Raw genomic sequence first — 141,087 nt, forward strand, 5'->3', positions numbered from 1 at the left:
CGGGGGGAAATGAATGAAAGGAACATGACCTGTTCTTGTGCCACAAGTGGTCTTCTGACAAGATCCCACGGCTCGGTTGGGGTGGAGGTAATCCACGTGCCCACCCAATCTGGTGGTCAAGGGAAGTGGGTGTTGGGGCAAGCCGATGGTGGGGACAGGGCAGGCGGGCAGGCAGCCACAGGGGTGCCCTTCCACGGTCGCAGGAGGCAAGAAAGGACCCAGAGCCGGGTGGCTTAGTTTGCTGATTTAATGGCACTTTGCTGCTTTTGCTTTTCTGGTGGTGAGGGTGCCACCTTGGGGCGGGGGGTGGGGGGTGCTGTGGGAGTGAGACGGGGTGGTTGTGGAGTGCTGAGTTATGGTGATGGGGGGCCTGGGGGGCACACGGACATTTGGAGGGCCCAGCGCAGGGAGGGCACTGGGTGGCGTGAACGTCCCTTCCGTGGGGGGACCAGGAATGTGGAATGGCGCTGAGACTGGGGGTGCAGGGGGCCCATTCTCGGCCTTCTGAGGACCTTGCCCCTGTCTTCCCCAACTATAGCCCTCCTCTTCCTTGCTCCGGGCGGTGGGGTGGGGGGGGGGCTCAGTCCCGGGGATACAGGCTGGCTGGGGTCGGGTGCGGGTGGGGTCACAGTGCTGGCTGGCCGAGGAATGCGACTGGGCCGAGGAGTGGGTGGGGGGTGGCCCCAGCCCAGGGCAGGAATGTGGGGCTGGGGGCAGTGGTCCCGAGTCCTCTGGAGCTGGGTCTGGTGGGAGGGGGTGTAGAGCGAGAGAGGTGGGCAGGCCCAGGGCGCACAGGAGGGGGGCCGGCTCAGAGCTTGTGGGGGTTCACCCACTTGTAGGTGCCCTCGTACTGGAAGCCCACACGCTTCATCAGCTCGTCTGCCTCCACAGGGCCCCGGCTGGCAGGGGGACAGGCAGTGGGGAGCGGTGAGGGAGCCCTGAGCCACAGGGTCCCCCTTCGCCCCCCCTCCACTCCCGTCACCCCCCGATCCACACCCCGTCTTGTCCGCCGCACCTTCTGCATAGACGTACCTGCCGTACACGTAGGGGATGGGCCGGGCCTTCTCGCGTTCGATGTGGTGGAGCAGTGGAGTGAAGATCCGCCAGGCCTCCCGCAGTTCATCACTGAAGGGACAGGGGTGGGGATGGGAGGCCCAGTGTGACCACGGAGGGAGGGGGACGAAGAGGGGGATGGAGAGGGGGCGGGGGAGGAGGGAGGGCGAGGGGGGTGCTTCTCCTCACCTGCGCACGAAGTGCATCTGGCTCCCGCAAAAGACGTCCAGGATGAGGCGCTCGTAGGCGTCAGGGAGCTTCACGTTCTGTGGGCGGGCCACAGGGTGTCACCAAGGTGCTGAGCCCTGTGGAGCCCTGGGCTGCCGCCCCTGCCCAGGGGGCGGGCGAGTGCCCACCTTGTATCGGTTGCCATAGGTCAGGTCAAGCTCCGACTCCTCGGGGTTGAAGAACATGCCAGGCTTCTTGGTCATCATCTTGGTGTACACGGCCTCGTTGGGCTGCACGCGGATTACCAGCTCGTTGCGCTTGCACTGCTGCCGGAAGATGTCCCCGGCCACGTCACGAAACTGCAGGCGCACCTCGGCCTTGCGCTCGTTCAGGGCTTTGCCGCAGCGCAGGATGAAGGGCACCCCTGTGAGGAGACGGGGGATGGACACAGCAGGCTTTGGGGAGCGCTTGGCTGGCTGCAGGGGCCGGCTCCCATCCCCACGGGATGGCGGCGCCACCTACCGTCCCAGCGCTCATTTTCCACATAGAGGACGGCGGCCGCAAAGGTGGCTGTGGTGGACCCGCGGGGCACCGTGGGGTCATCCAGGTACCCTTTGGTGGCCTCCCCCTCTCCGTCGGGGTTCCCCACATACTGGCCCAGGACCACGTTGCTCGCCTGCACCTCTGAGATACACTTCAGCACCTTGACCTGCAGGAGAGCCAGGAAGACAGGCCCCTTGAGTAAAGAGGACACCGGGCACCAGGGAGCCATGTTAACGCCCAGGGGTGGCCTTCCTGGATGGGCGAGTGGCCCTGATAGTCAGTAGGTGTCCCGCGTGCAGCTTTGCTCCTGCTGCCAGAGCCGGGCTTCAGGCTCCATCCCGCAAGGGCCCTCTGGGACCACCTCACCCCACCCTCGGTTCTTCTCCAGGAGAAGCTCGGTTGCATGGCCCTGCCAGTTCTCTGACAGGCTGCCTGCCTCCTGGCCCAGGGCACCTGGTGCTCAGGATGGGTGGCTAAGGAAAGGGGGCTGGGCAGGGAGGGGGCGGCCCCACCCACCTTCTCATCGCGCACGTCATCTGAGTCAGTGGAGGCGGGCTTCTCCATGGCCACCAGACACAGCATCTGCAGGAGGTGGTTCTGCATCACGTCCCTAGGGGCAAGAAGGAGTGAGGCATGAGCTCCCTTAGCCCCTCGTCGGCCACCTTCCCGGCATTCAGGGCCTCAAAGTCGGCCTTCCAGCAACAAGCAGTGAGCTTCCTTCCTGATCCCCAGTGTCTGCCAGGTCCCCTTGAGGAAAGACAGAAGACAGTGACCCCACCCTTTACAGTCCCCACTGACTGCTCGGATACTCATGCTGCCCAACTTGAACATCAGGGTCCAGGAGCCCAGAGCGGGGCGGGGGGACCTGCAGGGGAAGTGGGATGGTGCCTGTGCCCACCTCCCCAGATAAGGGAGTCAGGCCCTCACCGGATGATCCCAAATTCATCAAAGTAGCCCCCACGACCCTCAGTGCCAAAGGGCTCTTTGAAGGTGAGAATGACGCAGGCGATGTTGTCCCGGTTCCAAATGGGCCCGAAGATCCTGTTGGCAAACCTGGGGGAGGGGCACACGGAGGCTGACTGTGCATCGGAGGGGGGCGGCCCAGGACCCCTGGCCCCCAACCCCTGCCCCAGCGCACCTCAGCACCATGAGGTTCTGGACCATCTCTTTGCCCAGGTAGTGGTCAATGCGGTAGATCTGGTCCTCGTGGAACAGGGAGGCGATGTGGTTGGACAGCTGGTTGGAGCTCTGCAGGTCCCTCCCAAACGGCTTCTCCACGATGATGCGGTTCCAGCCTCTGTGACAACCCAGAACTACATCACCCTCCCTGGGGTGGGGCATGGCTCAGCATCCCATCCCCGTCCACCCTCCCTTCCCTAGAGAGTGAAGGCAGAGACTCCCCGCCTCCTCTCAACAGTCAGCTGGGCCAGCCAAGTTCTGCAGGGCTGGGTCTCTTCTGGCCTCTGCCCAGAGGACACCCCTTCTAATTCCCAGCCCTTGGGGCTAGGCTCAGAGCTTCCTCGGAAGCCTTCTAGCCTGACTGGCTGGCGACTGGGAGGAGCACCTCCTGCCCTCTCTGCTCCCTCCTGGCAACGCAGGGTTCCTGCAGGGTCTGGGGGTGCCCTGAGCTAGTGGGAAAATAGGGGGAGGGGATGACAAAGGCATAGCTCCCCCCAAGGGTTTAAACGTGGGGAAGTAAATAAGTGTTAGTCGCTCACTTGTGCCTGACTCTTTGCGACCCCATCGACTGCAGCCCACCAAGCTCCTCTGTCCATATTTTACAGGCAAGGATATTGGACTGGGTTGCCATTTCCTTCTCCAAGAGATCTTCCCCACCCAGGGATCAAACCTGGGTCTCCTGCACTGCAGGCAAATGCTTTACCGACTGAGCTACAAGGGAAGCCCCCTTTATCCTAACGGAGAGTTAATGTGGCCATTCCACATCCAAACCTTGGACAAAGTGGAACAGACATGGTCCTGGTTTGGGGGACATAAGCAAGCACGCAGGAGCTACTGCGTCACAGGAAGCAGGGTTCCCTGGAGCAACACCGCCCCCTGGTGGTGGTCGACGGGACCGTGGGAAGTGCTGAGGGCCTGAGAATAAGCCAGCACCAGTGAAAAAGTTTCGTGGAGCAACACTGCCACCTTGTAGTGTTAGTCGGGACTGCTGCCAGGGACAGTGGGATTTCTGGGGAGCTGACTCTGAGGGTCTATATAGGGATCTGGATGCGCGACGGCGGCTGCGACTGGCGCACTGAGCATGGCCGAGAGGAGCTACCCCACGTCCGAGGTCAGGGGCAGAAGCCGGGAGGACCCCATGCCCGAAGGGTGGCGGCCAAGAGGAGTTACCCCACGTCCGAGATCAGGGGCAGTGGCCCAGAGTGCCAGGCTGCAACGGCGCATGAACGGCAGAGAAGAGTTACCCAAGTCCGAGGTCAGGGGCGGTGGCCAGGAGGAGCTACCCCACGCCCAAGGCTAGGGGCGGCGGCCGGGAGGACCAACCCCATATCCAAGGAGTGGTGGCTGCGCGGGCGCAGGAGGGCCTAGAGGCGCTATCCCACGTTGAAGGTCAGGAAGGGCGGCTGTGAGGAGATACCCCTCGTCCAAGGAAAGGAGCAGCGGCTGCACTTTGCTGGAGCAACCGTGAAGAGACACCCCACGTCCAAGGTCCAAGGTAAGAGAAACCCAAGTAAGATGGTAGGTGTTGCAAGAGGGCATCAGAGGGCAAACACACTGAAACCATACTCAGAAAACAAGTCAATCTAATCACACTAGGACCACAGCCTTGTCTAACTCAATGAAACTAAGCCATGCCCGTGGGGCAACCCAAGACGGGCGGGTCATGGTGGAGAGATCTGACAGAATGTGGTCCACTGGAGAAGGGAATGGCAAACCACTTCAGTATTCTTGCCTTGAGAACCCCATGAACAGTATGAAAAGGCAAAATGATAGGATACTGAAAAAGGAACTCCCCAGGTCAGTAAGTGCCCAATATGCTACTGGAGATCAGTGGAGAAATAACTCCAGAAAGAACAAAGCGATGGAGCCGAAGCAAAAACAATACCCAGCTGTGGATGTGACTGGTGATAGAAGCAAGGTCCGATGCTGTAAAGAGCAATATTGCATAGGAACCTGGAATGTCAGGTCCATGAATCAAGGCAAATTGGAAGTGGTCAAACAAGAGATGGCAAGAGTGAATGTCGACATTCTAGGAATCAGCGAACTGAAATGGACTGGAATGGGTGAATTTAACTCAGATGACCATTATATCTACTACTGCAGGCAGGAATCCCTCAGAAGAAATGGAGTAGCCATCATGGCCAACAAAAGAGTCCGAAATGCAATACTTAGATGCAATCTCAAAAACGACAGAATGATCTCTGTTCGTTTCCAAGGCAAACCATTCAATATCACAGTAATCCAAGTCTATGCCCCAACCAGTAACGCTGATGAAGCTGAAGTTGAACGGTTCGATGAAGACCTACAAGACCTTTTAGAACTAACACCCAAAAAAGATGTCCTTTTCATTATAGGGGACTGGAATGCAAAAGTAGGAAGTCAAGAAACACCTGGAGTAACAGGCAAATTTGGCCTTAGAATACAGAATGAAGCAGGGCAAAGACTAACAGAGTTTTGCCAAGAAAATGCACTGGTCATAGCAAACACCCTCTTCCAACAACACAAGACAAGACTCTACACATGGACATCACCAGATGGTCAACACCGAAATCAGACTAATTATGTTCTTTGCAGCCAAAGATGGAGAAGCTCTATACAGTCAACAAAAACAAGACTGGGAGCTGACTGTGGCTCAGATCATGAACTCCTTATTACCAAATTCAGACTTAAATTGAAGAAAGTAGGGAAAACCACTAGACCATTCAGGTATGACCTAAATCAAATCCCTTATGATTATACAGTGGAAGTGAGAAATAGATTTAAGGGCCTAGATCTGATAGATAGAGTGCCTGATGAACTATAGCATGAGGTTCGTGACATTGTACAGGAGACAGGGATCAAGACCATCCCCATGGAAAAGAAATGCAAAAAAGCAAAATGGCTGTCTGGGGAGGCCTTACAAATAGCTGTGAAAAGAAGAGAAGCGAAAAGCAAAGGAGAAAAGGAAAGATATAAGCATCTGAATGCAGAGTTCCAAAGAATAGCAAGAAGAGATAAGAAAGCCTTCCTCAGTGATCAATGCAAAGAAATAGAGGAAAACAACAGAATGGGAAAGATTAGAAATCTCTTCAAGAAAATTAGAGATACCAAGGGAACATTTCATGCAAAGATGGGCTCGATAAAGGACAGAAATGGTATGGACCTAACAGAAGCAGAAGATATTAAAAAGAGGTGGCAAGAATACACAGAAGAACTGTACAAAAAAGATCTTCATGACTCAGATAATCACGATGGTGTGATCACTGACCTAGAGCCAGACATCCTGGAATGTGAAGTCCAGTGGGCCGTAGAAGGCATCACTACGAACAAAGCTAGTGGAAGTGATGGAATTCCAGTTGAGCTATTTCAAATCCTGAAAGATGATGCTGTGAAAGTGCTGCACTCAATATGCCAGCAAATTTGGAAAACTCATCAGTGGCCACAGAACTGGAAAAGGTCAGTTTTCATTCCAATCCCAAAGAAAGGCAATGCCAAGGAATGCTCAAACTACCGCACAACTGCACTCATCTCACATGCTAGTAAAGTAACGCTCAAAGGTCTCCAAGCCAGGCTTCAGAAATACGTGAACCGTGAACTTCCTGATGTTCAGGTTGGTTTTAGAAAAGGCAAAGGAACCAGAGATCAAATTGCCAACATCCGCTGGATCATGGAAAAAACAACAGCATTCCAGAAAAACATCTATTTCTGCTTTATTGACTATGCCAAGTCCTTTGACTGTGTGGATCACAATCAACTGTGGAAAATTTTTCAAGAGATGGGAATACCAGACCACCTGACCTGCCTTTTGAGAAATCTGTATACAGGTCAGGAAGCAACCGTTAGAAATGGACATGGAACAACAGACTGGTTCCAAATAGGAAAAGGAGTACATCAAGTTTGTATATTGTCACCCTGCTTATTTAACTTACATGCAGAGTACATCATGAGAAACGCTGGACTGGAAGAAACACAAGCTGGAATCAAGACTGCCGGGAGAAATATCAATAAGCTCAGATATGCAGATGACACCACCCTTATGGCAGAAAGTGAAGAGGAACTAAAAAGCCTCTTGATGAAAGTGAAAGAGGAGAGTGAAAAAGTTGGCTTAAAGCTCAACATTCAGAAAACTAAGATCATGGCATCCGGTCCCATCACTTCATGGGAAATAGATGGGGAAACAGTGGAAACAGTGTCAGACTTTATTTTTTGGGGCTCCAAAATCACTGCAGATGGTGACTGCAGCCATGAAATTAAAATACGCTTACTCCTTGGAAGGAAAGTTATGACCAACCTAGACAGAATATTCAAAAGCAGAGACATTACTTTGCTAACAAAGGTCCGTCTAGTCAAGGCTATGGTTTTTCCTGTGGTCATGTATGGATGTGAGAGCTGGACTGTGAAGAAGGCTGAGCACTGAAGAATTGATGCTTTTGAACTGTGGTATTGGAGAAGACTCTTGAGAGTCCCTTGGACTGCAAGGACATCCAACCAGTCCATTCTGAAGGAGATCAGCCCTGGATTTCTTTGGAAGGAATGATGCTGAAGCTGAAACTCCAGTACTTTGGCCACCTCATGTGAAGAGCTGACTGATTGGAAAAGACTCTGATGCTGGGAGGGATTGGGGGCAGGAGGAGAAGGGCACGACAGAGGATGAGATGGCTGGATGGCATCACTGACTCGATGGACATGAGTCTGAGTGAACTCCAGGTGTTTGTGATGGACAGGGAGGCCTGGCGTGCTGCGATTCATGGGGTCGCAAAGAGTTGGACACGACTGAGCGACTGAACTGAACTGAACTGAACTGGATGGTAAATACGGGTGTGAGCATTTTTGGGAAACTTCCAGAAAACGGAAAATGCCCATTCTCCATAGACTGAATTCATGGAAGTAACAAACCAGGGGCATCTATCTTTTTCAGACTCCCTAGACCGGTTGGCCGGAGAAGGCAATGGCACCCCACTCCAGTGCCCTTGCCTGGAAAATCCCATGGACGGAAGAGCCTGGTAGGCTGCAGTCCATGGGGTCACTAAGAGTCGGGCACGACTGAACGACTTCACTTTCACCTTTCACTTTCATGCATTGGAGAAGGAAATGGCAACCCACTCCAGTGTTCTTGCCTGGAGAATCCCAGGGACAGAGGAGACTGCTGGGCTGCCATCTATGGGGTCGCACAGAGTCGGATATGACTGAAGCGACTTAACAGCAGCAGCAGCAGACCGGTTGGCCCTGGGGGCTCTGCTTAGCTTGCTGGGGCAGGTCACACCAGGGTAGGGCACACCCTGGAGGCAGGAAGGTAGGGACAAAGACCAGCCTTACGTCTGGCTCATGCAGGTCTCATGGATGTTTTTGGTGACAGCCTCATAGACAGTCGGGGGCAAGGCCAGGTAGAAGAGGCGGTTGGTCTGTGTGCCCTGGTGAAGGGCATTTATGTGGCTGTTGAGGCGCTTGTAGGAGGCAGTGTCATCGTACTGGCCGGCCACGTAGGAGTTGCGGGCAAAGAACTCCTCCAGCTTGGACTTCTCCTCCGGGGTAGCCTGGGCAACACGGACACAAGCATCTTGGCTCCCTGCCCTTGCTCTCCTGTGAGCCCATAGGCAGAGCGGGCTTCCTGAGAGGTCAGCCATCCTAGCCTCGCACTGGGGTCACTCACAGCTCCAGCACGCCCATGGGGGTGGGGGTGGGGGCCTCAATGCCCTAAGACAGAAGCCAGAGTCCAGCCAACTGGGACCTGGGAGAAAGCTGTCTCTCCAAAGTCATGCCACCTAAGTACCATGTGTTGAGAGAAGGCAGGTATCTCCATGTTTGAGAGGTCACAGGGTACAGTGGGAAGGAAGTGGTAAGCCCAAGTCACAGGGGGCTGGGAGGTGCCAGGGAGGGGGTGGCCTGGCACAGGAGGGGCAGGACGAAGGGCCTCTGTGATGGGACGGGGGGTGGTGGTGTGTGCCACCTGCCGAGACCCCAGAAGCCACTCACTTTGAAGAAGGGCTCGCTCTGCTTGCGGATGTCAGCCACTGTGAGGCGGGAGCGGGCATAGCCCACGATGTAGGTGTCTTCGGGCAAAAGGCCATCTCGGAACAGCCACCTGAGGGCAGAGCATGGCTGTGGCAAGGGCAAGGGGGCGCGGGGCCACAGAGGGTAGTGGGGACACAGGCTTACCAGATGGTGGGGTAGATCTTCTTCTTGGCCAGGTCCCCCTGTGGCAGAGAAACAGGCGTGGTTAGGAGCTGAGGACATACCCCAGATCACCCCCATGGGGGTAGACCTGCGCATGCTTGTCCTGCCCACTGTGTATAGTCTGAGCCGCTTGAACTGGGGCCCAGTCTAGCCCTTGACCCTGGCCTGGAGTGCCCGCACATTGCTGGGGGGCACCTTAAGGGAAAGAGACCTCGCGCTGGCCAGGAGGTACCCCATTAACCCGCTGGTTCCACGATCCACAGACTCGTCTTATGGTTGAATGGGCAAAACCAAAGCCAACACAAGAAGCTTGCTTCTAAAGAGCTCATGGGCTAAAGAAAACCCTAGACTCACTGGAATTGAATGGCATTGGAAGTAGCATGCGACAAAACTGAGGCATGACTTTAAATGCTTATGTTAGCAAAAAAAAGAATGGCTCGAAGCTGATGAACTCAGCGTTCAACTGAAAAAGTTCGAAAAAGGACCATCCATCGTTGCTCGGTCATGCCTGATTCTTTGCGACCCCATGGACTGCAGCCTGTCAGGCTCTGCTGTCCATGGAATGCTCCAGGCAAAAACACTGGAGTGGGTAGCCGTTACCTCCTCCAGGAGATCTTCCTGGCTCAGGGATTGAACTCGAGTCTCCTGCATTGCAGGCAGATTCTTTACTACTGAGCCACCAGGGAAGCCCTAGAAAAAGGACAGCAGGATTTAAAAGCCAAACAAATCACAAGGCAGGAAACACTGCAAAGTAAAAATGAATAAAATGGAAAACAAGCCAAAAGAATAGCTCAACAAAGCCCCATCTTGGTATTTGAAAAAGACTAATTAAATTAATTCAAACAGTCCCCTGGGAAAGATTGCTTTTTAAAAAGGCACCAAGAATCATGGGGGCAGTGGGACAAAACTACTGACAGGAAAGACCGCAGAGGGTTCTGTGAACGACCTTATCCCACATCTGGTAAGTTACATGAAATGGACACTTTTCTGGAAAATTCCAACATACCACAATGAAATGAGTGACCTAGGGAGGCAATGGTCATTAAGGAGACAGAATGGCATTCACACCCTTCCCAGCAAGCCCAGCCTGGCCCCTGACAACTGTCCCTTACAGAGACAGCTCTGCTAATAGGTCTCACAACATGCCACGGAGACTGCCATTCAGACGCAAAGCCTGACTGGGGAGTGTTTGCCAAGCCGTGTGGTGGCCCCAGGACCCTGCGGCCAGAGAGTCTGAGAAATGCGCACAGGTGGTCCCAAGCCTGTCTCATCCATGAACACAGATACAGGTGCAAACAATTCTGCAGGAGATACCAGCAAACCCAACCCTGCAATGTCAAACATGGAGTATGTCCTAACTAAGTTGGGATCATCCTGCAAGTGAAAGCTTGGTTTGATATTGAAAAGAAAAAAAAAGTCATTAACATTCACTACATGAACAGATTAGAGGAAAAAAGCTCTAAGCCATATGTCTACTCCTTTAGAGTTTTTAATCTAGGAACCTTGTTAAAACTCACCAGATGGAGATTAAATGTTCCAGAAAATTTCGATACCTAGCATGATAGGACCTCTTCCCAGACTAGGCATAAAAGGGAACTTTCTCACCTTGCTAAGCAGCCCCTGTTAAAACTCCACAAACATCATATACTGTAGGGAAACGTTGAAATAATCCTCTTTCAACAACCAGAAGCAAGAAAAGAGGGCCTGTCTTCAGTTCTTTACTCAACACCCCACCAGAAGCCCCACCAGCAGCAGGCAGAGAACAAGAAACATGACAAGGTGGGGAAGAAAGTGTCACGCAGGCCTGGTCTCTAGCTGACCACCTGTCCATTTAAAAAAAGAAAACCACTTGAAACCAAGATTTATGAAAATTATTACAATTAATGAGATTTTAGGTTTGAAAAAGTTAATAGATGGGAGTAGAAACAGATTTCTTAGCTAGGACACAAAATGCAGTAACTGGAAAAATGGATGAATGAAGGCTTGAGCAAAATTAGAAACTCCTGGTCATCATAAGACACTATTAAGAGGATGAATTGGGAAAAAAACAAGATGAATAGACAAGCCACAGACTGGGAGAAAAGATTCACCAAATGTAGAATCTAGAATATATAACCCACTCCCCTCGATATCATGAAATGTGTTAAATGCCACTGGTTAGTACCTTGAACGTGGTTAAAAAGGTCAATTAAAAAGAAAAAAACCCACTGTACAACAAAACAAGAAAAGAATTCAAGATCAGTAAAGGCTTGACCACATACTTCACAACAAGAAAAATCAATGGTTACTTAACACACAAGAAAGTGTTCAAGATGACCAGTTGTCAGAAAAATACAAATTAAACCACAGTGAGATCCAGCTTGACCTTCACCAGAAGGTTGTAATCTGAAAAAACTAATGCCATCTGGTGTTGGAGGTGGTGTGGAGCAAACACTTGCACCAAGGTTCACAGCAGCCATAATTCCCAATAGCCCTGAGCTGGGACACAGTGAAAGGCCATCAACAGGAGATGGACAAGCTGGATATCCACACAGTGGAACACCCACTCAGCAACACCAAGGGATGAGCCAGGGGGATTCCCTGGTGGTCCAGTGGTTAGGACTCCACCACAGGGGGTTGCGGGTTTGATCCCTGGTAGGGGAACGAAGATCCTGCAAGCTGTGCAGGGGGCAAGAACAAAGATTACAAACCAAGAAAAAAGGGACAAGCCAGTGACCTACTCAGCACAAGCAATTCTCAGAACCAGAATGCTGGACACACAAGACTGAACACCTTGAGTTGATTTAAGGGAAGCTTTAGAAAAGGCAAAGCAGCCACAGTGACATAAGTGAGAGTTCAGAGCAGGAGGTGGACTGGCTGGGGAGATGGAAACGTTGTCTCTGGTTATAAAGGTCAGAACCGATTGGACAGAGATGTCTTTCGATGTGTGTGAATGTTGCCTACAAATGAAAAGACTGAAAAGAACAACTGAGCAGACAGTGGGCGGCCCTGGCTGTGTATCGCACTTGCCGTTGACCATGTGAAACTTTCCAAGATAATGGCAAGTGTGTGAAGACACAGCAACTGTGAGCAACAATGCTGTCATCGCACGAAGTCACCCAGTCCCTTCTCTCCAGGCTGGTTTAGCTGCTGTAGCCACGGCCACCTGCTTGCTTTTGGTGACCTGACAAAGGAATTCTCCACTGTGGGTGGAAGAGGTGGTGAGCCTGGGTATGGCGTGGGTGCAGAGCAGGTGCCCTCTCATGCCCCCTGCCCTGTAATCAGCAAGGGCTGCTGGGCAGAGCTGCTAGTCTCGCACTGGGCAGGAAAACCACCTCCAGGGGTGAGGACCTGAGTCTTCAGGGCAAAATGACCGTTTAAGAGTCATGTCAGCACTGGATGTGGTCACATCGGTGGACTGTTGCAGAGAGGAGCTGCAGGACAAGAACTGATTGCAATCTGCACCCCTAGACAGGCCATGAGGAAGGTAGTTGGGGAGCTACTAGGTGGGCAAGTCCTCCTCTGGCTGGGGGCAAGGGCAGGCCACTTTTGAGGCTTGCATGCTCAGTTCCCATTTGTGGGTTCACTCTGCGTCTCCTGGGCCGAGCCAACATCCACACGTGGACAAGTCCATGTGTCTGCTCTGGCCCAGGTCTTGGCTAGTGCCCAGCCCACATGGGCCAGTATTTCTCTGCCACCTCCGGGCTCTAGCGGAACCTGGAGTGCTCCAGTGGGTGGTTCCCAAACCAGGGTGCTCTGTGTCGCAGCCCTTGACCCTGTCTGACAGCCGCTCAGAACTGATTGCCAAAGGCTCTGGAGCAGGGACCTGTCTTGCCGACCACCTTCCCTGGGAAGACTGGAGATAACAGCGCTTCAAGGTCAGTGTCTGACCCCCAGCTGGGGTCTCCCTGGAGCCCAGCTGCAACCCCTGTGGCCCCTCTCCTCCCAGTGCCCAGCAGTGCCCACTTTCCGCTACCCACCTCCTGTTGTGGGGATCTGGCAGGAGAAGCCATCAATCCCCCGTCAGTGAGCACCTCCTGGCCCAGAGGAATGTTTGCTTCTGATCAAATTCCAGTGGGCTAGTGTCCTGTCTGCTGAGTCACAGTGCCCCATAGCTGACTGCCCTCACAGGTTCCTTTGGGATTAGCAAGGGGTGGAACCTGCTCGCCTTGTTCAGCTCAGCCCTGCCACCAGCGGCCCAGGGCTCTGAGTCACTCACCCAAGGGAGGAGTGAGGTAGGACCCAGACTGCGGCGGGGGCGCAGAGGCCTAGGAGGGCCCCCTACCCAGTGGCCTGGGCTCGATTGCTCTGCCGGAAGTACTGTGGGCCAAGAGCACAGTGCTCATGGGGTCTGGAGGAGTCTGGGGCCACATGGTGGCTTAGCAGCAGGATGCGGCCTGCTGCCGCATCTGGCCTGCACCGCAATCTTATCTCAAGTATCCAGGGTGTTAGGGTAGAGCACGCGGCAGTAGAACTTGGGAGACCGGGGTGGGCTCAATCCCCTCGAGTCAAGGATCTGCCTGGCCTCCCTCCTAGGCCGTGGGGCTCATGACTCATAAGCCCTTTGGGGGAGCGCCAGAGTCACCGTGACACAGCAGGAATCTTATCACCCCAGGAGGGGAGGCAGCCCAGAAACACCCCCCGAGGAGAGAGGGCCCGGGTCCTCCTGCTCAGCCCTTGCAGGACCCCATCTCTGGGATGGGCCCTGGAGCACTCATGGAGCCCATGGCCCAGACGGGGAAACTGAGGCCCAGAGGCAAAGACCACCCTGCAGACCCTGCAGGGAGCCACTTCTGCCCGAGGGGGCTCCTTAGCCTGTTCTTTCTCTCATCTCAATTGCTCTGTTTCCACTGGGGATTAGAGTGGCTCGAGCCTGGCAGGCCCAGGGTTCCTCTCTCAACACCAGTCTGGAAGGAGAAATGGGGTTCTTGGGTTCCAGAGGCCTCCGGACCAGTCCTGTAAGTACCTCCACTGCCCTCCTACCGGGGGGGGGGGGGGGGGGGAGTCTGGAGGAGGGAGCAGGGAGTGGCTGCAGCTGCAAGGCCATCAGGTAACTCCTCAGCCGGCCTTCGGACAGGGCGGAACTTAGGCGCCTGGGTTCGGGTTGGGCAAAGCCGGCAGGGAGGAGAGGCGCGGAGGACAGCTCATCCTTTTTGCACTTGCAGGCTCCGCTCCAAGGCCCTGGCTCTGCAGGCCTTGGAGCCTCCCAAGGCCTGGGGCATGAAGGCCTGGCAGTGTTTGCTGTCACACACACTCACCTTGGGGCCCAGCCCCCAGGCACGGCTCCCATGGTGGGGAGTGGGGCGTGGGGGGCCTCAGGGCAGGTGCCTACTGTGCTGTGAACTCCTTGGTCTCCCAGAGTAGCAGGTTTCTGCTGCCTGCCTGCCTCCCACACATCCCAGCAGTAACGGGAGAAACAAAACAACAAAAAAAAACAGGCTCTACTCCCGCCCCCCTCCGCCGTCCCGCCGGCTGCAGCAGGCACTTCCCCTTTCTGCCCTAGAAGCCTCTGCTGATTGCTCTCAGAGCAGAGAAGAGCAAAGGGGAACTGCTCGGATTGCAAAGAAACAGTGTTGCCCAATGCCAAGGCCGCCACACATGAAGGCAGGGAGGAGTCACCGAATGAGCTCAACAGAACCCCAGGGCCCCTTGATACTCCAAAGACTTCCATTGCCAAGTGGAGACTGTGGGGTTGAGAGAGGAGGAGACACTTGGCCCAGGCCACAGAACACACTTGGTTGCTCTCAGTGAGGTGTTTAATCGGAGTTGAGGGTCTAGGGTCATAGGCCATTTACTGAAGTCAGGGATCCTCTGCTGGAGTGTCTTGGGACATGCTGGGATGGGGATGGGGGAAGGAGGAAAAATAATCCTGAGTAACTTTCTTTGTCAACCTATTTCTTGGACCTAGTCCCAGGTGTTAATCTTTCTGGCACCTCGAGGGACGAGGCTGGGGCCAGGGTAGGGGCTAAGCCGCCCCCTGTGCGCCCCTACTGGGCATCCTACAGTCTTGGGGTGATAAGATGGTCAGGGGAGAGTTTCGGGCGGCCTTCCCTTCCCTCCCAGTGGCACAGCCCTCCTCACCCACAAAGCCCTGCATTCTGGCTCTTTTTCCAAATTCTGACCAGAATCACACAACCGGCAGGAAGCACATTCTGCAAAGGGCGGTGACCTGTTATGATACATGAATGAAGAATCGAATTCCTCCAGAGCTGAAGGGACAGGGGTGTGCAAGGGACAGAGAGACCATGCCTGCCCTGTCAAGAGCTCACTAGCTTGGTAGAACTCTCGCTTCAGGTTTATACAGTAAGTCACCACCAGAGATGTTCGTAATCCCGGGGAGCGGATTCTTGGTCCCGTCCAGGGTGAAAAGTTTCCCTTTGAGATGAAATGTCGACAGTGTTCCAGCCCTTTCTCATGTCTTGCCACCGGGTCAATCTTATTTCCATGTGGCACATGGAGAGAGTGCTTTTAGTCAGGGGGACCGGTCATGGCTCTCTGAGGACCCACCCATCCTCTCATGTTCCACCACCCCTGACATGTATGGTCAGCACGCTGTTTCTGCCTTTGCTTCTAGTATCTGGCCTTTCTGATCACAGAAAAGTGGCAGTTCCACTGGCTGGACAATGGGGCTGGTCTCAGCTCCTTGAGAGGCCTTGGAAGTTGGGGCAAACAGATGGGGTTTCAAGAAGGGTCAAGTGTGTGTCTTTGGCGACCTTGAGGGTAGACAGACAAGGTACAGATCGGGCCCTGGATCCTACCTCTGGCAATGACTGTGTGACATCTGTCAAGTCAGAAACATGTTTGGAAAACACCCTTCTGGAATGGACTGCTTCCCCTGTTTACCTCTCTGTCTCCCCTGTGGAGGAGGAAGTCCAACCAGACAGTCCCGAAGGGCCTCCCAGCTCCAGGACAGAGGTCTACACTCAATGGCTACACACGGACTTCAGAAATGCCTCACGGTGTGTATACACTGGGTGGTAACGGGTTGACAGTGGCCCCTGAGCAGGGGCAAGAGCCCGAAGGGCCCAGCTGCAAGCAGTTGGGAAAGCACCGGCACCCTGAGGTCCCTTCTGCTGCATTTAAGCTGTGGGGTTTGGTAGGGGAGACTCACCGATGCACCCATGATGATAAAGATGTGCGTATCGGCCTGATGGAAGTCATCACCCTGGTACAGCTCTTCTCGCAGGATCCCGCACACCTGGGTCCGGCTCAGAGCCACCTGCTCTGCCATGGCGCTCTCTAGTGAAAGAAAAACTCAGTTGACAAGGCAGGAGCTGAGAGGAGCACTGAGAAGCTGGCCCCTTTCTGGAGGAGTCCTTTGGGCTCTCCTCCAGCTTATGTTTCATTACTGAAACCACTGACTGTGAATACCCGGGGAGCAAGATGTTCGGGAAATTAGAAACTGCTGGCCCTGGGCTCCAGCCATCCTCTCTGGGCAACCTTCTTCTGTGGTGTATATTACAAAATGACCCAAAGCATTACTGGATTCTTACTAGGGCCTCAGCTCTGGGGCGACTGAGTAAAACTCCCCTGGAGCAGCGTATGATCTGCCTAAGACCATGTCGCCCAGGATGCAGGCAGAAACTCTACAATGAGCTGGAGCATGTGAGGTAGTGCAGCTGATGGGAGTGTCGCTCCAGCCCTCCTCCTGCCACGCTGGGCAGACCCCCAGCAAGTCCCTGGCCCTCTCGGGGTCTCCGTCTCCTCGGGGGTCCCATGAGGGCAACTCAGGGTACCAGATCGGTTAGGCCCTCTGGATTTTGCCTCGTTCCCAAGTCTGGGCAATCAAAGTGCCTCGCAGCGCCGCGATCGCCCACTCGGTTACCTGTGCTTCGCTGCTCTCGCCCGTCACACCCGCAGACCCCGAGTCCCCGGCCGTTTCCCCGGGCTGTGCCCCGCCGGCCCATTTAACTGGCGGGGGCGGGAACCTGGGCTGAGCTGACCGGCCTCAGGCGAGATACGGGGGTGTGGCCTCCTCGGGCCCCTCCCTCGTGGGGCGGGGAAGGTCGAGGGCGCGGGCAGGTGCGCGCGCATCCCGGCCAGGCCGGGCACCACCCCCCCACCCCCCCCCCCCCCGGTGGAGGCCCCAGCCCTGGCCCGCCCTGCCCCTCGAGCACCTGCGCCGGCCGCTGAGCCGCGGGCCGCCTGCTGTCTCGGCTGCGGCTGTGCCGTGTCCCCGCTACCTCGCGAGTCCGCCTGCAGCTCCCCGCAGCTCGCCCGCGTCCCCATCCCTGGCCCGACCCCGCCCCTAGAGTCTGGCTTTCGGCGCAGGGCCCCGGGGAGGTCCTGCGCTTTCGCGCAGGCCTCCACTTCCGCCAGCTGCTTGACCCTGCCCCTTGACCCTGTTGGTGGGTGGGGTCTTCTGCAGCTCCGTCCCCTCGCCGGACCGGTCGCCGGAGCAGGTCAAACCAGCCCTATTAGATAATAGCCTCGTTGTGGTTCCAACCCTAGCGGGAGGGGGGACGGCCCTGCCGGAGAGACAAGAGGGAATGCAGGTCGCGACGCTAATTACTGGGGAATGCCCCGCGGGCCAACCAAGGCTGGCGGGTTCAGGTTTCCGGCTTGGGCAGCCTCCCTTCTAGCTTCCGCCGGCCGGCCAGGCAGGGGCGGGACCTGAGCGTTTTACTTCCGGATGCCACAGCTTAGACACCGGAAGCCGGATGTGAGAAGTTGGCAGCGGGAGAAGGGAAGGGCTACAGCGGAACTCGGACTTTCTCGGAGCGCCGGGGGTCCGAGGAACGCTCGGGGCCCGCCGTTCCCGCCCTTCTCACGTCGGACCGACTCAGCTGACAGGTGTGGCCCTCTTCCGAAGACAGGGTACCATTGGTGGGCGTTCTGCCGCCACCGACATCCCCTCCCCGGATGACCAGGCTTCCCCCTCCTATTCGGTCCGGCCGGGTTCTGCTGCGCACTTCCAGAGCACCGGCGGAGGCAGGCCGATTGAGGACTCAGGTTACTTTGGCGGCGAGCGGGTTTGTTTCCGCCTCTCTTTTCTCCGCCAGCGCCGAGTCTGACCACACCCCTAGTTTGTGAATGACTCTTCTAGGTCGGAGACATTTTCTATTCATCATCTGTGCATTTCAGGTTAAAGTTCTTTAAAAAGGCGTCAAATATGACTTGCCAGCTAAGTATCTTACCTCATGTGCATCATTTTGCTCCTTTGCAAAACGATAAATGTCTCCCGGACCTCGTATCATTTCTGACTTGAGGATGAATGGGCCATCCTGACATGTTCGAGGAACTCAGTAACGAGGCCGCTATACCTGGAGTAGAGTGAGCGAAGGAATACTTAGAGTGGGAGCCGGTTTGATTTCTGGGTCGGGAAGATCCGCTGGAGGAGGGATAGGCTACCCACTCCAGTATTCTTGGGCTTCCCTGGTGGCTCAGCTGGTAAAGAATCCGCCTGCAATGTAGGAGACCTGGGTTCGATCCCTCGGTTTGGAAGATCCCCTGGAGAAGGGAAAGGCTACCCACTCCATTATTCTGGCCTGGAGAATTCCATGGACTGTCGCAAAGAGTTGGACACAGCTGAGCGACTTTCACTTTAATGGGAGAACAGATAGCGCACGGCCTTGTACATGGTGGTAGAGACTTTGGGTTTTAAGCTATCGGCAACAAGGAACCATTGTAGGGAATCCCAGCAGAGGAGGGATGTGATCAGAATCACCTTTCAGGCTGACTGGTCTGGCGCGGTGGGGAGAACTGACTATGGGGTGGCATGTGTAGGAGCCGGGTGGCTTTTAGGAGGTTATTACAATAATTATGTGAACAGTGATGTTGCTCTTATCATTTTATTGTGTAAAATTTCAAAGGTGTAGAAAAGTATAATAGTCTAGTAAATTCAATGTACTCACTTCCCAGCTTCAACAGTTATGAACTCGTGGATATTTTTAATTAATTCACATACCTCACAAATCACCCATTTAAAGTATACAGTTCACTGGTTTTTCAGTGCATTCACAGACTTGCACAACCATCACCATTAATTCCAGAACATTTTCATCGCTCCAAAAAGAAACCCCATGAACTTCAGCCATCACTCTCACCACCCCATCTACCCCTGCTCTAAGCATCCACTAGTCTTTCTGTCTCTATGTATTTACCTATTCTGGACATTTCATGTAAATGGAATCATAATATGTGGTCTTTTGTGAGTTGTTTCTTTTTATTAGCATAATGTTGCAGCATGGGAATGTACTAGATTTTGTCTATTCATCAGTTGATAAACATCTGGGTCATTTTCACTGTGGCTGTTCAGAGTAATGCTGCTACGAACATTCCTGTGTGGACATGAGTTTTCATTTCTTTCAGGTAGATACCTAGCAGTTCACCCATTATTTAGAACCAAATCCCAGACGCCGTGTGATTTCTTTCATAAAAATTTCCGTGTGCATCTCTAAGAAATGACTTTGAAAGAAACATAACCACACCAGCACTATCACATGTAAAATAGTACCATTACCTGCTAAGTGTCATCAAATGGACTCTAAGATACATCTTGACAGGATTTCCTGCTGAATCCTGAGCAGGAATGAGCTGTGAGATGAGCTCAGTGACGTGAGCTGTGAGACAGATGTGATTCAAGAAGGACTTGAAGGTTTTGTCCTGCCAACTAGAGCATGGGTTAGCCATCTACTGGTAACAAGGAAGGCCATGAATGGAACTGGCCTCTGGGGATGATCAGGAGTGTAGTTTTACCGAAGTTAGTTTTGAAAGGATGACTGGATATCCAAGTGGAGATCTGGAATTTGATGTGTGAGTTGGGAGTTCAGGAAAGAGTTCTGATTTGGGGCATCATTAGCATTAAGATGAGGGCTACAGTTTTGAGTCTGGATGGAATTAGTACTAGAGTGACTGAAATTAGAGAAAAGGTCCCAGGACAGAGCCCTAGGGCACGACCACATGAAGGGCTGGGTTGATGAGGATGGGCCAGTGAAAGAGCCTGAGAGGGAGCAGCCAGTGAGGTAGGCGGGAAACCAGGAGAGTGGGCTGTTCTGGAATCAGGGATCAGTGATCCATCAGATACTGCTAATGGGTTAGTAGGGTGTTCAAGTCTATTGATGCAGCTCAGGCCCTACTCCTGGAAACTTCTCTTGGGATTAGCTTCCTCTTCATGTAGCCAGTCTTCTTGGGCAGGACTTAAAAGGGCTCCAGGTTGATGCTGTCTAGTGTAGACTCCCTTTCTGTACTCCAGGTAACAAGAGAACACAAATGGCTCAGCCTTTCTCTGTCTCCCTGCCTTCATCTGTGAGCCCAGGCCCTGCTTTCAGATGTCTCAGTACACATCAAATGCTGGATGATCCACTTCAGCCCCTCAGTTCCAAAGAACACTCACCAGGCTCAGAGTGATCTCTGTGAAGACCCTCTTACTTGGTGTATGGATTTCCTAGGGTTGCTGTAAGAGATAGCCACAAGTGGGGGCGAGGGTTTAAAACAACTGAAGTTTATCCTTTCCTGGCTCTGGAGACCAAGAGCCTGAGGTCAAGGTGTTGGTAAGGCTGTGCTTCCTTCGGAGGCTCCAGGGCAGGGTCCTTTGGGCTTCGTCCAGCCTGTGGGAGCTTCAGGTGTCCCTGGGCTTGTGACCACATCCCTCCTGTTTCTGCCTCTATTTTCACATGGCGTCTCCTCTGTGTCTGTGTCTCTCCTCTTTTGTGTCTCATAAGGACACTTGTTGGATTTAGGGCCTTTCTCATCCAGGATTATCTTATCTCCAGATCCTTAATTTTATCGCATCTGCAAAGAACCTTTTCCACAGTTAACAGTCACAGGTTCTGGGTGTCATAAGGCATGTCACATGGGCATACCTTATTGGGGGTCATCATTCAACTCACTATACTAGGTGAGGGGCCACTCACCTCCACTCATGCTTGGAAGTGTGTGTGTGTGGGGTAGGATTCCCAGCACACTGACACATCCCTCCAAAACTAATTTTCTATGTGATTTCTCCTCTCTGGTGACGTTCTTAACTTCAATTTAGAGCTTACAAGCAGTGCTGAACCATGACCTTTCCAAGCCCCACAGAAGAGCCTGTACCTCCCTTAGGAATGTGACTATGTGCTACCTCTTAGACCAGAAAGCCCATGTTAACATCTCTTTCCACTTGCCAGCATGCTCATCATTCTGCTTGAAGTGTGACGCCAGGACTCCTCGTCCTGCAGGGTAGGAGAATTCTGCATAGGTCTCTTCATATCCTCCCCCTGCTAACTCTCTTTCAGGCCCTGACGTGTTGGATGAGCAGGCCCCCCTGGAAGAGTCCACTGTGTGAGATGGTGCAGCCGAGTGGCAGTCCGGCAGGGGACCAGGACATGCTGGGTGAAGAGTCTTCTCTGGGGAAGCCAGCCATGCTCCACGTGCCTTCAGAGCAGGGCACCCCTGAGACCTTCCAGCGCTGTCTGGAGGAGAATCAAGAGCTCCGAGGTGAGGGCGACAGCGGGCGGGCAGAGTCAAATGTCTGGGGAGCAGGCCCTGCTGGGGGAATTGACCCCACTCACCCAGTGCCTCTGTGTTTTCTGGGACTGGGGTGGGCAGGCGTTCGAGAGCCAGTTGGTGGCTCTGGCTCAGCCAGCCTCCTTCCTTCGTTTCCTGTGGGGTTCTCTGGAAGTGACTCACAGCTACAGAGTGCCATCCAGAATGTTTAGAGTTAGGACCAACACTGGGGAGGGGAGGGGATGGGAAGGGCAGGGCAGGGCAGTGAAGAAGAAGGGGCAGGCAGAGGGAGAAGCTGGGCTGCCCTCCCTCCAAGGAGCTCTGGAGCTGAGGTGATCTTTTTGGGTTGTCCCTGTCGGGCCAATGCCGCCAGGCCCCTGTGTCTCCGTACTGATCAGCCATTGTCATTCAGTCACTCAGTCGTGTGTCTGACTCTCTGCAACCCCATGGACAGAAGCCTCAAACAGTATCCTGGAAAGGGGCGTGGCTATCTGAGGAAGGGCGTGGCTATCTGGAAGGGGCATGACCTGCTCCAGAAAGGGGTGTGGTCTGCTCTGGGCTAGGCAGGGGCTTCCTAGAAAGGGCCCGTGGGCGGCTTTGGGGAAGGGACGTCCGGGCCACTGTGGGTGGAGCATGAGCCTTTCAATCGTACCCCCTCCAGGTATGACAACCAACAATATCCCCCAGGTGTCGTTAAATATGTTTCTGTGTTGGGGCCACGTTGAGCTGGCAGCCAAGTTTGGGGCAGGGCGACAGCTCGCTCTCCACATGTGTGGTCTGAGCTCATCCCCAGGACAGTGGGGGCTGGTGGGGGCACCGTGGGCTTGAGGCAGGAAGCCCTGTCTCAGATCAGTCGTTCCTTGCAGGGCTGGAGTCTTACGGGGACTGTGGTGCATAGAAGGTGACTCTGGAGCCAGGCTCAGGGGCCATTGTGGTTCTAGCGAAAGAATGTTCCATCAATAGGCCTATTTAGCTCGTTGGGGGTTCTGAACAGAGAGGGGGCCCCCTCTAATCCAGTTCTGTGGTGGCTAGCACCTTTACAGGCCATGGATCGGTTTTGTCAGTACCAGTGGTGGGCTGCTGCTTGGGGGTGTCCTGGGTGGGTGGCTCTCCTTTCCTCAGCCCTTGCTGACTGCCCGGGAAGAGGAGGACAAAGTGGTTCTTGAAGCTGTCTCGTGCACCAGGCACTTTGGCTGCTTTTCCATGTTACCCGTCCTGTCTCTGAGATGGGGATGCTTGTCCCCATTGAACGTGTACACGAGGATGGCGAGGCTCAGAGAACTCGCTTGCTCCCAGACTTCTGGCCCTGCCCCCCCAGACCCCCCTCAGTCTGGGGCCAGCAGAGCTCGGGGAAGTTTGCCCCCAGTCTGATCCCGAAGGCAGTGACCCAGGGGCCTGCTCTGACCCACGCAAAAGGCAGATGAGTTCCAGAGTCACTTACAAAGAACAAAGAAACTGACATTTGACATGTTTTTTGTTTTTTGCCACACTGTGCGGCTTGTGGGACCTCAGTTCCCTGACCAGGAATTGAACCCGGGCCAGGGCAGTGAAAGCACTGGGTCCCAACCACAAGGCCACTAGGGACTCCCTGACACGTATTTTTAAGTGAAGCTCTCGTGGACACTGGGGGCTTGTCATTTGTGCAGCTGACCTTGAAAGTGATTGGCGAAATGAGGGAGCATTGGGAAGCCGTCCCAGTTGGGGAGTCCTCGGGGCGGTGGGGGGCCGTGGGCCCTGGGCTTATCTGGCCCCAGCCATCTCTGCAGACGCCATCCGCCAGAGCAACCAGATGCTGCGCGAGCGCTGTGAGGAGCTGCAGCGTTTCCAGGGCAACCAGAGGGAGGAGAAGGCCTTCCTCATGCAGAAGTTCCAGGAGGCCCGGGACTTGGTGGTGAGGCTGAGCCTGGAGAAGCGTGAACTGCGCCAGCAGAGGGAGCAGGCCCTGAAGGAGGTGGAGCGCCTGAAGACGTGCCAGCAGGTAAAGACATGGCTGCCTGCCTGGGAACGCCGGGGTGGGGGGCTCCTGGAGTTGGGGAAAGCTGTTGTCCTCCCAGTTATGGCATTAGGGTGAGCCGTTGGCTGGGATACGGGTTAAAATCAGTAAAGATAAAGGGATGGAGGGCAAGTCCAGGAGAGACGGAGCCATGCATGACAGTGTGCCCTCTGGGGGCTTGTGGGGGAGTCATTCCTGGAGGCCTGGGGCGCCTGTACGGCTCCCCTTAGGTACTTGATTTCTGGGCCCCGGAGATCAAGCTGGTACATGTGGCCCAGGGTCCAGCCAGAAATCATGCTGCTGGCAGCGTAGACAGCCTGGCGGGGCCCTTGGGGAGTGTCTCAGGTTCCCGGGGCTGCTGTAACAGAGTACCACAAACAGGGTAGTTGGAAGCCACAGAAACGTGTGGTCTGCCAGTCATGGAGGCCGGAAGTCCATGATCTAGGCGTGGACAGGGTCGGTTCTTTCTGAGGGCAGGATCTGGTCCAAGCCTGTCTCCTAGCCTCAGGGAGGACTCAGTGTTCTGTGGTTTGCAAACATACTGTCACGTGGCCTTCTCCCTGGGTGTCTGGGCATCTTTCCTCATCTTATGAAGACACAAGTGTCAAAGAGCAGTTAAACTGGCCTTTAGGTAAAGGGGTGGGAACCGGTTTTGTTTGGTAACCACTGTCAGCAGGCAAAAGTGCCGGGCACCCTTCTGATTGGCACAGGGGTGCCAGTGATTTGAAGGGAGAGTGAGGTGGGTTCAGCGAGCAGGGTCTCCAGTGAAAACCCACAGCGGGTTGGTCAGGGTCAACGTGGTGAGGTCAGCAGCGTCTGTCCCCGGGGTCAGTTCTTGGATGTTACGATTCCATCCTACTCAGAGATGGGTAGACTCAGGCCCTGTCCTTCCTGAGGATCCCATTTCAAAGGAATGACTCTCAGGTCCCCTAGAAAGTCTCTCCTGGGTTGTTGGAGGTACACGGACATCTCAAAGGGATAGAGAAGGCAATGGCACCCCACTCCAGTACTCTTGCCTGGAAAATCCCATGGACGGAGGAGCCTGGTAGGCTGCAGTCCATGGGGTCACTAAGAGTCAGACACGACTGAGCAACTTCACTTTCACTTTTCACTTTCATGCATTGGAGGAGGAAATGGCAACTCACTCCAGTGTTCTTGCCTAGAGAATCCCAGGGATGGTGGGGCCTGGTGGGCTGCCGTCTATGGGGTCGCACAGAGTCGGACATGACTAAAGCGACTTAGCAGTAGCAGCAGGGGTTCACATGTCGGGAGCCTTCTTAGGAAAGACTTGGAGAAAGGGGATGCTCAGTCAAATGTTGGCTGGAACAAACTGTACATTCTTTTGCCAGCCTTGTTTTCTCAGATGGGAACTGAAAAGGGAGCTGAGTCGGCCCAGGGTTGTGACCTTTGGCTGCAAGAAGTCACAGTAGAGCTTGCTCAATTGTCCAAGTCTTTTGTAGTTCTCAGGAGTCACTGGATCAGAGGCCCGCTCTCCTCCAGTATGACCTCATCTTCACACCACCACATCTGCAGTGACCGTGTCTCTAGGTCAGATGCCATTGACACGTACTGCGGGTTAGTTCAGTTTAGTTCAGTCACTCAGTTGTTTCCGACTCTATGCAACCGGGGGAGCCTGGTGGGCTGCCGTCTGTGGGGTCGCACAGAATCTGATACGACTGAAGTGACTTAGCAGCAGCATGCAACCCCATGGACTGCAGCATGCCAGGCCTCCCCGTCCATTACCAACTCCCGAAGTTTACTCAAAACTCATGTCCATTGAGTCAGTGATGCCATCCAACCATCTCATCCTCTGTCATCCCGTCTCTTTCTGTCTTCAATCTTTCCCAGCATCAGGGTCTTTTCCAGTGAGTCAGCTCTTCGTATCAGGTGGCCAAAGGATTGGAGTTTCAGCTTCAACATCAGTCCTTGCAGTGAACATTCAGGACTGATTTCCTTTAAGCTGGACTGGTTGGATCTCCTTCCAGTCCAAGGGACTCTCAAGAGTCTTCTTCAACATCTAGTTCAAAAGCATCAATTCTTCGGTGCTCAGGTTAGGCCTAACTGTGGGTTAGGCCGTGGCCATACCACTTTGGGGCCACCAGTAAAGCCACTACCACCCTGAACCAGTGCAGAAGGGAGAAGGAGAAGGCTGCGGTTCTCAGAATGCCTGCAGAGCATCCGCCTGCCCTGTACTCACGGGATGGGATGCTGGCTTCACAGTAGCGATCAGAGCCACTGCCAAAGCCCTATTGCTAGCTGACAAGTCTGACAGTAGTGGGTATTGGAGAGGCCGTGGCTTCATGTTGCTGCTGGAAGCATCAATTGGTGACACTGCTTTGAAAAACCATCTGGCATTTTTTCTTCAAGTTGAAAGTTCAGGTCACTCTCACCTTGTCAGTTGTACCCCAGGTATATACATAAGAGAAACTCTTGCACATGGACAGCAGGTGATAGGGGTAAGATGTTAACCATGGAGAAACCATACTAAAACACAAATACCATAAAATTCGCCCTTTGGAAGTGTAGAATTCAATTGTTTTTAGTATAGTCTTAGAGTTGGCCAACCATCTCTTTCCTTTATGTAGTTCCAAAACCGCAAGAAGAAACCCCAGGAAGAAATTGTGTCCCCATGAGCTGTCACTCTGCAGTCCCATCCCCCCAAGCCCCAGGTACCTGCACATCTCCTGTGAGTGGAATCCTGCAATGTGTGGCTCTTGTGTCTGGCTATTTTCTCTCAGCATCATGTTTTTGAGGTTCATCCATGCTGTAGTTTGTCCAGATACTTCATTTCACTTTATGGCTGGATGATATTCCAGTATAGAGAGAGACTACATTTTTTTTTTTATCCAGTCTTCATTTGATGGACATCTGGGTCATTTCTACTCTGGCTGTTAGGAGTAATGCTGCTATGAACATTTCTGTGCCAACATGAGTCTTCATTTCTTTCAGGTAGATACCTAGGAGTTCACCCATTTTTTAGAACCAAATTCCAGACACTGTGATTTTTTCCATAGAAAGTTCCATGTGGATCTCTAAGAAATGACTTTGAAAGAAACATAACCACAGCAGCACTGTCACACATAAAATAGTACCATTACCTGCTAAGTGTCATCAAATAGATTCTAAGATACATCTTGACAGGATTTCCTGATGGATCTGATGTGAGTTGTGAGAGGCAGATGGGACTCAAGAAGGACTTGAAGGTTTTGTCCTACCAACTACAGCATGGGTTAGTCATCTACTGGTAACAAGGAAGGCCTTGAGTGGAACTGGCTTCTGGGTATGATCAGGAGTATAGTTTTACTGAGGTTAGTTTTGAGAGGACGACTAGATATCCAAGTGGAGATATTCATCTAACAGGACAGGTGGTATGGGCTATTTGCACTCTTAGATGGGGAAGGTCTCACTGAGTTGCCACCGAGTAAGCCTGGAAGACAGTGAGGACATGAGCCATATGGATTTCTGGGGAAAGACTGTTTTAGAGGAGAGGAAAGTATGTGCAAAGGTCCTGAGGCAGAAGCATACCTGTAATGTTCAGGGAAGACTAAAGAGGCAAGCATAGCTGGGGCAGAATGGAGAGGGGCTGAGGAGGTAGTCATGGTGGGGACTAGTCATGTGGGATTAGTAAGCCAGTGGAAGGATTCAGGCTTTGATCCTGAGTGTGACAGGAACTGGGGGAGGGGGCTGTGCTATGTGGATTCCTCTGAAGTGTGGGGGATATTATGGATTGTTATGTTACCCCCCAAAAATGTCCATATCCTGACTCCTAGTACCTCAGTAACCTAGTACCTTAGTTAAACATGAGGTCTTTGCAGATATAACCAAGTTAAGGTGAGGTCACAGTGGCTGAGGATGGGTTTAAATCCAATGACTGGTGTCCTTAGAAGAGAAACAGACATACAGGGAAGATGGTCACGTGATGATGGAGGCAGAGATGGAGTGATGCAGCTACAGCTGGTGAATACCAAGGACCTCTGGCCACCCCCAGAAGCCAAGGCAGTGGCCTGGAGCTGATCCTCCCCCAAAACCCTCAGAATGATCCAGCGCTGCTGACACCTTGCTCTTGGACTCCTGGCCTCTAGAAAGCAATCTGTTTCTGTTATCCTAACCACCTGCCAAATTTGTGGTCCTTTTGGGCAGCCCTGGGGAACTCCTACAGCCACAAGGGTGGAACTGGGAGCCTGGGCAAGCTTATTGTAGCTGCTCAGCAAGGGGCTCTCAGCGGGCTGGGCCCAGTGGTGGGTTGCAGTGTGGGCATTAATCCATAGGGTGTGACCATAGGCTTCGAGGTGGAGAAGTTAGGCAGTCAGATAGCTAAGTTGGGTTGCAAGAGACAAGTCTGTCCTGGAGGTAGGACTCTGGAAAGTCTTAGCCTGTGGAGGGTACTGAAGGCCTTGAGACAGAGCAGGTCATCTTCACATGTGTATACATGGAGAGGGTCACGGGCCTGAGACTGCCCTTGAGAAGGAATGGTGGGCGGGGCTGGGTGCACATGTGTGAGTGCATGAGTGCGTGTGTGCAGGCCCCAAGGCCTGGCTGGGAGGTCTGCGTGGTGGTTGGTACTGAGGGGCAGGGAAAGCCGAGGACTGGGGCTTGACCCTGGGCTTGAGCAGGCCACGGTCTCGGGACTGGAGTCTGGACAGCTTGATGAAGGGAGCTGGGCAAAGGGGAGTTGGGCCAACTCTTGCATCTTGTTGCTTGTGCAAGTCTTCTGGAAACGGTGTCAGTCCACATCACCTTCCAATGGCCTGGAGCCTGTGGAGCGGAGTGTGTATCTTTGTCACTCTGTTTGAGTCTTGCCTTCCTTGGCACTGAGTCTCAGAGGTGGAGAAGCTCCCATGTCCCTGCCTCTCCTTTTGCCCCATCTGCAGGGATGAGGAAGGCCTGGGATGGGGAGCTCACGGGACGGGATCTCTTTCCACCGCTTCAGTTGCCTGGATGAGGGGGAGACGCTTCCAGAGGTGGAGGTTAGGTGAGGGGGGCCGCTGAGGGCAGCCCTCAGGAGGCCTGTCACCGTGTTTCCAGGCTTCCCCGGGGACTTGAGGGTGCAAGGGGCAGGCAGCTGGCAAGAAACCACTGCTGACAGAAAGTGGCTCTTTTTTTTTCATGCAGCAGATGGCTGAGGACAAGGCCTCAGTGAAAGCCCAGGTAACGTCCTTGCTGGGGGAGCTGCAAGAGAGCCAGAGTCGCTTGGAGGCTGCCACTAAGGAGCGCCAGGCTTTGGAGAGCAGGTGAAGTGGCAGGGAGGGCAAGCCCAGCCCGAGGCCACTGCCAGGGCTCCTGAGGAGAACAGGACCCTTTGGGAGCCTCCAGAGATGTCCTCTGTGACAGGACACACAGGACTGGGGGTACTGGGCATCCAGGACCTGGGTCCCAGTGCACCTGTGGGCTCTCTGACCTTCTGCCGGAGTTTGGCTTCTTTACTGAGTGGGTGTTTCTGGGGTGGCATGGAAGGGCAAGCCCATGGGCTGCAGGGAAGCCCTCGCAGCTGAGATTGATGACAAGGAATGGGCACACACCAGGACCCCCAAGGGCAGAAGACATGGGTCAGGGGTGAAGACCGCCACGCCTATGGTTCCCTCTCTCCCTCCCTTGAGGGGCCCCCAGCATGCTTCCTTCACAGGCAGCAACAGAGGCCCCCCCTGGAGACCTAGGGAGCCCACTCGAGACTCAGTGCCATGAGTATTATTGAGGGCTGATGGCTTCCAGGCACATGCCAAACTTCCCGACTCCCAGAGGAAAGCCGGTGTGCCCTGTAAACCACCCTGTGGTGCCAACAGCTGAGGCACAGAGACCACACTTATCGTAGAGAAACTGTCTCATCAATGTGAAGGACTCGCAGCAGCCTACTGCCTGGGCACCATCCCTGGGCCAGCCTTGCATGCCAGCCCTTCTGAAGTCAGCATCCTTAGGTCCTCTGGCTACTCGCTTCTGCAGAGGGAGGTTCCTGCAAGTGAGGTTTTTGGGTCAAAGGGCACGGATGTTTCTGGGGTTCTCATGCTGCTCTACTGCAGATGCCCCAGACTGATGGGTTCGGGCTACAGGGTGGCCCTAGCCCTTGCAGCACTGGAGGTGGTCAGGGTGCCCCGGGCGGTGTCCCGGATGCCTTCCTGAAGGAGGCTGGGGGAACAGGCAGGAGGTAAGCGTGTGTGAGCGTGCTGCCCTCTAGGAAATGGACGGCGAGGGGGGAGGCCACTCAAGGCTAAGCCTATAGGCTCTGGGATTGTTGCATCCTGCCGTCTCCCCAGACATGCCTCTGTCACTCCGTATTGCGAAAAGGCACATGTAATTTTTAGGATACTCTGGTATCTTCTCTGCCTATGTTTTTTTCTGTGCACCTAAAAGAAGCTGCTGGAGTTGGGACACTGTCAGTGCAGTTCTGTAACTGCCTTTGGTCCTCTAACGACCCTGGAGGGCCGTTATTCCAGCAGTTATAGGCTCTTGGGCACCCTGCTTTCCTATCACCCCACCTCCACTCCTACCCCCTTGGCTGAGCACGTACATGCTGAGCTAGACAGCTCAGGGCAGGAGGCGTCTCCCATCAGGCCCCTGGCAGGTGGCAGTCCCATCCGATGATGGCAGTGACAGGGCTGGGTTTTGTCAGCTTACAGATAGGATCTGCATCTGATAGACTGGCCCAGGCGTGGAGAGATGCTGGGACCAGAGCTGATCTCCAGCAGCCCCCCGCCATCACCCTGCAGTGGGGCTGAGGAAGCCTCGATCCAGCCGGTGGCCTGGCCGAAGCCTGGACCCAGAGTGCAGGGCGCTGTTTAGACATAGGAGACCCGGGGTGGTGGGGGGTGCTGGGCCATCAGTGCTGTATACCCACAGGCAGGCAAGTAGGAGGCTCTTTGGGTAGGTGTGGAGCCTGCGTGGCCTCTGGAGCAGTGCCCCTTTCCGGCCCCCCCCCCATTTCTCACTTCTCCCTCCCCACCTTCTAGAAATTCTATCAAGGCTGGCTGTCTCTGCTTCCTTTCCTTGCAGTCCCTCCTGACCCATCCACTAGATGGCCCTGGCCAGCGCACCCAGCACCCGCCTGTGATAACCTCATGGGCAGTTCCTGGGGCTCCTCTCCCCTGGGACCACCTCCTTTACCCCCAGAACAGCCTTCCTGGATGGCTGTCCCCAGCCCAAACCCGCCCTGAGCCAGACGCCCTGCAGTCGTCCCTGTCTCCCCAGCCAGCGCCCACCCCAGGGTCACCTGGAGGCCTACCCCTTCGTCGCCCTGTGCCAGGACTGGTCCCCCGCCATGGCGTCCGTCTTGCACCATGTGGCAGGGGTGCTGGGCTGGCCGATGCCCCCTCCCCCCGGGCCTGTCTGTGACCTCCACTTCCTCACAGGGCCCGGGTGGCCAGCGAAAAGGCCCGGCAGCTGGAGAGCGAGCGGGAGGCACTGGAACAGCGGCACAGTGTGCAGGTGGACCAGCTTGTTCTGCAGAACGAAAGCATGGAAGCTGCCCTGCGCATGGAACGGCAGGCCGCCTCGGAGGAGAAGTGAGTGGGATGCGGTGGAGGGGAGCCCAACACTACCCCTGACTGTCGTTACACCCCAGCGAGGCGTCCTGGAGAGGGTGACATCCTTCACTCTCCCGTCCACATTCCAATTCCGCCCTCTGGCCCATACGTTCACAGCGTCCTGTCGAGGATCCTGCTTTGTCTTTGATGGGGTGTCTTTTGAGTCTTCTTTCATCTCAAACCGTCCTCCTGCTTTTCTGGATTCTTCATGAAGTTGACTTTTTTGAAGGGGACAGGACAGCTGTCTTTTAGTTTTATTTTTTGCACATAAAAATACATATTCTTGTGAAAAAGAACTATGTCTTCCAGAATAAATACTTCGAGACTGACCTTGTATTACATTTTTATAAATCTCATTCATTATTGTCTCTGGTTCACTAAAAATTGCTGGACTCTCCTGTCCGCTGCTGCTGTGGTCAGTCTGTTGTGACAGGTTTTTTATTTTTCTTTCTTTTTTGATGTGATATGTTTTGATTGAAGTTATTTAGTTTTTGTTGTGATATGTTTTGATTGAAGTACATGAAGAAAAGCTAATCTCACAGAAATGTGTAGTTGGACCAAAGCTCTGCTTTGTGATACACATTGCTTTCTATACTGTTTTGAAAACGCGTGATTTGAGGAAAAGGATATGAACTAGGTAGCAAAGCTTGCCTCGGAGCTGGTGGCCTGCACGGCCCAGAGGCACCTCGGAAGCCACATTCTGGCCTTTGGCCTTGAGGGGAAGGAAGGGGGTGGAGTTGAACGCTGTGGCTGGATCAGGACAAGGTGGTTTCTTTTCCTCAGGCGGAAGCTGGCCCAGCTGCAGGTGGCCTATCACCAGCTCTTCCAAGAGTATGACAATCACGTGAAGAGCAGCATGGTGAGCAGTGAGCGGAACCGAGTGAGTATGGGAGAGGCGTCCTCCGGGTGTTGGGGACTGACCTGCCCCTGGCTCCTCTCCCTGCAGTCCGGGAGCTGATCCCCCCCGATAGATCCGGGATATTGGAAGTCAAGGCCCTACCTTAATAGACTCACAGAGCTGGCTTTGGAGAGGGATACTCAATTCACCCTAGAGCTTGGTCAGGGCCCTGGAGTGATGGGTCAGGCCAGATGGTGGGGGGAGGTGGAGATGCTTGGGCTGTGTTGTTTGCTGCCCATGGTGGATGGAGTGGGGGGCCTCCAGATGCTCTGCCCCAAGTAGGGTCACACTTGTCTCCATGGTTGCTCCCGCCTGCCAGGCGTCCCCTGGGAATGTTTCCACATCAGTCTTGAAGGTGGCTGGGAGCCCTGTGCTTATTGGTCGTCATCAGACCTATCCTGAGTGTAGTTTCTAGTGATCACATTTCAAGGATATAGTTAAACAGAAACATACTTGGAAGAGACTTATAAGGGTAAAACCTGAAACTGGGTCACATGATGAAGAGCTAGTTACAAAACTGTGGCCCTTTGACCTCAAGAGGGAAGGCTGGGTGTTGTGTGTGTGCATCTGTGTGTGTGAGTGTGTCTCTGTGGGTGTGCTGGGGGTGGGGGCAGGAAAGGGGGTTGTGGGGCGTCTGTGAGGTGGTGTCACGGGGGAACCTATGAGACTCGGCTTAGTGGGCACATAGTGGAGCACTAGGGCATGAGACTAGTCTGTGTGGAGTGGTTGGCCCCTGTCCCTTGGAGGGTTGGATGAGGACTGTACAGCTCAGGATGGAATGTCAGCCTGGGCGAGGTTGTGCCAGGTGACCCCAGCGGTCCTCTCTGGCCTCCTCTGCCTTTCCCGTGCCTTGCACAATGCCCCGTCTTTGGTTCCTTTTGGTCCTCCTCCCCAGGAGCAGCGGCCGGCCTGGGGATGGCCCGGCCTCCATGGCTGGGCCAGATGGGGCTCCATCAGCTCCCTGTCCCCCACATCTAGGGACTGCAGCTGGAGGATCTCAAGCAGCAGCTCCAGCAGGCTGAGGAGGCCCTGGTGGCCAAACAGGAAGTGATCGACAAGCTGAAGGAGGAGGCGGAACAGCACAAGATTGTGATGGAGACTGTCCCAGTGCTAAAAGCCCAGGTGAGGGCTCACCCCTGTGGCCGGCCTGCGGGGGTGCAGGCTGGGATGCAAGGGCTGGGACCTGCCATGTGTCTGGTGTCATTTGGCAGTGGCCTCTCAGAAAGCCTCCGAGCCCCTTGAGACGTTCCTCGAACTTGCAACGCCCTGGCAGGGACCGTCTTCATGCTGAGGGGCTCAGGGGCTCTGCCGTCCCCCCCACACCGTTCCCTGGGCCTGGCATGGAGCGGCTGGTGGACAGCACGCGCTGCTCCTCTCTTGGTTTTGCCAGGCGGATATCTACAAGGCAGACTTCCAGGCCGAGAGGCAGGCCCGGGAGAAGCTGGCTGAGAAGAAGGAATTCCTGCAAGAACAGCTGGAGCAGCTGCAGAGGGAATACAGCAGGCTCAAGACCAGCTGTCAGGAGTCAGCCAGGTGGGTGTCGGAGCACAGGCCCCACAGGCAGTGGCACTGGGTCCTGGGCCTGTCGGGTCAAGGTGGGGCTGGCCTCCCCCTCCCCACCTTGCACCCCATCCTTCCCCCAGCCTCGCGCATGCTGGAGACGTGACCCAGATGTGTTGATTGGATGCTTTCTTTTCTTTTCTCAAAAGGATTGAAGACATGAGGAAGCGGCACGTTGAGGTCTCCCAGCCCCCCTTAGCCCCTGGCCCAGGTGAGCGAGCAGTGGGAGGAGGCACGATGGATCCCAATACTATGGGGAAGAGGGAACTGGACGTGGCCCCCTCCTCCCCATCAGTACACCCCCACCCCTGGGGTGGGCCGTAAAGGGAGATGCTAGCCTTGGTGACTCAGGTGGTTATAGCCCAGGTGTTGGTCCTTGCCTTGCCCCACAGTTGTGCAGGGGGACACACACATGAAGCCCACCCCGACTGGTGCCTGATCTCTTTCCCCAGCTCATCACTCCTTTCACCTGAACCCGTCCAGCCAGAGGAGAAGCCCCCCTGACGAGCCGCCCAAGTTCTGCTGCCCCAAGTGTCAGTATCAGGCTCCTGACATAGACACCCTGCAGATACACGTCATGGAGTGCATCGAGTAGGGCTGCAGGCCGCCAGGCAGCCCAGGACAGTGCTCTCTGCTGCTTTCCTCTCCTGTCTGCCTGGGCCTGAACTAGGGGCAGCTGACACAGAGTGGGTGCCCTCTCTGAACCCCGAGACCTAGCCGCAGGCCCCCATGCTTCCACACCCTCGTCCACGGGTTCCCATCTCTTAGGGCAACACGGAGCCCCAGCGAGGCCCACCATTGTGCTCTTTTGTTTTGTTCTGTATGCCTGAGCTGCTTGGCTCTGGGGTTCCCACTTTTTCCACCTGTGCTGGGAAGGTCACGAGCCACAGCTGGGGCTCCCGGACACCAGCTTCCCAGGCTGAGGTGGGCAGAGCCTTCCTCCCAGCCACCTGGCACAGCGCCCAGGGCACAGGTCTTGTAAGCTGGGTGCTGTTCCCTTGGCGGCTGCAGCACATTGGACTGATGCTGTCTGTTACTAATGGACATTGGGGTTGTCACTGTGGTACAAAATCTTTGTGCATCTCTCATACGTACCTTGGGTTGGATCCTTCGAAGTGGCACCATTGAGTATCCACCAGGGCTAGACAGCACTGAGGCCCCTACCCTGGTGTGGCTTCCTGCTCTCCCGACAGCTCTGCCACGGGTGATGGTGTCCAAGAGTGGCGGGGGCGGGGGGGCTTGTGCCCATCCCACAAGGTGAGCTCCTCTCTGTTAAGAGTAAGCTTGACTTATCTCTTCAGAGCTTGAAGGGTCCTTTTCAGTTCTGGTATAAATGGCCTGCTTGGATTTTTTTACCTATTTTTCTACTGGGCAGTTACTCTTTTATTCCTTGACTTACAAGAGCTCTTTGGTCATTAGGGGGATGGACTCTTCGTGTGTGATGTAACCCATGGTTATCTCTTCCTCCTGACTTGGTACCGGTGTGTTTGCACTGGAGCCTGTTCTCTTGTTGTTTTGTTTATCCTGCACAGCTTCGGATTTAGTGTTGTCACCACCTCTTGGTCTGAGGAGGTGTGCATGCCACAGGTACACTTGCCCCATGCTGTCTGATGCTGCAATGCACCCTGGTCCTCCCCAGGAGCGCTGCCACCAAAGTCTGTGATGCTGTTCCCTATGCCAGCCCCAGATGCCCCAGCCTGGCCAACAGAAGCCACTTCACCATCTCTGGCAGAGTACCAACACCAGAGAACTCTCTTACAGTTTTGCAAGAATCTGGATATTTCCGAGGATGTCAACGCTGTGGGCATCAACCCTGTAATTGTGGTTTCCTTCTCAGCGCCCAGCATCCCTCTGTGCCCCGGGGGCTGCCTGGTTGGAAATGGGATGACACAGATCCCTGTCCCTGGGTTTTGTGCGGGACCCCTGCTATCTGGCAGTGCCAGGGCGGACTAGGATTGGGATATCAGTCTGGCTAGATGAAGGCCCAGCCAGTATCCTGTTCTGAAAACAAGCCTGGGCTGGGGGCTTTCTTGTCATCTGCAGGGGTAGACTGATCTACTTCCTGAAGCCCAGTGTTCAGTTGCAAATGGTCCTTCAGGAACGTGTTAAAGGCACAGATAGGTTCTCTGCTCATGGATGCTCTTTCAAACTGTATCCTGCAACTTTTCTACAAGAGCACTTGCCATTTTGGGGGAGTGTATTAGTTTCCTGTTGTTGCTGGAGCAGGTGACTTAGACCTGGAGCAGGTGACTTAGGAGGCCTAAGTCTGAAATCCAGGTGTGGGCAGGCTTTGTTCCTTCTAGAGGCCTCTCTCCCAGCTCTCAGTGGTCTTCCTCAGTGTTCCTTGGCAGGTGGACGTGTCTTTCCAGCATCTGCCTCTGTCTCTACATGGTCTCCTCCACTTTTTCTTCTCTTTCAAGGACACTTACTGGATTTGGAGCTCCCCCCCGCCCTGCCCTGAGTCATCCAGGATGACCTCGTCTCCAGATGCTTGCTTTCATCGCATCTACAAAGACCCTTTTTCCAAGTAAGATCACAGTCACACATTCTGGGGGTCAGGACGTGTGCATCTGTGTTGGTCACCGTTCAGCCCAGCACAGGGTCATCTTCTGGTGCCCACAGATGAGGGCAGATGCGTTTGAAGGCAGGCATCTCTGGGATTGGCAGCTCTGATGGAGGGCTTATTCCCTGGGGTGATGGTGACTGCTGTGCTCTGCAGAGGCAGGTAACAACTGTAGTGAGGAAAAATGGAGTTGGGAGTGGGGTAGGTGCTTGCAGGCTCGGGGACTGTTGAGCCTCAGACCCTTCATCTCCAGCTGGACACCGCTGCTGGGGCTGACGCACATGGCTAGGAAAAAGAAAGGGTGGCTCTGTTGGACCACTTGCATCCTGGGTGGTGGCTCCTGGCTGGGTAGGGATTGGTTTAGTGCTTCTAAGATGATGACACATATACACCAGAGTGCTTCTCTGACCAGCTCCCTCCTCTGAAAGGGGGCTGAAGGAAGGGGAGACCCCAGAGTGGTGTGAGGTGGACATTCACTGCCCCCCACAACCCAGGAGCATTGCTGCGGCTCGGGCAGAGGCCCCCACCTAGGCAGCACAGTGGCTGTAGTGGGAGCTTCACACACGTTCCACCTCTGCCCCAAAGCAGCTGCTTTGGGGCTGGCTGGGGACTGGGCGCCGGCCAGGACCCACTGCTGTCTGGAACCTTCTCTTCCTGCAGGCTGGGCACCCACCTCCCATGGGGCCCACAGGATGTGAGAGACTGAAGGTTTTCAACCACCCTTCTGAAACAAGGGGGTGGATTCCTCCTGTGAGGGAAGCAGGTGGCCCCTGGACCCTCACGACCGTGGGTTTGGGTGGTGGAGATGGACAGATAGGACCTCCATGTTGGCATTGCCCATTGCTTCCACACACCCTGCTCCATTACCTGGTTAAGAGAATGCACGTTAAGAGCAATCAAATAAGCACAATACAAAAGCATTTCTTCCTCATGAATGACTAGAACAACATAGACTCAAACTAGACAAAAAGTGATGTCAAAATGGCAACAAACGCTGACTTCCAGTGCCCTGTTGACAATGCGTGGGGACCCACTGCCATGGGGCTGGTCGGGTGGGATGGACAAGCACATAGGGAGTGTCCCAGCCTCCTTAAATCTGCGACTTCGGCACTGTCAGGGTGCTGGCTGCAGCAGCCATCTGTAGCCACCAAAGGCCGTGGAGTAGGAGGCAGCACTTCTGGAGCCGTGGCTACCTCATCACCTGGAACCCACTCTGGAGCACGTGGGTGTGAAAAAGCCAACAGACATAGCGATATATGAAGTGTGACCCCAATAAAAGGAGAACTGTTGTGTGTGCGCTGTTACCGTTTGGATGGCTGTGGTGGTAGGATTACCAGTGATTAAGTTTGCCTTATGTGTTTTATGTATTTTCTGGATGCATATCATTTGCATGTATTACTTTGATAGAGAATGTATGTTACTGTGAACTTGGTCCGGGGTGGGAGCAGCCAAGAGATTTGCCTGCGAGTGGCTGGCAGCAGGTGGTACGAGGGCAGACTCCTTGTTTCTGAGCTGTGTGTGTATACTTTGGAGGGGGGTTGCTGCAAACAACAGAAACGTATTGTTTCCCAGTCGTGGAGGCCGGAAGTCCACGATCCAGGACTGGGCAGGGTCAGTTTCTCCTGATGGCCGTGAGAGAGGGTGTGTTCCAGGCCTCTCTCCTGGGATGGGAGAGGCCGTCTGCGCCCTGTGTCTTCACGTTATCTTTCCTCTGTGCGTGTCTGCATCTCCAAGTGTCCCCTTTTATAAGGACACAGTCCCATTGGATTAGGGCCACCCTCGTGACCTCCCTTTAACTCGATCACCCCTGAGAAGACCCAGTGTCCACATGCAGTGGGTGGCATCCTCAGGGCCTGCGGTGAGGGCTGCCCGGTGTCTTCTTGGAGGGGACACATTTCCACCCATAATGTGGGATGCCTAACAGTTTTTTCCAAAAGTGTCTTATTTCTTTTCGGCTCTGCTGGGTCTTTGTTGTTCTGAGGGCTTTCTCTAGTTGCGGTGCACCAGCTTCTCCCTGCAGTGTCTTCTCTTGTTGCAGAGCCTGGGCTCTAGGTGTGCAGGCTCAGTAGTTGCTCCTTGGCATGTGGGGTCTTCCTGGCCCAGGGCTTGAACCCACGTTCCCCGCACTGGCAGGCGGATTCTTACCCACTGGACCACCAGGGAAGTCCCCAGCTCTGTTTTATAGGAGGCTGAAGAGAGCATTTAGGTGACAGCATATAGGAGTCTGCTGTTAGAAAACAGCTGCTCCACCTCCGTGGTGAATTGGAGGCCTTCCATGGTCCGCTGCCTGCTGATGGGTCAGAAAGGGGGCAGGGCTGAGTGTGTTCCTTGGCCACAGAAGGACATCATTGGAAGGGCCAGGCCTGACACATCCCTCGGCAGGCTTTGCCGAGGTGCAGAGAGCAGCAGTGGCTCCTTGGAGAGGAGCTGGAGCCCTGCAGTGTGTTCCCTAGGCCTGTCTGCGGTGTGAGGCTTGCATTGGTGATTTTACCTTTCTGAGTCTCAGGCTCCCCATCCATAAAATGGGACCATCCAAGGTTTGACTTTCATTTCAGTCACTGCTGAGAGCAGGCTGTTGTTTGCATGCTGTTCCGCTGGGGTGGATGGAGAATCAGAGGAAGGGAAATAGGACTGCAGCAGCCGCATTTTGCAGGCTGGTGGTGCGCAGTGTGGCTGCTTCATGGTTTCTGCAACCTCTGCCCTGACATAGCCAAGTGTCTCCTTCCTTCGTGGTGGCAAAGCTGTGGCAAGGGGGGTGCTTGAACAGCCTTGGCCAGGGCTGGAACTGGAGTCAAGATAGAAACCACAAGACTCCAAAACAGACATTTCAACTTAGGGTCAAACTGCACACTACACTGTGTGTGGGGGGGTGGTGGTCCCCCAAATCCAGGTGGGTACAATTTGGAGCACATTGTCATTGCATCCATGAGGTGGGCCAGGTGGCCCTGCTGTAGCTGATGGGACTCAGTTGCAGTCTATCTGCATTTGTTTCGCTTGTGGCGAACCATCACAAGCCTTCGCTGCATTTCTTCATTTCTTTGTAAAGACTTCTTTAGCCCCATCGAGGTTACCGTTGTGTGGACACTCAGAAATGGCATGAGAAAATGTGCTGACCACACACTGACCTGTGATGGGACCTTCCCTGCTGACTCTGAGAGCAGTTAAGTGCAACCAACTGAACATACAGCAAGAAGCAAAAGTGATTTCGTGAGTCTAGTGGCATTGTGGGGCTGCCACAGGCATCATAAACAGTGCTCTATGGCAGAGGTGCCCATGTTCTCGGTTGCATTAACTGCTCTGCTAAGCACAGGGGTGGCCACCCCTGGCTTTTGTGCTTGTGTTACCCAGTCATTGGTGAGCACTGACTTCCTAACAGTTGCACGTCTCTGAGCACATCCCCAGGGACTGCATTGGGTGCTCAAAACAAAACACACACACACACTGACTGCTAACTAACTAACTGCTTGTTAATCCTTGCAACTTCAAAGATAATGTGACTCACTCTTTAAACCTAATAACACATAATTCCAAGCTGCAAATTATGTTTTTAAAAGCTGATTGTTAAAAGTTTATTTTCAAAGGTGTTCTCCAAACACTTTTTTTTAAATTTTATTTTATTTTTAAACTTCACAAATTGTATTAGTTTTGCCAAATATCAAAATGAATCCGCTACAGGTATACATGTGTTCCCCCATCCTGAACCCTCCTCCCTCCTCCCTCCCCATACCTTCCCTCTGGGCCGTCTCAGTGCACCAGCCCCAAGCATCCAATATCGTGCATAGAACCTGGACTGGCAACTCGTTTCATACATGATACTATACATGTTTCAATGCCATTCTCCCAAATCTTCCCACCCTCTTCCTCTGCAACAGAGTTAGAACAGTCTTACAGACTCCAAACACTTTAATGATGCAGGTGTTTTTTTTTTTTTTTTCTTGTAGTAAAATACACATAAGATTTACCATTTTAACCATTTTAAGTGCACAGTTTAGTGGCAAGAAGCATATTCACATGGTTGGGCAACCACCCCACCATCCATTCCCAGAACCTTTTCGTCTTCCCTAATGGAAACCTTATCCCCATTAGATACTAACTCCATATCTCTACCTGCCCGGTCCTCATCTGTTTCATGTCAGCAGCATTAGGATATGCAGTTGTGGAGCAGCTCAACTGGCCTTTAGGTAAAGGGGTAGGAACTGGTTTTGTTTGGTCAGCAGGCGAGGGTGCCAGGCACCCTTCTGATTGGCACAGGAGTGCTGGTGATTTGAAGGGAGAGTGAGGTGGGGTCAGTGAGCAGGGTCTCCAGTGAAAACCCACAGCGGGTTGGTCAGGGTCAATGTGGTGAGGTCAGCAGTGTCCGTCCCCGGGGTCAGTTCTTGGATGTTACGATTCCATCCTACTCAGAGATGGGTAGACTCAGGCCCTGTCCTTCCTGAGGATCCCATTTCAAAGGAATGACTCTCAGGTCCCCTAGAAAGCCTCTCCTGGGTTGTTGGAGGTACATGGACATCTCAAAGGGACAGAGCAGGGGTTCACATGTGGGGAGCCTTCTTAGGAAAGACTTGGAGAAAGGGGGAAGGAGGGGGTGCTCAGTCAAATGTTGGCTGGAACAAATTACATTCTCTTGCTAGCCCTGTTTTCTCAGATGGGGACTCAAAAGGGAGCTGGGTTGGCCCAGGGTCCTGACCTTAGGCTGCAAAGAAGTCAGCCACAGTTGGCCATTCCTGAGTGCCAGAGGTTGACTGGCATGTTCTTACCAAGAGTCAATGTCACCCTCTTCCCCTTCCTTGACTGTATCTTTAGGCTTTTGCCCCTTTTGCCCCCCTCCCCCCCAGCCCTCAGCCATAGCAGAGGATGCCCTTTCCCAAATCTTTGCATGGCTCGTTTCTTTTTGTTGTTCAGCTTGCAGTTGAAACATTACCTTCATCTAAAGTCTCCATCCTAAATCCATTGCCCTGTTGGAGTCTCCAATCTTTTCTGGTTTGTTTTCCATCTCTGTCCACTATAGGGTGGAACCCCTGGACCAGCGCGAGGATAGGCAATGAGTTTGCTGAGAAGCCCCGTGTGCACTCATCGCAGGTCAGAAGAGAACAGGGGACTGTCTGCCTTGGTCTCTCGATGCAGGTGCCCCTGCTCTGTCCTTTCTTTAGAGTAGAACCCCCCCATAGGGAGGGGTGTGCGTGTCAGGGGCGGGGTGCAGGCACAGCCGATACTATCGCATCCTGGGTGGAGCAGAGCACAGGGCGTGTGGTAGGTCTGATGCGTCTGGAAGCAGGGAGACCCAGGGATGGAGCTGTTCTGTGAATTCTGCAGGTTCCATTGCGTCTGAGCGTTGTGGGTCTGGGCCGAGGTGGGGATTGATCTCTCAGAATCACGTAGATGTCTGCAGTACCAGAATGAGGATTCAGTCAGCATCCAGGAGTGTGACAGAACAAGCCTGGGCTTCTCTAACCGTGGGCAGTAGTAGTCAAAATTTTCTGTTGAAAATAACTACAAATGACAGATGAAATATTCTTCAAATCTGTTAAAGCAGTTTAGAACCAACGAGAGTGAAAGCTGAGAGGAAATGGGAGTCTGAGAAGGAGGCCACTGAGGCTACTGTGCCCCAAGGATGCAGGTTCTGGAACTGAACACAAGGGAGGCCGAAAGTCAACCCAACTCACCCCAGCGCTGGGGCTGCAGGGAGTGTTGATGAGGTGCTCACAGACACAGGATACCAAAGCATGAATTTGGGGTTGTAGGCCTGGCTCTGTGCTGTTTGGGTTTGAGTAGCTGGGGTGCTTTAGGGACTTCAAGGCCTAAATTTGGTTCCAAGTGTTCCTGGGCTGATAGCACCCATGTGACTTTCTCAGGGCTGTTGTAACACATGACCACAAACTGGATGGCTTAACAAAAATTTATTCTCTTTCTGAAATCCAGTTGGGAGCAGGGGCACCTCATGCTTCAGACTCTGAGGGCAATCCTGTTCCACACCTTGCTCCCAGCCTCACATTGGTGGCCTGTGGTCCTTGGTGTTCTTTGACTCTTAGACGTGTCACTTCAGTCTCTGCCTCATTTTTATATGGCCTTCTCCCTGTGTGTCTCTATGTCTCACTTTCTTTTCTTATAAGGGCACCAGTCATTGGATTAGGGCTACCCCAAGCCTGTATGACTACATCTTAACTTGATTACATCTAAAGAGACCCCATTTCCAAATACGGTCACATTTACAGGCAGTGGAGCTTAGGTCTTAAACATCTTTTTGGGGGACACTATGGCTTGTCAGGTTGGGCTGCTATCACAGACTAGCACAGTCTACTATAGACAGGCTGGAAGTCCAAGGTCATGGTACCAGCGGATCTCGTGTCTGGAGATGGCCTACTTGTGCTTCATAAGCAGCCACCTTCTTGTGTCCTCACATGGCAGAACGGGTGAGCGAGCTCTTTGGGGTCTCTTTTATCAGGGCACTAATTCCATTCATGAGGGCTCTACTCTCATGACCCAGATCATCTCCCAAAGGCCCCACCTCCAAAGTCCATAATTTTTCAGGTCAGGATTTCAACACATGAATTTTGAGGGGACACAAACATTCAGTCTGTGGCACAATCCATCCCATAATAGTACCATTAAATGCCTAGCAAAAGGAGGCAACAAAGAATCCTCACAAAAAAAGTTTTTTTTTTTTTTTTGGACAGTGAACAGTATACAGTTAAACCACCAAGCACTCAATGCCACAAGGCACCCTGAACAGGACAGTTTGCATGAGACATCCCAGGGAACAGAAATACAAGCAGAAATACACAAATGGGACCTATTCAAACAGGAAATTTTCCACAGTGAATGAAACTATTGATAAAAACAAAAAGGCCACCTACTGAATGGGAGAAAATATTTGCAAATGACGTTTTTTTAAAATTTATGTTGGAGTATCATTGATTTGGCCTTTTTTACAGTTCATGAGGTTCTCACAGCAAGTATACTGGGGTGGTTTGCCATTCCCTCCTCTGGTGGATCACGTTTTGTCCGAACTCTTCTGCTACGGCCCATCTGTCTTGGGTGGCTCTGCACGTCATGGCTCATAGCTTCACTGAGTTATGCAAGCCCCTTCGCCACAACAAGGCTATGATGCATGAAAGGGGCCAAATCATCTCCCATGCTAGTAAGGTCATGCTTAAAATCTTGCATGCTAGGCTTCAGCATTATGCGAACCAAGAGCTTCCAGATGTCCACAAGAAAGAAAGTGAAAGTGAAGTCTCTCAGTCATGTCCAGCTCTTTGTGACTCCATGGACTGTAGCCTATCACACTCCTCCATCCATGGGATTTTCCAGGCAAGAGTACTAGAGTGGGTTTCCATTTCCTTCTCCAGAGGATCTTCTTGACCCAGGGATCAAACCCAGATCTCCTGCATTGTAGGCAGATGCTTTACTGTCTGAGCCACCAGGGAAGTCCGTTTTAGAAAAGGAAGAGGAACTAGAGGTCAAATTGTCAACATTCGCTGGATTATAGAGAAAGCAAGGTAGTTTCAGAAAAACATCTACCTCTCTTTCTTCGACTGTGCTAAGTAAGGTCTTTGACTATGTGGATCATGACAAACTGTGGAAAGCTCTTACAGAGATGGGAATACCAGCCCATCGTACCTGTCTCCTGAGAAACCTGTATGCGGGTCAAAAAGCAACAGTTAGAACCCTGTATGGAACAACTGATTGGTTCAAGATTGAGAAAGGAAAACTACAGGGCTGTCTGCTTACTCTAAATGCTGTCTGTTTGATCTATATGGTGAGCACATCATGAAATACCAAGCTGGATGAGTTACAAGCTGAAATCAAGATAAGCAGGAGAAACATCAACAACCTCAGATACGCGGATGATACCAGTCTAACGGTAGAAAGCAAAGAGGAACTAAAGAGCCTCTTGATGAGGGTGAAGGAGGATAATGAAAAAGCTGGCTTAAGACTAAATATTTAAAAAACTAAGATCATGGCATCCAGCCTTATTACTGCATGGCAAATAGAAGGGGAAAAGGTGGAAGTAGTTACAGATTTCCTCTTCTTGGGCTTCAAAATCACCACAGATGGTGACTGCAGCCATGAAATCAGAAGATGATTGCTTCTTGGCAAGAAAAGGATGGCAAACCTAGAGAGGCTGTTAAAATCAGAGACATTACTCTGCCGACAAAGGTCCCTGTATTCAAGGCTAAGGTCTTCTCAGTGGTCACATATGGTTGTGAGAGCTAGACAGTTAAGAAAGCTGAGTGCCAAAGAATTGATGCCTTCAAGCAGTGGTGCTAGAGAAGACTCCTGAAAGTGCCTTGGACAGAAAGGAGATGAAACCAGTCAATCCTAAAGGAAAACCCTGAATATTCACTGGAAGGACGGATGTTGAAGCCAAAGCTCCAGTATTTTGGTCACCTGATGTGAACAGACGACTCATTGGAAAAGTCCCTGATGCTGGGAAAGATTGAGGGTAGAAGGAGAAGAGGGTGTCAGAGGTTGAGATGGCTGGACAGCATCAGAGATGAACATGAACTTGGGCAAACTCCAGGAGATGGTGAGGGATAGAGAGACCTGGCATGCTGAAGTCTATGGGGTCGCAAAGTGTCGAACACAACTGAGTGACTGAACAACAATGGTTGATTTACAATTCTGTGTTAGTTTCAGGTGTACAACAAAATGATTCACTTATCAGTTCAGTCACTCAGTCGTGTCCGACTCTGCGACCCCATGAATTGCAGCACGTCAGGCCTCCCTGTCCATCACCAACTCCCAGAGTTCACTCAGACCCACGTCCATCGAGTCAGTGATGCCATACAGCCATCTCATCCTCTGTCGTCCCCTTCTCCTTCTGCCCCCAATCCCTCCCAGCATCGGAGTCTTTTCCAATGAGTCAACTCTTCGCATGAGGTGGCCGAAGTACTGGAGTTTCAGCTTCAGCATCATTCCCTCCAAAGAAATCCCAGGGCTGATCTCCTTCAGAATGGACTGGTTGGATCTCCTTGCAGTCCAAGGGACTCTCAAAGAGTCTTCTCTAACACCACAGTTCAAAAGCATCAATTCTTCGGCACTCAGCTTTCTTCACAGTCCAACTCTCACATCCATACATGACCACTGGAAAAACCATAGCCTTGACTAGACGGACCTTTGTTGGCAAAGTAATGTCTATGCTTTTGAATATGCTATCTAGGTTGCTCATAACTTTTCTTCCAAGGAGTAAGCGTCTTTTAATTTCATGGCTGCAGTCACCATCTGCAGTGATTTTGGAGCCCCCAAAAATAAAGCCTGACACTGTTTCCCCATCTGTTTCTCATGAAGTGATGGGACCGGATGCCATGATCTTCATTTTCTGAATGTTGATTCACTTATATATACACATATGTCCACTCTTTTTTAGATTCTTTTCCATATAGGCCATTACAAAGTACTGAATAGTGTTCCCTGTGCTATACAGTAGGTGCTTATTATCTATTTTATATATAGTAGAGTGTATATGTCAATCCCAATCTCCCAATTTGTTCCCACCCACACCATGCTTCCCCCCTTGTTAACATAAGTTTGTTTTCTACATCTATGACTCTATTTCTGTTTTGTAAATAAGTTTATTTCTACCATTTTTTAGATTTCACATATAAGCGATATCATATGATATTTGTGTTTCCCTGTCTGACTGACTTCACTCAGTATCACAGTCTTTATGTCCATCCATATGGCTGCAAATGGCATGATTTTTTTCTCTTTTATGGCTGATATTTCATTGTATATATGTACCACGTCTTTTAAAATCCATTTATCTATTGATGGACATTTAGATTTCTTCCCTGTCTTGGATATAAAAAGTGCTGCTGTGAACACTGGAGTGCATATACATTTTTGAATTATGTTTTTTTCTGGGTATATGCTCAGTAGTGGGATTACTGGGTCATTTGGTAGTTCTGTTTTTAGTTTTTTTTAATTTATTTGTTTTAATTGGAGGCTAATTACTTTGCAGTATTGTAGTGGTTTTTGCCATACATTGACAAGAATCAGCAATGGGTGCACATGTATCCCCCATTCTGAACCCCGCTCCCACCTACCTCCCGATCCCATCCCTCAGGGTCATCCCAGTTTGCCGGCCTTGAGCACCCTGTGTCATGCACTGAACCTGGACTGGTGATCTGTTTTACATATGGTAATATACATGTTTCAAGGATATTCTCTCAAAGCATCCCACCCTCGCCTTCTCCCACAGAGTCCAAAAGTCTGTTCTGTATATCTGTGTCTCTTTTGCTGTCTTCCACATAGGGTCATGGTTACCATCTTGCTAAACTTCATATATCTGCCTTAATATACTGTATTGGTGTTTTTCTTTCTGACTTACTTCACTCTGTATAATAGGCTCCAGTTTCATCCACCTCATTAGAACTGATTCAAATGTATTCTTTTTAATAGCTGAGTAATACTCCATTGTGTATATGTACCACAGCTTTCTTATCCATTCATCTGCTGATGGACATCTAGGTTGCTTGCATGTCCTAGCTATTGTAAACAGTGCTGCAATGAACATTGGGGTACAAGTGTCTCTTTCAATTCTTGTTTCCTGGTGTGTATGCCCAGCAGTGGGATTGCTGGGTCGTATGGGAGTTCTGTTCTCAGTTTTTTAAGGAATCTCCATACTGTTCTCCATAGTGGCTGTACTGGTTTGCATTCCCACCAACAGTGTAAGAGGGTTCCCTTTTCTCCGCACCCTCTCCAGCATTTATTGTTTGTAGACTTTCAGATGGGAACCATTCTGACTGCCGTGAGATGGTATCTCATTGTGGTTTTGATTTGCATTTCTCTAATAATGAGTGATGTTGAGCATCTTTTCATGTGTTTGTTAGCTATCTGTATGTCTTCTTTGGAGAAATGTCTGTTTAGTTCTTTGGCCCACTTTTTGATTGGGTCGTTTATTTTTCTGGAATTGAGCTGCATGAGCTGCTTGTATATTCTTGAGACTGACTTTTTGTCAGTTGCTTCATTTGCTATTATTTTCTCCCATTCTGAAGGCTGTCTTTTCATCTTACTTATAGTTTCCTTTGTTGTGCAAATGCTTTTCAGTTTAATTAGATGCCATTTGTTAATTTTTCCTTTTATTTCCATTACTCTGGGAGGTGGGTGATAGAGAATCCTGCTGTGATTTATGTCGGAGAGTGTTTTGCCTACGTTTTCCTCTAGGACTTTTATAGTTTCTGGTCTTCAATTTAGATCTTTAACCAATTTTGAGTTTAATTTTGTGTATGGTGTTAGAAAGTGTTCTAGTTTCATGCTTTTCCAAGTTTTCCCAGCACCACTTGTTAAAGAGATTGTCTTTTCTCCGTTGTATATTCTTGCCACCTTTGTCAAAGATAAGGTGTCCATATGTGCATGGATTTATCTCTGGGCTTTCTATTTTGTTCCATTGATCTATATTTCTGTCTTTGTGCCAGTACCATATTGTCTTGATGACTGTAGCTTTATAGTATAATCTGAAGTCAGGCAGGTTGATTCCTCCAGTTCCATTCTTTTTTCTCAAGATTGCTTTGGCTACTCGAGGTTTTTTGTATTTCCATACAAATTGTGAAATTATTTGTTCTAGTTCTCTGAAGAATATCGTTGGTAGCTTGATATGGATTGCATTGAATCTATAGATTGCTTTGGGTAGTATACTCATTTTCACTATATTGATTCTTCCCATCCATGAAGATGGTATATTTCCCCATCTATTTGTGTCATCTTTGATTTCTTTCATCAGTGTTTTATAGTTTTCTATATGTAGGTCTTTTGTTTCTTTAGGTAGATTTATTCCTAAGTATTTTATTCTTTTCGTTGCAATGGTGAATGGAATTGTTTCCTTAATTTCTCTTTCTGTTTTCTCATTGTTAGTGTATAGGAATGCAAGGGATTTCTGTGTGTTAATTTTATATCCTGCAACTTTACTATATTCATTGATTACCTCTAGTAATTTTCTGGTGGTGTCTTTGGGGTTTTCTATGTAGAGAATCATCTCATTTGCAAACAGTGAGAGTTTTACTTCTTTTCCAATCTGGATTCCTTTTATTTCTTTTTCTTACCTGATTGCTGTGAGTAAAACTTCCAAAACTATGTTAAATAGTAGTGCTGAGAGTGGGAACCCTTGTCTTATTCCTGACTTTAGGGGAAATACTCTCAGTTTTTCACCATTGAGGATAATGTTTGCTGTGGGTTTATCATATATGGCTTTTATTATGTTGAGGTATGTTCCTTCCATACCTGCTTTCTGGAGGGATTTTTTTTTTTTATCATAAATGGATGTTGAATTTTATCAAGAGCTTTCTCTGCATCTATTGAGATAATCATATGGTTTTTATCTTTCAATTTGTTAATGTGGTGTATTACATTGATTGCTTTGTGGATATTGAAGAATCCATGCATCCCTAGGATAAAGCCCACTTGGTCATGACGTATGATCATTTTAATATGTTGTTGGATTCTGTTTGCTAGAATTTTGTTGAGGATTTTTGCATCTATGTTCATCAGAGATATTGGCCTGTTGTTCTCTTTTTTTGTGGCATCTTTGTCTGGTTTTGGTATTAGGGTGTTGGCGGCCTCATAGAATGAGTTTGGCAGTTTTCCTTCCTCTGCAATTTTCTGGAAGAGTTTGAGTAGGATAGGTGTTAGTTCTCTAAATTTTTGGTAGAATTCAGCTGTGAAGCCATCTGGTCCCGGGCTTTTGTTTGTTGGAAGATTTTTGATTCCTGTTTCGATTTCCGTGCTTGTGATGGGTCTGTTAAGATTTTCTATTTCTCCCTGGTTCAGTTTTGGAAAGTTATACTTTTCTAAGAATTTGTCCATTTCTTCCAAGTTGTCCATTTTATTGGCCTATAGTTGCTGATAGTAGTCTCTTATGATCCTTTGTATTTCTGTGTTGTCTGTTGCGATTTCTCCATTTTTATTTCTAATTTTGTTGAATTGATTCCTCTTCCTTTTTTTCTTGATGAGTCTGGCTACTGGTTTGTCTATTTTATTTATCTGCTCAAAGAACCAGCTTTTAGTTTTGTTGAGTTTTGCTATAGTCTTCTTTGTTTCTTTTTCATTTATTTCTGCCCTAATGTTTATGATTTCTTTCCTTCTACTAACCCTGGAGTTTTTCATTTCTTCTTTTTCTTGTTGCTTTAGGTGTAAAGTTAGGTTATGTATTCTACTTTTCTCTTGTTTCTTGAGGTAAGCTTGTATTGCTATGAAACTTCCACTTAGCACTGCTTTCCCTAAATCCCATAGGTTTTGGGTTGTGTTTTCGTTTTCATTTGTTTCAATGCATATTTTGATTTCTTTTTTGATTTCTTCTGATTTGCTGGTTATTCTGAAGCATGTTCTTTAGCCTCCATATGTTTGTATTTTTAATAGTTTTTTTCCCCTGTAGTTGACATCTAATCTTAACTGCATTGTGATCAGAAAAGATGCTTGAAATGATTACACAGTTTTTTGAATTTACCAAGGCTAGATTTATTGCCCAGGATGTGATCTATCCTGGAGAATGTTCCATGTGCACTTGAGAAAAAGGTGAAATTCATTGTTTTGGGGTGAAATGTCCTACAGATATCAATTAGGTCTAACTGGTCCATTTAAAGTTTGTGTTTCCTTGTTAATTTTCTGTTTAGTTGATCTATCCATGGGTGTAAGTGGGGTATTAAAGTCTCCCACTATTATTTTGTTACTGTTAATTTCCCCTTTCATACTTGTTAGCATTTCCTTTACATATTGTGCTGCTCCTATGTTGGGTGCATATATATATGTAAATATATATATATATACATACACACACACACCTATATATATATAAAATAATTGTTTTATATATATATATATATATATATATATATAATAGTTACATTTTCTTCTTGGATCGATCCTTTGATCATTATGTAGTGTCCTTCTTTGTCTCTTTTCACAGCCTTTATTTCAAAGTCTATTTTATCTGATATGAGTATTGCTACTCTTGCTTTCTTTTGGTCTCCATTTGCATGGAATATCTTTTTCCAGCCCTTCACTTTCAGTCTGTATGTGTCCCTTGTTTTGAGGTGGGTCTCTTGTAGACAGAATATATAGGGGTCTTGTTTTTGTATCCATTCAGCCAGTCTTTGTCTTTTGTTTGGGGCATTCAACCCATTTACATTTAAGGTAATTATTGATAAGTATGACCCCATTGCCATTTACTTTGTTGTTTTGGGTTCAAGTTTATAAAACTTTTTTCTGTTTCCTGAGAAATAAATTAAGTAAATGAAATAAATGCTTTAGCATTTGTTGAAGAGCTGGTTTGGTCGTGCTGAATTCTCTCAGGTTTTGCTAGTCTGTAAAGCTTTTGATTTCTCCTTCATATTTGAATGAGATCCTTGCTGGGTTTCTTGGACTTGGGTGGCTATTTCCTTCCCCATTTTAGGGAAGTTTTCAACTGTTATCTCCTCAAGTGTTTTCTCATGCCCTTTCTTTTTGTCTTCTTCTTCTGGGACTCCTATGATTTGAATGTTGGGGAATTTAACATTGTTCCAGAGGTCTCTGAGGCTGTCCTCATTTCTTTTAATTCTTTTTTCCTCTCTCCTTCATTTATTTCCACCTTTCTATCTTCCACCTCACTTATCTTATCCTTTGCCTCAGTTATTCTACTGTTGGTTCCCTCCAGAGTGGTTTTGATCTCAGTTATTGCATTATTCATTATTGATTGACTCTTTTTTATTTCTTCTCGGTCCTTGATAAACATTTCTTGAATCTTCTCAATCCTTGTCTCTAGTCTATTTACCTGTAACTCCATTTCGTTTTCAAGATTTTGGATCCTCTTTACTATCATTATTCTGAATTCTTTTTCAGGTAGACTCCCTATCTCCTCCTCTTTGGTTTGGTTTGGTCGGCATTTATCATGTTCCTTTACCTGCTGACTATTTCTTTGCCTTTTCATTTGTTTATTTCTTTTTAAATATAAATTTATTTATTTTAATTGAAGGCTAATTACTTTACAATATTGTATTGGTTTTGCCATACATTGACATGAATATGCCATGGGTGTACATGTGTTCTCCATCCTGAACCCCCCTCCCACCTCCCTCCCCATCCCCTCCCTTTGGGTCTTCCCAGTGTCATTTGTTTAGATTGCTGTGTTTGGGGTGGCCTTTCTGTAGGCTGGAAGTATGTGGTTCCTCTTTATTTTGGAGGTTGCTCTGTGTGGGTGGGGTTGGACGAGTGGCTTGTCAAGATTTCCTGGTTAGGGAAGCTTGCATCTGTGTTCTGGTGGGTGGAGCTGGATCTCTTCTCTCTGGAGTGCAATGAAGTGTCCAGTGTGATTTTTGGGGTGTCTGTGGCTTTGGCATGACATTGGGCAGCCTGTATTTTAATGCTCAGGGCTGTGTTCCTGTGTTGCTGGAGAATCAGCATGGTATGTCTTGCTCTGGAATTTGTTGGCTCTTGGGTGGAGCTTGGTTTAAGTGTAGGTATGGAGGCTTTTGGATGAGCTCTTGTCAATTCATGTTCCCTGGAGTTAGGAGTTTTCTGGTGTTCTCAAGTTTTGGATTTAAGCCTCCTGCCTCTGGCTTTCAGTCTTATTCTTACAGTAGCCTCAAGAATTCTCCATCCATATAGCACAGATGATAAAACATCTAGGTTAATGGTGAAAAGATTCTCCACAGTGAGTGGCACCCAAAGAGGTTCACAGAGTTACATGGAGAAGAGAAGAGGGAGGAGGGAGATAGAGGTGACCAGGAGGAGAAGAGGGATTTATTATGAGGGCCTAATTGTTTGCTTATATTGGCCTTAGGCACTCTTGGCCCTGTTGTTTTCCACTGGCTGGAGGAGGAGGGTGTTTCAGTATTTCTTGTAGCATAAAATAAAGCTGAACTATCATTCTGTGTCTGAATATATTTTCAAATACTGGGCCTCCACAGTTTCTTGCCTTTCTCCTTGGTTTCAAGGGAAGGTTCTGGGCTTCAGATAGTCTAGTAGTATAGTATAATTGAAGACAATTTAGGAAATGGAAGAAAATTAAAATCTATTATGGCTTCTCATTCAGCATTAACTGTGGTCGGTACTTTGGAATATTTTCTTAGTTTTATATTGGCATTTATATGGCTCAGCTGGTAAAGAATACGCCTTTAATGAGGGAGACCTGGGTTTGAGCCCTGGGTTGGGAAGATCTCCTGAGAAGGGAAAGGCTATGCATTCCAGCATTCTGACCTGGAGAATTCCATGGATTGTATAGTCCATGGGGTCACAGTGTTGGACACAACTGATTGTCACATCATCTATAACAATAATTAATTTTTGCATATTCAGTATTAATTTTTTCCTGGAATTGTTTTTATTTAACATATAAGCATTTTGTCTTTCAAAAATTTATTCAAAAACATGTATTTGGATGCATATAAGAAGTAGCATAATGTAAGTGTTCAGTCAGTTCAGTTCAGTCTCTCAGTCATGTCCAATTCTTTGCAACCCCATGGGCTGCAGCACGCCAGGCATCCCTGTCCATCACCTACTCCTGGAGTTTACCTAAACATATCCACTGAGTCCGTGATGCCATTCAAACATCTCAACTTCTGTCATCCTCTTCTGCCACCTTCAATCTTTCCCAGTATCAGGGTCTTTTCAAATGAGTCAGTTCTTCGCATCAGGTGGCCAAAGTACTGGAGTTTCAGCTTCAACATCAGTCCTTCCAATGAATATTCAGGACTGATCTCCTTTAGGATGGACTGGTTGGATCTCCTTATAGTCCAAGGGACTCTCAAGAGTCTTCTCCAACACTACAGTTCAAAAGCATCAATTTTTCAGCACTCAGCTTTATTTTATATTCCAACTCTCACATCCATACATGACTAGTGGAAAAACCATGGCCTTGACTAGATGGACCTTTGTTGGGAAAGCAATGTCTCTGCTTTTTAATGTGCTGTCTCAGTTCAGTTCAGTTCAGTCGCTCAGTCGTGTCCAACTCTTTGTGACCAAATGAATTGCAGCACGCCAGGCCTCCCTGTCCATCACCAACTCCCAGAGTTCACTCAATCTCACGTCCATCGAGTCCCTGATGCCATGCAGCCATCTCATCCTCTGTCGTCCCCTTTTCCTTCTGCCCCCAATCCCTCCCAGCATCAGAGTCTTTTCCAATGAGTCAACTCTTCGCATGAGGTGGACAAAGTACTGGAGTTTCAGCTTTAGCATCAGTCCTTCCAAAGAACACCCAGGGCTGATCTCCTTTAGAATGGACTGCTTGGATTTCCTTGCAGTCCAAGGGACTCTCAAGAGTCTTCTCCAACACCACAGTTCAAAAGCATCAATTCTTCAGTGCTCAGCTTTCTTCACAGTCCAACTCTCACATCCATACATGACTACTGGAAAAACCATAGCCTTGACTAGATGGACCTTTGTTGGCAAAGTAATGTCTCTGCTTTTGAATATGCTATCTAGGTTGGTCATAACTTTCCTTCCAAGGAATAAGCATCTTTTAATTTCATGGCTGCAATCACCATCTGCAGTGTGATTTTGGAGCCCCCAAAAATAAAGTCTGACACTGTTTCCACTGTTTCCCCATCTATTTCCCATGAAGTGATGGGACCAGATGCCATGATCTTTGTTTTCTGAATGTTGGGCTTTAAGCCAACTTTTTAACTCTCCTCTTTCACTTTCATCAAAAGGCTCTTTAGTTCCTCTTCACTTTCTGCCATAAGGGTGGTGTCATCTGCATATCTGAGGTTATTGATATTTCTCCCAGAACTCTTGATTCCAGCTCGTGCTTCTTCCAGCCCAGCATTTCTCATAATGTACTCGGCATATAAGTTAAATAAGCAGGGTGACAGCATACAGCCTTGACGTACTCCTTTTCCAATTTGGAACCAGTCTGTTGTTCCATGTCCATTTCTAACTGTTGCTTCCTGACCTCATATAGGTTTCTCAAGAGGCAGGTCAGGTGGTCTGGTATTCCCATTTCTTTCAGAATTTTCCACAGTTTATTGTGATCCACACAGTCAAAGGCTTTGGCATAGTCAATAAAGCAGAAATAGATGTTTTTCTGGAACTCTCTTGCTTTTTTGATGATCCAGCGGATGTTGGCAATTTGATCTCTGGTTCCTCTGCCTTTTCTAAAACCAGCTTGAACATCTGGAAGTTCATGGTTCATGTACTGCTGAAGCCTGGCTTACAGAACTTTGAGCATTACTAGCCTGTGAGATGAGTGCAATTGTGCAGTAGTTTGAGCATTCTTTGGCATTGCCTTTGCTGTCTAGGTTGGTCATAACTTTCCTTCCTAGGAGTAAGTGTCTTTTAATTTCATGGCTGCAATCACCATCTGCAGTGTGATTTTGGAGCCCCCCAAAATAAAGTCTGACACTGTTTCCACTGTTTCCCCATCTATTTCCCATGAAGTGATGGGACCAGATGCCATGATCTTAGTTTTATGAATGTTGAGCTTTAAGCCAACTTTTTCACTCTCCTCTTTCACTTTCATCAACAGATTCTTTAGTTCCTCTTCACTTTCTGCCATAAGGGTGCTGTCATCTGCATATCTGAGGTTATTGATGTTTCTCCCAGCAATCTTGATTCCAGCTTGTGCTTCATCCAGCCCAGTGTTTCTCATGATGTACTCTGCATATAAGTTAAATAAGCAGGGTGACAATATACAGCCTTGATGTACTCCTTTCCCTATTGGAACCAGTCTGTTGTTCCATGTCCATTTCTAACTGTTGCTTCCTGACAGGCATACAGACTTCTCAAGAGGAAGTTCAGGTGGTCCAGTATTCCTATCTCTTGTTAAACATTTAATATGTTTCTATTTGTCCCTAATAATGATTCAGTGGAATTCTTCTGTATAAGTCTTTGCCTGATTGGTTATGTCCTCAAGATAGGTTCCAAAGGGTAGAAATACTGAGATAAAATTTTACTTTTCTATTGATTTTTTAAGGCTATTGGCCTACAGTAGGTGGTTGCTACTCAAAAGTGTGCCTCCCCCCCAGAATTCTAGTTTGCCGACCACCTTTACCAGTAGGTCTGATTCCTCCCAAAGTAAAAACCTTAGCTTGCAGAAGATCAAACAACTCAGAAACTATAGAACTGTAACTTTATGGCCTACTGACCTTGTTTCTGATCAATGTAGAAAAGTTTGGGGACAATTAGTTAAGTCTTTGGGGGAGGAGTTAGCTCCCTCCAATGTTTAGTATTTGCTGCAACCTCATGAAATTTCCTGATAGTTTTAGTAGTTCTGTGAATAACACCATATTTTCTACATGTATGATCAGGTTATCTGCAGATAAGGTGTACTCAGTCACTCAGTTGTGTTCAACTCTTTGCAACCCCATGGATTATAGCCTGCCAGGCTCCTCTGTCCATGGAATTTTCCAGGTAAGAATACTCAAGTGGGTTGCCATTTCTTCCTCCAGGGGATCTTTCTGACCTAGGGATCGAGCCCACATCCCCTGCAGTGGCAGGCAGATTCTTTACCATTGTGCCTCCTGGGAAGTGGCACAGTGTTAACATTGAAAGAAAGTAAATGTGCATCTTCACTGAATAAAGATTAAGTAAATCAGAATAAGCCCATCCCTTGGTGGCTCAGTGGTAAAGAACCCACCTGCCAATGCAAGAGACTCGGATTTCATCTGATTCAGGAAGATCCCCTGGAGTAGAAAAGGACAACCCATCAGGTATTCTTGCCTGGGAAATCCCATGGACAGAGGATCCTGGTGGGCTGCAATCCATAGGGTTGTGGAGTAGAATACAATTGAGCAACTAAACAACAAAACAATAAGAAAGAAATCCGAAGAAGTTGAGAATCTGTGTGAGGAGATGATATGTTCCTGTTTTAATAGTATGCTCCCACTATGTGACTGTGGGTATTACTTTTGACCTTTTTTTAATTTGTGTGGGTCTCAGTTGCAGCATGCAGGATCTTCAATGCAGCATGCGAGCTCTTATTTAATAATTGCAGCGATGTGGGATCTAGTCAGCTCACAAGGAATTGAACCTGGGCAACCTGCATTGGAATTGTGGAGTCCTAGCCACTGGACCACCAGGGAAGTCCCTGACATCAGTATTTTCTTTATTTGGGAAAATAATTGTCTGCTCTATTAGATTAATGGGCTTCCCAGGTGGCACAGTGGTAAAGAATCCACCTGCTAATGCAGGAGATGCAAGAGATGCAGTTTCAAACCCTGGGTTGAGAAGATCCCTTGGAGAGGAAATGGCAACCCACTCCAGTATTCTTGCCTGGAAAATTCCAGGGACAGAGGAGACTGGCAGTCTACTGTCTATGGGGTTGCAAAGAGTTGAATGTGACAGTCAGACTGAGCATGCATGCTCTATTAGATTAAGAAATAATCTTTCCCAGTCTTGTTCCTTTAAAACATTGGAACTTGATTTTGAATTTGATGAAAAGTGTATACCACTGTCGAGGACATGTATGAGTTTCATAACCCAGCATCTATTTTCCTTTTCTTGGTACTGATATGCTGTCACCTGGGAAAATTGCCCCTTTCCTTTTCTCTCAGCCACTGTGACTGTGATAGAGTTGACTTCACCTCTGATTCCAGGGGTTGGCATGTGGCCCAGGCCTGCCAACTTGAAGCACTGCTTTCCTGCAGCTGTGGTGATATCATCCAACCAGTGACACTTTGGGTCTCTAGGGGAGACAGGATGTCAAAGGACAGAGGGAGAGTTGGAGCAAGAAGGCAAATCTCAGGGAACAAAATGCTGGATCTAGCCATGCCTAAAGACAAACTACTTCTGTACCTTGTAGTTACACAGACCCAGAAACTCTCCCTTTGGCTGAAAAACCACTGTGGATATTCTTGGTTGTTTTTGTTCCACTTGTTTTTCACTTGCAATAGCAAAGTCTTGACTATCAGTGAATTGAAGAATCATAATTTTCTTTTTTACTTAACCAATGTGGTCTGATGGAGAAGGCAATGGCACCCCACTCCAGTACTCTTGCCTGGAAAATCCCATTGGCAGAGGAGCCTGGTAGGCTGCAGTCCATGGGGTCGCTAAGAGTTGGACACGACTGAGCAACTTCACTTTCACTTTTCATTTTCTTGCATTGGAGAAGGAAATGGTAACCCACTCCAGTGTTCTTGCCTGGAGAATCCCAGGGACGGCAGAGCCTGGTGGGCTGCCGTCTATGGGGTCACACAGAGTCAGACACGACTGAAGTGACTTAGCATAGCATAGCAATGTGGTCTGAAGACTTGGTCCTTCTTTAATACTTCAAGGGAGAAATAGGCCTATTTTGTTACTAAGGGATTAGTTCCTTGCTGATCAACCCATATCATGGTAGAAAAGGAGCCCAGTGAGTCAAAGGAGGGGAGGGACACTGCAAGGGGCAGCTGGAGGAAGGGGACAAGGAGGGTGACCATCCCTTGCCAGATAGGGCACCCAGAATCGACCCAAAATTGGGCCATATAGTGGATACGGCGAAGCCTGTGCCATCCACAGTACTTTAAGAGCTGTATAATATTCCTCAGAATGTGTAATCCATAGTTATTTTAACCAATCTCTTGTATACAGGTCTTTAGGCTGTTTGAAATTTGTCAGTATTATAAACAAACCTGAAATGGATATCCTGGTACATTTGTTTTTGTGTAATACATTATGTGGAGAAAGAAATGGCAATGCACTCAAGTATTCTTGCCTGGGAAATCCCATGGACAGAGGAGCCTGGTGGGCTGCCGTCTATGGGGTCACACAGAGTCAGATACGACTGACGTGACTTAGCAGCAGCAGCAGCAGCAGCAGCAGCAGAATACATCCTGTGAAATGCTGAGCTGGATGAAGTACAAGCTGGAATCAAGACTTCTGGGGAAAATATCAATAATCTCAGATACACAAATGACACCACACTTATGGCAGAAAGCAAAGAACTAAAGAATCTCTTGATGAAACTGAAAGAGGAGAGTGAAAACGTTGGCTTAAAGCTCAACATTCAGAAAACAAAGATCATGGCATCTAGTCCCTTCAATTCATGGCCAACAGATGGGGCAACAGTCCAAACAGTGACAGGCTTTATTTTGGGGGGCTCCAAAATCAGTGCAGATAGTGACTTCAGCCATGAAATTAAAACACACTTACTCCTTGGAAGAAAAGTTATGACCAACCAAGACAGGATATTAAAAAGCAGAGACATTACCTTGTCAACAAAGGTCCATCTAGTCAAGGCTATGGTCTTTCCACTAGTCATGTATGGATGTGAGAGTTGGACTATACAGAAAGCTGAGTGCCGAAGAATGGATGCTTTTGAACTGTGGTGTTGGAAGAAGACTCCCTTGGACTGCAAAGAGATCCAATCAGTTCATCCTAAAGGAGATCAGTCCTGAATATTCATTGGAAGGACTGAGGCTGAAGCTGAAACTCCATACTTTGGCCACCTGATGCAAAAAGCTGACTCATTTGAAAAGACCCTGATGCTGGGAAAGATTGAAGGTGGGAGGAGAAGGGGATGACAGAGGATGAGATGGTTAGAGGGCATCACTGACTCAATGGACATGAGTTTGAGTAAACTCTGGGAGTTGGTGATGGACAGGGAGGCCTGGCATGCTACAGTCCATGGGGTTGCAAAGAGTCGGACATGACTGAGCAACTGAAGTGAACTGTGTAGGAAACCAGTGTAGGAATCAATGCCCTGGGGAAGGATGCACTGCCTAGGTTAATATTAGGTGCTCTTTCTTGGCCTAGGCTTAGGGATAACTAGGGGCACAAAGTACCCTGTAATTGGTTGATCCCAACCAACAGGAAAAGCTGCTTGAGACAGAACATGATGGAAATTTGGAGCTGGCCACCATCTTCAGCAATCAGCCAGCTAAAAAGGAGGGAAAAAGAAAATAAAATTAAATGTGGGAACTGTTCTCCTAATTCTGCCCCCTCAGCTGGTGTCAGGCACACTGAACATGTCTACATCCTTAGACTTCGTCTTTTGGTGGTCTCCAGTTCACTATTAGAATGACCCCAGACATCTGCCACCCACCCAGGCCCCTTTGCAAACTAACATTGCTAGGATGCTGCCCTTCACTGTGAGCTCCTTCCCTACTGCCCTGCGATAGGGCTGGATGTGTGGGCTCAGGGACTGGCGGGCCATCTCTGCCTCCATGGGTGACGGGAAGAGCACTACGATGGAGCTGGTGGCGGCGAGGTTAAGGGACCATCTCCACCAACCTTGCCTGTGCCTCAGGCCTACTCTTCATCTGGAGGCCTGTTTCCTTCTGGCCATTCTCACTTGTCTCCATCCCCACCCCAAGTCTGCTCCCAGCCCTTCAGGCCATCTGCCCCCTCCATCTCTCCCTGCCACCCCTGACCCATGCCCCAAGGCCAGACCCTCTAGCCATCTTCTTGGTCTCCCTCCCCACAGCCCTTCCTATCCCCAGGCTGACTGCTTTCTCTCCATTCCACTGTCTACAGGAGGCCCATTCCTCCCTGCTCCAGCCCCCGCCCCTGGCCTCTCTTCAAATAGGATACAAATTGAGAAGTTGGCTTCTTGGTCCTCTGGCCATGGGTGGCACACACCCACCAACTCCTGATGCAGCATGTCCAAGAGGCCATGGCCTGACGTGTCCTGGCCCCAGGGCACCGTGGACACCAGGCCCTGGCGCTGCATGTCCACCTGGTCCTGGAGCGGGGTGGCCACCCGGCCCTGGCATGGCATCTCTGCCAGGTCCCGGAGCGTGAGGTGCCTGCACCAGCTCTGGGGCTCCAGCCGCGGCTGCACCTGCCTCTCCCGCGCCTCCGAGGCCCTCGTGCCCTTCACGGCCATTTGAGTCACCAGCTCCATCCAGACCTCTCTGGTCTTCAGCATCTCCCACCACTCCACCTCTGCCAGCACCTGGGTCTGCAGCCTCCATGACCACTCACGCTGCAGGTCAGCCCACCACGGCCACCTGGAGCGTCTGAGAGTCCGAGGCACCCAAAGGAAACCACGCCCCTGGGCGGGTGATGTCACTATGGGTGCCGAGAACGCCTGTGCACTCAGGCCCTGATGCCAGTCCCAGGATGTCCCTCTTAGGTGGTTATGAGCACGTCAGTGTTTCCCGCCAAACGTGGAAACACCAAGTGAGCCCCTTCCCCTTAGACCTCTGCTGCCATGTTCACATGTGACCCTCCTGCTGACTTCAGCCTCTGGAAGAGAGTCGAGCACCAGGGCCAGGCCCGGGGGATCCCATTGGTCTTCCACACATAGCTCAAGTCTGCGTCCTTGTCTGTGCGTGTGGGCATGTGCATCCTTGTCTGTGCATGTGGGCATATGCAGGTGCATGCACATGGGGGCGCGAGACCAGGCTGTTCCTGCCCACCTGGGGAGGGAAGCAGGGACTACTGTTGGGCCCACTGTGGAAGGCATGGGGTAGGGCTGCCTGGGGGTCCAGGCACACAGAATGCAGGGACTCCAGGCTGTGGGCATGCCCCAGGCTCCTCAGAAGCACTGGATGAACCAGCTAGACTCAAGGGCAGAGGGAAGGGCCATGTTGCCCTGGACACCTGCAGTCTCCTGCTCTCTGCTGGCACAACTCTCATGGCCTTTCCCTTCCCAGGAACAGTGTCTTGAGGCTGTCTGGAGGGGTGGAGGTACCGGGGGACCTCAACTGGGAGGTGACCCTGTATCTGATAGCCTGCTGGTCTACTTCTGTCTACAAGGGGAGTCAAGTCAACAGGCAAGATACAGCCGGGGGAGACCACGGGGCTGGGGCAGCACTGCCTGGGTGTGGGATGCATCTGCCAGACCACTGGTGCCACGGGAGGTGACTGCATCAGGGATTGTACTTCAATCCGGCCCCTGAGCCCCACCCCCTGGCCGGAGAGTCCTCTCAGCCCTCCAAATCCAAGGCCAGCAGCCTTCCCCCACCCCTACCCCCACTGGAGGGGAAGAGGCACCAGCAGTGGCTGACCATTTCCTGTGTGTGGGGCATCCCTGTCCCACCTTCCTACCTTCCCAGTTTCTGTTGATTCTGGCTCCCAGTCAGTTTTAGGGTGTGCAAAGACCTGGTCTACTGCCTGTGTCTGTGCCCTGCTCTGTGGCCAAGAGGACCCCAGTGGGGAGCCTGGACATGTCAATGTATGGCAAAAACCACTATGATATTGTAATTAGCCTCCAATTTAAAAGATAAATTAATTTAAACAAAAGAAGTAAACATTTAGGTCAGTATTTCTAATTCTTGGAATATATTAATACTTTAAGGAAATAACTATTAATGGAAAGATTTATAAATTCCACTAAATCATTAACCATAGTATTGTAAAAAGTGGAAACAACTTAAATGTTCCATAATTATATTATTATTGTTTTTTTTTTCTTATTTAAAGACCCAATCTTAATTTTTTGGCCACACCACATGACGTGGGATCTTAGTTCTGCTGTCAGGGATTGAACCTGCAGCCCTTACACTGGAAGTGCAAGTCCACTGGGCTGCCTGGGAAGTCCCAATAATTACATTAGGATGCATCTTATATCTATTCAATAACACATTTCTTTTATTTTTTTTTAAATCCATCCTCTGACAAAGGCTTTACTGACAATTTTCCATACAGTTAGTCAAAAAATAAAAAAATACAGAACACAACAGACAGTATTTCATACACTAGAAGCCGACATGACAGGAATCCCTTCTCATCATGGTAAAAAAAAAAAAAAAAAACCAAAAACCCCCAAACCCAAGAACTTAGTTTTTGGTGGGGAGATAGGACTTTGGTCCCCTGCCAAATGAAATGGAGTAACCCAGCAGAGAATTCAAATCAAGGGTGTAGGATGGGCCGGGGGTGCAGGGCAGCAGTGGTCAGATTTAAAAATAACTGCTTTAGTGACAAACAGGCTGGAAAAGCCAGGCTTGGGCTACGCTGTGTCTCTTACTATAACTATCACCATGTGCTCCTCCTCTAGCTTGCCCAATGTCCTCAGCGCTGACTGGAGGTACTGCTGTGAGAAGTCACAGGGCGGGAAGGCATAGAGCATGCCTGTGCTGTCTCTGCCCTTGGATCCACCCACTGGCAGGCTGATCACCCCTGCAGCCTGCTTCTGTTTCAAGTAGGAGACCAGGTTCCTGAGAAGCCCTCTGTAGGCCAGGCTCCACCGTAGGCATCCCCTCAGAGCCAGGCCCACTGGGGGTCGCCTGGGTGGCCAGGAGCACTGCGTAGCCATTGGGGCTCCCCTGCTTGATGTGTCGTGTGACCTCATCGAGCTTGGGTTGGTCCAGGCGAAGGCGCTGGGCAATCTTCAGCTGGGTCAGCTTACTCCCAGAAGTATGGTCTTTGAGGAGACTGCTGATCACCCCCTGGTCCCCCTCTAGGATGTGCAAAGATGTCGGGAAGCAGCTGTTTTTCAACACTAGAAGCCCGTTCCAACCCAGCTGCAGCGTCTGGGCATACTCTGAAAGATTCTTGAGCTTTTTGGTCTCGTGTTTTGGCTCTTCAAGAGGCTTGGGCTCGGCCTCAGTGGTCCGATGATTGCGCTCGCTCTCTCGGGTCTTCTTCCTGTGGGAAGAGTCGGGAGCCTCGTGGTGGTGGTGGTGGCTCCACTCCTCCGCCCCGTGTCGGCTGTTGCTGAGGGAGTTGCTGCCGGATTCCGTGGTCCCTTCACTGGAATGGTTTTCCTTGCGGCTACGCTCCAGGGTGCGGTCGGAGCCTCGGTCCGCAGGCTGCCCACCACCCTTGGTCCTGCTCCGTTCCTCGTAAGGGGAGTGGCTGGCCCTTCCGCGATCACTGGAGAGGCTCCGGCGCTTCCGCCTGTCCTCCCAGGCCTTGGGCAGGCACCGGTCCCCATCTCCTCCCCAGCGCTCACCACTCGGCTGCGCACTGAGTGGCTGTAGCCCTCGAGGCTGTTTCGGCGGAGGTGTGGAGGGGTCCTGTCCCGCACCCGCAGGTCGGCATCCAGGTTCTGGTGCCGGGTATACCCGTCGGGGAGTAGCTCATAGTGCACAGGGAGGGGGTAGGGCTGGTACTGCTGGGGATACCGAGTCTCCTCTGCTTTGGCAAAATCCACGCGCAGCCTGCGGTCCGGACCCCCCCAAGGGAAAGCCCCTCATTTTAGCACAGGCGGCCTGGGCTGCGTCCAAGCTCTCGTACTGGATGTAGGCAAAGCTATCTCCCTTGACATGATCAATGGTCTGAATGCTCCCAAAACGGTCAAACTCCCGGGCCAGAGCCGCCAGTGAGGTGTTAGGTCCCAAGCCACCCACCCAGAGACGTGTAGTGGGGTTGGCCTTGCCGTACCCTGTCTTAATGGGATTGCGGCCTATCACACGACCCGACATGCCCACCTTGGCCCGGTGGGCCATGTCTAGGTTCTGGAACTTGAGGAAGGCATACGCACCGCCCTGCCCACGGGCGGGTCTCTTGATGACCACCTCCTCAATGATGCCGTACTTCTCGAAAGCCTGTCGCAGCTCCACCTCTGACACGCTGTGGTCCAAATTCCCAATGAAGAGGTTGTGCGTGGCCCGCTGGTCGTCCTCGGGCATCAGGTCCTCTTCGCACACGGCCGGGTAGCCGTAGGGTCGCCCGCGGTCGTCGTACAGCCCGTAGTAGTCCATGCCCCGCTCCCGGGACAGGCCTACAGCGGCGGCGGCCGCGACCGCATCTAGAGCAAAGGCTGCAGCAGCGTGGCGGGGGCGGGGCTCCCGCAGCGGAGGGGCGGCAACCGGGGACAGCAAACCCTGCTTGTACTGGTAGCCGCCGTGCAGCGGGAGGTAGCCGAGCGGGTCGGCGGGCACGGGCGGGCCCGGGGGCGGAGTGGAGGCGGCGGCGCTGCTGCTGCTGCTTCGCCTACTGCTCCCGCCGCCGCCTCGCACGTACACGGGCTCCACCTTGAGCGGACGGTCGTAGAGCAGTAGCTGGCGGGCCAGGGCGTGCTGGCGGGCCTCACGCGCGTACTGCGGGTGCCGGAAGTTCACGTAGGCCTCGCGGCCCAGCTCAGGCGTGTGCGACAGGCGCAGGCTGATCTCGCCGAAGCTCTTGAACTGGTGGAAGAGCCGATCTTCGAGGTGCTCGGCAGGCAGCGCGGGGCTCAGGCTGCTGATGAGCAGCGTCTTGTACTCGGGTGCAGCCGCTGAGGAGCCGGGACCCGTGGGCTCAGCCGCGGGCGGCGGCGGAGGTGGCGGTAGTGGAGATGCGCAGGACGACGCGCCCGAAGCGCCTGGGTCCCCTGAGACCTTGCCGCCGCGCTCCCCGCCGCCGGCGCCCGAGCCCGAAGAGCGGCCGCTGCTCGCACGGTGATTCGCGTCCCCGGCGCCTCGGCCGTCGCGATGCCCACCGCCGCTGCCCCCGCTACCGCGAGGTTTGTCGCGAGCCCGCGTTGGAACGGGGTGCTTGGCGCCGCCCGAGGCCTTGTGCGCCGCCCGCCCGCCCGCCTTCGCCTCCTGTTCGCGCTCCCGCGGCCGTTTGGCCGACGATGAGGAGCCGCGCCCGTTCGGGCTGGAGTCTCACTCGCTATGCCTCTTCATGGCGCCCGCGCGGCTGGCGGGTGGGCGGCCCGCAGACCCCTCAGAGCGGCGGCGGCGGCCGAGGAGGCAGCGCCCCCGGCGCCGCCATCTTGGACAATAACACATTTCTTAAGAGATTTTAGGAAGTGGAAAAGCTAGTATATTAAATGAAAAAAGTTCAGGAAAAAAATTAAACTTGATAAGTTCTACATCACATGCTGTTATACGTTTAATATGCAAGTACAACCAGAAAATATTCTTAAATGTTGACAGTATTTAGTGCTGAACACAGGGCTCGGTTTTCATTGTCCGAAATTATTTCCAATTCCCTTGTAACTGAATTCAAATATCTGAATTTCAGAACCTTCCCTCTAACACGAGAACAAAGATAAAAAATGTTTTTAAAATCCAGAAGCGCATTAGCTGAAAGGAAACTAGGGCACAAAAAGTGACTTAGTTTTATTTTCTGCTGTAATAAGCACTGAAACATCCCACTCCTCAAGCAGCAGGGAAACAAAGCAAGTGAACCGCAAGAGACCAAAGGCCAGTACAGGCCAAAACTTAGACTCAAATAACAAAGTGGCAATGACTCTTAGGTTGAATTCCCTATGCCCTGCCGAGTAGGGGACACAAGGTTAGGCCTCAGCCCCTTTCCTCAGCTTCGGCTTTGGCGAGGTGGGAGCCCGAGGCTCCGAATGTTCCGAATCACCAGGGAAAGCTGATCGAGGAACGGGTTCATGGAAAGTCGGATGAAAGCAAGGTCGTCAGCAGTCCATCTACTAAAAGCAGGGAAAAGAAAATCAGGTCAAAGGGAAGATTGCTCTTCCCAGGGTACCAGCCCCCCTCCTTATACCAAGCCCCTCAGTGTCTCCATCATAGCATGCTTAAGAGGGAGCCTAGACCACAGCACCTGCCACCCCCCACTCCCCAAGGCAAACTCGTCTGGAACTGACACAAGCAGGTCACTGCCATTCACTGCAAATTCCTTCCGAATCAATCCTTGGTGGCGTTGGGCATCTGGGAGCAGAGATCTGCGAGCCATGTCTGCCTCCAGGGGTGACTGGAAGGGCACTCTGAGTGTGCTGGGAGAGACACGGTTAAGGCACCATCCATTACAGAATTTGCTGGTATCTCGGGCTTCCTCACACCTCAGAGGCCCGTTTTTACCCCAGGATGCCAGGCTCCCGACGACAACCTGAGACTACCCTCAGGTGTCTCCGTAACCCTTGGGTCCATCTTCCCCACCCTCCAGGCTCCTCAGGCCTTGACAACCTCCTTTCCTTCCAGGCTGCCCAGTCCTGCTGCCCCGGATAGCCCCCGTGCTCCCTTCTATCCCTTCCTCAGGCTGCCGGCATGTTTCCCGCCACCATACCACTGACCGTGCCCAGGGAGGCTCCATGAAAAGGATACAGCACCACCTCTCCACGTCTAGGTCTTACAGCCAAGGGTGCTACATCTCCAGCAGATCCTACGCCAGCTGGTGCCTGCTCACCTTGGGGACGAGCTACAGCAGCTTCCATCACCGCTCTTCCTCTGCCAGGCCCACCCCGGCCTTGTGGGGCTCGGCGAACAGCCTCACCTTCAGCGCTGCCTGAACCACTCTGGCAAGCAGGTATTCTGGAGCTCTGCTGGTCATCTCGGTCCTCTGCACCACCGGCGCCACCACCCGACGCCTGCATGGCTGCTGCGCGTCTCCCTCAGACTGCAAATAAGGGGCGGAGAGACTGGGCCCCTCACGAAGTCCCTCCCCTTCTGCGCAAGGACGCAAAAGTTGCGCCTGCGCACACACCCCATCCACCCACGGGCTGCTATGGAGACCCCGTGACGCTGGCGGGACTCAGCTCCCTCACAATGCCACCACGTTCCTTTCAGGTGCCCCTCTATGCGCCTGCGCACACGGGCCCCTCCAGTGCTGGCTCAGATGGCGTGGAATGGACCTCGCCAAGTGTCCACAGAGACGCCACTGAGACACAAATGCCGACTTTCCAGTCTCAAGGCCTGAAGCTAGTTCCACAATGCAACTTTGATTTCTCCACCGTATGCCTCAGAAGGGTCTCACTGGAGTAAGGTGGGAGTCGAGGGCAAGGGGCCAAGCCACACGATGCACCAGCATCACGTCTCTGCCCACTTCACATCATACCTGTGCTCTTTGACCATAGTGATCGCTAGCACTTCCTATGGTCTATGCGTTATTTCAGGTGCTTTCATGTGTTAGTCCATCACGTCAGTTTTCAGACAGTGTTGCCATAGCGCAGGCTTCCTTTGTGGCTCAGCTGGTAAAGAATCCGCCTGCAGTGCGGGAGACCTGGGTTTGATCTCTGGATTGGGAAGATCCCCTGGAGAAGGGAAAGGGCACCCACTCCAGTACTCTGGCCTGGAAAATTCCATGGACTGTATAGTCCATGGGGTCGCAAAGAGTTGGATACCCCTGAGCCACTTTACTTCACTTCACATTGTCATGTGAGTCTCCTGTCTCCCATGATGCAGCTCTCCTGCAAACTAATCACACACACCCACCCTCTCTCCAACACCAGCAACTCAAAGTCTTGGGCATTTTTGTTATTGCCTTTCTGAAAACTATGATGACTGCAGTGCTCCATCAGGCACCAGACTCAGGTTAGGTCTGAATGGTGAGATCTACAAAGGATAGTGATAATAACAATGACAAATAATGTGTGTGACACAGACAGTGACAGAACTATGAAGGAAAGAGAGTGTACGATAGAATGAGTTTCCAGAGAATTTACCACTCTGATAGGTGAATGCTTTTGAGTGAGTGTGACAGAGTGAATGTGTGATTGGGACAGGAATTTAAAGGGACAGAATGTCATGGGAAGAGACTAAGATGCAGAAACCAAGACAGAGGGAGTGTGTGTCCGAGTGTCAGAGAGACATTCTAAGAGAGATAGGATGTGAGAGAGAATAAGTGTGATGGAAAAAGAATTATAGAGTGACACAGGACTATTAAAGAAAAAGAGTGTGTGATGGTACTCTAACTCAGTATGAGAAAGTAAATGTGAGAGACAATATATCGGTGAAAGAAAATGGGTCTGTCACACATATCAGAGTGTGACAGGGAATGAACCTGACAGTGGGAGGCAGCAGCCTGGGCAAGTGGGTCAGTCCTTGGAGCCCATGTTTCCCCCAGGGCGGTCATGCCCAGGTCTCTGCCGGTCTGGAGGAAGTCAGCAAATTGACTTGGTTCAGTTGTCCAAGAAACATTGCTGTTAATAAAGCTAGTGGATGAAATGTAATTCCAGAAGAAATAGTCAAATCCCTAAAGGAGGATGCCACCAAGGTTTTGTATTCATTATGTCAACAAGTCTGGAAGACCACAGGACTGGAAAAGATCAATCCTCATCCCAGTTCCCAAGAAGGGAAGTAAGAACGGGCTAACCATTGGACAACTGCACTCATCTCCCATGCTAGTAAGGTGATGCTTAAAATCTTGCATGCTAAGCTTCAGCATTATGCGAACCAAGAACTTCCAGATGTCCAAGCTGAGTTTAGAAAAGGAAGAGGAACTAGAGATCAAATTGCCAACATTCACTGGACTATGGAGAAAGCAAGGGAGTTTCAGAAAAACATCTACCTCTGTTTCCTTGACTACCCTAAAACCTTTGACTGTGTGGATCATGACAAACTGTGGAAAGCCCTTAGAGAGATGGGAATACCAGACCATTATACCTGTCTCCTGAGTATCCTGTATGCAGGTCAATAACCAATAGTTAGAACCTAGTATGAAACAACTGATTGGTCAAGATCGAGAAAGGAGTATGACAGGGCTATCTGCTGTCACCCTGTTTGTTTAATCTATATGCTGAGCACATCATGAGAAATGCCAGGCTGGATGATTTACAAGCCGGAATCAAGATAGGCAGGAGAAACATCAACTACCTCAGATATGCAGATCAGATCAGATCAGATCAGTCGCTCAGTCGTGTCCGACTCTTTGCGACCCCATGTATCGCAGCACGCCAGGCCTCCCTGTCCATCACCAACTCCTGGAGTTCACTGAGACTCATGTCCTTTGAGTCAGTGATGCCATCCAGCCATCTCATCCTCTGTCGTCCTCTTCTCCTCTTGCCCCCAATCCCTCCCAGCATCAGAGTCTTTTCCAATGAGTCAACTCTTCGCATGAGGTGGCCATAGTACTGGAGTTTCAGCTTTAGCATCATTCCTTCCAAAGAAATCCCAGGGCTGATCTCCTTCAGAATGGACTGGTTGGATCTCTTGCAGTCCAAGGGACTCTCAAGAGTCTTCTCCAACATCACAGTTCAAAAGCATCAATTCTTCAGCGCTCAGCCTTCTTCACAGTCCAACTCTCACATCCATACATGACCACAGGAAAAACCATAGCCTTGACTAGATGGACCTTTGTTGGCAAAGTAATGTCTCTGCTTTTGAATATGCTATCTAGGTTGGTCATAACTTTCCTTCCAAGGAGTAAGCGTCTTTTAATTTCATGGCTGCAGTCACCATCTTGCAGTGATTTTGGAGCCCAGAAAAATAAAGTCTGACACTGTTTCCCCATCTATTTCCCATAAAGTGATGGGACCGGATGCCATGATCTTCATTTTCTGAATGTTGAGCTTTAAGCCCACTTTTTCACTCTCCACTTTCACTTTCATCAAGAGGCTTTTTAGTTCCTCTTCACTTTCTGCCATAAGGGTGGTGTCATCTGCATATCTGAGCAGAAAGCAAAGAGGAACTAAAGAGCCTCTTGATGAGTGTGAAGAAGGAGAATGAGAAAGCTGGCTTAAAACTCAACATTCAAAAAACTAAGATCATGGCATCTGGCCCCATTACTGCATGGCAAATAGAAAGGGGAAATGTGGAAGAAGTGACAGATTTCCTCTTCTTGGGCTCCAAAATCACTGTAGATGGTGACTGCAGACATGAAATCAGAAGATGATTGCTTCTTGGCAGGTCAGGGATGACAAACCTAAACAGAGTGTTGAAAAGCAGAGACATCACTCTGCCGACAAAGGTTCATATAGTGAAGGCTATGGTCTTCACAGGATCACATATGGTTGTGAGAGCTGGACTGTAAAGAAGTCATAGCACCAGAGAATTGATGCCTTTGAACTGTGGTGCTGGAGAAGACTCCTGAAAGTCCATTGGACAGTAAGAAGATCAAACCATTCAATCTTAAGGGAGATCAACCCTGAATATTCACTGGAAGGACAGATGCTGAAGGTGAAGCTCCGGTATTTTGGTCGTCTGATTCGAACAGATGACTCATTGGCAAAGTCCCTGATGCAGGGAAAGATCAAGGGTAGAAGGAGAAGAGGGTGTCAGAGGATGAGATGGCTGGACAGCATCCTGGATGCAATGAACATGAACTTGAAGAAACTCCAGGAGACGGTGAGGGACTGGGAGGCCTGGTGTGCTGCAGTCCATAGGGTTGCAGAAATTCGGACACAAATGGGAAACTGAACAACTACAGCTGCCCAGCTGTATAAGGGTCCTTGTTTTTGCTTCCCTGGTGGTCCAGTGGTTAAGAATCTGACTGCCAATGCAGGGCACATGGGTTCGATCCCTGGGCCAGGAAGATCCCACATGCCCAGGACAACTAAACCCGTGTGCCACCACTACTGAGCTCCCCAAAATCAGAGTCTGTGCTCCTCCACAAGGAAGCCTCCACAATGAGAAGCCTGAGCACAGCAATTAGAGTAGCCCCTGCTGGCTGCAAGTGCAGAAAACCTGCACACAGTTAACAAGATTCAGCACAGCCAAAAACTAACAAATAATTTTGGTAAATAAAAGTTTTTTTTAATATAAATTTATTTATTTTAATTGGAGGTTAATTACTCTACAATATTGTATTGGTTTTGCCATATATCAACATGAATCCGCCACAGGTTTTAAGAGTCCTTGTTTCCAGCTATAGCCTTCTCGGACATTGAAGATTTCAGTTAATTAAGCTCATCCTACACTAAGATCTGCTCTGGTCCTACAGAGTCAATCTTAAAAAGTAAGACCCAAAAGGATCAAACTGTTTTTTTTCCAAGTAATTTAACAGGATTCCATAATAAACCTCAAGAGTAAGTTTAGGAATAGAAAAAAGTCAAGCATGCAAGGGAAATTTGATAATGCTTGGCATCCAATCTAAAATTACCAGGAGGCAAAGAAGCAGGAAAATCCAACCCATTATGACAGAAATCAGTGTGTTGTTGTTGTTCAGTAGCATCTAACTTTTTTTGACCCCATGGACTGCAGCATGCTAGGCTTCCCCATCCTTTACCATCTCCCATAACTTGCTCAAACTTATGTCCATTGAGTCGAGATGCCATCCAACCATCTCATCCTCTATCGTTCCCTTCTCCGCATGCCTTCAATCTTTCCCAGCATCGGGGTCTTTGCCAATGAGTTGGCTCTTTGTACCAGCTGGCCAAAGTGTTGGAGATTTCAGTTAAAATGCATCAATTGGAAAGGAAGAAATAAATGCATATTTATTTACAGTCAAAATGATTGTCTAAGCAGGAAGTTCAACGGGATCTACAAGAGCTATTACAATTAATTAGTTAAGCAAGGTTTCAGGATACAAGGATACTCTTGAGAGTGCCTTGGACTGCAAGGAGATCAAACCAGTCAATTCTAAAGGAAATCATTCCTGAATATTCATTGGAAGGACTGATGCTGAAGCTGAAGCTTCAAAACTTTGGCCAGAAGATGTGAAAAGCTGACTCACTGGAAAAGACCCTGATTCTGGGAAAGATTGAAGTCAAAAGAACAAGAGGACAATGGAGGTTGAAATGGTTTGATAGCATAACTCACTCAGTAGACATGAATTTGAGCAAACTCCAGGAGACAGTGGGGAGAGAGAGCCTGATGTGCTATAGTTCATGGGGTCTGAAAGAGACGACTAGACACAATTTAAGAGACTGAAGAACAACAACATTCTGGTATTATATCTTAATATATAAATATAACTAGGGCTTTCTTGATAGCTCAGTTGGTAAAGAATTTGCCTGCAATGCAGGAGACTCTGGTTCAATTCCTGGGTTGGGAAGATCCCCTGGAGAAGGGAAAGGCTACCCACTCCAGTATTCTGGCCTAGAGAATTCCACAGACTGTATATAGTCCATGGGGTCACAAAGAGCTGGACACAACTGAGAGACTTTCACTTCACTACACTTCATAAAATGAGAAAATATTCCAAAATTAATACTGAATGGCAGTACACTACTATCTTATTCTCCTGCTTCTTAAATTGTCTTCAGTTATGTTGTACTCCTTGACTATCTGGATCTCAGAACCTCCTCTCCAACCAGAAGACAAATACAGTATTAAGATGTGTAGAAGCTAAAAATAGTCAGAGATAGCACAGTATCTCAGTTTTATTTTCTGCAGTTAACAATCACCAAACTATGTGGAACCTGAGCCCCCAGGCAGCAGCACATGCACAAGATGAAGCCCTATCCACCTACTGCAGAAATCAATGCCCTGGGAAAGGACACATGAGGCTAGGGCACATAGGCTAGATTTATCCCTGACTTTCACACAGAGGCTTAGTAAAATGGGGGGGCACATAGTGCTGCAAGGTCCACATACCAGGGAAATCTTCTGCAGACAGAGGGTGATGGACGTCTGGAGCATGGCATGGTCTTCAGCACTCAACTGGCTAAAAGGGAGGGAAAATGAAATTCAGGCTCCAGATGAGGAGGAAGAGGAGCATGTCCTCCCTCTGTCCCCGCACACTGACAAGCCCAGGGCACCACACTTCTCCTCTAGGCTTAACCCTCCATTATGGCTCCTCCTGGGCTGAGACTGGTCACCACCCACCACCCCTCCCCCACCTCAGCCCCCTTTAGAACTGACAGAACCAACAGGTGGCCATTAACATCGAGCATCTTCCGAATTGACCGTCGCAGTGCAGTACATCGAGACAGGAAGAGAAAGGCACGGTGAGGCTACTGGTGGAGATATGGTTAAGGCACCATCCACACTCATTTTGCCTGTACGTTAGGCTCCCTGCTCACAGAGACCCGCCTTCTTTCATGAGGCTGCCGCCTAGGCTGTCCGGACCTCCCAGCCTATAACCTAAGGACACCCTGGATATCACCGCTGGACCCCTCTGGTTCCCTTCAGGTTGCTTTTCCTCACTATCTTCCCCTGGCAGCCAGACCACCCCTGACCCACACCCTCCATCCCCCGAGAGTACCCTCCTCCTACACTTTAGGCCCCTCTGCCTGAAACCCCCCAAACCACCCCTAGCCCACACCCCAACCCTCACGGTCGCCCAGCCCACCAGGGCTCCTGGAATAGGATACAACTGGAGGGCTTGGTTACTCAGAACTTTGACTCCGGGTGCAGCATCTCCACCAGGCCCTGGTGCTTGGGGTGCCCCCGGGATCTGTGGAATGGCACCAGCTGCACCACCTGACTCTCTTGCAGTGCTGGGGCCTCTTGGATCAGCCAAGTCGCTGGGGCCGCCAGGAACTCCACAACTGATGGTGTCACCAGGGCCAGTTGGGTCGCCAGGGTCATTGCGGCCACCAGCACCACCTGGCACACCTTGGCCGCTTTGTGCTGTGCCACTACAAAGGCCATGGCTCCTGCATCTTCATCTGCTGTCCTCGTGGTTCCTCAACTATGTGCCTTGAACTCCATCTTGAACCCCTCTCCCTTTCCCTCCACGTTGGGAAAGACTGAACCCTCCCTCCAGAACCCAGCCCTGTAGTGCGACTTTCAACCAAGCATCAGCAGAGCGCCTGCACACACACACCCTGGTCTTGCCTCACGATTGGTTCCCACCGACCATTGGCTTCCACAGTGGCTGCAGGCTCTCGGGCAATGGGCGTTCACTGCTGAAGCTTCACGTGTTCGCGTGCTGTGTCACCCCAATGAGCCTGCACAGACACACATCCAGGTGGTCTGCGTCCTCTCAGTCAGCCCTGCCTCAGGCCCAGAAACCTGGTAAACGGCTTAGCAAGGAGGCCTTTGGGTGGCGCTCCATCCTTTAGTATGGCAACAGCTCCTCAGTGCGCATGCTCAAACAGACCCTGCCCCACTCATCAGGGCACGTGCCTGTTTCCAGTCCAAGCCTGCAAACCCTAAGTGAGCCCCGGTCCCTGTGCACCGCCAAGACTGCACTGCTGCCAACTTGGCCACACTCACAGGTGAGCATCCTGCTGAGCGCAGGTCATTGTCATTGACTTCCAGAAGGGAGTCAGGCACCTCTGGGTCAGGCCTGGTCTGTCCCTCTGGTGTCCCACACGTAGCTCACGTGTGTGTGCGTGTGTGCATGTGTGTCCATGTGCATGTGGGCAAGTGCATGCACATGGGCATCTGACGTGCATGTCTGTGTGTGTGTGTGTGTGTGTGTGTGTGTGCCCGAGAGAGAGAGAGGGAGTAGTGGCTGTGCACAGGTGCTAGCCCATGTCCGTTTATGTGTGTGAGTGCGTGTGCAGGGGTGCATGCACATAGGTGTGTGCATGTGTGTTTGTGGAGGTGCTTGCAAATGAGTGTTCCCATGTGCATCTGTGTGTGAGAGAAAGTGTGTGGTCAGGTGCATGCACATGGGCATGTGTGTGTGTGTGGGAAAGAGAGCATAGGTCAGAGGCATGCACACTGGCATCTGTGTGTACTTGTGTTCATGTGCAGGTGCCTTCACATGGCGGTGCATGGGGACCTGGTCCTGGAGTCCTAAGACTAGGAATGCAGAGCAGGCTGTGCTTGCCCACCTGGGGATGGAAGTGGGGACTGCTGTTGAATTAACTGGGGATGGCATGGGGAAGGGCCACCTGGGGCTCCGGGCACACAGACTGCAGAGACCCCAGGCTGGGAACTTACAACAGCCCCCCCCCAGAAGCACCGGTTAGAACAGATGCACTCAAGGGCTGCCAGAAGGGCAATGCCCCCCCCCCCCCCCGCCGGACACCCCAAGTCTCTTGGCCTCTGCTGGCACAAAACGCACGGGCTTTCCCTCTATAGGAACAAAGTCTTGCAGCTCTCCGGAGGGCTGGAGGTGCCCGGGGCCCTCAACTGGGAGGTGACCCTGTGTCTGCTGGCCTGCTGGGTGCTGGTCTACTTCTGGTCTGGAAGGGGGTCAGATCAGCCCACACAGTACAGCCAGGGTTGATGACAGGGCTGGGGCACCACTGCATGGGAGGTGGAACCACTGGTGCCACAGGAGGTGACTGGATCAGGGCCACTGCCCGAGGAGGGGACAGGTACTTCCATCAGGCTGCTTGATTCCCACCCCCTGGCTGGATAGGCCTCTCCACGGCCCTCCAAATCCAAGGCCAGCAGCCTTCCCCACCCCCAGTGGAGGGATTATATTTTCCTCCATTATGTTAGCTGCAGGAGTTTTTTAGTTTACCTTGATCAGATTAAGAAAGTCTGTTTGTAGTCCTAGTTTTCTGACAGTTTTTATCATAGTCGTTGTTGAATATTGTCAAATGCTTTTATGGCATCTAAAGTTTTTTTTTCAAATCCAGAAGCACATTAGCTGAAAAGAAACTGAGGCACAAAAAGTGACTTAGTTTTATTTTCTGCTGTAATAAACGCTGAAGCATCCCACTCAAGCAGCAGGGAAACAAAGCAAGTAAACCAAGAGAGACCAAAGACCAGTACAAGCAAAAACTTAAGACTCAAATAACAAAGTGGCAATTACTCTTAGTTTGAATTCCTTATGCCTTGCCAAGTAGGGGACACAAGGTTAGGCCTCAGCCCCTTTCCTCATCTTAGGAACGGTGGGATCCCAAGGCTCCGAATGTTCTGAATCACCAGGGAAAGCTCAAGGAGGAATGGGTTGATGGAAATTCGGATGAAAGCAAGATCTTCAGCAATCCATCTACTAAAAGCAGGGGGAAAGGAAAATCAGGTTAAAGGGGAAATCATTCCTGTAGGTCCAGGATACCAGCCCCTCTCTTTACACCAAACCCCTCAGTATCTCCATCATAACACTCTTAAGAGGGAGCTCAGACCACAGCACCTGCCACCCGCCACTCCCCAAAGCAAACTCTTCTAGAACTGACACAATCAGGTCACAGCCATTCACTGCATATTCCTTCTGAATCATTCCTTGGAGGCATTGGGCATCTGGGACCATACCCCTGAGAGACAAGGATGCTTCCAGTGGTGACTGGAAAGGCACTCTGAGTGTGCTGGTAGAGACACGGTTAAGGCCCATCCATTACTGAATTTGCTGGTATCTCGGGCTTCCTCACACCTAAGAGGCCTATTTTTACCCCAGGATACCCATGTTCCTGACTACAACCTGAGGCCACCCTGAGCTTCTTCCCTAACCCTACGGTCCCTCTTCCCGACCCTCCAGGCTCCTCAGGCCTTGACAACCCCCTTTCCGGCCAGGTTGCCCAGTCCTGCTGCCCCAGGTTGCCCACGTGCTTCCTTCTATCCCTTCCTCAGGCTGCGGGCATGTTTCCCACCACCACACCACTGACCGTGCCCAGGGAGGCTCCATGAAAAGGATACAGCACCACTTTTCCATGTCTATGCCTTACAGCCATGGGTGCTACATCTCCGCCAGGTCCTGGGGCATGTGGTTCCCGCTTACCCCGGAGACGAACTCTAGCAGATTCCATCATCGCTCTTCTTCTGCCAGGCCCACCCCAACCTTCTGGGCTCGGTGACCATCCTCACCGTCAGCACTGCCTGAACCATGCTGCCAAGGATGTGTTCTGGAGCTCTGCTGGTCATCTCGGCCCCTTGCATAGCTGGCACTAACAGCCGAGGTTCACATGGCTACCGCCCGTCTCCCTCTGAAGCCAACATGAAGGGTGGAGAGACTGAGCCACTCACCAAGTCCCTCCCGCTCTGCGCAAGGACGCCAAAAGTGCCTCTGCGCAGACACGCCTCGGGGTGCTCTTCATACCGGATTGGTTACCACCCAGCCTGCCTGGCCACACACAGGCCTCTGTGGAGACCCCGTGGGGCTGGAGGGACTCAGCTACCTCACAAAGCCACACTTCTTTCAGGTAGCCCTGATGCACCTGCGCACACGGGCCCCTCCATTGCTGGCCCAGCCCATGTGGAATGGACCCTGCCAAGTGTCCTCAGATACGCCACCGAGATACAAATGACAGCTTTCCGTCTCAAGGCCTAAAGCTAGTTCCACAATGCAACTTTGATTTCTCCAACATATGCCGCAGGGCAAGGGGCCAAGCCACACGATCCACCAGCGTCCCCTCTCTGCCCACTCCACATCTATACCTGTGCTCTTTGACCATAGTGATAGCTAGCCCTTCCTACGATCCATGTGCTGGTTCAGCTGCTTTCCGTGTGTTCGTCCATCATGTCAGTTTTCAGACAGTATGGCCATGTTGGTGTCTTGTCTCCCATGATGCAGATCTCCTCCAAACAAATCACACACACCCACTCATTCAGCAACACCAGTGGCTCAAAGTCTTGTGCATTTTGGTTTCTGCATTTCTCAAAACTATGATGACCATAGTGCTCCATCAGGCACTGGACTTAAGTTGGGTCTGAATGGTGAGATCTGTAAAGGATAATGATAATGACAATGACGAATAATGTATGTGACACAGACAGTGACAGAACTATGAAGGAAAGAGAGTATATGATAGAATGAGTTTCCAGAGAGTTTACCACTCTGACAGGTGAATGCTTTTAAGTGAGTGTGACAGAGTGAATGTGTGATTGGCACAGGAATTTAAAGGGACAGAATGTCATGGGAAGAGACTAAGATGCAGAAACCAAGACAGAGGGAGTGTGTGTCTGAGTGTCAGAGAGACATTCTAAGAGAGATAGGATGTGAGAGAGAATAAGTGTGACGGAAAAAGAATTATAGAGTGACACAGGACTATTAAAGAAAAAGAGTGTGTGATGGTACTCTAACTCAGTATGAGAAAGTAAATGTGAGAGACAAAATCGGTGAAAGAAAATGGGTCTGTCACACATATCAGAGTGTGACAGGGAATGAACCTGACAGTGGGAGGCAGCAGCCTGGGCAAATGGGTCAGTCCTCAGAGCCCATGTTTCCCCACAGGCGGCCATGCCCAGGTATCCATCTGGGGGAGGTCAGCAAATTGACTTTGCTCTGCTGCCCGAGAAGCACTGCTGTTAGAAAAGCTAGTGGATGTGATGAAATTCAAGCAGAACTTTGCAAATCCATAAAGGAGGATGCCATCAAGGATTTGAATTCACTATGTCAGAAAATCTGGAAGACTACAGGACTGGAAAAGGTCAATCCTCATCCCAATTGCTAAGAAGGGTAGTACCAAAGAATGTGCTAACCATCAGACAATTGCACTCATCTCCCATGCTAGTAAGGTCATGCTTAAAATCTTGCATGCTAGGCTTCAGAAGCATTGTGCAAACCAAGAACTCCCAGATGTCCAAGCTGGGTTTAGAAAAGGGAGAGGAACTAGACATCAAATTGCCAACCAACATTCACTGGCTTGCCGGGGTCCAGCCCCGGTGGATCCAGGGAATTCGAAGGGGGTACGGCGTCGGCGAACAGGATAGGATAGCTTAATTAAGTGTTAATTAAAGATATAAAGAGTGGTTAAATAGGGATAGCTCAGCGAAGAAATTCAGTGAAGAAAAGAGGCTGAATAACTTGGTTTACGTGGAAAACCAATAAAATTCCAAGACAAGGAATTTGCGCCACCTATGTAGGCCGCAGGCATCCTCCCATTCTCCTGAAGGAGAGGAGACACTAAGGCCTCCCTGGTCAGATCTTAGAAGCCCAGGCAAAATTAGTAGGCTTGGCGAGCCTCCATGCTCCAGATGGGAATTCAGCCAGAAGGTGAGAGAAAGAACGACATGGGGAGACCAAGCTTCGGTGAGCAAGGCCAGCACTTTATTTTCCAAAGTAGTTTTCATACCTTAAGTTGTGCATAGAGGATAATGGGGGAAGGGGTAGAGTCAAGCAATGTCAGCAGTCCTTGATCCTTATCGAAGCCAGGCTTTCTTCCTGCAAACTTATCATATGCAAAAATTTAGGTGATTTACATCATCTTCTGGCCAGGAGACCTGTTAACATTTTATGACCCTTTCTTCAGAAAACTTATTTTTCTCTAAAGGTGATTATTCTAAAGTCAGGTGCCACCCTCCGAAAGCATTAGATAAAGTTGCATTCCTATAGGGCAAAAGAATTAACTCAAGGGTCCAAGGTTACAAACATTAAAGCTACTACTTACATTCCTATACACCAACTATATTAATCACTACACTCTCAGGGACACAGTAGGTAAGGGATATGGAAACTTAGCAGCAAACATTGGCCCAATAAATGAAAACCTTTCACCAATATAATTTCTAATCAACCCACTATACTATACTAATAATCTTCTAACTGCTCAAAGGAATCTGTATTTAGAAAGTTTAGAACATCTCGTGCCTCTCATGGTTGGGAGGCTGTGAACAATCACATGTGGCTGGAAGAGTTCAGGCAGGCTAGAGAAATTCCAAAGGAGTTTGTGAACTAAAACACTCTTGTCACACCCAGGAACTTTATTAACTGGAGCTCTAAGTTAACTCCTTCTCCGAGAGAGGTGGTGGGGGACAGCCCCCTGTAAAGTAAGAGGTGTAGGTGAGAGCACAAAGCAGTAAAGTAGGCAGACTCTGGTTTTGGGGGTAGATGCTCGAGAATTTCCAGGGGGACTCCTGAGGCTCGATCCCACCTTTGCGTATGCCGAGCCTCCTTCCTCATGACCTTTGCCACGGGCGGAGTTCCTCACACTGGCTCCCGGCACTGGCTTATATAGAAATCAGGGGAATTTCAGAAAATCATCTCACACTGTTTCCTCGACTAAGCTAGAGCCTTTGACTGTGTGGATCATGACAAACTGTGGAAAGCTCTTAGAGAGATGGAAATAGTAGACCATCCTACTTGTCTCCTGAGAATCCTGTGTGCGGGTCAAAAAGAAACAGAACCCTGTATGGAAAAACTGATTGGCCAAGATCGAGAAAGGAGGATGACAGGGCTGTCTTCTGTCACCCTATTTGTTTAATCTATATGCTGAGCACATCATGATAAATTCCAGGCTGAATGAGTTACTTGCCAGGATCAAGATAGGTGGGAGAAACATCAACAACCTCAGATACACAGATTATACCACTCTATGGCAGAAAGCAAAGAGGAACTAAAGAGCCTCTTGATGAGGGTGAAGGAGGAGAGTGAAAGAGCTGGCTTAAGACTAAATATTTAAAAAACTAAGACCATGGCATCTGGCCCCATTACTGCATGGCAAATAGAAGGGGAAAAGGTGGAAGTAGTGACAGATTTTCCTCTTCTTGGACTTCAAACTCACCATGGATGGTGACTGCACCCATGAAATTACGAGACGATTGCTTCTTGGCAGGGAAGTTATGACAAAACAAGACAGGGTGTTGAAAAGCAGAGACATCACTCTGTGACAAATGTTCATAGAGTCAAGGCTATGGTCTTCCAATTGATCACATACGGTTGTGAGAGCTGGACCGTAAAGAAGTCAGAGCACCAAAGAATCTGTGCCTTTGAACTATGGTGCTGGAGAGGACTCCTGAAAGTCCCTTGGACAGCAAGAAGATCAAACCAGTCCATCTTAAGGGAAATCAACCCTGAATATTCACTGGAAGGACGGATGCTGAACCTGAAGCTCCAATATTTTGGTCATCTATGGGAACAGTTGACTCACTGGAAAATCCCTGATACTGGGAAAGTTTGAGGGCAGAAGGAGAAGAAGGCATCAGAGGATGAGATGGCTGGATGGCATCAGGGATACAATGAACATGAACTTGGGCAAACTCCAGGAGATGGTGAGGGACAGGGAGAGGCCTGACGTGCTGCAATCCATGGGGTCGCAAAGAGTCACACAGGACTGGGTGACTGAACAACAACAAAAGCTGCCCAAGCTACATTCTTCTCAATCAGATTCATCAGTAATAAAGCTGATATTTAGCTTGAAAAACATGTCAACAGGAATGTGTAAAGGCTGCAGAGGCTAAGCTGCACCTGTTTGAAAGGAGTGGGAAAGGACAGGCAACAGGTGTGAGTGGATGGTGTCAGTGAACTCCTTGTAGAGGAAATGATTCAGGTGGTCCACTTTATAAAGCCACACACTTTCTTTTGGGCTTTTGAAAGACAGGTGGCGCTAGTGGTAAAGAATCCGCCTGCCAAAGCAAGAGACGCAACAAACACAGGTTCAATCCCTGGGTGGGGAAGGTCCCCTGGAGATGGAAATGGGAAGCCACTCCAGTATTCTTGCCTGGAAAATTCCGTGGAGAGAGGAGCCTTGTGGGCTACAGTACATGGGTCGCAAAGTTCAGTTCAGTTCAGTTCAGTCGCTCAGTCATGTCTGACTCTTTGTGACCCCATGAATTGCAGCACGCCAGGCTTCCCTGTCCATCACCAACTGCCAGAGTCTACCCAAACCCATGTCCATTGAGTCGGTGATGCCATCCAAGCATCTCATCCTCTGTTGTCCCCTTCTCCTCCTGCCCGCAATCTTTCCCAGCATCAGGGTCTTTTCAAATGAGTCAGCTCTTTGCATCAGGTGGCCAAAGTATTGGAGTTTCAGCTTCAACATTAGTCCTTCCAACGAACACCCAGGACTGATCTCCTTTAGGATGGACTGGTTGGATCTCCTGGCAGTCCAAGGGATTCTCAGTAGTCTTCTCAAACACCACAGTTCAAAAGCATCAATTCTCCAGCACTTAGCTTTCTTTATAGTCCAACTCTCACATCCATACATGACTACTGGAAAAACCATAGCCTTGACTAGACGGACTTTGTTGACAAAGTAATGTCTCTGCTTTATAATATGCTGTCTAGGTTGGTCATAACTTTCCTTCCAAGGAGTAAGCGTCTTTTAATTTCATGGCTGCAATTACCATCTTCAGTGATTTTGGAGCCCCCCAAAATAAAGTCAGCCACTGTTTCCCTTGTTTCCCCATCTATTTCCCATGAAGTGATGGGACCAGATGCCATCATCTTAGTTTTCTGAATGTTGAGCTTTAAGCCAACTTTTCCACTCTCCTCTTTCACTTTCATCAAGAGGCTCTTTAGTTCTTCTCCGCTTTCTGCCATGAGGGTGGTGTCATCTGCATATCTGAGGTTATTGATATTTCTCCTGGCAATCTTGATTCCAGCTTGTGCTTCCTCCAGACTGGGGAATATTAAATGGCTCTTAAAAGTACTGTGGATGGCACAGGCTTTACCATATCCACTATATGGCCCACTTTGGGGTCAATTCTGGGTGCCCTGTCTGGAAAGGAATGGTCTTCCTCCTTGTCCCCTTCTTCTAGCTGCCCCTTGCAGTGTCCCTCCCCTCCTTTGACTCATTTGTCTCCTTTTCAACCATAATGTGAGTTGATCAGCAAGGAGCTAATCCCTTAATAAGAAAATAGGCCTATTTCTCCCTTGAAGTAATAAAGAAGGGCCAAGTCCTCAGACCACATTAGTTAAGAAAGAAAATTATGATTCTTCAATTCAGTAATACTCAAGACTTTGCTATTGCAAGTGAAAAACAAGTGGAAAAAAAAACAACCAAAAATATCTACATTAGTTTTTAAGCCAAAGGGAGAACTTCTAGGTCTGTGTAAGTACAAGATACAGAGGTAGTTTCTGTTTTCAGGCATGGCTGGATCCAGAATTTTGTTCCCTGAGATTTACCTTCTTGCTCCAACTCCCCCTCTGTCATTTGCCAGTCTGCATCCCCTACAGCCAGCACACTGTCATTGATTGGATGATATCTCCACGGCTGGAAGAAAGAAGTGCTCCAATGGCAGACAAGTCCATCCCTGGAATCAGAGTTAAAGTCAACTCTATCCCAATCATACTGGCCTAGAGAAAAGGAAAGGGGCAATTTTCCAGAGTGACAGCATACCAGTACCAAGAGAAGGAAAATGGATACTGGGTTACAAAACCCATACATGTCCTCGACAGTGGTATAGACTTTTCATCAACTTTGAAATTATTTTCCAGTGTTTTAAAGGAAAAAGACTGAGAAAGATTATTTCTTTATCTAATAGAACGTGCATCCTCAGTCGCTCAGTCATGTTCGACTCTTTGCGACCCCATAGACTATAGACCGCCAGGCTCCTCTGTCCATGGAATTTTCCAGGAATGAATACTGGAGTCAGTTGCCATTTTGTTCTCCAAGGGATCTTCTGGACCCAGGGATTGAAAGTGCATCTCTTGCATCTCCTGCATTAGCAGGCAGATTCTTTACCACTTTGCCACCTGGGAAGCCCATTAATCTAATAGAGAAAAGTAGTGTTTTTCCCAGTAAAGAAAATACTTATGTCAGGGACTTCCCTGGTGGCCCAGTGGCTAAGACGCCACACTCCCAATGCAGGGGGGTGAGGTTCAATTCCCGGTGAGCTAACTAGATCCCACACACTGCAATTATTAAATAAAAGCTTACATGCTGCAAATGAGACCCACACAAATTAAAAAAGTGTCACAAGTAATACCCAAAGTCACATGGTGGGAGCATACTGTTAAGAACAGGAATGTATCACGTCCTTACACAGATTCTCAACTTCTTCTGACTTCTTATTGTTTTGTTGTTTAGTCACTCGGTTGTGTTCTACTCTGCAACACTATGGATTGTAGCCCACCAGGATCCTCTGTCCGTGGGATTTCCCAGGCAAGAATACTGGATGGGTTGTGCTTTCCTACTCTAGGGGATCTTCCTGAATCACGGATGGAATCCGAGTCTCCTGCATTGACATGTGGGTTCTTTACCACTGAGCCACCAAGGGATGGGCTTACTCTGGTTTACTGAATCTTTACTCAGTGAAGATGTGCATTTGCTGCTAAGTCGCTTCAGTTGTGTCCAACTCTGTGCAACCCCATAGACGGCAGCCCACCAGGCTCTGCCGTCCCTGGGATTCTCCAGGCAAGAACACTGGAGTGGGCCGCCATTGCCTTCTCCATTGTGTGAAAGTGAAAAGTGAAAGTGAAGTCACTCAGTCGTGTCCGACTCGTAGCGACCCCATGGACTGCAGCCTACCAGGCTCCTCCATCCATGGGATTTTCTAGGCAAGAGTACTGGAGTGGCTTGCCATTGCCTTCTCCGGAAGATGTGCATTTACTTTCTTTCGATTTTAACACTGTGCCAGTGGTAAAGAATCCAGGGGACGTGGGCTTGATCCCTAGGTCAGAAAGATCCCTTGGAGGAAGAAATGGCAACCCACTCAAGTATTCTTACCTGGAAAATTCCATGGACAGAGGAGCCTGGCAGGCTATAATCCATGGGGTTACAGAGAGTCGAACACAACTGAGTGACTGAGCACACCTTATCTGCAGATAACCTGATCATACAATACATGTATAAAATACAGTGTAATTCACAGAACTACTGAAACTATCAGCAAATCTGGTGAGGTTGCAGGAAAACACTAGACATTTTAGGGCGCTAACTCCTTCCTCAAAGACCTAACTAATTGTCCCTAAGCTTTTCTACATTGCTCTAAAACAAGGTCAGTAGGCCATAAAGTTACAGATCTAGTGTTTCTGAGTTGTTTGATCTTCTGCAAGCTAAGCTTTTTACTTTGGGAAGAATCAGACCTACTGATAACAGGTGTTGGGCAAACTAGAATTCTGGTGGGAGGGCACACTTTTGAGTAGCAGCCACCTACTGTAGACCAATAACCTTAAAAATAAGTAGAAATGTGAATTTTTAAGTCCATACTTCTACCCTTTGGAATCTATCTTGAGGAAATTACCAGTCAGGCAAAGACTTATACAGACGATTTCTGCTGAATCATTAATAGGGAAAAATGGAAACATATTAAATGCTTAACACTTACATTATAGTACTTCTTTTATGCATCCAAGTACATGTTTTTGAAGAAATTTTAGAAGGAAAAAAATGCTTATATGTTAAATAAAAATAATTTGAGGAAAAATTAATCCTGAACATGCAACAATTACATTATTGTTATATATGAAGTGACAGTCTCTCAGTTGTGTCTGACACTGTGACCCCATGAACTATACAATCCATAGAATTCTCCAGTCCAGAATCCTGGAGTGCATAGCCTTTCCCTAATCAGGGGATCTTCCCAACCCAGGGATCGAACACAGGTCTCCCACATTGCAAGCAGATTCTTTACCAGCTGAGCCATATAAATGCCACTATAAAACTAAGAAAATATTCCAAAATATGGGCAGCAGTTAATGCTGAATAACAAGACATAATACATTTTATTTTTTTTCAATTTCTTAAATTGTCTTCAATTACACTGTACTACTAGACTATCTGAAGCCCAGAACCTTCCCTTGAAACCAAGGACAAAGGCAAGAAACTGTGGAGGCGCAGTATTTGCAAATATATTTGGACACAGAATGATAGTTCAGCTTTATTTTATGCTACAAGAAATATTGAAACACCCTCCTCCTCCAGCCAGAGGAAAACAACAGGGCCAAGAGTGCCCAAAGGCCAATATAAGCAAATAGTTAGGCCCCCATAATAAATCAGCAACCAGTGTAGGAATCAATGTCCTGGGGAAGGATGCACTGCCTAGGGTAATCTTAGACGCTCTTTCTTGGCCTAGGATTAGGGATAACCAGGGTCACAAAGTACCCTGTAATCGGTCGGTTGATCCCAACCAACAGGAAAAGCTGCTTGAGACAGGAGATGATAGAAATTCGGAGGTGGCCACCGTTTTTAGCAGTCAGCCAGCTAAAAGGGAGGGAAAAAGAAAATCAAATTAAATGTGGGAACTGTTCCTCTAATTCTCTCTGCCCCCTCAGCTGGTGACAGGCTCACTGCATATATCTACATCCTCAGACTTCACCTTTGTGGGGGTCTCCAATTGACTGTTAGAATGACCCCAGACATCTGCCACCCACCCAGGCCCCTTTGCAAACTAACATTGCTAGGATGCTGCCCTTCACTGTGAGCTCCTTCCCTACTGCCCTGCGGTAGGGCTGGACATGTGGGCTCAGGGACTGGTGGGCCATCTCTGCTTCCATGGGTGACGGGAAGAGCACTACGATGGAGCTGGTGGCGGCGAGGTTAAGGGACCATCTCACACCAACCTTGCCTGTGCCTCAGGCCTACTCTTCACTTAGAGGCCTGTTTCCTTCTGGCCGTTCTCACTTGTCTCCATCCCCACCCCAAGTCTGCTCCCTGCCCTTCCAGTCCCTCAGGCCATCTGCCCCTTCCATCTCTCCCTGCTGCCACTGACTCATAGCCCTGAGGCCAGACCCCCCCAGCCGTCTTCTTGGTCTCCCTCCCCACAGCCTTTCCTATCCCCAGGCTGACTGCTTTCTCTCCATTCCAATGTCTACAGTAGGCCCATTCCTCCCTGGTCCAATCCCTTGCCTTTCTTCAAATAGGATACAAATTGAAAAGGTGACTTCTTGGTCTTCTGGCCACGGGCGGCACATGGCCACCAAGTCCCAATGCAGCATGTCCACCAGGTCATGGCCTGACGTGTCCTCCTGGCCCTGGGGTGGCGTACCACCAGGCCCTGGCGCCACATGTCCACCTGGTCCTGGGACAGTGTTGCCACCCAGCCCTGGCATGGCTAGTCCACCTGGCCAAGGCACAGCATGTCCACCAGGCCCTGCCAAGGCCTGTCTGCCCAAGCCTGGCAAGGCGTCTCCGCCAGGTCCTGGAGTGTGAGGTACATGCGCCGGCTCTGGGGCTCCAGCCATGCCTGCACCTGCATCTCCCATGCCTCCCAGGCCCTGGTGCCCTTCAAGGCCATTTGGGTCACCAGGTTCTTCCGCACCTCCCTGGCCTTCAGCATCTCCTGCCACGCCACCTCCACTGGCACCTGGTCTGCGGCCTCCAGAACCACTCACGCTGCAGGTCAGCCCACCAAGGCCAGCCGGACTGTCTGAGGGGCTGAGGCACCCAACGGAAACCACGCCCCTGGGCGGGTAACGTCACTATGGGCGCCGAGAACGCCTGCACACTCAGGCCCTGATGCCAGTCCCAGGATGTCCCCCTTAGGTGGTTATGAGCACGTCAGTGTTTCCCGCCAAACATGGAAACACCAAGTGAGCTCCTTCCCCTTAGACCTCTGCTGCCATGTTCACATGTGACCCTCCTGCTGACTTCAGCCTCTGGAAGAGAGTCGAGCACCAGGGCCAGGCCCGGGGGATCCCATTGGTCTTTCACACATAGCTCAAGTCTGCGTCCTTGTCTGTGCATGTGGGCATGTGCATCCTTGTCTGTGCATGTGGGCATATGCAGGTGCATGCACATGGGGGTGCGAGACCAGGCTGTTCCTGCCCACCTGGGGAGGGAAGCAGGGACTACTGTTGGGCCCACTGCGGAAGGCATGGGTAGGGCTGCCTGGGGGTCCAGGCACACAGAATGCAGGGACTCCAGGCTGTGGGCATGCCCCAGGCTCCTCAGAAGCACTGGATGAACCAGCTAGACTCAAGGGCAGAGGGAAGGGCCATGTTGCCCTGGACACCTGCAGTCTCCTGCTCTCTGCTGGCACAACTCTCATGGCCTTTCCCTTCCCAGGAACAGTGTCTTGAGGCTGTCTGGAGGGGTGGAGGTACCGGGGGACCTCAACTGGGAGGTGACCCTGTATCTGATAGCCTGCTGGTCTACTTCTGTCTACAAGGGGAGTCAAGTCAACAGGCAAGATACAGCCGGGGGAGACCACGGGGCTGGGGCAGCACTGCCTGGGTGTGGGATGCATCTGCCAGACCACTGGTGCCACGGGAGGTGACTGCATCAGGGATTGTACTTCAATCCGGCCCCTGAGCCCCACCCCCTGGCCGGAGAGTCCTCTCAGCCCTCCAAATCCAAGGCCAGCAGCCTTCCCCCACCCCTACCCCCACTGGAGGGGAAGAGGCACCAGCAGTGGCTGACCATTTCCTGTGTGTGGGGCATCCCTGTCCCACCTTCCTACCTTCCCAGTTTCTGTTGATTCTGGCTCCCAGTCAGTTTTAGGGTGTGCAAAGACCTGGTCTACTGCCTGTGTCTGTGCCCTGCTCTGTGGCCAAGAGGACCCCAGTGGGGAGCCTGGACATGTCAATGTATGGCAAAAACCACTATGATATTGTAATTAGCCTCCAATTTAAAAGATAAATTAATTTAAACAAAAGAAGTAAACATCTAGGTCAGTATTTCTAATTCTTGGAATATATTAATACTTTAAGGAAATAACTATTAATGGAAAGACTTATAAATTCCACTAAATCATTAACCATAGTAATGTAAAAAGTGGAAACAAATGTTCCATAATTACATTATTGCTGGGTTTTTTTTTTTATTTAAAGACCCAATCTTAATTTTTTGGTCACGCCACATGACATGTGGGATCTTAGTTCTGCTGCCAGGGATTGAACCTGCAGCCCTTACACTGGAAGTGCAAGTCTTATCCACTGGACTGCTTGGGAAGTCCCAATAATTACATTATAATGCATCTTATATCTATTCAATAACACATTTCTTAAGAGATTTTAGAAAGTGGAAAAGCTAGTATATTAAATGAAAAAAGTTCAGGAAAAAATTTAAACTTGATAAGTTCTACATCACATGCTGTTATACGTTTAATATGCAAGTACAACCAGAAAATATTCTTAAATGTTGACAGTATTTAGTGCTGAACATAGGGCTCGGTTTTCATTGTCCGAAATTATTTCCAATTCCCTTGTAACTGAATTCAAATATCTGAATTTCAGAACCTTCCCTCTAACACGAGAACAAAGATAAAAAGTGTTTTTAAAATCCAGAAGCGCATTAGCTGAAAGGAAACTAGGGCACAAAAAGTGACTTAGTTTTATTTTCTGCTGTAATAAGCACTGAAGCATCCCACTCCTCAAGCAGCAGGGAAACAAAGCAAGTGAACCGCAAGAGACCAAAGGCCAGTACAGGCCAAAACTTAGACTCAAATAACAAAGTGGCAATGACTCTTAGGTTGAATTCCCTATGCCCTGCCGAGTAGGGGACACAAGGTTAGGCCTCAGCCCCTTTCCTCAGCTTCGGCTTTGGCGAGGTGGGAGCCCGAGGCTCCGAATGTTCCGAATCACCAGGGAAAGCTGATCGAGGAACGGGTTCATGGAAAGTCGGATGAAAGCAAGGTCGTCAGCAGTCCATCTACTAAAAGCAGGGAAAAGAAAATCAGGTCAAAGGGAAGACTGCTCTTCCCAGGGTACCAGCCCCCCTCCTTATACCAAGCCCCTCAGTGTCTCCATCATAGCATGCTTAAGAGGGAGCCTAGACCACAGCACCTGCCACCCCCCACTCCCCAAGGCAAACTCGTCTGGAACTGACACAAGCAGGTCACTGCCATTCACTGCAAATTCCTTCCGAATCAATCCTTGGTGGCGTTGGGCATCTGGGAGCAGAGATCTGCGAGCCATGTCTGCCTCCAGGGGTGACTGGAAGGGCACTCTGAGTGTGCTGGGAGAGACACGGTTAAGGCACCATCCATTACAGAATTTGCTGGTATCTCGGGCTTCCTCACACCTCAGAGGCCCGTTTTTACCCCAGGATGCCAGGCTCCCGACGACAACCTGAGACTACCCTCAGGTGTCTCCGTAACCCTTGGGTCCATCTTCCCCACCCTCCAGGCTCCTCAGGCCTTGACAACCTCCTTTCCTTCCAGGCTGCCCAGTCCTGCTGCCCCGGATAGCCCCCGTGCTCCCTTCTATCCCTTCCTCAGGCTGCCGGCATGTTTCCCGCCACCATACCACTGACCGTGCCCAGGGAGGCTCCATGAAAAGGATACAGCACCACCTCTCCACGTCTAGGTCTTACAGCCAAGGGTGCTACATCTCCAGCAGATCCTACGCCAGCTGGTGCCTGCTCACCTTGGGGACGAGCTACAGCAGCTTCCATCACCGCTCTTCCTCTGCCAGGCCCACCCCGGCCTTGTGGGGCTCGGCGAACAGCCTCACCTTCAGCGCTGCCTGAACCACTCTGGCAAGCAGGTATTCTGGAGCTCTGCTGGTCATCTCGGTCCTCTGCACCACCGGCGCCACCACCCGACGCCTGCATGGCTGCTGCGCGTCTCCCTCAGACTGCAAATAAGGGGCGGAGAGACTGGGCCCCTCACGAAGTCCCTCCCCTTCTGCGCAAGGACGCAAAAGTTGCGCCTGCGCACACACCCCATCCACCCACGGGCTGCTATGGAGACCCCGTGACGCTGGCGGGACTCAGCTCCCTCACAATGCCACCACGTTCCTTTCAGGTGCCCCTCTATGCGCCTGCGCACACGGGCCCCTCCAGTGCTGGCTCAGATGGCGTGGAATGGACCTCGCCAAGTGTCCACAGAGACGCCACTGAGACACAAATGCCGACTTTCCAGTCTCAAGGCCTGAAGCTGGTTCCACAATGCAACTTTGATTTCTCCACCGTATGCCTCAGAAGGGTCTCACTGGAGTAAGGTGGGAGTCGAGGGCAAGGGGCCAAGCCACACGATGCACCAGCATCACGTCTCTGCCCACTTCACATCATACCTGTGCTCTTTGACCATAGTGATCGCTAGCACTTCCTATGGTCTATGCGTTATTTCAGGTGCTTTCATGTGTTAGTCCATCACGTCAGTTTTCAGACAGTGTTGCCATAGCGCAGGCTTCCTTTGTGGCTCAGCTGGTAAAGAATCCGCCTGCAGTGCGGGAGACCTGGGTTTGATCTCTGGATTGGGAAGATCCCCTGGAGAAGGGAAAGGCCACCCACTCCAGTACTCTGGCCTGGAAAATTCCATGGACTGTATAGTCCATGGGGTCGCAAAGAGTTGGATACCCCTGAGCCACTTTACTTCACTTCACATTGTCATGTGAGTCTCCTGTCTCCCATGATGCAGCTCTCCTGCAAACTAATCACACACACCCACCCTCTCTCCAACACCAGCAACTCAAAGTCTTGGGCATTTTTGTTATTGCCTTTCTGAAAACTATGATGACTGCAGTGCTCCATCAGGCACCAGACTCAGGTTAGGTCTGAATGGTGAGATCTACAAAGGATAGTGATAATAACAATGACAAATAATGTGTGTGACACAGACAGTGACAGAACTATGAAGGAAAGAGAGTGTACGATAGAATGAGTTTCCAGAGAATTTACCACTCTGATAGGTGAATGCTTTTGAGTGAGTGTGACAGAGTGAATGTGTGATTGGGACAGGAATTTAAAGGGACAGAATGTCATGGGAAGAGACTAAGATGCAGAAACCAAGACAGAGGGAGTGTGTGTCCGAGTGTCAGAGAGACATTCTAAGAGAGATAGGATGTGAGAGAGAATAAGTGTGATGGAAAAAGAATTATAGAGTGACACAGGACTATTAAAGAAAAAGAGTGTGTGATGGTACTCTAACTCAGTATGAGAAAGTAAATGTGAGAGACAATATATCGGTGAAAGAAAATGGGTCTGTCACACATATCAGAGTGTGACAGGGAATGAACCTGACAGTGGGAGGCAGCAGCCTGGGCAAGTGGGTCAGTCCTTGGAGCCCATGTTTCCCCCAGGGCGGTCATGCCCAGGTCTCTGCCGGTCTGGAGGAAGTCAGCAAATTGACTTGGTTCAGTTGTCCAAGAAACATTGCTGTTAATAAAGCTAGTGGATGAAATGTAATTCCAGAAGAAATAGTCAAATCCCTAAAGGAGGATGCCACCAAGGTTTTGTATTCATTATGTCAACAAGTCTGGAAGACCACAGGACTGGAAAAGATCAATCCTCATCCCAGTTCCCAAGAAGGGAAGTAAGAACGGGCTAACCATTGGACAACTGCACTCATCTCCCATGCTAGTAAGGTGATGCTTAAAATCTTGCATGCTAAGCTTCAGCATTATGCGAACCAAGAACTTCCAGATGTCCAAGCTGAGTTTAGAAAAGGAAGAGGAACTAGAGATCAAATTGCCAACATTCACTGGACTATGGAGAAAGCAAGGGAGTTTCAGAAAAACATCTACCTCTGTTTCCTTGACTACCCTAAAACCTTTGACTGTGTGGATCATGACAAACTGTGGAAAGCCCTTAGAGAGATGGGAATACCAGACCATTATACCTGTCTCCTGAGTATCCTGTATGCAGGTCAATAACCAATAGTTAGAACCTAGTATGAAACAACTGATTGGTCAAGATCGAGAAAGGAGTATGACAGGGCTATCTGCTGTCACCCTGTTTGTTTAATCTATATGCTGAGCACATCATGAGAAATGCCAGGCTGGATGATTTACAAGCCGGAATCAAGATAGGCAGGAGAAACATCAACTACCTCAGATATGCAGATCAGATCAGATCAGATCAGTCGCTCAGTCGTGTCCGACTCTTTGCGACCCCATGTATCGCAGCACGCCAGGCCTCCCTGTCCATCACCAACTCCTGGAGTTCACTGAGACTCATGTCCTTTGAGTCAGTGATGCCATCCAGCCATCTCATCCTCTGTCGTCCTCTTCTCCTCTTGCCCCCAATCCCTCCCAGCATCAGAGTCTTTTCCAATGAGTCAACTCTTCGCATGAGGTGGCCATAGTACTGGAGTTTCAGCTTTAGCATCATTCCTTCCAAAGAAATCCCAGGGCTGATCTCCTTCAGAATGGACTGGTTGGATCTCTTGCAGTCCAAGGGACTCTCAAGAGTCTTCTCCAACATCACAGTTCAAAAGCATCAATTCTTCAGCGCTCAGCCTTCTTCACAGTCCAACTCTCACATCCATACATGACCACAGGAAAAACCATAGCCTTGACTAGATGGACCTTTGTTGGCAAAGTAATGTCTCTGCTTTTGAATATGCTATCTAGGTTGGTCATAACTTTCCTTCCAAGGAGTAAGCGTCTTTTAATTTCATGGCTGCAGTCACCATCTTGCAGTGATTTTGGAGCCCAGAAAAATAAAGTCTGACACTGTTTCCCCATCTATTTCCCATAAAGTGATGGGACCGGATGCCATGATCTTCATTTTCTGAATGTTGAGCTTTAAGCCCACTTTTTCACTCTCCACTTTCACTTTCATCAAGAGGCTTTTTAGTTCCTCTTCACTTTCTGCCATAAGGGTGGTGTCATCTGCATATCTGAGCAGAAAGCAAAGAGGAACTAAAGAGCCTCTTGATGAGTGTGAAGAAGGAGAATGAGAAAGCTGGCTTAAAACTCAACATTCAAAAAACTAAGATCATGGCATCTGGCCCCATTACTGCATGGCAAATAGAAAGGGGAAATGTGGAAGAAGTGACAGATTTCCTCTTCTTGGGCTCCAAAATCACTGTAGATGGTGACTGCAGACATGAAATCAGAAGATGATTGCTTCTTGGCAGGTCAGGGATGACAAACCTAAACAGAGTGTTGAAAAGCAGAGACATCACTCTGCCGACAAAGGTTCATATAGTGAAGGCTATGGTCTTCACAGGATCACATATGGTTGTGAGAGCTGGACTGTAAAGAAGTCATAGCACCAGAGAATTGATGCCTTTGAACTGTGGTGCTGGAGAAGACTCCTGAAAGTCCATTGGACAGTAAGAAGATCAAACCATTCAATCTTAAGGGAGATCAACCCTGAATATTCACTGGAAGGACAGATGCTGAAGGTGAAGCTCCGGTATTTTGGTCGTCTGATTCGAACAGATGACTCATTGGCAAAGTCCCTGATGCAGGGAAAGATCAAGGGTAGAAGGAGAAGAGGGTGTCAGAGGATGAGATGGCTGGACAGCATCCTGGATGCAATGAACATGAACTTGAAGAAACTCCAGGAGACGGTGAGGGACTGGGAGGCCTGGTGTGCTGCAGTCCATAGGGTTGCAGAAATTCGGACACAAATGGGAAACTGAACAACTACAGCTGCCCAGCTGTATAAGGGTCCTTGTTTTTGCTTCCCTGGTGGTCCAGTGGTTAAGAATCTGACTGCCAATGCAGGGCACATGGGTTCGATCCCTGGGCCAGGAAGATCCCACATGCCCAGGACAACTAAACCCGTGTGCCACCACTACTGAGCTCCCCAAAATCAGAGTCTGTGCTCCTCCACAAGGAAGCCTCCACAATGAGAAGCCTGAGCACAGCAATTAGAGTAGCCCCTGCTGGCTGCAAGTGCAGAAAACCTGCACACAGTTAACAAGATTCAGCACAGCCAAAAACTAACAAATAATTTTGGTAAATAAAAGTTTTTTTTAATATAAATTTATTTATTTTAATTGGAGGTTAATTACTCTACAATATTGTATTGGTTTTGCCATATATCAACATGAATCCGCCACAGGTTTTAAGAGTCCTTGTTTCCAGCTATAGCCTTCTCGGACATTGAAGATTTCAGTTAATTAAGCTCATCCTACACTAAGATCTGCTCTGGTCCTACAGAGTCAATCTTAAAAAGTAAGACCCAAAAGGATCAAACTGTTTTTTTTCCAAGTAATTTAACAGGATTCCATAATAAACCTCAAGAGTAAGTTTAGGAATAGAAAAAAGTCAAGCATGCAAGGGAAATTTGATAATGCTTGGCATCCAATCTAAAATTACCAGGAGGCAAAGAAGCAGGAAAATCCAACCCATTATGACAGAAATCAGTGTGTTGTTGTTGTTCAGTAGCATCTAACTTTTTTTGACCCCATGGACTGCAGCATGCTAGGCTTCCCCATCCTTTACCATCTCCCATAACTTGCTCAAACTTATGTCCATTGAGTCGAGATGCCATCCAACCATCTCATCCTCTATCGTTCCCTTCTCCGCATGCCTTCAATCTTTCCCAGCATCGGGGTCTTTGCCAATGAGTTGGCTCTTTGTACCAGCTGGCCAAAGTGTTGGAGATTTCAGTTAAAATGCATCAATTGGAAAGGAAGAAATAAATGCATATTTATTTACAGTCAAAATGATTGTCTAAGCAGGAAGTTCAACGGGATCTACAAGAGCTATTACAATTAATTAGTTAAGCAAGGTTTCAGGATACAAGGATACTCTTGAGAGTGCCTTGGACTGCAAGGAGATCAAACCAGTCAATTCTAAAGGAAATCATTCCTGAATATTCATTGGAAGGACTGACGCTGAAGCTGAAGCTTCAAAACTTTGGCCAGAAGATGTGAAAAGCTGACTCACTGGAAAAGACCCTGATTCTGGGAAAGATTGAAGTCAAAAGAACAAGAGGACAATGGAGGTTGAAATGGTTTGATAGCATAACTCACTCAGTAGACATGAATTTGAGCAAACTCCAGGAGACAGTGGGGAGAGAGAGCCTGATGTGCTATAGTTCATGGGGTCTGAAAGAGACGACTAGACACAATTTAAGAGACTGAAGAACAACAACATTCTGGTATTATATCTTAATATATAAATATAACTAGGGCTTTCTTGATAGCTCAGTTGGTAAAGAATTTGCCTGCAATGCAGGAGACTCTGGTTCAATTCCTGGGTTGGGAAGATCCCCTGGAGAAGGGAAAGGCTACCCACTCCAGTATTCTGGCCTAGAGAATTCCACAGACTGTATATAGTCCATGGGGTCACAAAGAGCTGGACACAACTGAGAGACTTTCACTTCACTACACTTCATAAAATGAGAAAATATTCCAAAATTAATACTGAATGGCAGTACACTACTATCTTATTCTCCTGCTTCTTAAATTGTCTTCAGTTATGTTGTACTCCTTGACTATCTGGATCTCAGAACCTCCTCTCCAACCAGAAGACAAATACAGTATTAAGATGTGTAGAAGCTAAAAATAGTCAGAGATAGCACAGTATCTCAGTTTTATTTTCTGCAGTTAACAATCACCAAACTATGTGGAACCTGAGCCCCCAGGCAGCAGCACATGCACAAGATGAAGCCCTATCCACCTACTGCAGAAATCAATGCCCTGGGAAAGGACACATGAGGCTAGGGCACATAGGCTAGATTTATCCCTGACTTTCACACAGAGGCTTAGTAAAATGGGGGGGCACATAGTGCTGCAAGGTCCACATACCAGGGAAATCTTCTGCAGACAGAGGGTGATGGACGTCTGGAGCATGGCATGGTCTTCAGCACTCAACTGGCTAAAAGGGAGGGAAAATGAAATTCAGGCTCCAGATGAGGAGGAAGAGGAGCATGTCCTCCCTCTGTCCCCGCACACTGACAAGCCCAGGGCACCACACTTCTCCTCTAGGCTTAACCCTCCATTATGGCTCCTCCTGGGCTGAGACTGGTCACCACCCACCACCCCTCCCCCACCTCAGCCCCCTTTAGAACTGACAGAACCAACAGGTGGCCATTAACATCGAGCATCTTCCGAATTGACCGTCGCAGTGCAGTACATCGAGACAGGAAGAGAAAGGCACGGTGAGGCTACTGGTGGAGATATGGTTAAGGCACCATCCACACTCATTTTGCCTGTACGTTAGGCTCCCTGCTCACAGAGACCCGCCTTCTTTCATGAGGCTGCCGCCTAGGCTGTCCGGACCTCCCAGCCTATAACCTAAGGACACCCTGGATATCACCGCTGGACCCCTCTGGTTCCCTTCAGGTTGCTTTTCCTCACTATCTTCCCCTGGCAGCCAGACCACCCCTGACCCACACCCTCCATCCCCCGAGAGTACCCTCCTCCTACACTTTAGGCCCCTCTGCCTGAAACCCCCCAAACCACCCCTAGCCCACACCCCAACCCTCACGGTCGCCCAGCCCACCAGGGCTCCTGGAATAGGATACAACTGGAGGGCTTGGTTACTCAGAACTTTGACTCCGGGTGCAGCATCTCCACCAGGCCCTGGTGCTTGGGGTGCCCCCGGGATCTGTGGAATGGCACCAGCTGCACCACCTGACTCTCTTGCAGTGCTGGGGCCTCTTGGATCAGCCAAGTCGCTGGGGCCGCCAGGAACTCCACAACTGATGGTGTCACCAGGGCCAGTTGGGTCGCCAGGGTCATTGCGGCCACCAGCACCACCTGGCACACCTTGGCCGCTTTGTGCTGTGCCACTACAAAGGCCATGGCTCCTGCATCTTCATCTGCTGTCCTCGTGGTTCCTCAACTATGTGCCTTGAACTCCATCTTGAACCCCTCTCCCTTTCCCTCCACGTTGGGAAAGACTGAACCCTCCCTCCAGAACCCAGCCCTGTAGTGCGACTTTCAACCAAGCATCAGCAGAGCGCCTGCACACACACACCCTGGTCTTGCCTCACGATTGGTTCCCACCGACCATTGGCTTCCACAGTGGCTGCAGGCTCTCGGGCAATGGGCGTTCACTGCTGAAGCTTCACGTGTTCGCGTGCTGTGTCACCCCAATGAGCCTGCACAGACACACATCCAGGTGGTCTGCGTCCTCTCAGTCAGCCCTGCCTCAGGCCCAGAAACCTGGTAAACGGCTTAGCAAGGAGGCCTTTGGGTGGCGCTCCATCCTTTAGTATGGCAACAGCTCCTCAGTGCGCATGCTCAAACAGACCCTGCCCCACTCATCAGGGCACGTGCCTGTTTCCAGTCCAAGCCTGCAAACCCTAAGTGAGCCCCGGTCCCTGTGCACCGCCAAGACTGCACTGCTGCCAACTTGGCCACACTCACAGGTGAGCATCCTGCTGAGCGCAGGTCATTGTCATTGACTTCCAGAAGGGAGTCAGGCACCTCTGGGTCAGGCCTGGTCTGTCCCTCTGGTGTCCCACACGTAGCTCACGTGTGTGTGCGTGTGTGCATGTGTGTCCATGTGCATGTGGGCAAGTGCATGCACATGGGCATCTGACGTGCATGTCTGTGTGTGTGTGTGTGTGTGTGTGTGTGTGCCCGAGAGAGAGAGAGGGAGTAGTGGCTGTGCACAGGTGCTAGCCCATGTCCGTTTATGTGTGTGAGTGCGTGTGCAGGGGTGCATGCACATAGGTGTGTGCATGTGTGTTTGTGGAGGTGCTTGCAAATGAGTGTTCCCATGTGCATCTGTGTGTGAGAGAAAGTGTGTGGTCAGGTGCATGCACATGGGCATGTGTGTGTGTGTGGGAAAGAGAGCATAGGTCAGAGGCATGCACACTGGCATCTGTGTGTACTTGTGTTCATGTGCAGGTGCCTTCACATGGCGGTGCATGGGGACCTGGTCCTGGAGTCCTAAGACTAGGAATGCAGAGCAGGCTGTGCTTGCCCACCTGGGGATGGAAGTGGGGACTGCTGTTGAATTAACTGGGGATGGCATGGGGAAGGGCCACCTGGGGCTCCGGGCACACAGACTGCAGAGACCCCAGGCTGGGAACTTACAACAGCCCCCCCCCAGAAGCACCGGTTAGAACAGATGCACTCAAGGGCTGCCAGAAGGGCAATGCCCCCCCCCCCCCCGCCGGACACCCCAAGTCTCTTGGCCTCTGCTGGCACAAAACGCACGGGCTTTCCCTCTATAGGAACAAAGTCTTGCAGCTCTCCGGAGGGCTGGAGGTGCCCGGGGCCCTCAACTGGGAGGTGACCCTGTGTCTGCTGGCCTGCTGGGTGCTGGTCTACTTCTGGTCTGGAAGGGGGTCAGATCAGCCCACACAGTACAGCCAGGGTTGATGACAGGGCTGGGGCACCACTGCATGGGAGGTGGAACCACTGGTGCCACAGGAGGTGACTGGATCAGGGCCACTGCCCGAGGAGGGGACAGGTACTTCCATCAGGCTGCTTGATTCCCACCCCCTGGCTGGATAGGCCTCTCCACGGCCCTCCAAATCCAAGGCCAGCAGCCTTCCCCACCCCCAGTGGAGGGATTATATTTTCCTCCATTATGTTAGCTGCAGGAGTTTTTTAGTTTACCTTGATCAGATTAAGAAAGTCTGTTTGTAGTCCTAGTTTTCTGACAGTTTTTATCATAGTCGTTGTTGAATATTGTCAAATGCTTTTATGGCATCTAAAGTTTTTTTTTCAAATCCAGAAGCACATTAGCTGAAAAGAAACTGAGGCACAAAAAGTGACTTAGTTTTATTTTCTGCTGTAATAAACGCTGAAGCATCCCACTCAAGCAGCAGGGAAACAAAGCAAGTAAACCAAGAGAGACCAAAGACCAGTACAAGCAAAAACTTAAGACTCAAATAACAAAGTGGCAATTACTCTTAGTTTGAATTCCTTATGCCTTGCCAAGTAGGGGACACAAGGTTAGGCCTCAGCCCCTTTCCTCATCTTAGGAACGGTGGGATCCCAAGGCTCCGAATGTTCTGAATCACCAGGGAAAGCTCAAGGAGGAATGGGTTGATGGAAATTCGGATGAAAGCAAGATCTTCAGCAATCCATCTACTAAAAGCAGGGGGAAAGGAAAATCAGGTTAAAGGGGAAATCATTCCTGTAGGTCCAGGATACCAGCCCCTCTCTTTACACCAAACCCCTCAGTATCTCCATCATAACACTCTTAAGAGGGAGCTCAGACCACAGCACCTGCCACCCGCCACTCCCCAAAGCAAACTCTTCTAGAACTGACACAATCAGGTCACAGCCATTCACTGCATATTCCTTCTGAATCATTCCTTGGAGGCATTGGGCATCTGGGACCATACCCCTGAGAGACAAGGATGCTTCCAGTGGTGACTGGAAAGGCACTCTGAGTGTGCTGGTAGAGACACGGTTAAGGCCCATCCATTACTGAATTTGCTGGTATCTCGGGCTTCCTCACACCTAAGAGGCCTATTTTTACCCCAGGATACCCATGTTCCTGACTACAACCTGAGGCCACCCTGAGCTTCTTCCCTAACCCTACGGTCCCTCTTCCCGACCCTCCAGGCTCCTCAGGCCTTGACAACCCCCTTTCCGGCCAGGTTGCCCAGTCCTGCTGCCCCAGGTTGCCCACGTGCTTCCTTCTATCCCTTCCTCAGGCTGCGGGCATGTTTCCCACCACCACACCACTGACCGTGCCCAGGGAGGCTCCATGAAAAGGATACAGCACCACTTTTCCATGTCTATGCCTTACAGCCATGGGTGCTACATCTCCGCCAGGTCCTGGGGCATGTGGTTCCCGCTTACCCCGGAGACGAACTCTAGCAGATTCCATCATCGCTCTTCTTCTGCCAGGCCCACCCCAACCTTCTGGGCTCGGTGACCATCCTCACCGTCAGCACTGCCTGAACCATGCTGCCAAGGATGTGTTCTGGAGCTCTGCTGGTCATCTCGGCCCCTTGCATAGCTGGCACTAACAGCCGAGGTTCACATGGCTACCGCCCGTCTCCCTCTGAAGCCAACATGAAGGGTGGAGAGACTGAGCCACTCACCAAGTCCCTCCCGCTCTGCGCAAGGACGCCAAAAGTGCCTCTGCGCAGACACGCCTCGGGGTGCTCTTCATACCGGATTGGTTACCACCCAGCCTGCCTGGCCACACACAGGCCTCTGTGGAGACCCCGTGGGGCTGGAGGGACTCAGCTACCTCACAAAGCCACACTTCTTTCAGGTAGCCCTGATGCACCTGCGCACACGGGCCCCTCCATTGCTGGCCCAGCCCATGTGGAATGGACCCTGCCAAGTGTCCTCAGATACGCCACCGAGATACAAATGACAGCTTTCCGTCTCAAGGCCTAAAGCTAGTTCCACAATGCAACTTTGATTTCTCCAACATATGCCGCAGGGCAAGGGGCCAAGCCACACGATCCACCAGCGTCCCCTCTCTGCCCACTCCACATCTATACCTGTGCTCTTTGACCATAGTGATAGCTAGCCCTTCCTACGATCCATGTGCTGGTTCAGCTGCTTTCCGTGTGTTCGTCCATCATGTCAGTTTTCAGACAGTATGGCCATGTTGGTGTCTTGTCTCCCATGATGCAGATCTCCTCCAAACAAATCACACACACCCACTCATTCAGCAACACCAGTGGCTCAAAGTCTTGTGCATTTTGGTTTCTGCATTTCTCAAAACTATGATGACCATAGTGCTCCATCAGGCACTGGACTTAAGTTGGGTCTGAATGGTGAGATCTGTAAAGGATAATGATAATGACAATGACGAATAATGTATGTGACACAGACAGTGACAGAACTATGAAGGAAAGAGAGTATATGATAGAATGAGTTTCCAGAGAGTTTACCACTCTGACAGGTGAATGCTTTTAAGTGAGTGTGACAGAGTGAATGTGTGATTGGCACAGGAATTTAAAGGGACAGAATGTCATGGGAAGAGACTAAGATGCAGAAACCAAGACAGAGGGAGTGTGTGTCTGAGTGTCAGAGAGACATTCTAAGAGAGATAGGATGTGAGAGAGAATAAGTGTGACGGAAAAAGAATTATAGAGTGACACAGGACTATTAAAGAAAAAGAGTGTGTGATGGTACTCTAACTCAGTATGAGAAAGTAAATGTGAGAGACAAAATCGGTGAAAGAAAATGGGTCTGTCACACATATCAGAGTGTGACAGGGAATGAACCTGACAGTGGGAGGCAGCAGCCTGGGCAAATGGGTCAGTCCTCAGAGCCCATGTTTCCCCACAGGCGGCCATGCCCAGGTATCCATCTGGGGGAGGTCAGCAAATTGACTTTGCTCTGCTGCCCGAGAAGCACTGCTGTTAGAAAAGCTAGTGGATGTGATGAAATTCAAGCAGAACTTTGCAAATCCATAAAGGAGGATGCCATCAAGGATTTGAATTCACTATGTCAGAAAATCTGGAAGACTACAGGACTGGAAAAGGTCAATCCTCATCCCAATTGCTAAGAAGGGTAGTACCAAAGAATGTGCTAACCATCAGACAATTGCACTCATCTCCCATGCTAGTAAGGTCATGCTTAAAATCTTGCATGCTAGGCTTCAGAAGCATTGTGCAAACCAAGAACTCCCAGATGTCCAAGCTGGGTTTAGAAAAGGGAGAGGAACTAGACATCAAATTGCCAACCAACATTCACTGGCTTGCCGGGGTCCAGCCCCGGTGGATCCAGGGAATTCGAAGGGGGTACGGCGTCGGCGAACAGGATAGGATAGCTTAATTAAGTGTTAATTAAAGATATAAAGAGTGGTTAAATAGGGATAGCTCAGCGAAGAAATTCAGTGAAGAAAAGAGGCTGAATAACTTGGTTTACGTGGAAAACCAATAAAATTCCAAGACAAGGAATTTGCGCCACCTATGTAGGCCGCAGGCATCCTCCCATTCTCCTGAAGGAGAGGAGACACTAAGGCCTCCCTGGTCAGATCTTAGAAGCCCAGGCAAAATTAGTAGGCTTGGCGAGCCTCCATGCTCCAGATGGGAATTCAGCCAGAAGGTGAGAGAAAGAACGACATGGGGAGACCAAGCTTCGGTGAGCAAGGCCAGCACTTTATTTTCCAAAGTAGTTTTCATACCTTAAGTTGTGCATAGAGGATAATGGGGGAAGGGGTAGAGTCAAGCAATGTCAGCAGTCCTTGATCCTTATCGAAGCCAGGCTTTCTTCCTGCAAACTTATCATATGCAAAAATTTAGGTGATTTACATCATCTTCTGGCCAGGAGACCTGTTAACATTTTATGACCCTTTCTTCAGAAAACTTATTTTTCTCTAAAGGTGATTATTCTAAAGTCAGGTGCCACCCTCCGAAAGCATTAGATAAAGTTGCATTCCTATAGGGCAAAAGAATTAACTCAAGGGTCCAAGGTTACAAACATTAAAGCTACTACTTACATTCCTATACACCAACTATATTAATCACTACACTCTCAGGGACACAGTAGGTAAGGGATATGGAAACTTAGCAGCAAACATTGGCCCAATAAATGAAAACCTTTCACCAATATAATTTCTAATCAACCCACTATACTATACTAATAATCTTCTAACTGCTCAAAGGAATCTGTATTTAGAAAGTTTAGAACATCTCGTGCCTCTCATGGTTGGGAGGCTGTGAACAATCACATGTGGCTGGAAGAGTTCAGGCAGGCTAGAGAAATTCCAAAGGAGTTTGTGAACTAAAACACTCTTGTCACACCCAGGAACTTTATTAACTGGAGCTCTAAGTTAACTCCTTCTCCGAGAGAGGTGGTGGGGGACAGCCCCCTGTAAAGTAAGAGGTGTAGGTGAGAGCACAAAGCAGTAAAGTAGGCAGACTCTGGTTTTGGGGGTAGATGCTCGAGAATTTCCAGGGGGACTCCTGAGGCTCGATCCCACCTTTGCGTATGCCGAGCCTCCTTCCTCATGACCTTTGCCACGGGCGGAGTTCCTCACACTGGCTCCCGGCACTGGCTTATATAGAAATCAGGGGAATTTCAGAAAATCATCTCACACTGTTTCCTCGACTAAGCTAGAGCCTTTGACTGTGTGGATCATGACAAACTGTGGAAAGCTCTTAGAGAGATGGAAATAGTAGACCATCCTACTTGTCTCCTGAGAATCCTGTGTGCGGGTCAAAAAGAAACAGAACCCTGTATGGAAAAACTGATTGGCCAAGATCGAGAAAGGAGGATGACAGGGCTGTCTTCTGTCACCCTATTTGTTTAATCTATATGCTGAGCACATCATGATAAATTCCAGGCTGAATGAGTTACTTGCCAGGATCAAGATAGGTGGGAGAAACATCAACAACCTCAGATACACAGATTATACCACTCTATGGCAGAAAGCAAAGAGGAACTAAAGAGCCTCTTGATGAGGGTGAAGGAGGAGAGTGAAAGAGCTGGCTTAAGACTAAATATTTAAAAAACTAAGACCATGGCATCTGGCCCCATTACTGCATGGCAAATAGAAGGGGAAAAGGTGGAAGTAGTGACAGATTTTCCTCTTCTTGGACTTCAAACTCACCATGGATGGTGACTGCACCCATGAAATTACGAGACGATTGCTTCTTGGCAGGGAAGTTATGACAAAACAAGACAGGGTGTTGAAAAGCAGAGACATCACTCTGTGACAAATGTTCATAGAGTCAAGGCTATGGTCTTCCAATTGATCACATACGGTTGTGAGAGCTGGACCGTAAAGAAGTCAGAGCACCAAAGAATCTGTGCCTTTGAACTATGGTGCTGGAGAGGACTCCTGAAAGTCCCTTGGACAGCAAGAAGATCAAACCAGTCCATCTTAAGGGAAATCAACCCTGAATATTCACTGGAAGGACGGATGCTGAACCTGAAGCTCCAATATTTTGGTCATCTATGGGAACAGTTGACTCACTGGAAAATCCCTGATACTGGGAAAGTTTGAGGGCAGAAGGAGAAGAAGGCATCAGAGGATGAGATGGCTGGATGGCATCAGGGATACAATGAACATGAACTTGGGCAAACTCCAGGAGATGGTGAGGGACAGGGAGAGGCCTGACGTGCTGCAATCCATGGGGTCGCAAAGAGTCACACAGGACTGGGTGACTGAACAACAACAAAAGCTGCCCAAGCTACATTCTTCTCAATCAGATTCATCAGTAATAAAGCTGATATTTAGCTTGAAAAACATGTCAACAGGAATGTGTAAAGGCTGCAGAGGCTAAGCTGCACCTGTTTGAAAGGAGTGGGAAAGGACAGGCAACAGGTGTGAGTGGATGGTGTCAGTGAACTCCTTGTAGAGGAAATGATTCAGGTGGTCCACTTTATAAAGCCACACACTTTCTTTTGGGCTTTTGAAAGACAGGTGGCGCTAGTGGTAAAGAATCCGCCTGCCAAAGCAAGAGACGCAACAAACACAGGTTCAATCCCTGGGTGGGGAAGGTCCCCTGGAGATGGAAATGGGAAGCCACTCCAGTATTCTTGCCTGGAAAATTCCGTGGAGAGAGGAGCCTTGTGGGCTACAGTACATGGGTCGCAAAGTTCAGTTCAGTTCAGTTCAGTCGCTCAGTCATGTCTGACTCTTTGTGACCCCATGAATTGCAGCACGCCAGGCTTCCCTGTCCATCACCAACTGCCAGAGTCTACCCAAACCCATGTCCATTGAGTCGGTGATGCCATCCAAGCATCTCATCCTCTGTTGTCCCCTTCTCCTCCTGCCCGCAATCTTTCCCAGCATCAGGGTCTTTTCAAATGAGTCAGCTCTTTGCATCAGGTGGCCAAAGTATTGGAGTTTCAGCTTCAACATTAGTCCTTCCAACGAACACCCAGGACTGATCTCCTTTAGGATGGACTGGTTGGATCTCCTGGCAGTCCAAGGGATTCTCAGTAGTCTTCTCAAACACCACAGTTCAAAAGCATCAATTCTCCAGCACTTAGCTTTCTTTATAGTCCAACTCTCACATCCATACATGACTACTGGAAAAACCATAGCCTTGACTAGACGGACTTTGTTGACAAAGTAATGTCTCTGCTTTATAATATGCTGTCTAGGTTGGTCATAACTTTCCTTCCAAGGAGTAAGCGTCTTTTAATTTCATGGCTGCAATTACCATCTTCAGTGATTTTGGAGCCCCCCAAAATAAAGTCAGCCACTGTTTCCCTTGTTTCCCCATCTATTTCCCATGAAGTGATGGGACCAGATGCCATCATCTTAGTTTTCTGAATGTTGAGCTTTAAGCCAACTTTTCCACTCTCCTCTTTCACTTTCATCAAGAGGCTCTTTAGTTCTTCTCCGCTTTCTGCCATGAGGGTGGTGTCATCTGCATATCTGAGGTTATTGATATTTCTCCTGGCAATCTTGATTCCAGCTTGTGCTTCCTCCAGACTGGGGAATATTAAATGGCTCTTAAAAGTACTGTGGATGGCACAGGCTTTACCATATCCACTATATGGCCCACTTTGGGGTCAATTCTGGGTGCCCTGTCTGGAAAGGAATGGTCTTCCTCCTTGTCCCCTTCTTCTAGCTGCCCCTTGCAGTGTCCCTCCCCTCCTTTGACTCATTTGTCTCCTTTTCAACCATAATGTGAGTTGATCAGCAAGGAGCTAATCCCTTAATAAGAAAATAGGCCTATTTCTCCCTTGAAGTAATAAAGAAGGGCCAAGTCCTCAGACCACATTAGTTAAGAAAGAAAATTATGATTCTTCAATTCAGTAATACTCAAGACTTTGCTATTGCAAGTGAAAAACAAGTGGAAAAAAAAAACAACCAAAAATATCTACATTAGTTTTTAAGCCAAAGGGAGAACTTCTAGGTCTGTGTAAGTACAAGATACAGAGGTAGTTTCTGTTTTCAGGCATGGCTGGATCCAGAATTTTGTTCCCTGAGATTTACCTTCTTGCTCCAACTCCCCTCTGTCATTTGCCAGTCTGCATCCCCTACAGCCAGCACACTGTCATTGATTGGATGATATCTCCACGGCTGGAAGAAAGAAGTGCTCCAATGGCAGACAAGTCCATCCCTGGAATCAGAGTTAAAGTCAACTCTATCCCAATCATACTGGCCTAGAGAAAAGGAAAGGGGCAATTTTCCAGAGTGACAGCATACCAGTACCAAGAGAAGGAAAATGGATACTGGGTTACAAAACCCATACATGTCCTCGACAGTGGTATAGACTTTTCATCAACTTTGAAATTATTTTCCAGTGTTTTAAAGGAAAAAGACTGAGAAAGATTATTTCTTTATCTAATAGAACGTGCATCCTCAGTCGCTCAGTCATGTTCGACTCTTTGCGACCCCATAGACTATAGACCGCCAGGCTCCTCTGTCCATGGAATTTTCCAGGAATGAATACTGGAGTCAGTTGCCATTTTGTTCTCCAAGGGATCTTCTGGACCCAGGGATTGAAAGTGCATCTCTTGCATCTCCTGCATTAGCAGGCAGATTCTTTACCACTTTGCCACCTGGGAAGCCCATTAATCTAATAGAGAAAAGTAGTGTTTTTCCCAGTAAAGAAAATACTTATGTCAGGGACTTCCCTGGTGGCCCAGTGGCTAAGACGCCACACTCCCAATGCAGGGGGGTGAGGTTCAATTCCCGGTGAGCTAACTAGATCCCACACACTGCAATTATTAAATAAAAGCTTACATGCTGCAAATGAGACCCACACAAATTAAAAAAGTGTCACAAGTAATACCCAAAGTCACATGGTGGGAGCATACTGTTAAGAACAGGAATGTATCACGTCCTTACACAGATTCTCAACTTCTTCTGACTTCTTATTGTTTTGTTGTTTAGTCACTCGGTTGTGTTCTACTCTGCAACACTATGGATTGTAGCCCACCAGGATCCTCTGTCCGTGGGATTTCCCAGGCAAGAATACTGGATGGGTTGTGCTTTCCTACTCTAGGGGATCTTCCTGAATCACGGATGGAATCCGAGTCTCCTGCATTGACATGTGGGTTCTTTACCACTGAGCCACCAAGGGATGGGCTTACTCTGGTTTACTGAATCTTTACTCAGTGAAGATGTGCATTTGCTGCTAAGTCGCTTCAGTTGTGTCCAACTCTGTGCAACCCCATAGACGGCAGCCCACCAGGCTCTGCCGTCCCTGGGATTCTCCAGGCAAGAACACTGGAGTGGGCCGCCATTGCCTTCTCCATTGTGTGAAAGTGAAAAGTGAAAGTGAAGTCACTCAGTCGTGTCCGACTCGTAGCGACCCCATGGACTGCAGCCTACCAGGCTCCTCCATCCATGGGATTTTCTAGGCAAGAGTACTGGAGTGGCTTGCCATTGCCTTCTCCGGAAGATGTGCATTTACTTTCTTTCGATTTTAACACTGTGCCAGTGGTAAAGAATCCAGGGGACGTGGGCTTGATCCCTAGGTCAGAAAGATCCCTTGGAGGAAGAAATGGCAACCCACTCAAGTATTCTTACCTGGAAAATTCCATGGACAGAGGAGCCTGGCAGGCTATAATCCATGGGGTTACAGAGAGTCGAACACAACTGAGTGACTGAGCACACCTTATCTGCAGATAACCTGATCATACAATACATGTATAAAATACAGTGTAATTCACAGAACTACTGAAACTATCAGCAAATCTGGTGAGGTTGCAGGAAAACACTAGACATTTTAGGGCGCTAACTCCTTCCTCAAAGACCTAACTAATTGTCCCTAAGCTTTTCTACATTGCTCTAAAACAAGGTCAGTAGGCCATAAAGTTACAGATCTAGTGTTTCTGAGTTGTTTGATCTTCTGCAAGCTAAGCTTTTTACTTTGGGAAGAATCAGACCTACTGATAACAGGTGTTGGGCAAACTAGAATTCTGGTGGGAGGGCACACTTTTGAGTAGCAGCCACCTACTGTAGACCAATAACCTTAAAAATAAGTAGAAATGTGAATTTTTAAGTCCATACTTCTACCCTTTGGAATCTATCTTGAGGAAATTACCAGTCAGGCAAAGACTTATACAGACGATTTCTGCTGAATCATTAATAGGGAAAAATGGAAACATATTAAATGCTTAACACTTACATTATAGTACTTCTTTTATGCATCCAAGTACATGTTTTTGAAGAAATTTTAGAAGGAAAAAAATGCTTATATGTTAAATAAAAATAATTTGAGGAAAAATTAATCCTGAACATGCAACAATTACATTATTGTTATATATGAAGTGACAGTCTCTCAGTTGTGTCTGACACTGTGACCCCATGAACTATACAATCCATAGAATTCTCCAGTCCAGAATCCTGGAGTGCATAGCCTTTCCCTAATCAGGGGATCTTCCCAACCCAGGGATCGAACACAGGTCTCCCACATTGCAAGCAGATTCTTTACCAGCTGAGCCATATAAATGCCACTATAAAACTAAGAAAATATTCCAAAATATGGGCAGCAGTTAATGCTGAATAACAAGACATAATACATTTTATTTTTTTTCAATTTCTTAAATTGTCTTCAATTACACTGTACTACTAGACTATCTGAAGCCCAGAACCTTCCCTTGAAACCAAGGACAAAGGCAAGAAACTGTGGAGGCGCAGTATTTGCAAATATATTTGGACACAGAATGATAGTTCAGCTTTATTTTATGCTACAAGAAATATTGAAACACCCTCCTCCTCCAGCCAGAGGAAAACAACAGGGCCAAGAGTGCCCAAAGGCCAATATAAGCAAATAGTTAGGCCCCCATAATAAATCAGCAACCAGTGTAGGAATCAATGTCCTGGGGAAGGATGCACTGCCTAGGGTAATCTTAGACGCTCTTTCTTGGCCTAGGATTAGGGATAACCAGGGTCACAAAGTACCCTGTAATCGGTCGGTTGATCCCAACCAACAGGAAAAGCTGCTTGAGACAGGAGATGATAGAAATTCGGAGGTGGCCACCGTTTTTAGCAGTCAGCCAGCTAAAAGGGAGGGAAAAAGAAAATCAAATTAAATGTGGGAACTGTTCCTCTAATTCTCTCTGCCCCCTCAGCTGGTGACAGGCTCACTGCATATATCTACATCCTCAGACTTCACCTTTGTGGGGGTCTCCAATTGACTGTTAGAATGACCCCAGACATCTGCCACCCACCCAGGCCCCTTTGCAAACTAACATTGCTAGGATGCTGCCCTTCACTGTGAGCTCCTTCCCTACTGCCCTGCGGTAGGGCTGGACATGTGGGCTCAGGGACTGGTGGGCCATCTCTGCTTCCATGGGTGACGGGAAGAGCACTACGATGGAGCTGGTGGCGGCGAGGTTAAGGGACCATCTCACACCAACCTTGCCTGTGCCTCAGGCCTACTCTTCACTTAGAGGCCTGTTTCCTTCTGGCCGTTCTCACTTGTCTCCATCCCCACCCCAAGTCTGCTCCCTGCCCTTCCAGTCCCTCAGGCCATCTGCCCCTTCCATCTCTCCCTGCTGCCACTGACTCATAGCCCTGAGGCCAGACCCCCCCAGCCGTCTTCTTGGTCTCCCTCCCCACAGCCTTTCCTATCCCCAGGCTGACTGCTTTCTCTCCATTCCAATGTCTACAGTAGGCCCATTCCTCCCTGGTCCAATCCCTTGCCTTTCTTCAAATAGGATACAAATTGAAAAGGTGACTTCTTGGTCTTCTGGCCACGGGCGGCACATGGCCACCAAGTCCCAATGCAGCATGTCCACCAGGTCATGGCCTGACGTGTCCTCCTGGCCCTGGGGTGGCGTACCACCAGGCCCTGGCGCCACATGTCCACCTGGTCCTGGGACAGTGTTGCCACCCAGCCCTGGCATGGCTAGTCCACCTGGCCAAGGCACAGCATGTCCACCAGGCCCTGCCAAGGCCTGTCTGCCCAAGCCTGGCAAGGCGTCTCCGCCAGGTCCTGGAGTGTGAGGTACATGCGCCGGCTCTGGGGCTCCAGCCATGCCTGCACCTGCATCTCCCATGCCTCCCAGGCCCTGGTGCCCTTCAAGGCCATTTGGGTCACCAGGTTCTTCCGCACCTCCCTGGCCTTCAGCATCTCCTGCCACGCCACCTCCACTGGCACCTGGTCTGCGGCCTCCAGAACCACTCACGCTGCAGGTCAGCCCACCAAGGCCAGCCGGACTGTCTGAGGGGCTGAGGCACCCAACGGAAACCACGCCCCTGGGCGGGTAACGTCACTATGGGCGCCGAGAACGCCTGCACACTCAGGCCCTGATGCCAGTCCCAGGATGTCCCCCTTAGGTGGTTATGAGCACGTCAGTGTTTCCCGCCAAACATGGAAACACCAAGTGAGCTCCTTCCCCTTAGACCTCTGCTGCCATGTTCACATGTGACCCTCCTGCTGACTTCAGCCTCTGGAAGAGAGTCGAGCACCAGGGCCAGGCCCGGGGGATCCCATTGGTCTTTCACACATAGCTCAAGTCTGCGTCCTTGTCTGTGCATGTGGGCATGTGCATCCTTGTCTGTGCATGTGGGCATATGCAGGTGCATGCACATGGGGGTGCGAGACCAGGCTGTTCCTGCCCACCTGGGGAGGGAAGCAGGGACTACTGTTGGGCCCACTGCGGAAGGCATGGGTAGGGCTGCCTGGGGGTCCAGGCACACAGAATGCAGGGACTCCAGGCTGTGGGCATGCCCCAGGCTCCTCAGAAGCACTGGATGAACCAGCTAGACTCAAGGGCAGAGGGAAGGGCCATGTTGCCCTGGACACCTGCAGTCTCCTGCTCTCTGCTGGCACAACTCTCATGGCCTTTCCCTTCCCAGGAACAGTGTCTTGAGGCTGTCTGGAGGGGTGGAGGTACCGGGGGACCTCAACTGGGAGGTGACCCTGTATCTGATAGCCTGCTGGTCTACTTCTGTCTACAAGGGGAGTCAAGTCAACAGGCAAGATACAGCCGGGGGAGACCACGGGGCTGGGGCAGCACTGCCTGGGTGTGGGATGCATCTGCCAGACCACTGGTGCCACGGGAGGTGACTGCATCAGGGATTGTACTTCAATCCGGCCCCTGAGCCCCACCCCCTGGCCGGAGAGTCCTCTCAGCCCTCCAAATCCAAGGCCAGCAGCCTTCCCCCACCCCTACCCCCACTGGAGGGGAAGAGGCACCAGCAGTGGCTGACCATTTCCTGTGTGTGGGGCATCCCTGTCCCACCTTCCTACCTTCCCAGTTTCTGTTGATTCTGGCTCCCAGTCAGTTTTAGGGTGTGCAAAGACCTGGTCTACTGCCTGTGTCTGTGCCCTGCTCTGTGGCCAAGAGGACCCCAGTGGGGAGCCTGGACATGTCAATGTATGGCAAAAACCACTATGATATTGTAATTAGCCTCCAATTTAAAAGATAAATTAATTTAAACAAAAGAAGTAAACATCTAGGTCAGTATTTCTAATTCTTGGAATATATTAATACTTTAAGGAAATAACTATTAATGGAAAGACTTATAAATTCCACTAAATCATTAACCATAGTAATGTAAAAAGTGGAAACAAATGTTCCATAATTACATTATTGCTGGGTTTTTTTTTTTATTTAAAGACCCAATCTTAATTTTTTGGTCACGCCACATGACATGTGGGATCTTAGTTCTGCTGCCAGGGATTGAACCTGCAGCCCTTACACTGGAAGTGCAAGTCTTATCCACTGGACTGCTTGGGAAGTCCCAATAATTACATTATAATGCATCTTATATCTATTCAATAACACATTTCTTAAGAGATTTTAGAAAGTGGAAAAGCTAGTATATTAAATGAAAAAAGTTCAGGAAAAAATTTAAACTTGATAAGTTCTACATCACATGCTGTTATACGTTTAATATGCAAGTACAACCAGAAAATATTCTTAAATGTTGACAGTATTTAGTGCTGAACATAGGGCTCGGTTTTCATTGTCCGAAATTATTTCCAATTCCCTTGTAACTGAATTCAAATATCTGAATTTCAGAACCTTCCCTCTAACACGAGAACAAAGATAAAAAGTGTTTTTAAAATCCAGAAGCGCATTAGCTGAAAGGAAACTAGGGCACAAAAAGTGACTTAGTTTTATTTTCTGCTGTAATAAGCACTGAAGCATCCCACTCCTCAAGCAGCAGGGAAACAAAGCAAGTGAACCGCAAGAGACCAAAGGCCAGTACAGGCCAAAACTTAGACTCAAATAACAAAGTGGCAATGACTCTTAGGTTGAATTCCCTATGCCCTGCCGAGTAGGGGACACAAGGTTAGGCCTCAGCCCCTTTCCTCAGCTTCGGCTTTGGCGAGGTGGGAGCCCGAGGCTCCGAATGTTCCGAATCACCAGGGAAAGCTGATCGAGGAACGGGTTCATGGAAAGTCGGATGAAAGCAAGGTCGTCAGCAGTCCATCTACTAAAAGCAGGGAAAAGAAAATCAGGTCAAAGGGAAGACTGCTCTTCCCAGGGTACCAGCCCCCCTCCTTATACCAAGCCCCTCAGTGTCTCCATCATAGCATGCTTAAGAGGGAGCCTAGACCACAGCACCTGCCACCCCCCACTCCCCAAGGCAAACTCGTCTGGAACTGACACAAGCAGGTCACTGCCATTCACTGCAAATTCCTTCCGAATCAATCCTTGGTGGCGTTGGGCATCTGGGAGCAGAGATCTGCGAGCCATGTCTGCCTCCAGGGGTGACTGGAAGGGCACTCTGAGTGTGCTGGGAGAGACACGGTCAAGGCACCATCCATTACAGAATTTGCTGGTATCTCGGGCTTCCTCACACCTCAGAGGCCCGTTTTTACCCCAGGATGCCAGGCTCCCGACGACAACCTGAGACTACCCTCAGGTGTCTCCGTAACCCTTGGGTCCATCTTCCCCACCCTCCAGGCTCCTCAGGCCTTGACAACCTCCTTTCCTTCCAGGCTGCCCAGTCCTGCTGCCCCGGATAGCCCCCGTGCTCCCTTCTATCCCTTCCTCAGGCTGCCGGCATGTTTCCCGCCACCATACCACTGACCGTGCCCAGGGAGGCTCCATGAAAAGGATACAGCACCACCTCTCCACGTCTAGGTCTTACAGCCAAGGGTGCTACATCTCCAGCAGATCCTACGCCAGCTGGTGCCTGCTCACCTTGGGGACGAGCTACAGCAGCTTCCATCACCGCTCTTCCTCTGCCAGGCCCACCCCGGCCTTGTGGGGCTCGGCGAACAGCCTCACCTTCAGCGCTGCCTGAACCACTCTGGCAAGCAGGTATTCTGGAGCTCTGCTGGTCATCTCGGTCCTCTGCACCACCGGCGCCACCACCCGACGCCTGCATGGCTGCTGCGCGTCTCCCTCAGACTGCAAATAAGGGGCGGAGAGACTGGGCCCCTCACGAAGTCCCTCCCCTTCTGCGCAAGGACGCAAAAGTTGCGCCTGCGCACACACCCCATCCACCCACGGGCTGCTATGGAGACCCCGTGACGCTGGCGGGACTCAGCTCCCTCACAATGCCACCACGTTCCTTTCAGGTGCCCCTCTATGCGCCTGCGCACACGGGCCCCTCCAGTGCTGGCTCAGATGGCGTGGAATGGACCTCGCCAAGTGTCCACAGAGACGCCACTGAGACACAAATGCCGACTTTCCAGTCTCAAGGCCTGAAGCTAGTTCCACAATGCAACTTTGATTTCTCCACCGTATGCCTCAGAAGGGTCTCACTGGAGTAAGGTAGGAGTCGAGGGCAAGGGGCCAAGCCACACGATGCACCAGCATCACGTCTCTGCCCACTTCACATCATACCTGTGCTCTTTGACCATAGTGGTCTCCAGCACTTCCTGTGGTTCATGCGTTAGTTCAGGCACTTTCATGTGTTAGTCCATCATGTCAGTTTTCATACAGTATTGCCATGGCCCAGGCCTCCTTTGTGGCTCAGCTGGTAAAGAATCTGCCTGCAACGCGGGAGACCTCACTTCGATCCCTGGGTTGGGAAGATCCTCTCGAGAAGGGAAAGGCCACCCACTCCAGTATTCTGGCCTAGACAATTCCATGGACTGTGTAGTCCATGGGGTTGCAAAGAGTCAGACACGACTGAGTGACTTTCACTTCACTTAGTAAAATGAGAAAATACTCCAAAATTAGTACTGAAAGGCAGTACACTACTGTCTTATTCTCCCACTTCTTACATTGTCTTCACTAATGTTACTGCTTGAATATCTGGATCTCAGAACCTCCCCTCCAACCAGAAGACAAATACAGTATTAGGAAGTGCAGAAGCTAAAACTAAAGTCAGAGACAGCACAGTATCTCAGTTTTATTTTCTGCAGTTAACAATCACCAAACGAACTATGTGGACCTTGAGCCTCTCAAGCAGAAGCACAGGCACAAGATGAAGCCCGATCCATCTACTGCAGAAATCAATGCCCTCGGGAAGGACACTTGAGGCTAGGGCACATATACTAGATTTAACCCCGACTTTCATGCAGAGGCTTAGTAAAAAAAGGGGGGGCACATAGTGCTGCAAGGTACGCATCACCAGGGAAATCTTCTGCAGACAGAGGGCAATGGACGTCTGGAGCATGACATGGTCTTCAGCACTCAATTGGCTAAAAGGGAGGGAAAATGAAATTCAGGCTCCTGATGAGAAGGAGGAAGCGGAGCATGTCCTTCCTCCGTCCCCACACACTGACAAGCCCAGGGCACCACACTTCTCCTTTAGGCTTAACCCTCCATTATGGTTCCTCCTGGGCCGAGACTGGCCCTGGCCACTGCCCAGCACCCTCTCCCCAGCCCGGCCCCAGCCCCCTTTAGAACTGACAGAACCAACAGGCGGCCATTAACATTGAGCTCCTTCTGAACTGGCGCTCACAGTTGAGTACTTTGAGACAGTAAGTTGCGGGCGATTTTTGTCTGAGTGAGCGATGTGAATGGTACGGTGAGCCTGCTGGTGGAGATATGGTTAAGGCACCATCCACATTTCTAAATTTGCCTGTCCATCAGGCTCCCTGCTCATGGTGACCCACCATCTCCCACAAGGCTGCTGCCGGACACCTTGGATAGCACCGTCCCGACCCTCTGGATCCCTTCAGGTTGCTTTTCTTCACCACCATCCCCTGGCAGCCAGACCAACCCTGACCCATACCCTCCAGCCCCTCAGAGTATCCTCCTCCTACACTTTAGGCCCTGCCACCTGCAATCCCCCAAACCACCCCTAGCCCACACCCGGACCCTTGTGACTGAGGCTCCTGGAATAGGACACAACTGAAGGGGTCAGTCACTCAGAACTCCGGCTCCAGGTGCAGTGTCTCTTCCACACCCTGGTGCGTGGAGTGACCCCAGGATCTGCAGAATGTCACCAGCTGTGCCTCATGACTTTCCTGCAGCACTGGGGCCTCTGGGATCACCCAGGTTGCCGGGGCTGCCAGGGACTGTAGGACTGATGGTGTCACCAGGGCCAGCTGGGTTGCTAGGGCCATCACCACCACCATCACCACTGGGCACACTTTGGCTGACATATGCTAAGGTACCTGCATCTTCATCAGCTGCCCTCGTGGCTCCTCCACCATGTGCCCCTCTCCCCCTCCCTGTGCATTGGGAAAGACTGAACCCTCCCTATAGAACCCAGCCCTGTAGTGCGACCTGCAACTCAGCATCGGCAGAGCGCCTGCACAAACACACCCTGGTCCTGCCTCACGATTGGTTCCCACCAACCATTGGCTCCCACAGTGGCTGCAGGCTCTTGGGCAATAGGCGCTCTCTGCAGAAGCTTTACCCGTTCGCACGGTGTGTCGCTGCAATGAGCCTGCACAGACACACACACGTGGTCTGGTCCCTCTAAGTCAGCCCTGCCTCAGGCCCAGAAACCTGGTAAATGGCTTAGCCAGGAGGCCTCTGGGTAGCGCTCCACCCTTTAGTGTGTCTGCAGCTCCTCAGTGCGCTTGCTCAAACAGACTCTACCCCTCTCCTCAGGGCACGTGCCTGTTTCCAGTCCAAGCTTGCAAACCCCAAGTGAGCCCCAGTCGCTGTGCACCTCCAAGACTGCACTGCTGCCAACCTGGCCACACTCACAGGTGAGCATCCTGCTGAGCGCAGGTCCTTGTCATCAACTTCTGGAGGGGAGTTGGGCATCCCTGGGTCAGACGTGGTCTGTCCTTCTGGTGTCCCACACATAGCTCACGTGTGTGTGCATGTGTGTGCACGTGTGTCCATGTGCGTGTGGGCAGGTGCATGCACATGGGCATCTGATGTCATGTCTGTGTCTGTGTGTGCCCGAGAGAGAGAGTGCCTGTGCACAGGTGCTAGTCCATGTGCGTGTATGTGTGTGTGAGAAAATGGGTGTTCAGAGGTGCATGCACATAGGTGTGTGCATGTGTGTTTGTGGAGGTGCTTGCAAATGGGCATTCACATGTGTGTGTGTGAGAGAGAGCATGTGGTCAGGTGCATGCACATGGATGTTGGCATCTGTGTGTGCTTGTGTTCATGTGCGTGGCCTTCGCATGCTGGTGCATGGGGACCCAGTCCTGGAGTCTAGAGAATAGGAATATGGAGTGTGTTGTGCTTGCCTGCCTGGGGAGGAAAGCTGGGGCTGCTGTTGAACTCACTGGGGACGGCATGGGACAGGGCCACCTGGGGCTCCAGGCACACAGACTACAGGGACTCCAGGCTGGGAACTTAGAACAGGCCCCCCAGAAGCACAGGCTGGACCAGCTGCACTCAAGGGCTGCCGGAAAGGCAATGTCCCCCATCACACTCCCAGTCCCTTGGCCTCTTCTGGCATGAAACTCATGGGCTTTCCCTCTCCAGGATCAAAGTCTTGTGGCTCTCCAGAGGGCTGGAGGTGCCGGGGCCCTCAACTGGGAGGTGATCCTGTGTCTGCTGGCCTCCTGGGTGCTGGTCTACTTCTGGTCTGGAAGGGGGTCAAATCAAGCCACACAGTACAGCCAGGGTTGATGACGGGGCTGGGGCAACACTGCATGGGAGGTGGAACCACTGGTTCCACAGGAAGTGACTGGATCAGGGCCACTGCCCGAGGAGGGGACAGGTACTTCAATCAGGCTGCTTGATCCCCACCCTGTGGCTGGATAGGCCTCTCCACGGCCCTCTGAATCCAAGGCCAGCAGCCTTCCCTGACCCCCAGTGGAGGGATTATATTTTCCTCCATTATCATGTTAGCTGCAGGAGTTTTTTAGTTTACCTTGATCAGATTAAGAAAGTCTGTTTGTAGTCCTAGTTTTCTGACAGTTTTTATCATAGTGGTTGTTGAATATTGTCAAATGCTTTTATGGCACCTATGGACATGATCATATAGTTTTTCTCCTGTGTTTTCTTAATATGATGAATAACACTGGTTGATGATCTTTTAATGCATAACCAATCTTTCATTCTTGAAATAGATCTCATTTGGCCATAATGCTTTATATATTGCTGGATGAAATTTTCTAACATTTCATTTTTTGTGCTTAACTTAATGAAGAATATTGGTCTTTGGTTTTCTTTTCTTGCAGTGTCTTCATCTGGTTTTGGTATTTTGTAAAGCTGACCTCATAAAATAATTTGAGAAGTGTTTCCCGTCCTCTACTTTCTGAAAGAATTTGTATGGGATTTGTGATATTTCTCCTTTACATATTTCATAACATTCACTAGTTAAGTCACATGGGCCTGGAGTTTTCTGTTCCATATCTTTGATAGATTTATTCCATATCTTTGATAGATTTATTCCATATCTTTGATAGATTTAGGGATATTTAGGGTTTTCACTTTCTTCTTGAATTAGTTTTGAGAATTTGTGTCATTCAAGGAATTTCTTAATTTCATCTAAATTGGCAAAATTTTTTTCTTGCTTTTCTTTTTTTTAAAATTTATTTTAATTGGAGGCTAATTACTTTACAACATTGTAGTGCCTTTTGCCATACATTGACATGAATCAGCCAGGGGTGTACATATGTCCCCAATCCTGAATCCCCCTCCCACTTCCCTCCCCATCCCATCTTTCAGGGTCATCCCAGTGCACTGGCCCTGAGTGCCCTGTCTCATGCATCGAACCTGGACTGGCGATCTATTTCACATGTGGTAATATACATGTTTCAATGCTATTCTCTCAAATCATTCCACCCTCGCCTTCTCCCACAGAGTCCAAAAGTCTGTTCTTTATCTCTGGGTCTCTTTTGCTGTCTCACATATAGGGTCATCATTCCCATCTTTATAAATTCCATGTATATGCATTAATAGACTGTATTGGTGTTTTTCTTTCTGGCTTACTTCACTCTGTATAATAGGCTCCAGCTTCATCCACCTCATTCAAACTGATTCAAATGTATTCATTTTAATAGCTGAGTCATATTCCATTGTGTATATGTACCACAGCTTTCTTATCCATTCATCTGCCTACTGATATCCAGGTTGCTTGCATGTCCTAGCTATTATAAACAGTGCTGCGATGAACATTGGGGTACACATGTCTCCTTCAATTCTGGTTTCCTCAAATGTGTATGCCCAGCAGTGGGATTGCTGGGTCATATGGCAGTTCTATTTCCAGTTTTTTTTAAGGAATCTCCACACCATTCTACATAGTGGCTGTATTAGTTTGTATTCCCACCAACAGTGTAGGAGGGTTCCCTTTTCTCTGCACCTTCTACAGCATTTACTGTCTGAAGCTTTTTTGATAGCAGCCATTCTGACTGGCATGAGATGGTACCTCATTGTGGTTTTGATTTGTATTTCTCTGATAATGAGTGATGTTGAGCATCTTTACATGTGTTTGCTAGCCATCTCTATATCTTCTTTGGAAAAATGTTTAGTTCTTTGGCCCATTTTTTATTGGGTCACTTATTCTTCTGGGATTGAGCTGCATGAGCTGTTTGTATATTTTTGAGATTAATTCTTTGTCAGTTGCTTTGTTTGCTATTATTTTTCCCATTCTGAAGGCTGTCTTTTCACCTTGCTTATAGTTTCCTTCGTTGTGCAAAAGCCTTTAAGTTTACTTAGGTCCCATTTGTTTATTTTTGCTTTCATTTCCATTGCTCTTGGGAGTGGGTCATAGAGGATGCTGTGATTTATTTCAGACAGTGTTTTGCCTGTCTTCCTCTAGGAGTTTTATAGTTTCTGGTCTTATGTTTAGATCTTTAATCCATTTTGAGTTAATTTTTGTGTATAGTGTTAGAAAGTGTTCTAGTTTCATTCTTTTGTAAGTGGTTGACAGGTTTCCCAGCACCACTTGTTAAAGAGATTGTCTTTTCTCCATTGTGTATTCTTGCTTCCTTTGTCAAAGATAAAGTGTCCATATGTGTGTGGGTTTATCTATGGGCTTTCTATTTTGTTCCATTGATCTATATTTCTGTCTTTGTGCCAGTACCATACTGTCTTGATGACTGTGGCTTTGTAGTATAGTCTGAAGTCAGGCAGGTTGATTCCTCCAGTTCCATTTTTCTTTCTCAAGATGCCTTTGGCTATTTGAGGTTTTTTTTTGTATTTCCATACAAATTGTGAAATTATTTGTTCTAGTTCTCTGAAAAATACCTTTGGTAGCTTTATAGGGATTACATTGAATCTATAGATTGCTTTTGGTACTATATCATTTTCACTCTATTGTCTCTTCTGATCCGTGAACATGGTATCTTTCTCCATCTATTTGTGTCCTCTTTGATTACTTTCATCAGTGTTTTATGGTTTTCTATATATAGGTCTTTTGTTTCTTTAGGTAGATTTATTCCTAAGTCTTTTATTGTTTTCATTGCAATGGTGAATGGAATTGTTTCCTTAATTTCTCTTTCTGTTTTCTCATTATAAGTGTAGAAGAATGCAAGTGATTTCTATGTGTCATTTTAATATTCTGCAACTTTACTATATTCATTGATTAGTTCTAGTAATTTTCTGGTGGAGTCTTTAGGGTTCCTTATGTAGAGGATCATGTCATCTGCAAACAGTGAGAGTTTTCCTTCTTCTTTCCCAATCTGGATTCCTTTTATTTCTTTTTCTTCTCTGATTGCTGTGGCCAAAACTTCCAAAACTATGTTGAATAGTAGTGTTGAGAGTGGGCACCCTTGTATTGTTCTTGACTTTAGGGGAAATGATTTCAATTTTTCACCATTGAGGATAATGTTTGCTGTGGGTTTGTCATATATAGCTTTTATTATGTTGAGGTATGTTCCTTCTATTCTTGCTTTCTGGAGGGTTTTTATCATAAATGGATGTTGAATTTTGTCAAAGGCTTTCTCTGCATCTATTGAGATAATCATATGGTTTTTATTTTTCAATTTGTTAATCTGGTGTATTATATTGATTGATTTGTGGATATTGAAAAATCCTTGCATCCCGGATAAAGCCCACTCGGTCATGATGTATGATCTTTTTAATATGTTGCTGGATTCTGTTTGCTAGAATTTTGTTAAGGATTTTTGCATCTATGTTCATCAGTGATATTGGCCTGTAGTTTTCTTTTTTGGTGGCATCTTTGTGAGGTTTTGGTATTAGGGTGATGGTGGCCTCATAGAATGAGTTTGGAAGTTTACCTTCCTCTGCAATTTTCTGGAAGAGTTTGAATAGGATAGGTGTTAGTTCTCTAAACTTTTGGTAGAATTCAGCTGCAGAGCTGTCTGGACCTGGGCTTTTGTTTGCTGGAAGATTTGTGATTACATTTTCGATTTCTGTGCTTGTGATGGGTCTATTAAGATTTTCTATTTCTTCCTGGTTCAGTTTGGAAAGTTGTACTTTTCTAAGAATTTGTCCATTTCTTCCAAGTTGTCCATTTTATTTGCATATAGTTGCTGATAATAGTCTCTTATGATCCTTTGTATTTCTGTGTTGTGATCTCTCCATTTTCATTTCTAATTTTGTTGTTTTTATTCTTCTCCCTTTGTTTCTTGATGAGTCTGGCTTTGGTTTCTCAATTTTATCTATCTTCTCAAATAACCAGCTTTTGGTTTTGTTTATTTTTGCTATGGTTTCTTTTGCATTTATTTCTGCCCTAATTTTAAAGACTTACTTCCTTCTACTAACCCTGGGGTTCATAATTTATTCCTTTTCAAGTTGCTTTAGGTGTAGAGCTTGGTTATTTATTTGACTTTTTTCTTGTTTCTTTAAGTAAGCCTGTATTGCTATGAACCTTCCTGTTAGTACTGCTCCTACAGTGTCCCATAGGCTTTGGGTTGTTGTGTTTTCATTTTCATTTGTTTCTATGCATATTTTGATTTCTTTTTTGATTTCCTCTGTGATTTGCTGGTTATTCAGCAGCGTGTTGTTCAGCCTCCATATGTTGGGATTTTTAATAGTTTTTCTCCTGAAATTGACATCTAATCTTACTGCATTGTGGTCAGAAAAGATGCTTGGAATGATTTCAGTTTTTTTGAATTTACCAAGCCTAGATTTATGGCCCAGGATGTGATCTATCCTGGAGAAGGTTCCGTGTGTGCTTGAGAAAAAGGTGAAATTCATTGTTTTGGGGTGAAATGTCCTGTAGATATCAATTAGGTCTAACTGGTCTGTTGTATCATTGAAACTTTGTGTTTCCTTGTTAGTTTTCTGCTTAGTTGAAAAAAGTACAACTTTCCAAAACTAGGAAACAATTTCATTCACCATTGCAATGAAAAGAATAAAATACTTAGGGATATATCTACCTAAAGAAACAAAAGACTTATAGTCCTTTGTAGTTTTCTATAGAAAAGTATAAAACACTGGTGAAAGAAATCAAAGAGGACACAAATAGATGGATAAATATACCGTGTTCATGGATCGGAAGAAACAATATAGTGAAAATGAGGATACTACCCAAAGCAATCTATAGATTCAATTCAATCCCTATCAAACTACCAACGGTATTTTTCACATAACTAGAACAAATAATTTCACAATTTGTATGGAAATACAAAAAACCTCAAATAGCCAATGAAATCTTGAGAAAGAAGAATGGAACTGGAGGAATCAACCTGTCTGACTTCAGGCTCTATTACAAAGCCACAGTCATCAATACAGTATGGTACTGGCACAAAGACAGAAATATAGATCAATGGAACAAAATAGAAAGCCCAGAGATAAATCCACACACCTATGGACACCTTTGGAAAAGGCAATGGCAACCCACTCTAGTACTCTTGCCTAGAAAGTCCCAAGGATGGAGGAGCCTGGTGGGCTGCAGTCCATGGGGTCACGAAGAGTCGAACACGACTGAGCAACCTCACTTTCACTTTTCACTTTCATGCATTGGAGAAGGAAATGGCAACCCATTCCAGTGTTCTTGCCTGGAGAATCCCAGGGACGGGGGAGCCTGGTGGGCTGCCATCTATGGGATCGCACAGAGCTGGACACAACTGAAGTGACTTAGCAGCAATGGACACCTTATCTTTGACAAAGAAGGCAAGAATATACAATGGAGAAAAGACAATCTCTTTAACAGGTGGTGCTGGGAAAACTGGTCAACCATTTGTAAAAGAATGAAACTAGAACACTTTCTAACACCATACACAAAAATAAACTCAAAATGGATTAAAGATCTAAACGTTAAGACCAGGAACTTTTAAACTCTTTGAGGAAAACATAAGCAAAACACTCTCTGACATAAACCACAGCAGGATCCTCTATGACCCACCTCCCTGAATATTGGAAATAAAAGCAAAAAATAAAACAAAACAAAAACAAATGGGACCTAATTAAAATTAAAAGCTTTTGCACAACAAAGGAAAGTATAAGCATGGTGGAAAGATAGCCTTCAGAATGGGAGGAAATAATAGCAAATGAAGCATCTGACAAAAAATTAATCTCAAAAATATACAAGGAACTCCTGCAGCTCAATTCCAGAAAAATAAACGACCCAATCAAAAAGTGGACCAAAGAACTAAACAGACATTTCTCCAAAGAAGACATACAGATGGCTAACAAATACATGAAAAGATGCTCAACATCACTCATTATCAGAGAAATGCAAATCAAAACCACAATGAGGTACCATTTCATGCCAGTCAGAATGGCTGCTATCCAAAAGTCTACAAGCAATAAATGCTGGAGAGGATGTGGAGAAAAGGGAACCCTCTTACACTGTTGGTGGGGATGCAAACTAGTACAGCCACTATGGAGAACAGTGAGGAGATTCCTTAAAAAACTGGAAACAGAACTGCCATATGACCCAGCAATCCCACTGCTGGGCATACACACCAAGGAAACCAGAATTGAAAGAGACATGTATACCCAAATGTTGATTGCAGCACTGTTTATAATAGCCAGGACATGGAAGCAACCTAGATGTCCATCAACAAATGAATGGATAAGAAACAGTGGTACATATACACAGTGGAATATTACTCCACCATTAAAAAGAATACATTTGAATCAGTTCTAATGAGGTGGATGAAACTGGAGCCCACTATACAGAGTGAAGTAAGCCAGAAGAAAACCACCAATACAGTATACTAACATATATGGAATTTAGAAAGATGGTAATGATAACCCTGTATGGGAGACAGCAAAGGAGACACAGATGTATAGAACAGTCTTTGGACTCTGTGGGAGAGGGCGAGGGTGGGATGATTTGGGAGAATGGCATTGCAACATGTATATTATCATATGTGAAATGAATCGCCAGTCTAGGTTCAATGCATGAGACAGGGTGCTCGGGGCTGGTGCACTGGGATGACCCAGAGGGATGGGATGGGGAGGGAGGTGGGCGGGGGGTTCAGGATGGGGAACACATGTACATTCATGTCAATGTATGGCAAAACCAATACAATATTGTAAAGTAATTAGCCTCCAATGAAAATAAATAAATTTATATTAAAAATATTACTGAGATTCCCATCAAAAAGAACATGTCATGTGTTTGTGTGCTTGGTTGTGTCCAGCTCTTTGTGACCCCATGAACTGTAGCCCACCAGGCTCTGCTGTCCATGGAATTTTCCACACAGGAATACTGGAGTGGGTTTCCACTTCCTACTCCAGGGACTCTTCCTCACCCAGGGATCGAACCCACATCTCTTGCACCTTCTACATTGGCAGGCAGATTCTTTACCACTGCAGCACCTGTGAAGCCCAAAATGAACATGTGAAGCTTAGAAGTCTTTTAAAAGCATCTGTGAGCTCAGACTATTAGGTTATTGCCACTCCGTCCAGAAGGGACCACCCTCCCTACATTGCGTTCTGGCTGGAAAGAGTACAGATCAACACAGCAGTAAAACTTCCCTGAACAGTGAGCAGTGTTGTAGATAAATCCTCATACCCTGGGTGGGGCCTCCTCCAAGACCTGACATGTAGACACCACAGCTTTCACACTGACTTTCAGTAGCTTCTCCATTGTGAATAGCAAAGAAAAGTGAACTGTGTCCATGGATCTGCTGTGCTCTTTCCACATGCATCCATGTTAGCCTAAGGGGAGAGGAGAAACGGTCCAGTCCACCAGGACCAGTTACTTCTGCCGGGCCCGTCCCCCATCCCAAGGCACTAGAAGGGGCTGGTTTTTCCCCAACAGCTCCAGCACTTCCCTTACAGACAGCCCACTTGGTGACTCCCCCTTACAGCTGCCTGTATTCTCATGTTTACCTGATCTACAATAAGTGAAAATGTCGAGGACAGGAAAAAAAAAAAAACCCTGGTTTCATTTTCTCTGACCTCTTTTCTCTCATGATAATGGTTGTAAGCCCTGTTCTTTCAACCGTGTTTGATCGCCTTCCATTTGCCAGGAATCCCCCAGCCTTAAGGACCACCAGCTGCTATGTGTTCCCTGATGGCTCCACCATCCTGTTCATATGAAACAAATAGGCCGGTATTTATTTACACAAGGCTGGTAAAGCCAGGAGCATCTTTCTGAGTTCTGCTTCCTAATACACCATCTTAGGTGGAAACAACCCATGAGAAGCAGCTTTAAAGTGTTTTGATGCAACCCAGATATTTTCTGAAGGTTGTTTTCCTCCACACTCCTAGGTGGAGTTCCTTAATGTTATGGAATAAAGAGGCGAGAGTATAGTAGATGGTCTGGGGCTGGACTGTAGGTACAATGTGGAGAGCTAAGGAAGGTGGCAGTACATAGCAAGGAAATTATTCCATTTTCAGTTCTCTTCCAGACTTTGGCATATAGATCAGGAGAAAGTCTTTGACAGGCCCTGATGCCTGCTAACACTGTTTTTTAACCAAGAGACCTTTAAGTAGATCTTAAACAGGTCTTTAGGTAGACCTGGACAGAATTAGAAATAATGTTTGGTTTTGTTAGTGTTTGTTTATGACTACCACCTCTTCACTACTGAGAATACTGGTGTTCCCTTCACGCTAGTGAGGCAAAATATCCCTTTTAAATGAAACTTGCTTACATTGAAAGGGAAATGATTGAAAAATAACTAGTAAATAATAGTACTGTGCAGAGTTGCTCAGTCATGTCTGAATCTTTGTGACCCCATGGACTGTAGCCCATCAGGCTTCTCTGTCCAAGGAATTCTCCAGGCAAGAATACTAGAGTGGGTTGCTGTTTCCTCCTCCAGGGGAATCTTCCTGACCCAGGGATCAAATCCACATCTCCTGGTTGGCAGGCCGATTCTTTACCACTGAGCCACCTGGGAAGCCCCAAATAATAGTACTAAGTACTAGTCAAATCAAAATCCAAAAACATCACGGAGGCGGTTGATGGTGAACCAAACTTTGGGAAGCACTCCCCTGGTGGAAAGAATAGAGTTTAGAAGCAGCCCGAACTGGATTAACATGAACTTGGGCAAACTCCAGGAGACAGTGAAGGACAGGGAAGCCTGGCATGCTGCAGTCCATGGAGTCGCAAAAAAAGTCAGACACGACTTAGCAACTCAATAACAACAACAGCTGAGCTGGATTGAAACCCAGCCCTGCCACTCATAGGACTGTATGACTTTAAAGACTCCTCAGAACCTCAGTTTCTTCATCTGTAAACAGGGTAGAAAGACCTTCAGGCATGCCGTGAAGTTTATTGGAACAACTCATGAGCAGCCTTCTTTGATATGGCCAATGTTAGTTCCCTTTCTTGGCCACTGATGTGGAAGGAGAAACCTAATAGTATCTTGAATCTGACCCAAAGAAATAATTTTTGCCCAAATGATGAGAAAATTACAAAATGGAAAAATGTAGACTTTTGAGCCAGGCGACCCTATTAGCTTTTTTGACTTTGAGCCTTCTGAGTCAGTTTCCTCATCCATAAAATGAGGGTGGTTAAGATGCCAAGTTTGCATGTTTATTGGGAGAACCTGGGTTAATCTAGATACTCAAATCACATAGTAGTAAAATCCACATAGAGTGTGCTGCTGCTGCTGCTGCGTCACTTCAGTCATGTCCGACTCTGTGTGATCCCATAGACGGCAGCCCACCAGGCTCCCCCGTGCAGCAGGCACTAAATGACAGCTCCTGTTGTGGTCCAGGTTAGGGGATGACCACTGCTTCCCTTCCTCCTTTGGAACTGCCTTTGGTGGTTTGGGAAAAATCGTCTAGCACAAAGCCTATTTTATAATCAAGTGTTGGATATCTCATGTAATTTACTGGACAGTGTATTGAAGGTAAAAAGCAGAATGGCCGTCTGGGTCCAGAGTGGTTGTCAGTGTATTGTGGTTTCCCCTGTAGTCATGAGGCTGACTGGGAGTTGCCCTGCCCAGCATCACGAGAATCGGACCACACAGCACTGTCCAGAAAAGAGCAGATTTCAAACTTCCAAGTACAGCTTCTACTACAGTCACAGCATCATGAGTCAGGGGCTGTCTGCACAGCGGTCCCCTGGTCCCCTTGTGGTTATGATGGTGCCCTGGTTCCCATTAAAGGAAAGCAAGTGTGGAGCACCCTCAAGGAGGACCCGTCTGACGATGGTTCCTTTAAGTCTTCTCCAAGTCACATTTCCATAATTCCAAGTGAGAGTTTGCAGCTTAAATGTCTCCTGAAATTCTAAGGACATTGAAATTTTGCTTTATTAATTAACAATTTCATTTTGCTAACGTTTTAGAGTGCACTGATTTTCCAGAAGTGCTAATTACCAAGCTCAGCACACAAGACCGGCTGCATATTAAACTGTCCCACCACATGCTCCCTGCTGGGCTCTACCATGTCCTGGTTCAGCAGAGCCAGCCTCCACAGATGGGTAGGAGGCCCTAGCTGGTGCGGCCCCTTCAGAACCAGGCAGAGCACCGAGTGCCTTAGGCTGGGCTCCCAAAGCCATTGCCACCACATCTGTCTTTAAGACAAGTGTGTCCTTGGGTGCCAGACCTGCCTTGTGATATCAGAGAGCCAGAGCCTCTCTGCCACCCTTCCCCACCCTCAGCTTCAGGCTCAGCTCCTGTCAGATGCCATGTCATGGTCCTGTGGCTCCTGGTGGGTCTAGGAGGCCCTGGAAGGTTCTGACTGAGTCAAGCGGGAACAGAGCATGTGTGTGAAGTCACTTCAGTCATGTCTGACTCTTTGTGACCCTGTGGACTGTATGTAGCCTGCCAGCCTCCTCTGTCCATGGGATTCTCCAGGCAAGGATACTGGAGTGGGCTGCCATGCCCTCCTCCAAGGGATCTTCTCAACCCAGGGATTGAACCTGTCTCTTAGAGATGCCCTAAAACACCCTCCCTGGTGTCATTGCAATAGGTGGACACAGACACACATGAAGGTTCATGTGTGGATATGTATAACCATATAGGAAGATGTGGGACTTTGGGTTTTATTTTCTTAATTTTTCTCATTGATTGTCCAGGGAATTTTCAACCCATGATACAGATAATAAAGACCAGCTGAGCCCTCCCCACCATTTACGAGTCACCTGAACCAGGGTGACAGGCCACCCCAGTTTTTCTGAGTGTTCAGTGTTAACACAGGACAGTCCCAGATGCACAGGCGGCTGACCTACCTGCTCACAACCCCTGGGGGGTGTTCGTAACCCACCCTCTCCTCCTCAGCCCCCAGCTCATCTCTTCCTACCTTTCCCCACACACCTGCCTGCACATGATCTTGTCCAGTGACCTCACCTCACCAATCAGGTCAGTTAGTAATAATTCGCCTGTTCCCCACCTGTTCCCAGTGTGCCTGGAAAAGTGAGATTTGCCTCCTGAGACATTTCAAAAGATAGCTTCTGTTTCGTCATTAAAATGCGCCCTGAATCTATGGCTGGTGAGTGACAGAGATGGGGGGCAGACATCACCATTCCCCCGCCCTCCCCCGCATGTGGCACTGTGGTCCTGAGATGCTGGTGTTCCGTTAGGGGATTAATTGAGGTTGTGTGAGGCTCAAGTCCTGGTGCAGAGCTTGCTGCTTGCTTACCAGTAGCTGAGGGGGCTGATGGGACCCCAGGCCAGGAGCAGAGAACTCTGATGGCTCAGACCCAAAAGCATAAGCCCTGTGTTTTCCCAGAGCTGTGCCAGTGTTTGTATGAGATAAAGGAAAAAGTGTGGCCTGAAGGAGATTAATATTTGGACAAGACGCATACACATGACATAATCTAGGAAAGTTATTACAGACTTTGAGAAGCTAAAGAGTCTTAACTCCCCTGTTTTTTTAAGACAGGGAACTGTGCTTGGTGATCGCTGCAGTTCAGAGATTAAGTGATGCATTTTATCACATAATGGTGATTGGTGCTCATGCATTAGAGGGAGGGAGATGGAGGTAGTCATGGAAGGCTTCCTGAAAGAGGCAGAACAGGCTTGGGCTTTGCACAGCAGGGCTGGAAGGCTCTGCTATGGGCTGAATGTTTGTGCCCCCAAAATTAATGCATGGAAACCCTTATCTCCAGTGGGATGGTGTCAAGAGTGGCAGCAGGCATTGGGGTGATTAGGTCATGAGGGTGGAGAGCCCACAAGTGGGATCAGTGCCTTTATAAGAAGACACATGAAAGATCTGTCTCTGCCATGTGAGGACACAGCCTGGGGCACCGTCTGTGAACTAAGAGGGAGGTTTTCATTAGAACCCAACCCCGACGGCAGCCTGATCTTGGACTTCCAGCCCCCAGAACTGTAAGCTATACATGCTTTCTGTTTAAGTGGCCCCATCTGTGCTGTTCTGTTATGGCAGCCCGAGCCGCTGAGACAGGCCTTAGTGAGGAGGAAGCAGTAGTGGCCTGACACAGGGTGTTATTAGCGGGGCGCTGAGTGGATGGGGTGTCTCTGGGAATGAGGTCATTGGCCTGGCTCTATGCCACTGACCCTGAGACATGTGGCCCTGGTGGATGAGCACCTACACACACGTCTTTAACACCAATTACAGAGGATTGCCCCGTGAATAGAGGGGGCACAGAGGTGGATCCTGGAGTCACAGCCTGGGCCGGACCTCAGCTCGGCCACCCCCACCTTTCATGTCGGGCACATTGCTTCCCCTCTCTGCGTCTCATCTTCCTCCAACTGGGGATGGAAGCTGTGCCTGCCCATGGCTTACAGGAGGATGTAATTGAAAGTATTTGTGACTCCACAGTGGTATTTGTTTCCTGAAAGAGCTGTGGGGAGACTATGGGGGGCAGGGGGAGGGGGAAGGGCCTAGGCAGGCCTGAGGGCTCCATCAGGTCAACAGAGCCCTGCCCTGAGCGGGGGAGAGGGCATGGGACATGGTGCTGGCTTCCAGAAGGTCCCCGTCCTGCTCTGGTCACTGGGTCTCACATGGTGCTGAAATGAGCAGCCCCACTGAGGGCTTCAGAGCCCAGTATTTAGGAACCAGAGGGGACATGAACACGGCTGTCCACCGTGAGCCGAGGACCCTGCCAGGTGCTCTGCACAGGCACCCAAGGTCATCTGATGGGCGAGAAAGTCTGGGGACATCTGGAGGGTCACCCGAGGCTGAGTGCCAGGTCGGTGGCGGAGCAGCTCTGAGTCCAGGCTGCCTGCCTTGAGAGATGTAACTACCCCCTCACCACCTCCCCCAAACATCTCCATGTGCCCCCTGGAAGCTTGGTGCCCTCCACCAAGCTTGGTGCCCTGGCTCAGCCTTCCCCCAGCCAGGTACCTGCAGAGATGCCCATGGCCTCCGATGGTCAGAGTCTGCACAGGAGCTAGCTGTCATGCGCCCACCATGATGGGTGGGCAGGACTTCCCAGCACAGACTCAGGGCCGCCCCGTCTGGCCCCTCCAGCCTCAGCCCTGGTCGTCGCAGGATAGAACCTGCAGTCAGGATGACCCGGCCCGCTGTGGGGGTGGGAACACACTGAGGTCTCTCCGGCAGTAGTGACACAGGCACCAGGTTCGCCCTGGTCCTGGACAGCAAAGTCCATGCCCAGGGCATGAGGGCTCACTGTGTCCTCTCTGTCTCTGGAATGCTTGTTGACTCTAGTGTGAGTTATCCATTGACACAGGGACTGTTTTCAGACAAGCAGCCATGAAGGACACAGTGAGTGTTGAGGTGAACAGGAGTCCTCTCTGGGGTCCTTGGACCCCAAGCTAGGATTCTATGCCCCACTGGCTCCCCGCTACTCCCCCATATCTTCTGGTACCCACCTCATGTGCTGAATGCTTGTTTCCAGATCCTTTCCCAACACATATGATGCATAGAATGAGATGATTAGATAGCATCACCAACTCCATGGACATGAGTTTGAGCAAGCTCTGGGAGATGGTGAAGGACAGGGAAGCCTGGGTTGCTGCAGTCCATGGGGTTGCAGAGTCGGAACAACAACCACATGACACCCCATGGCAGTTAGGATGCTTCATATTCATTGTTTTATCCCCACTTCCCAGGACTGGTGTCCAGACCATTTTAGGTAGTTGATTAATTTTTATTATTTATTTCCCTACTGTAAAAATAATACAAAATATAGAAAGTAAAAAATATGGAAAGCAGGGGAAAAAAGTCTTATAAAAGGACCAGTAGATCCAGTATCCATAGGCAGTTACTATTAATATTTTAATGTGTTCTCTTGATCTTGTTTCCCAGAGTAGAAACCTTATAGTTGTAATAATAATATAGTTATAATAATTATTATTTTATAGTTGTAAGAGTTAGTTTTATATATCTCAGCTTGTGCCTAGTATGATTCAGTTAGCATTTTATACAATTAAACACTTGTTCTAAACATAATTTTAATAGTTACATAACAGTTCATAGAATGGATTTACAAAAATTAAGTCATTTCCCTGTGGACATCTAGACTATTTATAATATATATATAGTATTACACTGGGGCTTCCCTGGTACCTCAGCTGGTAAAGAATCTGCCTGCAATGCAGGAGACCCTGGTTCAGTCCCTGGGTTGGGAAGATGCCCTAAAGAAGGAATAGGCTACCCACTCCATTATTCTTGCCTGGAGAATCCCGTGGACAGAGGACCCTGGTGGGCTACAGTCCATGGTGTCACAAAGAGTCAGACACGACTGAATGACTAAGCACAGCACAGAACATGGTATTACAATTGATACAGTGGAATATCTTTAGGCCTAGAATATTCCTAATGAGGAATTACTGAGTCAAAACAATGAACTTTTTTTTTTAACAATTGATTTTTTTAACTGAAGTATTACATGCTTTTTTAAGGCTCTTGATACATATTTACAAATTGTTTACTGTGTGCTTAATCAGTCATATATTTACTGCATAAAGCAGCAGGCTTTTTTCAAAAATCTTTGCTAATATAATTCAATAAATCAGCATGCATTTAATTATATACCATGTTGCTGCTACTGCTAAGTCGCTTCAGTCGTGTCCGACTCTTTTCGACCCCATAGACGGCAGCCCACCAGGCTCCCCCGTCCCTGGGATTCTCCAGGCAAGAAGACTGGAGTGGGTTGCCATTTCCTCCTCCAGTGTATGAAAGTGAAAAGTGAAAGTGAAGTCGCTCAGTTGTGTCTAACTCTTAGCGACCCCATGGACTGCCACCCACCAGGCTCCTCTGTCCATGGGATTTTCCAGGCAAGTGTACTGGAGTGGGGTGACATTGCCTTCTCTGATTATATACCATAGTTGATAAATTAATATGTATTTAGTAGTTGATTGATTATTTTCCATAAATTAATACCCATGGCATCTTTCTTGTGAGTTTTCTGGTTTGATTCTGGGTCCATTTATCTTTTACTGTCTTGGTGTGTAAATAATAGAAAAGATCACTGATGAGAGCTCCACAGGTCGTAGAAGTCAGCCTTAAGCACCTAACAGGATAGCACAAGCTGGTCCCAGCAGAACTGCGGCAGACATCTCTGAGCATCAACGCTGAGGATGGTGGGCTTCTGAGCCGGACTCTGACCCCCTGCGATGCTGATGAGCAGTAACAGGCTAGGAAGTGAACAGCCAGAGAAAAGAAGAGCTTCAAAGACTGCGGATAATCTACAGACCAGATAATGAGCCCCTAGTGGCTGAAGAGAAGGCTGGCTGTTTATCTCATTACCTTGGAGAAGAAGAAAGTTCTAAGACCTGTCACCCTGGGAATCAGAGGGGACATTTCCGATGGGGCTGAGCTGGCGTGTCTGGGATGGTGTTAGAGGCCTCAGCATCCCTTCAGAGCGGACCCTGCACACCTCACACACCTGGTACCACCCAGGTGATCCCACCAGCAAGGTCTGAATGACGTTTCAGGGGCAGCATTGCCAGCCTCATGTTTGGACTGTATACAAAAAGGCCCAGAAACTTACCAAGGAAAAAAATTGTCCTTTTCCATTCCCTTAGGAAAGTACTGCTGAATCCTTTCACTTCTTCAGAGTCAGAAGCCTGTGTTTGGCAACCGATGAGGCTTGAATTTAACTGCAGCATAAAAAGATTGAGAGGGTGCCTGTTTTCTACCAGTCAGTACACTTGTCAGCTCTCTCAGTGCTTTTAGAGAGTTTTAGATTGAGATTGAGATTCAGTTCTCAATCTGTGTTTTTGTTCAGACCCCTTTCATGAAGGGGTTCAGCCATCCTCACCAGCAGACTGTCCTCATCAGCAGAACTGCCGGAAATTGTTTATGATTTTCCATTGATATCAGTCACCAACCGGAGAGCCCACTAAAACCCAGCTGGCCTGGGAAAGCACCTGAGAATTAGAGGTTCCAGCTGGTTCTACAGGCTGCTGGCGCTGCTGGTCCCAGAGTCACAGGCATGTGGGTTAGGCAGTTTGTTTCTAATTCTGTCATGAGCACCGTAACCTCATGTTAAAGCTCAGCCTCTCCAAGCCTGCATCTCATTTCTAAAAAACTGAAATAACATCTTCCTTGCCAAGGTGTGTGGACAATGAGAGGCCACAGATCATGGGCTCTGTGTTGTTGTTGTTCTGTCTTTCAGTCGTGTCCGACTCTGTGACTCCATGGACTGCAGCACAGTAGCCTTCCCTGTCCTTCAGTATCCCCCAGAGCTTGCCAAAGTTCATGTCCCTTGAGTTGGTGAGGCCATCCAACCATCTCATCCTCTGTCATCCCCTTCTCCTCCTTCTTTCAATCTTTCCCAGCATCAGGGTCTTTTCAAATGAGTCAGTTCTTTACATCAGGTGGCCAAAGTTTTGGAGCTTAAGCTTCAGCATCAATCCTTCCAATGAATATTTAAGGTCTGTTTCCTTTAGGATTGACTGGTTTTATCTTCTTGCAGTCCAAGGGACTCTCAAGAGCCCTCTCCAACACCACAGTTCAAAAGCATCAATTCTTCAGCTCGCAGCCTTCTTTATGGTCCAACATCCGTACATGACTACTGGAAAAACCAAAACTTTGACTGTACGGACCTTTGTTGACAAGTATGAAAATAAACCAAATGTGGGTGAGCATCTTTCAGTGCCAAGCACACGAAAAGCCCTCAGCTAGTAGCAGTGGGTATTTTTGGAATCATCAGCAAATCTTTAGCATCAGGTCTCTGCAGGCATTGATGAAGGTGTGAAAACAAGCACAAGTGCGGTCTCCATCTTCTTAGAGATTATAATCATGTGGGGAGACATAGTAAAATGAATTTAGTAACAGGAAGTTTGGATAAACGCTCCACACACAGCTCAGAGAGCGATGGGCCAGCGTCGTCTTTCTGAAGGAAAACGCCACGTGCTGCAGAGTGACCAGAGAGGGTGTCAGGGTCTGAGACTCAGACTGAGCCAAGCATTCTTGAGGCTGACAGGAAGAAAAAGAATGGTGCTTTGGGGGATCCTTGTGGTCGTGTGTGGATGGCTTGGGCTGATGCAGTCTTGTTCAAAGGCCAGTTCCAAAGCACAATTCAGTTCTCAAAGTGAAACATCAAGGGGAAGGTTCTGCATTGATATGTAGACATGCTGCCTTCAAACAGGATGAGCGAGGCCACTTCCTTGGGGCAGGCGGGCGCCCCACCACATATTTACATCCCCTCGGTCCCCTCAGGTTCTCCAGGTGAACAGGTGCTCAGCCCCCCCCCCCCCCACTGGGAGAGCAGGTCCAGCCCCTGCCTAGGTTCTCAGATACATCCTTGACCATTTACCCTTGACCCTTGCTGTTCAGCATCACCTATCCTCAGAAACCTCCCCACCCATGTGCGTTTGCCTCCCACCTCCCCCATATGACCCAGAGGTGCTGGCTCTTTCTTTCTCAGCACAGTCATCTTTGATCTTCCAAGTGACTGTTGGGCTGGGTGAGTTCACTTGCATTAAGAATCACTGAGTTAGGCTCACCTCCCAGCTTATTCTTCCTGTCTAACTGCAGGTTTGTCCACAGGGTGGGCTTTCAACCTCTGCCCCACTGCCTCCCACCAGTGGAGTGGCCCCTGTGCTGATGGCCAGAGGCTGAGTCTAGTGCCTTGGTCAGCTTGGAGCCCTGGCCTTTCCCTGGGCACAGTCCAGTGCTACCCAGTCTGGTTCCCCTTGAGTTTCCCACCTGCCTTGGTTTTGGAAGTTGCTGTATTTTTTGGTGGGCATTTTGGGAATTTGAGAGCAGCATGCACTTCATCACTTACCCAGGTGGGCGTGATCCAGTCTGGACTTCAGCCTCGGGCAGGATGTGTGGGGAGTGTCTGGAGTGACCTCTGATGACCACATCAGTGCTCTACCCACCACTGGCCCTCTCATCTTTGCTTCTGTTGATTTATCCTCATCTCTATCCCTGCCAGCCTCTGAGAGGTCTGTGGACCTCTGGATTGCATCAGGTGTCTCCTTCAGTGAGCCAGAAAAAAATACTCTCTCAGAGCTATCACTTGGAAAATGTAAGGATGAGATCTCCTCCAGAAACCAAAGGGCTGATCACTGGGTGTGGCACAGGAACTAATGTTCATTATCTGCCATAAGCTTGTGCACCTCTTTTTAAACGTAGATAAGGATGTGCCTGAACCTGGAGCTACTTGAGGGCAAAGACCTCATCATTATTCATAATACCTGGCACAAGAGAGAGTTCAGACAGAGGGAGAAGGCAGACCACAGAAACATGGTAACTAGTGAAAGAAGAGTATACATTCACTAGGATTTTTCAGTTACAAAGGACAGCATTCCCACTTAAAATGGAATAAACAAAAAAGAGGCTCTCTTACTTGTGAAGGATGGGCAGACATAGCTTTGACACCAGGCACAGCTGTATCCAGGTGCCAGAGTAAATCCTCAGAGTATCCGTGTTTTCCCTCTACCTTCCTTTTCTGCTTACCCTTTGCCTTCACTTCTCTTTAGCTCCACTTCTCTCTGGGTATTTGTTTCACTCTCTCTTACCATGAAAAAACATATTCTATGGCACCAGGTAGATCGGTAATCCCTGGGACTTCCCACATCAGAACACAGTGGCAAGAAACAATTAACTTCATAACTCTATCAGGGGGATGCTGAAGGATGACGTGGACTGAACCCACACTGAGCATCGCCGAGGCCAGGGTCGTGTGGGAGGGGAGGCTCTTGGGGTACACAGGCCTGAGCTGCATGTCCTAGCTGGTGTTCAGGGCCGAAAGTGGTGCTCACAGGCAGGTCAGCTCACAGGCATGGGGGAGGGATGGCTTCAAACTAGGCCAACAGAGCATGGGGATCTCTGCTAAGTGTTCAGCCAGAACATCCTGGAATAAGACAGAAGCAAATATTCCCTCCAATTAAAAATAAATTTAAAAAAATGCTGGAAGGAGAGGTGTGAAGTGAAACTCACTCAGTTGTGTCTGTCTCTTTGCTACCCCATGGACTATACAGTTCATGGAATTCTCCAGGCCAGAATACTGGAGTGGGTAGCCTTTCCCTTCTCCAGGGGATCTTCCCAACCTAGGAATCAAATCCAGGTCTCCCATATTTGTAGGCGGATTCTTTACCGTCTGAGCCACCAGAGAAGCCCAAGGATGCTGGAGTGGGTAGCCTATCCCTTCTCTAGCGGCTCTTCCTGATCCAGGAAGGAGAGGGGTTACCACCAAAAGAATTCTGTCTCAGCAAAAGTTAACATATATAAAGCACTTTGAACAATTTCTAGAATGACATATCAAATGCTGCTCCCCCAAATTCATCAAATATAAATGAAAATTTACTGTAAAATCAACACTTTTTCACTTACCTCCAAGAAAGAATAATATGCTATGATTTTAACGTTGACACACCATCAATTTTAATACATTTGAATTTTGGTGATGTTGAAATGTGAATAATTTGTGCATATTAGATTTGAAAAAGTTAAATGCGCATCTTTATATATGTTCCCACAACAAAGGACTGACAAATATTCTTCTTCCTCTATAAAAAGAGGCAAATACGCTCCTAAGTCTGGTGACCCGGGAAATCCTCCTTTTGTTGGAAGGATAAGCACCCTTGCTGTGGAGCAGCCACAGCCGCACTAGTGACGGTGATGACAGCACCACTGAGGGGTGCACAGCTCGGCTTAGGAGGCAGTCTCCCCAGGAAGGGTGGGGCCCCCTCCAGGAGCTGCCAGCAGCCCAGAAGCCCCTGAGAGAGGCCCTAGTGTGGCTTTGAAGGTCCCTCCCGCCCAAATCCTCTAAAGAAAGGTGACTTGCTCAGTGGTAGATGCTGACCCCAGACGGCGAGTGATTCTGGGGGCCTTTCCCTGGGAATACTCAGAGTACCTTCCCCCATGAGCTGGGAACTGGGGTGCCCCAGGGACGGGGTGGCCTTGTCCAGGTGCCACCATGAACAGCACTGGCTCTCAGGCAGGGGCCGTGCTGCTGGCCACAGACGGCAGAGGGTAGGAGGCCTGCAAAGGCTGATTCCACAGTGGGTTTGGCGCACTCGGGGTTGACAAGCCGCTGCCTGCTATGTCCCAGCTCGGAAGCCCTGGAACCCTGCACCCAGGTGCACTGTCCCTGGCCTTGCAGCCCTTCACATACTTCTTCCCAGCACTCCCCAGCTTGGCATTATGGGAGGCCGACCAGGCTGTCCACGGGCAGCCCTGCAACTCGGTGGTCCACGGGGAGGAGAGGGGGCTTGGCAGGTTCCCCTGCCCCCGCCCCACGCTTGGGCCAGGCAGCCCTGCCCGAGGCCCTGGGTGCAGTCGGGGCCTTGTCCCCATGGTCGCTGTGAAGTTACTTAGCTCCGATGTTCCCAGGGACTGAGCACAGTAATCAGCTGCACTGGAGGGTAATTTGATTTTTGAGGCTTTCCCTCAGCTTTGGAAAAATAGCACCTTTGAGCTCTGCAGGTTAAAGTCTGAGTTCAGCAGTAGAAGAGATCCTGAGAGCTCTTCCTGGGGTGGGGGGTGGGGGGAGACTCTGAAAAGGACGCTTTTCCTTCACCATTTGCACTGAGGGGGGAGGGGTCTGTATGGTGATATTTCAGATGCTTTTCCTAGATTTTGGTTGACATTTGAAAGGATGAGCAATGTGAGTACTTTCTAGTAAGAAGGATGGTTTTAGATGGTGTGCAAGACTTTCTTGGCACTGAACTCTGCTCTTTGGCATTAAATCCTATGTTATTTTGCTGTGTTGAAATGTGACGCAATGTGTTGCACTGATTTCTGCAGGAAAGGCTTGGGTGGGCAGTGTTGACAGTGAAAAGCTGAAAGGACTCTGTTATTTGATCAGTATCCTAGCAGCAAGGACTGGACGGGTTGATGATAGTTATTATGCTAATAGTGCATTTCCTTTAAATATGCTTTAAAACCCTCAAGTTTTTCTGCAGCACAATTGTCTCCTTTTATCCTCCCAACACCACCACAAGGCAGACACAGCAGGTTTGATTATTTGTATTTCACAGGTGCAGAAGTCCAAATGGAGAACAATTGTGTGAATTTTGCCATGTCCCACCGCTACCTGGGCAGGAACCAACGTGAGAGCCAAGTGTGCTGAATTTGGGGTGATGGATGGACTGGGAACATGAGCCGTTCACACAGCATAGTTGTGGCCACAGCACCGGTCAGACAAGAGCTTGCAGAGCCAGTGCCCAGCGCCCTGTCTGGCTCTTTGGAGGCGCTCACACGTGTGTCTGTGGGATTGATGGTGATGCTCCTGAATTGGACAAGAGCGACTAAGAGTCTGGAAAACCCTCACTTAATCAATAGCGTTGCCACCCCCTCAACCACCATCAGTGCATTACTAGACTCAGATACCAACTAGAGGAACAGATGGTCATTTCCTTGCTCAGTAGAATGGCCAAAGCAGGGGCTACGACTGCAAAACAGAGTAAGTAAAGAACTGCTCAATTTCTGAAATGAGCTTGAGTAATTGGAGAGTGAGTCTCAGCACCTTCTAGTGTTGACCTGGGAGATAGCGCACGTCTACATACATATATGCCTTTTGTTCCCCTTTAGATCTGAGGTTACAGCTTCCCACCGCCGTCAGGTTCTATAGACACGGTTTGAGAAGGCTATGCCTTCTGCCCAGCATCTTTCTCACATTATCTACCCAAGAAAAGTCTCTTTCAACGTGGTTTTCTGACTGTGTGTGCAGCCAATCTCTGCCCCTACCAGGAGATCACATGGCCTCCTTAGCAACTTTGGGTATTGCTGTTCAGTCTGGAAATCTGATAAAAAATATGTTCTCATTGTTATAAGATTTCTTTGTGTTCTTAGTATAAACATTTCTGTATGGTCAGTACTTTGTGTGGTTCTCTGACCCACCTGTTCCTCTCCTCAACCCATTTTTAAAAATTGCACAAGGAGCATGATTCATGGTTTCTATTCATAGGAATTTATCCTTGGGAAATGGCAGAGATCCAGCCAAGTCCTAAGACGCTCACAAGAGCATATTTATTCTGATAAGAATCAGAATAGATGTCAAACAGCCCGGACATAAATTAAATAAGCTATGGTGTATCTCCTAAAAGGCACATCTCAGAGCATGCTTCCGTTCAGTTCAGTTCAGTTCAGTCTCTCAGTCGTGTCCGACTCTTTGCGACCCCATGAATCGCAGCATGCCAGGCCTCCCTGTCCATCACCAACTCCCGGAGTTCACTCAGACTCACATCCATCGAGTCAGTGATGCCATCCAGCCATCTCATCCTCTGTCGTCCCCTTCTCCTCTTGCCCCAAATCCCTCCCAGCATCAGAGTCTTTTCCAATGAGTCAACTCTTCACATGAGATGGCCAAAGTACTGGAGTTTCAGCTTTAGCATCATTCCTTCCAAAGAAATCCCAGGGCTGATCTCCTTCAGAATGGACTGGTTGGATCTCCTTGCAGTCCAAGGGACTCTCAAGAGTCTTCTCCAACACCACAGTTCAAAAGCATCAATTCTTTGGTGCTCAGCTTTCTTCCCAGTCCAACTCTCACATCCATACATGACCACTGGAAAAACCATAGCCTTGACTAGACAGACCTTTTTTGGTAAAGTAATGTCTCTGCTTTTCAATATGCTATCTAGATTGGTCATAAGTTTTCTTCCAAGGAGTAAGGGTCTTTTAATTTCATGGCTGCAGTCACCATCTGCAGTGATTTTGGAGCCCCCAAAAATAAAGTCTGACACTGTTTCCACTGTTTCCCCACCTGCCTCTTGAGAAACCTATATGCAGGTCAAGAAGCAACAGTTAGAACTGGACACGGAACAACAGACTGGTTCCAAATAGGAAAAGGAGTATGTCAAGGCTGTATATTGTCACCCTGCTTATTGAACTTATATGCAGAGTACATCATGAGAAATGCTGTGCTGGAAGAAGCACAAGCTGGAATCAAGATTGCTGGGAGAAATATCAATAACCTCAGATATGCAGATGATACCACCCTTATGGCAGAACGTGAAGAGCAACTAAAAAGCCTCTTGATGAAAGTGAAAGTGGAGAGTGAAAAAGTTGGCTTAAAGCTCAACATTCAGAAGATGAAGATCATGGCATCTGGTCCCATCACTTCATGGGAAATAGATGGGGAAACAGTGGAAACAGTGTCAGAGCATGCTTAATGACATGGAAAAGCATTTCTGATATAGATTCTCAAACATTGTGCAAAAATGTATGTTATATAACTTCAGTTTTATTAAAACTAAATTTTATACGCCACCCACCAACCCTGTAGCATTCTCTCTCATCTAGAAGGGAATAAAATACAAGACAGTCTATTTTACTGATAATAGTCATATACTGTGTATATGTGTGATTTGTAGGGTTGTGAATTTTAACTTTTCCTGTATACACTATAATAATGGTGAGAGTTCGGTGGCATAGTCAGAGTTCAGTGGCATTTGTTGTCCTGGTTTCCACCTCATGGTTGGCCAAACTGATGTGTGATTTCCCACTGGCCAGTTTGCTTTCCAAAAAAAAAAATCCCAGTGCCGTTTTATTCACCTTCTGTGGGTGTTGGTGAACATCCTTCTTGTCACTGTTCCGTAATAACTTCACTCCATAAAGACACAGGAGTCCCACCATCACCAGTGTCTCCTGACCTGAACCCAGGGAACAGGGGCTGTTCCAGGAGCCTGATGGCTGCTTGGAAATACCCACAGGGACTCTTGTATCCACCAAGCAGACAGGTTGACTCACATGCCTGGCACCAGCCTGGCACCAGCTCGCCTCAGCAGGGTGTGGACAGAGGCCATTTGTCAGCAGATGTTCCTGGGTGTACTCCCCCATGGGACTTCTTGCAGCTGTCCCCCCAGCACCCCCGGGGGTTCTCCTCTGCGTCCCCACTGCCAGGTGACAGCACAGCACTCAGGACCCCCATGGGTGTGTGTGGAATCCCTCCTTTTGCCCCTCCTGAGCCCACAGGTGCCCAGAGGGATGTGCCTGGTGACTAGAATCATGCAATTGGAGAGGCCATGGCAACGGCTTCCTCCCAGTGTGTACCATTCTCCTCTGCCAACTGCAGCGTGTCAGCAATAGTGTGCTTCCCTTTGAGCCCACACCCACCCTTACCAGAGTCCAGGGCAGTAGAAATAGAAAGTTACCAGAAGATCGAGTTCTGTGCAGAGACCATTCAGCTCTGAACACAGGAGGGGTGTCCAGTCCCTTAGTCACAGTTGGTGGTTCTGACTTGCTGTTCTGTGGCCCATGGATGAAGCCATTCAGGGGACCAGAGGTGACATCTAAAATATACCCAGAAGTTAAAGCCAGGTGGAGACAAGAACCTGATGGGTTCCAGCCTCCTCAGGTCAGCTGGCCCTTCCGTCAGCCATTTCCTTCTCCTCCAGAGTCTGCTGAAGGAAGTGTTGACCAGGTTTCAAGATCTAGAGACAGAATTTCCATGTTCTGGTGATGTGTTTTGTCTGTGTGCAGTGTTCCAGTGACGTGAGTCAACTGTGTAGAGTTTCCAGTGGGAACAGAATGAACACAACAGGGATGACCCCGTTTGCTGTAGGAATACAGTGTATTGTCACTGCTGAACCAGTGGGCGCTCTGTGACCACCCGAACTGTTCCATCTCGCCCTATAAAGTAAACTTAATGTCCTATGTAACAGAATCTTTCATCCTCCTTTATTGTGAAAATGTTAGCAAAATTGTGCTTGGTCAGGAAGGGGGGGAACTCAAGAGAAGTAGCAGGAAACAAAGGGAAAAGTGATTAGTAGATCGTGACCACTCCCAGGAATGTGTTCTTGAGAGGGGCAGTTGCTGTGCCGTGTCAATTAAAGAAACCCAGGATGAGTGATATTTGGGGGTTTTAGCTGGAATCCAGAGAATCTGTTTTCACCTTAATAGTAATGTGTTGGGTTCACCGTGAATGTTGAATTTCCCCTTCAGGATAAATAGTCTCCTTTCAATTACAAGTTTGGTAGTGGCATCACTAATTAATTTGCTGAATGTCTTCTCCAGATCTTAGATAC

At 49.3% G+C, this 141,087-nt stretch overlaps 5 protein-coding genes and 1 long non-coding RNA gene across 17 annotated transcripts; 1 reads left to right on the forward strand and 5 right to left on the reverse strand.

The window, feature by feature from the left end:
- Positions 1-233: 233 nt before the first annotated feature.
- G6PD (glucose-6-phosphate dehydrogenase) lies at positions 234-17,321 on the reverse strand. Of its 4 annotated transcripts, none has more exons than XM_070784939.1 (14): positions 17,193-17,321; positions 16,187-16,314; positions 9,697-9,786; positions 9,079-9,116; positions 8,896-9,004; positions 8,239-8,456; positions 2,903-3,061; positions 2,692-2,817; positions 2,281-2,374; positions 1,744-1,930; positions 1,410-1,645; positions 1,243-1,319; positions 1,033-1,125; positions 234-899 (listed from the first exon to the last, which is right to left on the reverse strand). In XM_070784939.1, the coding sequence occupies exons 1-14, from the start codon at positions 17,302-17,304 to the stop codon at positions 809-811; spliced, it is 1,758 nt and encodes a 585-aa protein (XP_070641040.1). In that variant the 5' UTR covers positions 17,305-17,321; the 3' UTR covers positions 234-808. The 4 variants fall into 4 exon arrangements, with proteins under 4 accessions (XP_070641040.1, XP_070641039.1, XP_019811665.2 ...); XM_070784938.1 differs by lacking the exon at positions 17,193-17,321 and adding an exon at positions 16,901-17,036; XM_019956106.2 differs by lacking the exon at positions 9,697-9,786.
- On the forward strand, positions 12,780-67,644 carry IKBKG (inhibitor of nuclear factor kappa B kinase regulatory subunit gamma). 9 transcript variants are annotated; one of them, XM_070784943.1, is made up of 11 exons: positions 12,780-12,953; positions 13,937-14,033; positions 21,291-21,492; positions 23,268-23,479; positions 28,607-28,725; positions 30,835-30,987; positions 31,792-31,888; positions 32,885-33,028; positions 33,297-33,439; positions 33,616-33,677; positions 33,919-37,321. In XM_070784943.1, the coding sequence occupies exons 2-11, from the start codon at positions 13,995-13,997 to the stop codon at positions 34,059-34,061; spliced, it is 1,314 nt and encodes a 437-aa protein (XP_070641044.1). In that variant the 5' UTR covers positions 12,780-12,953; positions 13,937-13,994; the 3' UTR covers positions 34,062-37,321. The 9 variants fall into 9 exon arrangements, 7 of the variants coding, with proteins under 7 accessions (XP_070641044.1, XP_070641046.1, XP_070641043.1 ...); XR_011565399.1 differs by lacking the exons at positions 12,780-12,953; positions 13,937-14,033 and adding exons at positions 14,101-16,034; positions 65,678-67,644 and having other exon boundaries at positions 35,887-35,993; XM_070784945.1 differs by lacking the exon at positions 13,937-14,033.
- LOC139181452 (putative RNA-binding protein 15B) lies at positions 61,422-64,411 on the reverse strand. The gene is given in 4 exon segments (XM_070784937.1): positions 61,422-62,023; positions 62,025-62,754; positions 62,757-62,976; positions 62,978-64,411. Coding segments are annotated over 4 exon segments (2,601 nt in total). The 3' UTR covers positions 61,422-61,806.
- Positions 64,559-66,011, reverse strand: LOC139181453 (uncharacterized). The gene is made up of 3 exons (XR_011565401.1): positions 65,801-66,011; positions 65,344-65,472; positions 64,559-65,169 (listed from the first exon to the last, which is right to left on the reverse strand). It is a non-coding gene; the product is annotated as an uncharacterized lncRNA (long non-coding RNA).
- Positions 67,645-87,762: 20,118 nt separating the features above from the next.
- Positions 87,763-89,444, reverse strand: LOC139180902 (EKC/KEOPS complex subunit LAGE3-like). The gene is made up of 3 exons (XM_070783495.1): positions 89,018-89,444; positions 88,561-88,689; positions 87,763-88,386 (listed from the first exon to the last, which is right to left on the reverse strand). Exons 1-3 carry the CDS (start codon positions 89,284-89,286, stop codon positions 88,263-88,265), a joined length of 522 nt encoding a protein of 173 aa, XP_070639596.1. The 5' UTR covers positions 89,287-89,444; the 3' UTR covers positions 87,763-88,262.
- Positions 89,445-110,977: 21,533 nt separating this feature from the next.
- Positions 110,978-112,660, reverse strand: LOC139181206 (EKC/KEOPS complex subunit LAGE3-like). Its single transcript, XM_070784112.1, has 3 exons — positions 112,234-112,660; positions 111,777-111,905; positions 110,978-111,602 (listed from the first exon to the last, which is right to left on the reverse strand). The coding sequence occupies exons 1-3, from the start codon at positions 112,500-112,502 to the stop codon at positions 111,479-111,481; spliced, it is 522 nt and encodes a 173-aa protein (XP_070640213.1). The 5' UTR covers positions 112,503-112,660; the 3' UTR covers positions 110,978-111,478.
- Between the last annotated feature and the right edge of the window lie 28,427 nt (positions 112,661-141,087).

This window comes from Bos indicus, chromosome X, assembly GCF_029378745.1.
Source record: "Bos indicus isolate NIAB-ARS_2022 breed Sahiwal x Tharparkar chromosome X, NIAB-ARS_B.indTharparkar_mat_pri_1.0, whole genome shotgun sequence".
Taxonomy (NCBI): domain Eukaryota; kingdom Metazoa; phylum Chordata; class Mammalia; order Artiodactyla; family Bovidae; genus Bos; species Bos indicus.

Coding starts and splice junctions, on each gene's coding strand:
- IKBKG (XM_070784941.1), top strand. CDS start 15,873: ATGTTTGGAAAACACCCTTCTGGAATGGACTGCTTCCCCTGTTTACCT. Junction 31,868..32,884: donor ATCACGTGAAGAGCAGCATG/GTGAGCAGTGAG, acceptor CCCCACATCTAG/GGACTGCAGCTGGAGGATCT. Junction 33,678..33,918: donor CCCCTTAGCCCCTGGCCCAG/GTGAGCGAGCAG, acceptor CTCTTTCCCCAG/CTCATCACTCCTTTCACCTG.
- G6PD (XM_070784939.1), bottom strand. CDS start 17,304: ATGGGGACGCGGGCGAGCTGCGGGGAGCTGCAGGCGGACTCGCGAGGT. Junction 16,315..17,192: donor CGGCTCAGCGGCCGGCGCAG/GTGCTCGAGGGG, acceptor TTCTTTCACTAG/AGAGCGCCATGGCAGAGCAG. Junction 9,005..9,078: donor AAGATCTACCCCACCATCTG/GTAAGCCTGTGT, acceptor CTCTGCCCTCAG/GTGGCTGTTCCGAGATGGCC.
- LOC139180902 (XM_070783495.1), bottom strand. CDS start 89,286: ATGCAGGCGTCGGGTGGTGGCGCCGGTGGTGCAGAGGACCGAGATGAC. Junction 88,690..89,017: donor AGACGTGGAGAGGTGGTGCT/GTATCCTTTTCA, acceptor TGTCTCTCCCAG/CACACTCAGAGTGCCCTTCC. Junction 88,387..88,560: donor AATGGCAGTGACCTGCTTGT/GTCAGTTCCAGA, acceptor CCCTGCTTTTAG/TAGATGGACTGCTGACGACC.
- LOC139181206 (XM_070784112.1), bottom strand. CDS start 112,502: ATGCAGGCGTCGGGTGGTGGCGCCGGTGGTGCAGAGGACCGAGATGAC. Junction 111,906..112,233: donor AGACGTGGAGAGGTGGTGCT/GTATCCTTTTCA, acceptor TGTCTCTCCCAG/CACACTCAGAGTGCCCTTCC. Junction 111,603..111,776: donor AATGGCAGTGACCTGCTTGT/GTCAGTTCCAGA, acceptor CCCTGCTTTTAG/TAGATGGACTGCTGACGACC.